Source organism: Amia ocellicauda, chromosome 5 (genome assembly GCF_036373705.1).
Source record: "Amia ocellicauda isolate fAmiCal2 chromosome 5, fAmiCal2.hap1, whole genome shotgun sequence".
Lineage (NCBI taxonomy): Eukaryota > Metazoa > Chordata > Actinopteri > Amiiformes > Amiidae > Amia > Amia ocellicauda.
The window spans coordinates 43399569-43507803 of NC_089854.1; the positions used below are offsets into that span (position 1 = coordinate 43399569).

At 42.9% G+C, this 108235-nt stretch overlaps 5 protein-coding genes across 12 annotated transcripts in view; 3 read left to right on the forward strand and 2 right to left on the reverse strand.

Moving 5' to 3' along the window:
- LOC136749043 (POTE ankyrin domain family member B-like) overlaps nucleotides 1-1451 on the reverse strand; it is a 5255-nt gene extending 3804 nt beyond the window's left edge. Inside the window, exons 1-2 of the mRNA XM_066702981.1 lie at nucleotides 1309-1451; nucleotides 326-440 (exon numbers count right to left, since the gene is read on the reverse strand). Coding sequence (XP_066559078.1) covers nucleotides 326-440; nucleotides 1309-1451 — 258 coding nt within the window. The remainder of the gene's footprint in view (nucleotides 1-325; nucleotides 441-1308) is intronic.
- A 3303-nt stretch (nucleotides 1452-4754) lies between these two features.
- cfap54 (cilia and flagella associated 54) lies at nucleotides 4755-37425 on the reverse strand. 2 transcript variants are annotated; one of them, XM_066705336.1, is made up of 69 exons: nucleotides 37246-37425; nucleotides 36697-36802; nucleotides 36325-36468; nucleotides 35348-35516; nucleotides 35049-35107; nucleotides 34485-34628; nucleotides 32748-32861; nucleotides 32252-32353; nucleotides 31960-32152; nucleotides 31662-31763; nucleotides 31245-31357; nucleotides 30929-31061; nucleotides 30678-30769; nucleotides 30125-30262; nucleotides 29604-29754; nucleotides 28954-29018; nucleotides 28704-28811; nucleotides 28324-28474; nucleotides 28145-28234; nucleotides 27777-27898; nucleotides 26975-27151; nucleotides 26620-26718; nucleotides 26301-26486; nucleotides 25969-26111; nucleotides 25673-25823; nucleotides 24419-24574; nucleotides 24108-24230; nucleotides 23836-23973; nucleotides 23575-23692; nucleotides 23295-23381; nucleotides 22978-23104; nucleotides 22591-22705; nucleotides 22391-22485; nucleotides 22029-22223; nucleotides 21768-21931; nucleotides 21250-21443; nucleotides 20890-21123; nucleotides 20591-20787; nucleotides 20254-20389; nucleotides 19944-20052; nucleotides 19640-19795; nucleotides 19259-19459; nucleotides 18889-18976; nucleotides 18506-18676; nucleotides 18119-18185; nucleotides 17810-18010; nucleotides 17380-17466; nucleotides 17162-17281; nucleotides 15895-15948; nucleotides 15558-15708; nucleotides 15152-15327; nucleotides 14836-14987; nucleotides 14469-14595; nucleotides 14166-14343; nucleotides 13764-13924; nucleotides 11503-11658; nucleotides 11153-11279; nucleotides 10791-10943; nucleotides 10559-10667; nucleotides 10216-10378; nucleotides 9678-9779; nucleotides 9211-9352; nucleotides 7376-7528; nucleotides 6824-6984; nucleotides 6308-6448; nucleotides 6075-6181; nucleotides 5788-5926; nucleotides 5539-5613; nucleotides 4755-4990 (listed from the first exon to the last, which is right to left on the reverse strand). In XM_066705336.1, the coding sequence occupies exons 1-69, from the start codon at nucleotides 37392-37394 to the stop codon at nucleotides 4871-4873; spliced, it is 9327 nt and encodes a 3108-aa protein (XP_066561433.1). In that variant the 5' UTR covers nucleotides 37395-37425; the 3' UTR covers nucleotides 4755-4870. The 2 variants fall into 2 exon arrangements, with proteins under 2 accessions (XP_066561433.1, XP_066561432.1); XM_066705335.1 differs by having other exon boundaries at nucleotides 25673-25820; nucleotides 37246-37400.
- A 300-nt stretch (nucleotides 37426-37725) lies between these two features.
- hdac10 (histone deacetylase 10) lies at nucleotides 37726-47669 on the forward strand. 5 transcript variants are annotated; one of them, XM_066705339.1, is made up of 20 exons: nucleotides 37726-37821; nucleotides 38806-38891; nucleotides 39262-39396; nucleotides 39682-39778; nucleotides 39991-40088; nucleotides 40287-40391; nucleotides 42100-42168; nucleotides 42255-42381; nucleotides 42789-42854; nucleotides 43013-43072; nucleotides 43360-43449; nucleotides 43573-43679; nucleotides 43811-43878; nucleotides 44129-44387; nucleotides 44571-44661; nucleotides 44777-44861; nucleotides 45307-45373; nucleotides 45648-45726; nucleotides 46277-46465; nucleotides 47084-47669. In XM_066705339.1, the coding sequence occupies exons 2-20, from the start codon at nucleotides 38824-38826 to the stop codon at nucleotides 47252-47254; spliced, it is 2031 nt and encodes a 676-aa protein (XP_066561436.1). In that variant the 5' UTR covers nucleotides 37726-37821; nucleotides 38806-38823; the 3' UTR covers nucleotides 47255-47669. The 5 variants fall into 5 exon arrangements, with proteins under 5 accessions (XP_066561436.1, XP_066561435.1, XP_066561438.1 ...); XM_066705338.1 differs by lacking the exon at nucleotides 37726-37821 and adding an exon at nucleotides 37882-38015; XM_066705341.1 differs by lacking the exon at nucleotides 37726-37821 and adding an exon at nucleotides 38357-38438 and having other exon boundaries at nucleotides 44777-44862; nucleotides 45317-45373.
- Nucleotides 47670-48619: 950 nt separating this feature from the next.
- On the forward strand, nucleotides 48620-59348 carry nedd1 (NEDD1 gamma-tubulin ring complex targeting factor). 3 transcript variants are annotated; one of them, XM_066705345.1, is made up of 15 exons: nucleotides 48620-48821; nucleotides 51548-51691; nucleotides 51995-52089; nucleotides 52372-52488; nucleotides 52781-52921; nucleotides 53715-53944; nucleotides 54215-54416; nucleotides 54601-54799; nucleotides 55187-55327; nucleotides 55782-55820; nucleotides 55971-56164; nucleotides 56280-56442; nucleotides 56630-56786; nucleotides 57118-57184; nucleotides 57537-59348. In XM_066705345.1, the coding sequence occupies exons 2-15, from the start codon at nucleotides 51556-51558 to the stop codon at nucleotides 57639-57641; spliced, it is 1986 nt and encodes a 661-aa protein (XP_066561442.1). In that variant the 5' UTR covers nucleotides 48620-48821; nucleotides 51548-51555; the 3' UTR covers nucleotides 57642-59348. The 3 variants fall into 3 exon arrangements, with proteins under 3 accessions (XP_066561442.1, XP_066561441.1, XP_066561439.1); XM_066705344.1 differs by having other exon boundaries at nucleotides 48622-48953; nucleotides 55782-55826; XM_066705342.1 differs by having other exon boundaries at nucleotides 48622-48821; nucleotides 55782-55826.
- A 3333-nt stretch (nucleotides 59349-62681) lies between these two features.
- On the forward strand, nucleotides 62682-84606 carry LOC136749044 (mucin-4). The gene is made up of 31 exons (XM_066702983.1): nucleotides 62682-62809; nucleotides 63568-63634; nucleotides 64127-64260; nucleotides 65019-65085; nucleotides 65578-65711; nucleotides 66470-66536; nucleotides 67029-67162; nucleotides 67921-67987; nucleotides 68480-68613; nucleotides 69372-69438; nucleotides 69931-70064; nucleotides 70823-70889; nucleotides 71382-71515; nucleotides 72274-72340; nucleotides 72833-72966; nucleotides 73725-73791; nucleotides 74284-74417; nucleotides 75176-75242; nucleotides 75735-75868; nucleotides 76627-76693; nucleotides 77186-77319; nucleotides 78078-78144; nucleotides 78637-78770; nucleotides 79529-79595; nucleotides 80088-80221; nucleotides 80980-81046; nucleotides 81553-81686; nucleotides 82445-82511; nucleotides 83004-83137; nucleotides 83896-83962; nucleotides 84469-84606. Exons 1-31 carry the CDS (start codon nucleotides 62691-62693, stop codon nucleotides 84604-84606), a joined length of 3138 nt encoding a protein of 1045 aa, XP_066559080.1. The 5' UTR covers nucleotides 62682-62690.
- Nucleotides 84607-108235: the final 23629 nt, after the last annotated feature.

Genomic DNA, 108235 nt, shown 5'->3' on the forward strand with positions numbered 1-108235 from the left:
TGAGAATGGGGGAAAAAAATACTTATCCTTAATCCCTCAGATGATGAAGATTGGAAACTCTTTGTGGATTAGAATTAAGATGGGCGTGTCTATCAGTGTTCATGTCATTTGCATTTGCATGATTTTAGCCACAGTCTCACCGAAGTCAGTGAAAATGTGGCAGAGTTGTGGAAAAGCATCTTATTATGAATGGCATTCACTGTTTCCACTGTTTGATTTTCTTTCTGTTAAAAAAACTAAAATCTTGGGAATCTTTACATTTAAAACAGGGGGAATACAATATTTATGAGACACAGACACATTGAGATGCTGAAGGAGGACTTACCGTCACAAGTGGTGTCCTGCCTTTGTTATCAAGGAGGTTTAACTCTGCATTCTTTGCTCCAAGGAAGTGGACAATATCTGCATGTCCAAAGGCACAGGCAATATGCAGGGGTGTTCTGGAGACAAAAGATACAACAATAACAAAAGCTCAGCTGCCTGCAGTCCCATTTAGCTACCTGTCAGTGTTGTCACTACAACATGCGAAACACAAGCATTAAACAGCTGAATCACAATATGTAATATTGACAGCATTTCAATCTGACACAGACAGAAACAGAATCTCCCTTGTACTCTGGTTTGTACACTCACTGTAATCTTCAATTGCTAGTTGCAGGCTTCCCGCCACATCGGCAAAACTAGTTCTGAATAATGCTAGTCTATTACCAAGATTATATAGGCTAATTACTGCACTGGATATTACTTCATATTGCAAACAAATTAGAAGGTGACATCTGTTATGAAACCCCTTAAAGGTTAGACCTGAAAATCAGCATTTAGAATAATTTGCTGTAGCCATGTTGCTATAGCAAAATCCAGGCATATCCTCTGTCTCCAAATTAATAATAATAATAATAATAATAATAATAATAATAATAATAATAATAATATAGAGAGAGATGTTAATTTATAGTGCAATGAAAAACACTAGTCTATATCTAAACTGTGCTGAATTCCTAACTGATCAATGACACACCAATGGCCCACCACAGAACTCATTTATTCCTAAAGAAAACAAAATAATTATACATGCTGATACAGTAATATTCTGGAGACCAACCTACATCATCTGGTCTATGAATAGGTTTTAATTTTTTTAAACAATATCAATCTATATAGGCTAGCTTCAGCAATAATGTGTCCCAAGAATAATTTGCAGAGAAAGATCAGTTATTAAATGTATGCTATGCTACATGTGTTAAAAAGGCAGGAGCTTCCTCTATAAATCAGAATAATTGTATTCAAATAATAATAATACTTTCTTACCTGTTATCCTTGTCAGGCCAATTGAGGTCATGCTTCTTAGAAAGCGCTTTTACCTTAGACAAATTTCCCCTAGTGGCAGCTTGATGTAGTTTTCGAATAAAAAAATCTTCCTTCTTCCGCCTCAGAAAAGTCAGTATGCCCATTGTGAGTTCTTCACTGCAATATTAATTATGTGTATAATTTCACTCCTAACCGTTTACCAACTGTGTCAGCGAAAAGGCTCTCAACTGGTGTCTTGTCATCATGCATAGTTTGCATTATGATGTCATAGTTGCAGTTTACTATGTGTCAACAAGTTATGAAAAGATTCAACTAGTGTCTGGTCATCATGTGTAATTTGCATCATGCCAACCCCCCGAATCAACAAATAGACAATTTTAGATATATGTGACATTGTCCACAATGATCTAGAATCACCCACCACAAGGAATCATGCAATTCGTGTATTTACTACATTTTTATGCCTACAGGCTGTCACAGACCTCTGAGTCTAACGGTGACAGAAAAGGTATTTCACAGGCCTCAATATCAAAATGTATCGCAGAAGTCACGGATGCTTTGACGAACCAATTCTGAAATCGGTAGACAAATCTATTGTGTCATTCGGTTCAACACGACACAATACATTCACTTTCTGATTTCAGAAAGAGATCAAGATTCCAAGATTGCAGACATCCACAGGCTCTTCAATACTCCACCCTCATCTCCCATCACACCGAAACCTCCCACCGACCAAACTTCCTTTTCTTCATTCTCACCTCTCTCAGTTTCTGCTCTCCTCCTACGTCACAAACCCACAACATGCGACCTGGACCCTCTCCCTTCTCGTCTCTTCCAAGCAACCGCTCCTGATCTTCTCCCCTTCATCTCCTCCCTCCTCAACTCCTCACTCCTCTCTGGCTGTTTCCCCTCTGCATTTAAACAAGCTGCTGTCATCCCACTGCTCAAGAAACCAACCCTTGATGCCACCTCTCCTCAGAACTACCGCCCTGTCTCCCTACTTCCCTTCCTCTCCAAGACTCTTGAGCGAGCGGTCCACCATCAGCTCTCGGACTTTCTGTCCCAACACTCACTCCTTGATCCTCTGCAATCTGGCTTCCGCACAGCTCACTCCACTGAGACAGCTCTCCTGGCTGTCACTGACTCCCTCAGCCCTGCTTGGGCAGCTTCCCTCTCCTCAGTCCTCATCCTCCTTGACCTCTCTGCAGCATTTGACACCGTTGATCACTCCATCCTCCTCTCCTGCCTCGCTGACCTTGGGATCTCTGGGACTGCTCTCACCTGGTTCTCCTCCTACCTCAGTGACCGGACCTACCAAGTGACATGGCAAGGCTCCTCATCCACCCCCCAACCTCTCCTCACAGGCGTTCCCCAAGGCACCATCCTGGGCCCGCTCCTTCTCTCTGCCACGATTCGCACACGCTACTCCACTGCTCCGCTCCCTCCACTGGCTCCCGATAGCGGCACGCATTCAGTTCAAGACTTTGAACCTCACCTACCGCTGTCTCGACCACACTGCACCAAGCTACCTTCAGTCACTCGTCTCTCCATACATCCCCTCCAGACCACTGTGCTCCTCCAGTGCCAGAAGGCTAACTCTGCCTCCTCTCCACTCTCCTTCCTCCAGAGCCCGCTCCTTCTCTTCCCTGGCCCTTAAGTGGTGGAACGACCTGCCCACCGAAGTCAAAACAGCAGAGTCCTTGACCTCATTCCGGCGCTACTCAAGACGCATCTCTTCCGACAGCACTTGTAATATTAGTCCTCTATCCCTGCTAGATAGCACTTCAGCTTATTATGCTCCTCGCGTTCTTGATTGTTTTCCTCCTTGCTCACTTTCCCGTAGCCCTCGACTGTAACCCTACATCTTGACAGCACTTAGCTTTCACCGTCCAGGAAGTAGGAAGTCTCTTACTGTACTTGTGTAAATTGTAAATTGGAATTTGTAAAATGTATTTTTTTGAATTGCTATGTTTTAGCTAAGTTGAATTTGTAATGATTGATGCCTTGTACTTCTCTGTATTTTTGAACTTTGTTTGCACTTATGTTGTAAGTCGCCCTGGATAAGGGCATCTGCCAAGAAATAAAAATAATAATAATAATAATCAAGTAAAGATCCAATGTGAGTTTTACAACACGTCTGAACAACCAAAGGTCACAGGATGTAGGCCTATAGACTGGACTCATATTCCAATAACACGACCAAACATTAATGAGGCTGCATTCAGAAATCGCAAACCGTACCACTCCTTAATGTGCAAATCATATGTGACCATCAATGTATCATTACCAATATTCTGACAGACTACCCTAGATTATGTCTTGCTTTCTTGATCTTCAAAACACACACATTACAACCAATACTCTCCATAGTTTACATCATGTGTAAGGTGTGAGGTTGTGTAGTTTTTCAGTGCGCATGTGTGACAATGCACACCTGTAGCAGAAGAGTGACCTCCCAAACTGTGGGATGAGGGGGTTTGGGTTACACTGCGATAAAACACCAATAACACTGCGAGGACACAGACCAGACCCACTGCATTTAATAAGCACCTTGACACAAGACAGCTATTGGATTCGATGCCCTGAGTGCTGGCACTGTACCTGCTCTGTCTTGTGTCCTGGCTGAGGAGATGCTTGGCTGGGAGAGCAAGGGGATCTGGTCCAGGAAGAGAGGGGATGCCTGGAGTAGCCACAGGGCAGACAGCGCCAGCCCGGCACTGTGGGACGACACACTCAGTGCTCAGTGAGACTTGACACACTCGTTATAGCACACAATATTCAGCATAGCTCAACTCTCTCCATATAGCACAACACAAAGGCAATATGGCACATCACTATACTGTAGGCACAGCAAACTCAGATCAACAGAGCAGACAGGTAGTTCATGGCAGCCTAGTATTCCACAGTGTGCTGGTTCTGTGTTGTCACAAGCAGAGTAGGCAGGGCAGTCGGGTCATACCTGGTGTTGGCTCGGCCCTGCTGCAGGCATCTCCAGCTCAGCAGTCATGTGGTTGAATTTGACACTGTCTACTCGCAGTTCTTCAGTTCCTAAACTAAGTGATGCGGAACCACCCCACCCCTGCATGAATTAGTTCACAAAAATATTACTTCTGGGGACACGTGAAGCTCTTCATATTGTTGTTAGTGTAACTTTTGTCTTACAGTTTACCTTAGTAAATTTGGACATAGGTCTGAGACAAACAACCAAGAAAATCAAAAAGAAGACTGTGAGGGGGTAGTTACAACTCAGGTTGGTCTGGCTTTTGAAAAGGGCATTACTCACAGAACTCCTTCTGTGTAATGTCAAATCCAGATCAAAGAACAAACAAACTGACTCACAATCTCACACAACAAGGGGTGCATCAAGGGAGTTTCCACCACATTGATACGGACACCAATTTCAGGACTTGTCAAGGCTAAACATGAAACAACACTGACACACATCAGACGAGGAACTGATTTTATTTGTGCATTGGATTTAAACAGTTGACACGAGCTTGGCACAGCAAGATCATTGTGATTGTCTCTTGCTGTGAGAGAGCCAGTGAGGCCTCAGCAGAGCTTAATGCAGGAGGGAAGAGAGCCAGTTGAGGACGTCTCCTCCAGGCAGCACGCAGCCACTGGCGGGGTTGAAGCAGTGCTCCAGATCACACAGCGCCTGCAGGCTCAATTCGAAGGGCACCTGAGACACAGAGAGCAGGACCCAGCCAGTGTCAGACCCGGTCGAATGCTGTTTAACCTGTCTGCATTTCTAAATATTGTATCAGTTTCCTCAAACAACTGATGAATGCTCTGTCTAGATGCCAAACAGATTCTATTGGCACTATTGTTACAGGAAGATTGTGTAACTAACAAATGCATTTCAACTTTGTGTGTTGCTCTGCAGAGGACAGGTGCAGCAGTTCTGTGTAGCTGATTTTTTGACAAATATTTCCATCCAAGGCCATGTAGGAAACCAAAGACAAAATAAGTCTGTGGTGAAGTTTTTGGACTAATAATGGGGTCAGGGCTTTCTGCTGTGTGCTGCAATGTGGCATCACAGTTCACAATCAGTGGAATAAACTAACAATCTGGTTTCCCGGACTCATGTGTAACATATCAACGATTTTTGTTGTTGTTGTCATCCATTTTTATTAGTACTTATTCTTATTTACACTGAAAAGAAAAAGAAAAAAGTAATGGCCGCGTCATGTGTGATGTGACACAATGGAGGCCACTGCACAGTCTTACCTCAGTGAGTTCCTCAGGTTCTGGGAGGTCCAGCAGTAAGGACTGAACTTGTGAGCAGCACTGTCTGGCCTGCTCCTGCGTATAAACACACAGGAGTTCATCTTTTAATGGGTGTTAAGATGTAACTTTTCTTATAGACTTTCATTTACATTGTAATAGACTGTCCTTTTACATATATATTCATACACTACATTAATGCAGAACATTTTTAAGTCAGGGAATGGCCTACTACTATTTGTTTGGGGGTACCTGTATCAGGAGGTCCCAAGGTTGCCCTTGGGATCTACGCCGCTTCTCTGCTTGAGGGCTAGGGGGGCTGGCTGCTGGTAGCGATGAGAGGTCAGCACTCACACACAGGGAGCTCAGCTGGGAGTGAACAGACTGCAGCCTGAAAGAGGGAGAGAGAGAGAGAGAGAGAGAGAGAGAAGGGAAGTGTAGGATGGGAGAGAGAGAGAGAGAGGGAGGGAGAGGAACGTGTGTTCAGACAGGGAGGTAGGAGAGAGAAAACCAAGAGGGAGGGGAAAAGACAGTGTAACCTGTTCAGGGAGATCCAGCGGTGTCCACAGCGCAGCTCAGACAGGCTGGCAGCTGAGGGCCTGGATGCGGAGAGCGGTTTGCTGTTGTAGGCAAAGACGAGCAGGGTCTGGGGCAGAGAGGGGCAACAGCAGACTCAGTCAGAAGAGCATGATACCACGACCTTGCATTTGTGTGCTGAACTCATTGTATAGTGTGTGTGTGTAGCAGTGCGCAGTGTTGATGGCTTGGTTACCATTTTCTGTGCATGCCCGGGGTCCAGCGCTGGGCAGTGCCACTGCACACAAAGCTCACTGTCTGCTGCGGCTATAGTGAAGGAGTCCCCTAACCCCAGGCCGCCATCGAGGCCTGGCTCTGAGGCCTGGTCCAGCCGAGACTGAGGAGGAGAGAACAGGCCAGTGACCGGACTGAACCGTGTGAGAGACAAGCACATTTCTCAAAAGTTACTTTCATACACAATCTTCCTCTGTGTTTATTTAACTATTTGGAAAAGGTAACCACATGAATCCCTTCCCATTCAGCCAAGAAGAAAGAAAACACAGTGCCTTGCTTTCTCACTAAGGGCTTGATTATCGCAAGTTGGTAAACGATTCACAGGGTAAGGTACGTTTGTAGAACACTCACAGAATCATCCCAACTAAAAAAGGTTGCAAAAAGCCTGTTACATGATATTATATTGAAAGAAGTGGCTAACAGAAGCAGTCAGGGTGGGCTGGGTGCAGCATGTTCACAGTGTACACTGTGCTCTGACCTTACTGGGCTGCAGTAGCGCTGTGGGGGGGTCAGGGGGGCAGCAGTGCTCTCTGTAAGTGGGCAGCTTAGAGATGAAGAATCGGTGCAGCTGCGTCAGTCTGAGGGCCAGGTCGCCATCAACAGCCTGAGAGTACGAGCTGTCTGCACACCCACATTCCACTGCCACACACACACGCACAGGCACACGCACAGGCACACGCACAGGCAGATAGAAACACACACAGTTACAGACACAGGGGCACACAGACACACACAAAAACACACAGTTCCAAGGAATACAAAACAGGAACAACAACAATCATGGAAATTCAAAATGGAACATAAAATTATATATATCTTAGAAACTCTACGAAAAGCAACAGGCAATACAGTTTTCCTAAATGTAGGGGAGTAGGCACACAGTAGAAACAATTTTACAAATCCTAAATAGTGTGCTATCTAGATTTGTCAATACATTATTGGAAAGTGTACAGGGAAAACCTAGTGGATTAAAACTTTCAGACTGTGTGTGTGAGTGTTGGGGGGGGAGAAACAGACTGCAACTCTGTACCTGGCCTGTTAGCGATGCTGTAGAGGTTCAGCAAATGGGAATGGTAGCGGGTGAGGTGGACCCAGGTCAGCTCTGGGCCAGCCTGTCCCGCCTCCGAGCTCTCTGCCTCAATGAAGGGGCTCAGTTGGCTTCTGAGCAGCTCTTCTCTGCCCTCTGCACAAACAACCACATCCAGCAAATGAAGAATGAGCAAATCCTTTCTTCCACACTACAGGCATAGACAGAAGTACAACCTCTCCTCGTGTCCTCCCCCTCCCAATGCTTCTGCCCCACTTCAGAAAGTGGGAACTGAATTCTTGAATTCTTTCCAGATGCATTGCTTTCTTTATTTTTACAAACAGAAAAAGATAGCAATACAGAAATGGATGACTTCACGTCCACCTACAGTGAGGGAAAAAAGTATTTGATCCCCTGCTGATTTTGTACGTTTGCCCACTGACAAAGAAATTATCAGTCTATAATTTTAATGGTAGGTGTATTTTAACAGTGAGAGACAGAATAACAACAAAAAAATCCAGAAAAACGCATTTCAAAAAAGTTATAAATTGATTTGCATGTTAATGAGGGAAATAAGTATTTGACCCCTTCGACTTAGTACTTGGTGGCAAAACCCTTGTTGGCAATCACAGAGGTCAGACGTTTCTTGTAGTTGGCCACCAGGTTTGCACACATCTCAGGAGGGATTTTGTCCCACTCCTCTTTGCAGATCCTCTCCAAGTCATTAATGTTTCGAGGCTGACGTTTGGCAACTCGAACCTTCAGCTCCCTCCACAGATTTTCTATGGGATTAAGGTCTGGAGACTGGCTAGGCCACTCCAGGACCTTAATGTGCTTCTTCTTGAGCCACTCCTTTGTTGCCTTGGCTGTGTGTTTTGGGTCAATGTCATGCTAGAATACCCATCCACGACCCATTTTCAATGCCCTGTCTGAGGGAAGGACCCTTTGATGCGGTGCAGTTGTCCTGTCCCCTTAGCAGAAAAACACCCACAAAGCATAATGTTTCCACCTCCATGTTTGACGGTGGGGATGGTGTTCTTGGGGTCATTCCTCCTCCTCCAAACACGGCGAGTTGAGTTGATGCCAAAGAGCTCAATTTTGGTCTCATCTGACCACAACACTTTCACCCAGTTCTCCTCTGAATCATTCAGATGTTGGCAAACTTCAGACGGGCCTGTACATGTGCTTTCTTGAGCAGGGGGGCCTTGCGGGCGCTGCAGGATTTCAGTCCTTCACGGCATATTGTGTTACCAATTGTTTTCTTGGTGACTATGGTCCCAGCTTCCTTGAGATCATTAACAAGATCCTCCCGTGTAGTTCTGGGCTGATTCCTCACCGTTCTCATGATCATTGAAACTCCATGAGGTGAGATTTTGCATGGAGCCCCAGACCGAGGGAGACTGACAGGTATTTTGTGTTTCTTCCATTTGCGAATAATCACACCAACTGTTGTCACCTTCTCACCAAGCTGCTTGGTGATGGTCTTGTAGCCCATTCCAGCCTTGTGTAGGTCTACAATCTTGTCCCTGACATCCTTGGACAGCTCTTTGGTCTTGGCCATGGTGGAGAGTTTGGAATCTGATTGATTGATTGCTTCTGTGGACAGGTGTCTTTTATACAGGTAACGAGCTGAGATTAGGAGCACTCCCTTTAAGAGAGTTTTTCTGGATTTTGTTGTTATTCTGTCACTCACTGTTAAAATACACCTACCATTAAAATTATAGACTGATCATTTCATTGTCAGTGGGCAAACGTACAAAATCAGCAGGGGATCAAATACTTTTTTCCCTCACTGTATGTGAGTTTGTGGTTCAATTGCCTGCTACAGAGGATCGTACCACTGGGGATGGGAGAGAAGGAACTCAGCAGGTCATTGGCGGCAAACTCTGGTAGGCTTCTCATAGAGGACAGCGGCAGGGGTCCTGTCTTGGCCCCAGTGGAGCTACTCAGCTGGACACAGTGGACACTGGCCTCGCTCACCTGGGAGGCAAGCAGGGGGTGTCACTGGCAATGACAAACGTCCCACTCAAACTTTTAGAATTATAGAAGCAATATTAAACCCACTGTTGTACCGCTAACAAACTAGGAAATAGAAAAGCCCAAGACTGATATAATCCCATCTCTATTTAACACAGAGGGTACAAAGAAGGTTTACACAAAATAAACCCGCATCATATCTTAAAAATCATTACAATAGCATGCTCTCAGACATTTACTTGAATTTGCTCTGTGTCAATCTGGCTGTTTTTGGGCCAGTTGGAATATCGTTTAAGCAGCTGTGTTTGTTACTCTCGGAGTCACTGACCTGAGTAGCGGCTCTTACACACACCCAGCTGAGCAGTAACTGTACCTGCCCAGCACTTAGGCTTCTGTCGTTGGGAGTCTGTGCCTGCCTCCAGCCAGGGCCCTGTGGGACACACATACACACTGAGACACCATCAGAGTGAATGAGGAAATGACAGATGGACTTGACAGACAGAGAGACACTGGACTGGCCATTTGAGAGAGAGGTTGATGGACAGATTGACTGACAGGAATGCAGACAGATGGCAATGAGAACTGAAGATTGCTAATTGGCAGACACAGAAGACTAACTGAAACACTGATTGAGTAGACATTGTCACATTCTTGTATGGTAGATGCATATATTATTTACAAAGACTGAGCATATTAAAGTGAATGGAAAATAATAATAATAATGTGTATTACGATGTGTTCACTTTTTGAAGTCAGGCTGTACATTGTGGTTCTCTGATTCTGGGGGGAATCTGAGGTTTTTAAAGATCTGACATTGATGAAGAGGGCTGGTGATTATTCCAGGATGAGGAATGGGTCGGCCGTACCTTCTGTCTGCCCTCTCTAGGCTTGGCGGGGGGTGTGGGGGTGGTTGAGAGGGCGGCAGGGAGCACCTCCTCTGGGTTTTCTTGGCCCTGAGGGCTGGGGGGCATGGAGGCCCACTGCTCTAGGTACAGCAGTGCCATCTCCAGATAACACCTTCGCACCAGCCTGAGCAACACACGCACAGCGTCAGACATTGAGACAGGAAAAACTCACAGCCTTGCAGAAACGAATGCAGCTCCACAGACACATAGAGACGCACAGAAAAGACACACATACAGACAGACACAGGCACACACACAAGTCAGAAAGGCCCTTATCTGAGGCCTGGCCTTAAGAAGGACTCACAGCAAGTTGTTGTTGTGGGATCGGGTCACACTGACAGCCTCCAAGAGTGAATTCAGAGCAGCCTGGGGTCCACACTCGCCGAGGGAAACCAGCTTACGCTCTACCACACCTGGCAATGCACACACACAGACACACAGGTTAGGAACACAAAGGTATGCACTGCAGGCAATCTCTGTCTCTGTGCGTCTCTATTCCTGTCTTTCTCTTTGTTGATGTCTCTGCAGTGACTCACCTTTGCAGTAGAGAATGTCCGATTCCAGCTCCCCGTCTCTGGAGGCTGCTGCCCGGCACAGCCTCAGGGCCAAATCCAGGACACACTGAGCCTCTGCCCATGGCCCACTGTCTGTGTCAGGGCAGCGTGCTGCCTGCTGCGCCAACCCATATCCTACAACAACGCCAGCATGGGTCTGTTACCGAGCTGCATGATCATCAGCAAGTGTCAAGTGTCACACACACACACAGACACACACAGACATGAAGTGCAGCATAGGCATCAGCATCCAGTTGCATAAGACACCTGAAGTATTGAATACCTTGATAATTATGGCGTTGTTATGTCAGACCTGGGAGTGCGGCGTATTGTGAGATGCTTACCCAGCCTCAACGTTGCTTTAGCCAACAGGGGTGTGTGTGGGAGGTACATGTTCTTCGGGCCGGCTGATTGGTGGAAGAGAACCACGCCCCCCTGCCCCAGTTCCACATCCTCTCCCAGTGCAGACAGCTGAGGAGAGGAGGATACTGTTAGAAAAGACTGAGTGACGCTATGGCACTGTGTGATCAGTAAAATACTATCCTGCATTATAAGTGTTACTTCTGGTCATCAAACACGTTGGTCCCATTTCTAAACAATACTGCCTCCCCCTGGTCTGTCAAGTCAGGGGTCAAGTCAGAGCACTTTAAGAACAGTAGAACCCAAAGAGACTGAAAGGGAGACAGAGTGAGACCTGTTGCTGCAGCAGCTTCTGCGTCAGGGAGTACAGGCTGTGTCCGCCGTCGCCCCCTCTCCCCCGCATGTCACTGAGGTGCAGCGTGGCTCTGGCCAGAGTCAGTGCGGAGACGGGGGACAGCCAGAGCCGGCTGGACAGCAGACCGACGGCCTCCTGCAAAAAAAAAAAAAGGCAGAAACGGGTTTGATTTATTTTGGATGTAGTCATGGGTTTCCTTAACATCTTACATTAACATAACCAGTAAGCCAACTTTCTCAGTCATGTATTGTCTCTATTGAGTGATGTTTCTGAATCAGAAAATGAAAAGCTTTTGATTTGACATGTTCTGAATTTTATGATACAAAGATTAAGTAATGTGCATGCATGCATGAATAAATAAACAAACAAACAAACAAACAGGAGTGTTTATGTGATGTATTGGTAATTTCCAGTATGACATGGAACCCTTACAACAAGATCAGAAGTTCTGTTTACCCAAATCTCTATGGAATCAAAAGGCCTGTACGATCAGAAACAGAACTGCCATTTGCTTCACAAGAACAACTCACTCTTTCCCAGTTGAGTTACAGTTTAAAAAAAGCTGATTCAAAATGAGCAGGAAATTTTTTCAGACCGTGATCGATAGCGATTTGAAGAAAGTTGTCAGCGGTCAGAGCCAGCTTTCTTCATTAAACCAGGTAATGACGCTATTACCACCATAGACAAATACACCAATATGAACATAGTCCAACATTGAATCTGTCGTCTTAGTTTCAAACTTGTGATTTAGTATATAGGCTTTATTAATTACTTAAATATACCCGAGAATTATGCCTTGTGTTTAAAATGTAACAAATGCTATTGTAAACTACAAGAAAAATAATTGCAATGCTAAACAAAGCAAAGCACAATAATACTAATTACTTACAAATGTGAAAAGTGTATGCTTGAAATATAAAAAACAAATGTTGTGAAACACAACAAAGTAAAACAATGTAAAAAAAATGAAATATCGGGAGGGAAATTGAGCATATATATTTCAGAATTAGAATAATTTAAATGGTGGTGTTTAGTGTGAAGTGGTAGAACCCTGCTTATAACACGGTCTCTTTTACAGAGATTACAAACCTCGCCAGAGTGGAGATTCAAAAAGTCCAGTTTCCCCTGTTTTCACCCCTCTGATCCCCCTGTCTCCTCCCTTCACCTTTCATGACCCCAAGGAGATATTCACGAAGTATGCCTACACCCCCTCTGTTTCTTCCCCTACCCCACCTTAAGTCCGCCCTGCCCTGACTGGCTGCTGGACCCTGCCTCCTTCATGTTGTCCCCTCAGATTCATCCTGCCTCGCAGTAACCAGGAAAGCTACAATCAATGGTAGCCAAAAGCGATGTGAAACTGCCCACTTTACAAGCTGCTGCTACTGTCACTAGAAGACCCCACTCCCCGTGAGGAAGGCATACCCTCCCGACCCCAGAACACCCAACCATCTCTCCAAGAAAACGGTTCAACCACACCTTAATTGCACCAACGAAAGGTGCTGCTTCTGCTGACCCAACACAGGCTGCACCAGTTCTCTCGCAACCAAACACCAGATTTGGCGATGGAAGACCCTGACTCAGGTGATGAAGTACCAGCTGCACCCAATGCACACTGGGCTGACGTCCATAATTGGGGTGACCAAGTATCAACTCCACCATTATCAGACACCAGCTCTGCCACTTAAGGACCTATATTCTAATGACCAAAAAATGTTCCAAATGAAGAAGCTGCCTCTAATGAACAAACCTCAAATAAAGACCTCAGATCTACCAATTCTACACTATATTGAGCTATTTATATAATCTATATTCATACAGTTCACCAAAATAATACATCTTCATTCATTATTGCATTAAAACACATGCTTATTTGCATTTCCAATCATAATATATTCATTAACTTTTATAAATAAATATTAACTTTTAAACAAGATTATTGGTTGCCTCTTTTTTCATTCCTGACTGGAAATCTATACTCTCACAAAACAAACAAATCAATAAATGCATCACAATGACAATGCATGCCATGGTCGCATTTTTGTTCAGTCAGCTTTTTATTACAATTTAATCAATCTGGAGGCCAGTGTAAAGAACTTCCTCGCACAACCCAAGTAACACACCAGTTCAGAGTCACAGTCAGTGAGTGTGTGTCAGAGGAAGTGAGTGGGCCTGTTCGATGTGCCTGTTAATGGTACTCCTGTGTGTGAGGTTGAGTCCTTTCTCAGTGTGACAGTGCAGACCTGTAGCAGTGGAGTGACCTCCTCTCTCTGCCTCCCCTTGTGGGTCTCCAGCAGAGCAGCCTGTAGGAGCAGCTGGGCGCGGGTGTCAGGGTCTCCCCATGCCTGTGTCTCCTCCAGCCCCTCTCTCAGCAGCCTGGCTCTGTCCCCGCTGCTCTCCACACCTGCAGACACAACACACTGTGACACCAAGGACTCTGCAGCACTGTATAGTCCAAATACAAGACACAGGCCTAAACACAGAAAGTTTTGAACCATCTTGGATACTTCACAGAATCACAGACACTGTCATAATCATAGTGGTAATCATAATAATTTCAAGATGAACATTTCAAGTTTAACAACAATGGAAGGGACACCAACACAGAAGAGAGCAGAGCTGAGAGCATGTGCACAGGGGTGTACCTTTGTGGACGGCCAACCCCGGGATGTGTGCGGCCAAGGCTCTCCCTGCAGCCAGACGGCACCTCAGCCACAGAGATGCCCCGAGCCTCTCTCGGGTCTCGGCGATGTGGGGCACCTCGTTGGGCAGGGAGCCCCCGCCGCCCTCACTGCCCTGCGCCTCGGCCTCGCCTGTGCTCACCTGTAGGGAGACATGGTTACAGTGCAAACACCAATAACACTGCAAGGACCCAGACCCATTCACTCAATAAGCATCGTGACATAGGACAACTATTGGATTAGATGCCCTGAGTACTGGCACTGTACCTGCCCTCTCTTGTGTCCTGGCTGTCTGAGGGCTGGGGAGATGTTTGGCTGGGAGGGCGTGGGGCTCTGGTCCTGGAACAGAGGGGACTCCTGGAGCAGCCGCAGGGCAGACAGCGCCAGCCGGGCACTGTGGGATGACACACTCAGTGCTCAGTGCGACTTGACACACTCAGGACAGCACACAATGTTCAGTATTACTCAACTCTCCATATAGCACAACACAAAGGCAATACGGCACATCACTTTACTGTAGGCACAGCAAACTCAGATCAACAGAGCAGACAGGTAGTTCATGGCAGCCTAGTATTCCACAGTGTGCTGGTTCTGTGTTGTCACAAGCAGAGGAGACAGGGCAGTCGTGTCATACCTGGTGTTGGCTCGGCCCTGCTGCACACTGACAGCAGACAGTAGCAGCCTAGCCTCCACTGCCATCTCCAGCTCCACTGCACTGCCCCCTGCTGGCTGGAGGCCATCAATTAGCGTTGTCAGGGTACGACTGCTCTCCCCCAGCAACAGACTCTGAAGGACACAAGCTTTAGATGTAGAGAAAACCTAGGAGCAGATGAAGTGGTAACACAATTAAAGGAAACTATAGTGATAAGGGATACAGACCATACGTTCTTTCACTGGCCGCTAGTGTATTAGTGTGGGGGGGTGTGAGGGAGAATCAGTACTGAAATTACCTTCAGTCTGCCGGGGGTCAGTCTCTCCCTCTGCAGGTCCAGCTGCAGGCCACGGGGCTGCCTGGTTTTCCGAGAGGGGGTGCAGCTGCCCGCCTCACCCCACTCGGAGGAAGGCGACCCAGGGAGGGCTGGGGAGCTCCTCTGGGTCCCTTCGTTGGACCTCTGCTCTTTGGAGTCTGTGGAGCCAGAGACAGACAAGACAGAGGTCATAACCTGGATGCTCTGAGTGACTGCACCACAACAATACAACCAATCTTTTTTTACCAGAACACAACAAACTATTTCAGTGGCACACTGTTACCATGCTGTTGTTTACCAGCATTTCCTGGCATTTATTTCCCCTGTGCTTCTGCCCTGTTTAAGTGCACATGGCGGTTTCCTCTGTGCAGTCATGACAGGGCAGTACCTTGTGCTGGGGACTCTGGGTAGCCGTGGACAGTGTCACACAGAGCGATCACGAGCTGCGTCTTTGCCAGGGTCAGTCTCTTCACCAGCCGGGGGCCGTACAGGGCACTCAGCTCGGGGGTCAGCGGCCGGTTCACCAGCTCCTCCAGAGTCTGGGTGTCACACACAGAAACACACAGGGGTGGGAAGGGCAGTACAGACACACAGTTAGTGAGGTCTCAGGTACAGGCTGTACAGTTATGAAGGCTGCTGTTAACCGTGATTTCTATAAAACTTTGGAAGGAAAAGCGAAATTCTACGACAGAATTTGAAAGAGGCAAAGGGGTTGATTTGGTTACCTGTAAATTTGCCGAATCGAGCAGAGGTTTGCTGGTGTCAAACTTATTTTTGGTCTGTGGGACAGAAAACATTGGTTGTGTGGTGAAAAGCAGCACTGCACATGAAGCATGGGATATTAAAATCATTATTAAGCATCAAAATAGGACTACAGTCAGTGGCAGTTCTAGCTTATATGGCTTCCTGGGCAAACCCACCCCCCCACCAACAAAAAAAAAACACCATTCTCCACTAACTGTATTTTTTATTCAGACATCTGGAACAACACAAATAAATAATCATAACATTTAAAACTATATACATAGAAAAACATATACAAAAATAAGATATAAAGTAAATATAAAATATAAAAAAGTAACAGACAAATAGAAACAAATTGTAGTATAAATTAAATAAAAAAGAGAATCAAATTAGTACACTATTACCCTATTGCTAACAAAAAACACACAAATAAAACAAATCCTATATCACACAAATACACAAATAGAATAACACAGTTATAAAGAAGAGAACCTGATTATTATCTTATCCATTTGTGTTGATTCGGCACTCGAGCAACAATACAATACCCATCCCCCAACACTGTCAACCAAGAGTCAAGACTAAACCAATCACCTTGGTGGTGTGTTTTATATTATTCTTAATGATTTTGCACAAACCAGAAAAAATGCAACAATATGTCTGTGAAACTATATATTCACAGTATTATTAATTAATTGTGGTTTATTTGGTAGCATTTCATAGTGTGACTGATTTTACTAAATGCATTAGTACTGTCAACCTACGCCCGCCCCCCTCCCCATCTCGTCCTTCTGAGTGGGAAACCTTCCCAGGCAGTAGCCTGCCTAGCTCACAAACTAGAATCAGGGCGCCCACTCCGACATGATATCATTGACGTGACGTGCAAATGAGCGTTAGAAAACCGATCACGAAAATGTCACCGTTCCAAATAGTTTTGTGCAGGCGCCCTGTGCTGCCCCCGGCAAGATGCCACCCTGGGCAGCTGCCCATGTCGCCTATGCTTAAATCTGCCGCTGACTACATTACACACAATCAAAATACTAATACATTGATACAGTTTTCCAGTTACCTTTATGGTAAAGGTTTTGAAATAGAATGTATGAAAGAGAAAATGTATATTTTGTGGAGAGAAAAAGTAAAATAATGGAGTAAAGTGTGACGGTGACCACAATGGTTTAGGCAGTGAAGGATTCAGTAGAGATGGTATTGGGCATGCAGGTGAAAGGGCTGGGATGAACAGTGTGCTACCAGGCATTTGTTGGTGGGGCAGTAGTTGCCATGTGGCTGTGGGATCCTCTCTCCCTGGAGCAGACTGCCCAGCTCCCTCATTGCCTCTGCAAACAGACACAGCTCTGTCAGGGCCTGGACCTGTGAACACAGGCAGAAAGAAAGGCTTCAAGTCATTTGATTCTACAACAGGGTGCGGGAGAAGGGCCATTATTGCCAGTTCTGGACGAGCCCGTTACCTTCATAATACGTCCCTCGATGGTGCGTCTCTGGTCTCGACACACGGTGCTGACGAAATACAGATAGAGAGAGAGCAGAGGCAGGACCTGCAGCAACAGACAACAAACATCAGCAGCTAGTGGCTGGTGCCACTGAGACAAGAGCAATGAAGATGTCTGACACATTTCAATGATATTACATATGAAGTTGCGGTAACACTTTACATTAAGTGTCCCAAATTACTGTGTAAATAAGTATAAAGACACTGGTAGTGATCATGTAATTACAGTGTAAATACACAGTAATTAGGGACACAATGTAAAGTGTTACCAAAGTTGCTACAAAATCCACCGTCACTGAATCTACAGTCCTCGTTGTCTCTTTTATGAGAAGCCGTATTGGGAGCAGAGCGGGACTGTGGTTCTTGGAACGAGGAGGGGCTAATTGTACCAGAAGGCTATGTCCGGCGCTGTACAGCCGCTGGCAGACGAAGGCCAGGCTGGACACTGTAGTGCCGACCTGGGCCCGATGCGGCTCAGAGAACAGCTCCACCCCTGGAAGCAGCTCTGGGATGTCCCAGGCCAGACCAAGGCTGTAGGAGCAGTACTCCCAGTCCAACAGGGGGTGAGGCAGGGAGCCCCAGAGCAGAGCCTGCAGGACAGATTATAAAGCCACTTAATTAATTGTTGGGTGGAAACAGATACTTTTTAAAAAGAACAGTAAGGATCATGCTGAGAGGAGTTCCCATCAGAGGCCTACCTTGAAGAGCAGGGCAGAGAGAATGCAGCAGTGTGTCTGCTGGCTGATGGCACAGGTCAGGGTATACCTGTAGGAGAGAAACCTTGTTTAACAGAGCTTTGTTAAATCGTATACATAAATATACAGCATTTCAAACCAAATCAACATAAACAAATGTCCAATATTCAGCACTGAAACATGTTTTAGTTCATTATTCCTACAAGATCAGAATGGAGGAGATTACAACTACAGGCCTCACTGGCAAGCCTATGTATCCTCACATAATAGTTTGAAAAATCCCACATCAATCTAATTTAATTTTAGAAACTGTATGAAGTCTTCTGGTCTTATTTATAAGTAAATCTTTTACCATCTTGGGAAAATCAGTGTTGAAGAGGCAGGACTTACTGAGCAATCTTGGCAGACAGAACCGCTCCTTGCAGGCAACCCCAGATGCCCGCCTTACGCAGGAATATTTGAGGGAGATTGCTGCCCTCCCCGCCCCCATCCCAGGACCCCAGCACACCCGGCTGGCACAGGGCAGAGTCCAGTGCTTTGCTCCAGCAGGAATGTGCAGCCCTGGCACATTGAAACACACAACCCACAGACACGCCAACAAACAGAGGAACACAAACACAAAATATATGATCAGTTGTGTTTTCCATGCCTGGTGAATTGAAACAGGTGACTGCATTAGTCATGACTAGAACCATGAAATTAATGTATTAAAAAGTGAAATCATATAATAAATGTTGCCATTCTTGGTTAATTTCTACTGCCTGTGCCCGTACCTCTTGTTCCCACTGTAAAAGTACAGATTCCCCAGCTCATGCAGAGCCTGAACGGTCAAGGAGTCCTGGTTATTGGCCTGGAGGAACTCTATGTTTAGACACACAAGAATACAAATGTTGAGATAAAACAGAAGAATTTTTAGATGCTCCCCCCTATATTTAAAACAAGATGCAGCGGTTGTTTTATGAGTAAGTATGAAATCACCATGATGCACTTGGGTTAGGTTTTGTTTTACTGCTTTGCCGCCTAGAAACATCTTGGTGCCACTGAGTTTACATGCCCACCTATTTTGCCTCGCCATTCATGACCTTAAATTCATACTCGGCTGCACTTCTGCTCATTGGCAGTGAGGTAAACCCCCAGGCTCACCTATGGTGTTGGTGTAAGACATGACGACGGTGGGAAGCTGGGAGTGTGGCAGGGTGCTACTGTAGAGGGCGCTCAAGCTGCTGAAGTCCTCAGCAGAGAGGTCTGGGGGGGAGGCAGCCGGGGCAGAGCTGGCAGCGATGTTGAACACCAGCCTCCCATGGCTCTGGCTGGTGCTGCCCCTGCTGCACTGAGTGTCGCCACCTGAGAGACGGCATACTGCTTACCAACACTGGCATTGCAATCGGTAACTCACTGCCATTTTTACACATGATAAAAACACACTTGTGCTCGATCAATGCACAGATACCTGCACATCCATATGGTTTACACGCTTGAGAATAAAAGTCATCCCATGTGTCGCAAAAAGAGCAGGCCCCTCACCGTGCTGTGTGTGTGCCAGCAGCAGCCACAGCAGGGAGCGGCTGTGCTGGAGCGCACGGCTGTGGTAGTGCCCCCTGTCCATGGTCTTCCGGAAACAGCACAGGGTGTCTGCCACGTCCAGGGGCACTGAGACCAACACCATTGCCCTGCGCCCGCCTGCAACACAGACACAATATATTCATTCTGGGGAGTGACACATTACTGCATGGTTTTGAGAATTTGTGGAGTTAAACATAACTGACATCAATCGAACAAGGGAAAGTGTGAAGCTAGAGGCTAGTCCTCTCTCCTCGGGGCTCCTTACCTGAGTATATGTCATGCCCCTTTGGATCGATATAGCTGCCTGGGTGAACCTCCTCTTTGCCAGCTGAGCCAATCACGAGCTGATGGCCGATGAAGTTCCTGCAGGTGATCTGAAACACACAATGACCGTCAGTCTGCAAAGCGCCACACTGGAAGCAGATTGGGCCGTCTTAGACACAGTCCTTATAAATCAGTGTGTGTTTTGTTAGCTTTGAGAGATGTCTTTATTTAACAGTATTCGTTTCTCCAAAACAAGTAGTATATGAAGCCATTTACCCTAAAACGTAAGATCCCAGTGAGGCAACTCTTACCCTCTCTCCAGAGATCTCCTCGGCTCTGGTGAAGTGAGGCTGGGGGGGTTGCGGGCCCCCAAACTGGTGGACCCTCTCCAGCAGCCTCCTCTGAGCGTAGACCAGGAGAGGGGTGACCAGGTGTGTATAGCGCTCACTGAGACACAAAGACACACATGGGCAATCCAGACAGAGAGACAGATGTCAGAGGTACAAGTAGACCCTGTGAGAGACTCCCATTGATACAAACACACTCAGACACACACAGAGACACACAAACACAGACAGAGACACACACACAGAGACACATTCACAGAGACACAGACACACACAGAGACAAGAAAACACTGGCACTCACTTTGTGATACTGTTGAACAGGATGGCCAGATGTGCCAGGCTCTCCCACCTCCCCTGCAGGTGCAGCAGCTCCAGGGTGCGCAGGGTGAGGGTAGATACACACCGCAGACTCACCACCGTCCCATCATCCAGGGGGGAGGAGAAGTGCAGACTGGAGTCTCCCTCATCACCCCCCAGAGCCCCTGCTGTCCCCCACACCTGCAAGACACAGAGGGACAGGGGGCCGAAATCACAGCACCCAGATTCGGTTTGGACTCAGCATCAGTGAAGGCGAGCTGTACCCAGGGCTGGTTCCTGTACCTGCAGAGTGGCAGGGGGCTCCTGCAGTCTCTGGATCATGTCAAGCAGGCAATGTGAGGCTAGGAGGAGGACGGGGGTGAGGGTGGCATGCAGATGCTCCAGTGACAGGGGGCAGGACTGCTCTGGTATGGGTGCGGCCCAACCTAGAAGCTGGTCCGCCACGCTGGCCTGGTCCCACAGCATCCGGCACACCCACTGCAGACACGCCCAGTGTCCCCCGCGGTGGGCCAGCACCTGGGGACATGTTGTGGAGGGAGTGCATTGCTGTGACTAATATTAAAACACCTGCATTGACCCTATGTGCACCTCTGGGCTTCTTTTGTGTAAACCACCCTAGTACAGAACTGGGGGGGTGGTTACCATGGCTCTCCTGAAGTGCAGCATGGCCTTGCTCAGGGAGTCCAGCAGCTGTGCCTGTGAAACACTCCTATGGGCAGCCTTGGTCTGCGAGGCCTGGGTGCTGGAGTCACTGTCGTTGGTCTTCTGGGTCCTGGGGGTGTCCTGCTCACTCTCCCCCTCACTCTCCGTCGACTCCCCTCCACTCACACCCAGCACTGGCACAGAGGCAGAGGCAGAGAGAGAGAGACAGAGAGAGAGAGAGAGAGAGAGAGAGAGAGAGAGAGAGAGAGAGAGAGAGAGAGAGAGAGAGAGAGAGAGAGGAGATAAGCAAGATGTCCCTGCTCTCATCTGACCTGCTATCACCCAGCTTGCTTGCAGACCTTCAGTGAGATTTTAATGGGAAGCTTGAGTGAAAATAAAATCTAATTGGCACTGTAATCAGTGAAGCAGAGCAGTCTGGGTAATTACACATGTGCAGTCAAACAAGGGTCACTACAACTGAATCAGTCAAAGAGGCGTAGTGAGGGTGAAAGCTGTACCGTCTCTGCTGCAGGAGGCTGGTTTGCCCGGTGGGGCTGTGCAGGGACCCGGTCTGGAGGGCAGTGGGGGCTCTGGAGCTCGGCTGCCCGGGACCACACTCCTCCACCTCACCAGGGTGCCAGAGAAAGGGAGGGAGAAGAGCACGGGGTTCAGCTGTCTGTAGCTGCAATCGGGAGAAGAGACACATGGCTTCAGTCTTGTTGGATGATAAATAAAACTGAACAATTGTCTCTGTTCTGCTCTGCTCTGGCACTCTGTACCTGTCTGTGCCCGGGATGAACCTCGTCTCCAGCATCCTGCGGACGGTGGTGAAGTACGCCAGGGCCATGGTGGCGTTGAGTTGGCAGCGCCATGACCACTCATCCGAGCATAGCTGCCTGAGCTGCCGGCGCCGCTGGAAGTCCCGGACCATGGGTTCCAATAGGGTCAGCAGCCTGTCTACGGCCTGGCTACCCCTGTACACGCCGGGAGGAAAGGGGGAACACTAAGAGAGTGTGGAGAGACGAGAGCTGGAGGTTTGGACTGTGGAAAGGTGGAGTGTGTGTTCAGTGTGGAGAGAGACAGCGAGAGGGTGTTCAGGTGTGAGAGAGAGAGCGAGGGTGTCCAGCTCTAAGCGCTGTACCTCACTGTGCTCTGTCCCTTCAGCAGCTGTCTGTGCTGTGGATGGGCCTTCCTCTTCTTCTCAGGGTGTGTGCTGTCAGGTCCAGGTTTCCCTTTCTGTCAGACCATACAAAATGACAATGGAAAGAGGATAAAACAGTATTGGGAGACTATAGAGAACGTGTCTGTAGTTGGGGTGTGTCCTGGCTGGAGTGTACTCACCTTGCTGTACTCCGTCACGGCAGCGGTGTACCTCCTGACCTGTTCTGCACCACCTCCAGGACCCCGGCTTTCACTGGCTACGCCCTCCCTGATGCCCGTCAGCGCCTCGTCACGCCTGCCCAGGGGCACACACGGGCACAGAAGTTATGGGAAGATATTAGTGCTTGATTAAAAACATAACAAAGAAAAAGATGACCAAATGTTCCTTACATTATCAATTTCCTATGTGCAGAGCGAGTGGCAGTGTATCAGGGCCATATATTCTATTTCTAGGTGGTTGTCATGGTACCGGATCCTGTACACAGATGCTACAGTGCAGAATCTATTTACACACATGGCACACGAATTCCCTGATGGAAGCAGAGACAATCTGCAGCCGCGTCAGACCTGTTCAGCCAGTGGTTGATCTCCTGTCCCCAGAGCAGCACCAGGTCCAGTCGGTCCTTAAACAGCGCCCTCTGGAGCAGCTGGGCCACAAACTCCAGGAAGCGAGCCTTCCTCTTGAACTTCAGTACTGCATGCAGACAGAGAGACAAAAGACACACTTGAAGCAGAACAAAAGTGCAGAAATACAATCAGTACAGAATCCAATAAGCATACATCCCAGTACAATGAGGTCACAAGTTCAGATATAATACAGTTACGTCCTGGACAAGACTAAAGGAACCCCGCCTTGGACTTGGCCAGACACAGTCCTGTTGTACCTTCTCTGTAGGCAGACTTCAGTGGGTAGGTGGCAATGACTGAATACAGCACTGTGGGCTCCTCCTGGCCTGTTAGCTCTAGGGCTCCTGAGGGGGAAACAGATGTCAAGAAAGGACAGGGTCAAAGGTCACAGAAAGACAGGCGCAGAATACTCCAACACAGGGGAAAGGACCTCCATTTACAGGTTACGACTTTACAAAGCCTCCAGAGTGACGTGCTCTCAATGTCAGAGCATTATGGGATGTCAGTACTGCAGGTGTGTGCAGAACTCGGTGTGACCTCTTTTCCAGGTGTTGGGGTCTTGGTGCAGGATGCTCTCCAGAGCTTTGAGCTGCTCGCTGGTGTCCTCCTCACTCTGCCCAACTGCCAGCCTCCTTTGTGCCCTCTCCACCTGAGCCTGGGGGTATCAAAGCCACACACTGCGCATTAAAACACAGCAGACCTGTGTACACTATGAATACCACTGCTCTCTCTCTCTCTCTTAAACACACATAATACAATTTATCTATAGTGGCTTAGAGACGGAGGCCGTAACTGTACCCCTTCCTGGTCAGCGGCGGGCAGTTTATTCTGGGGCCCTGAGGCAGTCCCCCCACTGTCCGTAGACTCCTGCAGCAGCTTCTTCCCCCAGTCGATCACGGCTGAGGCCAAGCAGTACTCTTGACGGGAGCGCAGCACCTGGGCAGCACACAGCATGGGGTTAATACAGCGTTCATTATAACAATTATAGGAGGGTATGCACTTGACGACACCACTGACATCACTGGATTGAGGCACACAGAGAGGAGAGGGGTCAGAGAGCGACAGCCTACCTTGGCCAGGTAGTAAGAGATACAGGCCACCATGTGCTGCAGTGACTCTGCGGCGCTTGCTGGGCGCTTCTGTCTGAACGCAACGGGAATCTCCTGCAGCACTGCCAGGCATTTCAACAGCACCTGCAACCCACACAGTTGCTTATATGATAGAATTGAACTGAAAGATTGCTATACATCTTACTTATACAATATAGCAACAGGTAAAAGTGCATAAAACAGATAATTTTAGGAACAACGCTAGTTCCCCTTTAAGGGAAGAGCTGCTGTATTTCATATACAGGCCTGTGAACAGAGCAGGTGAGCTGTACCTGTATCACAGCTTCAGAGGGGATCCTGTGGTAGATGATCGGAGCCAGCAGCCCGTAACACTCCACCACAGCCTGCAGAGCGGCGCTGTTGTCATTCAACCACAGGGCCAGGTCCAGAGCTACCAACACCCGCTCACACTCAGCCAGGCGAGACAACTGTCAGAGCAGGGCACAGAGACACACCATGGTTTGTAGCTGTAGGATAACATCAAAGCCAGTCCAATTGACAACATTGTTACCCAAACTATTTTAGCAGTTAAGGCCCTCTACTCCAGGGGTCTTGTCAAATACATATCAGACAGATATGGCCTCAAAAATGACATTAAACATCAGCAGTAAACAGTGGTTTCATAAGCCACTGAAGCCTCCCCAGTTATGGTAATTGAATTCACAATGAAATAATCAACAAATTGAGCTATGACTAAACAGAAAACTAAAAACTAATAACGATTACTATAAATGGTAATTGAAGCATTTGAAGTATTAAAAGAAGCATCAATAAGCATTTAATTGCATGCAACAATATACACTTGGTATTCTGTACAACAAAGGGTATAATGTATTGTGAAAAACCTGTTATTTATCTTTAGAACAAATTTGAAATTCAACAACAACAGACCAACATTTACCACCAGAAAAAAAACACAAGCGATACAAGACATAATTCTTGCCAGATGTGCAAAGGTTAAAATCAGTTTGCATTCAAGCTGAAGAGTTATTTCCCAATTCGAAAGGCTAAAGGATTGGCTATTCATCAGTTGTCACCAATTCTGTAGATGCTTAAAGAAGCGTTTCTTCTGATGGCCATCTTCTTATGTTTTACTGAACAATGTCAAGCTTTTACAGCAGACAGGGTTAACCAACTGTCTATGCTTAAGTGTAACGGGAAACTTTCACGGAAAGGACATTTTCTTTCATTAAACTGTGACAATTAATGTGCTGCTTAAGAACAACCTTGCATTATTATTATTATTATTATTATTATTATTATTATTATTATTATTATTAATATATTGATGTTCTCATTGTAATATATATGCTACAGCATTGAGGTTATGAATTCCGAAGTTTATATAAATTGTTTTGGTATCAGTGCTGTTTGTTTTACTTTTTGCTGACAAATGATGTGTTCCTACTAGTAAATTAAAATATTTAAATTATTTATTCATGCATTCTAACATACAATATTGAATAAGATGTATTAGTAATAAAGGGATGCACGTCTCTATAAATAAATGTCCGTAGCTGCAGTACCTGTCCCCAGATGAGCGGGCCCCCGTCACACAGGGAGTCACAGAACAGCGCCCCCTCTTGGATGTGGATGTCTGCCTGCATGAAGATGGTGCTGAGGAAGAGCTGGAGGAGGACAGGGGAGGCCTGGGACACTGCCTCCGAGCACAGCCTGCTGGGGAAGACTGCTGTGATTATTGTGTGTGCGATTATCAGGTATAATGTTAACGATGTGTCTGAATGGGATGAAGAAGGCAGGGAAGAGGACATGCCAAGGACAGCGTACTACCATCACCACCCACCACTTCCCTTACTCTCACCTGGCCTGGGTGGGTGCCTCCTTTGTACCAGGCCCAGGCTCCGGCAATCCCTCAGACGTGGGAGCGCCAGGGCGGGTGAAGTGTTCCCACAGCACTCTGGATGCCCTCTTTGCCAAGGCGTAGTGGCCGGTCTGATAGGCTGCCTGCAACACACAACACACTCCTCCTTCAGTCTCCACAGTTCACACTCACTCATCTTCTTTACATCATCTATGAGGCTTTTTTCCCCCTTAGTAAATCATTCTCAGATTTGACTGTGTCCAAGCAATTTAGCCTTCTGATGACAGTAACCTGAGGGGTTCATTTAATTGCCCTGAAACGCGTCTCTGTACCTGTGCCAGGTGTGCCCAAGCTGTGAGTAAAGGGAGGGGAGCGGATGCCAGCAGAGGTCTGGTGCTCTCTCCAATGGCATCTCCAATGACTGCGCCATTGGCATCGTATGCAGCCACCGCAAAGATGTACTTTTCATTGGGCTCCAGCCCCGTCACTTGCAGCACGCACTCCCCCATAGCAGGAACCTGAGGGTAGAGGCAAATCTCGGCTGTGAGGGGTTTTAAAATCAACTAGCTGTCACGTGATGGTTGTGTGCTCTTGTACCCAAACCCTTTCCAGCTTGTTTTGTTTAGGAAGCAGGCCCTTGCGGACTTTTACCTCCTCTCCACAGCCCGGGAGATGGCAGTCGCTCAGGCGCACCTTCGGGTTGCTCCCTGTCGCTGCTCGACCGAAAATATGGTACCAGCACACCTTGGACTAAAGGGAGAGGGAGGACAAGTGGTTTACATATGGTTATAGAACTTTTCTACTGGCTGCATCCTCAGCATTGTCTCTCTCCGTTAATGTTTCGTGAAGTGGAAGAAAAGCTATTGGGATCTGAAGAGGTTCGATGACATCATTATACTAGTCAGAATGTCCTCTTTCTCTGGCCTGACGTATCACACGAATTTGTTAGAGAAAAAGAGTGGTCATGAAAAAGGTAGGCCTGTTTTGGAATAGACTGCCGTGGTACCTGCTGAGCTGGAGAGAAGGGCACGGGGACAAAGGTCATCGAGTGCTGTGTGCGGGACAGTAGGACGGGGGGCGGCGTGGCCCTGCTGGTCCCCTCCTGCCTCCTCTCTTGTAGATTATTGGCATTGAACAGCTTCTTCTCCTCCACTTCGGCCTTTTCAATCAAGCACATGGCTTCCTGAGACACACACAGCAAACAGGCAGGGGAGATATTGACTTAAAACAATTAGCCATGACTAAAACAGGTAGCCACAATGAGGAAGGAAAGCCATTGTGAGATATAGGCCTATAGATCAATTCAAAACTTTGACCCACCTGCGAATCACAAATTACAAATTGGTACTACTACTACTTATAAAGCAAAGTGCATTTGGTGTATACATTTTTAAGTTGCAATTCCCAAGTAGGTCAAAGTTTTGGTTTGGACTATGCCAGTGGTTCTCAACATTGGAGGACCCACTACCCTGCTGGTTTTTGTTGCAACAAAGCTCTCAATTACTACATCCTTAATTTTACTAATAATGTCTTTAATCAGAGCCTTATAATTATTTTAAACAGCAAGGGTTAAGTAAAAATTTCTATAAGGAACTTATTATCTTATTAAGGAACCAACATTGTATCAGTTACATGGTTTATAAAGTCAAATATAAGCAAATTATTACTTCAATTAAGGGTTCATTTTAATAATTGAGACCTCAGCTGGAACAAAATACAGCCGCAGGACACTGAATAACTAGATAGGCCAGCATCCTTCCTCTCATTTGTAACATTTTATAGGACTACTTTCAAAATGTCTTCCTAACCTCCAGCAGCTTCTTGTTTGCAAAGGAAAGTTGGTCCTTTCTGGGTGAGTGCAGGGCCTTCTGCATCAAGAAGAGAGCCCTGGAGATCTTGTTTTTCTTGATCCTGTCCAGCAGCGCTGCCTCTACAAGAGCAGAAAGACTTCATGAGCGGAGGGCACCATTCTATCACAGTATACAGATGTAGGACGCTGCCCGCAGTGAAACAAACACAGGGTGTCCCATCATAACCTAAAAAAGCATTCACTCAGAAGATGCTTTTAAAAGAAAAAGTTTCCCATGCATGTTTATTATTTAAAACAGAAGTCCAAATAAACTGACATACTAGAGAGCAAACCTACATTCTTGCTGGGCCAGTTTCTGTGCCTTACCCGATACAGCGCTGTTATTGTGAGAGGAGGTGTCCACAGCTATGGAGGATGCCACTGACTTGATATTTTTACTGTATGCAGGCTGGGTGTCTGGAGGTGAAACAGAAATACGTTTTACTTTATAACCCTTACATTGGGGCAGCTGTTTTATGCCCTGACACGACCCAGGCCACACTGACCAGGGGAGGCACTGCAGAGCTTGATGCCGATGCGGTGCTGCACGGTGAGAAGCTCAAGGTGGAGGTCCATGCAGAAGAGCTGCAGGGGCGACAGGGTGCAGACACTCCTCACTGCACTGCTACTGCAGTCTGATGCCTTCCTAGCACAGTCCTGGGCCCAGGGACCCACACAGACAACACACAAAGGACAGGGCAGGGGAGGGAGAGTCAGACTGCACAGGGCAAACCTGTATCACATGCAGCTTTCGGCTCATTAGTATGTTGTAAAAGATACATAATAAGTATAAGCCATAGAAATGGCCAAATGTGTGTGTGCGTGTGCATGTGCGTGTGTGTGTGCGTGTGTGCAGTGAGGTGTGGGTGTCCTGCTGTGTACTGACCTGTAGGCGTGTAATGTCAGTGATGGCGCCCATCCTGCCCTGGGACACGCCCTCCACGGCCCTGTCCACCACCTCATACGCTGTCCAGAGCTGCTGTACAGGGGGCCTCTGTCATGCATAGACACACAATCCCACAGTCCCATAGACACACAGACACACAGAGACAGACAGACACACATATAAAAACAGACATTAATAACTCCACTATTTTTGTGTACAATGGCTACAGACCACAGCTGCCACACCCTACCTTGAGAATATTGAGCCCCTCAGACGGGTCTGGCCGAGCACCTTCGCTGCTGTCCTGCCCTTTCCCTGTGGGACAGAAGAGAGGGACACACTGTCAGGACACACGCAATATCATCCCAACTCCGACTTTCCACAGCAGCACATTGAAATATAGTACAGCACTGTGACAACTTGTGAAGGGGTTAAAACCACACAGGGGAGGGGTACAGAAGGCACAACAAGTGCACTCAATATGTGGAATAGATATTAGGCATGTAACCTAGACATCTTGATCATTTCCCATTTTGCTGTAGGCCTATAACAAGTGAAATGTTGAAGATTGAAAGGTCCCAGGACACTGACCTGCTATAAGCAGTTTTATATTAAATTCTGTTGTCCCTTCCCCATTTACACCTTTTGATTGTATGTGTATTTAAAAGCATTTGGAAGCTGTTCTGTGTATTTTGTGTGAGCTTTATGATAGTACACAACACAAAGTAGCATTGAAGAACTACAATGGAGTTCCACAAAAATAAGTAATTTCTACGCCACCCAAACAAGTATACAGCGTGTTTGGCCTATCCCCAACATCGATCAAGTATCTATAACAGAATGCCATCGCGCTCCATGTGCCAGTGCAGTGCAGGGGGTAAAGTGTGTGTCTCAGTGTACCTGCCATCCTTCCAGACTTGAGCGCAGAGTCAGCGCTGTTCTCCAGCACTGCAGCCAGACGCAGTGACAGCTCTGCCAGGGTGGCAGGATCAGTCTGGCCCAGATTACACACCTGAGCCACTTCACTGAGCAGCCATAGGACACACACCCACTGGGCAACCAGAGAGAGAGAGAGAGAGAGAGAGAGAGAGAGAGAGAGAGAGAGAGAGAGAGAGAGAGAGGGACAGGGGGGAAGGGGGTAGTATATAAAGCATGGCCTTTTACTTTGAGAGTAGTTAGAATAAAAACTGTTTGTACAATTCTATATAAATTAAAGATTTATTTTTTTAAATTTAATTTTACAATTATAACTCCCTGTTCAAATGTATTGTAATATTGTGAAACTGCTTGGCTCACTGATTTAGCTAAATATATACAGCTTTTTAATTGAATATGTAAACATTAAGAGCAAAATAGTACAATGTTACATTTAGATAACGGATGAAAAACACTAGCATAAGGTATGGATGTGAACTCTGTACCTTTTCATGGTTGTCCAGCTTATGCAGGTAGCGGAAGGAATCAGCATACCCTGCCTGCACTCTCTGAAACACGGTCTTGCACTTCATCCACAGAAACAGCACAACGTCTAGCACCAAATCCCCGTCTGGTTGCTGGCCCTGCTAACACACATGCACACACACATACCCCCACACTCGGTCAGCAAGGGGTTGGGGCAACTATCTAGAGGTTGGGGCAATGTTAAGACACTATAATGGCACAATAATATTTTGTTGTATATTTTCTGTTCTGCCAGGTGTGATGAACTGCATTGATGAGAGAATTTGTGTTTCTAAGGATGCTTTCCATTGCCATTGGTAAGGAAACTTAAAGAAGATGCACTTAACACAAATAAGAGGGTCTTGAAGTGGTTTATGCTTTTCTGATCAATCTATCACAATATTCATGGTTATAGAATTGCCTCAGACTAAGAGCTTTATAGGATCAATGCATACATGATGTACAAATCAGGGTATACATTGTGAAGGCCATGTGAGGTCTGTAAAGCAGAGAAACATGTCTCGCAGAACTGACCTGCTCTGGGAGGCAGACACAAGCGTACAGAGTTTCCACCAGGTTCAGCAGGTCGTCGGACCACACCACAGGGCCTGCCAATCTCTCTCTCTCTGTTGGAGGGACCAAATGCGACATAACTATTACACACAGGGCCAGACTGCAATAACCCGATTAAGTCAGCTAGCCAACTATCGACTCTGTCTGCACAATTTTCTGTCTGGTCTCTTTCTTTCTCTCTGCTACTCAGTGTCTCTCTCGCACACACCCACCCGTGACGCCTTCTCCCAGAACCACGCTTTCCCTCGGAGCATGTTTGTGCCTGTGTGCCGTTAGAAGGGGCTCCATGGCGACCAGCAACTTCAAATCCAGTTCGGCTGTTCTCCACACGGGGGCGCTGAGGCCCTGAGAACACAATTGAAGTAAAGCATCACATAGGATACCTTATACGGAAAGCAGGTCTAATCATACAACATAAAAGCATATACATGAGTACTTTATATATATATATATATATATATTTGTTTTAATAACATTTTACATTAGTCATTGGAGTCCAAAGCAGTGTGGATCTGTGATTTTGCTCACCTGTAAGAGTGGCAGCAGTAAGGCAGAAAGCGAGGAGAACATTTCCCACTGTTCATAGCGGAAAAGCAGCTTAACAAAGCGGACAGCCCCCTCCACTGACACCCCACTCTCACCTGCAACCACAAACATGGGAGAGAGAATCAGCATGTACATTTGTTCGGTAATTAATCAGTGTAGTACATTGGTGTATCAACTCTGACAGCTTGTCAATAAAGATTCTGGATATTATTTATGGGTTAAACCTACTGCTAGGTCTGTATACCATTAAAGGAACAGATAACACAATTTAAAAGGCCATTTAATAGAAATCCAAAGTTTTCTTCCTGAAATTCTATTCTGAGTTGCAGAATTGCTATAGGAATGTAATTTTTTTTAATAATAATCCACCTCTGGAAAAGGAGAGAGAGGCAGACTCACCAGACACAGCGAGCTGTAGGAGGGAGGGTGACAGTCGGATCCCACTGATTGGCTGTGGCAGGTTCATGTCCAGCCCTCTGCGCTCCCCTGACCCGCCCCCTCCTGCAAGGACAGGCATCACTGATCTCCAACTCACAGACACCCGGGCCACCCTGCTCATTTCCCTTTACTAACGTATGGACTTCCATGCATTCAGGTCCTTTATGCAACACCCTTCAGGGGCAAACTGTTTTATACAACTGTTTCACAACTGTTCTGCCTGTGAGCGGTGAGTTGCCGTGTGTCCCGGACTCTGTACCTGCCAGGATGCTGATTCCCGCTGACAGCAGTTCCAGAGACACCTCCTGCAGCTCGTGCTCCTCAGAGGGCCCTGTGTGCAGCGGCCGGCGTGAAGAGTCCCACAGTGCCTCCTGCAGGGCGAGGAACTGCGCTGCGCTGCCATCAAACATCTCCATCAGGAGCTTCTCAGAGGGTGTCCGCGGCCAGGGCATCTGAGTGGTCAATAGAGAGAGTGTAATAATGACAATAATGTCATCAAAAATCACAGATCATATGGAGTTGTGAGGGGGTGTGAGGAGAGGGTTACTCACATTCTGCACCTCCTTTAGGTTACTCTTCTGTTTGGGCCGGAAGAGCGCCTTGGGCTTCCTGCGGGGTTCGTAGACTGCCCTTTTAAACACCATTACTGCCATCTGCAACATAAAGATGAAGGGTCAACATTTAGTTGGAGGAGCCTCATTTAGGGACCTACACTATAATGATTGTCTCGGGCATACCATCTATGAAGCTTACATTCTCATTCTCATAGATCCATTAGAGGTTCCTTCTACAACATTTTGAAGCATATTAAAAAACAAACAGAACTTCCACTATCGAAAGGAAGTGAAAAATAAAATATAAATACCTGCCACTGTTAGAAGAATGGTAAACATCCACAATGCCACACATGTTTATGGGATTATGAGTATGTGTCTGAAAAACTGTGAATCTTAAGAGGTTAAGAGAATCTGCAAAAAGTCTCTAAAGGTTCCAGAGCCAGTCATCCTCAGTCTACTCCCCGCTCCTGGTGCCTCCATGGCCCCATACCTTGACAGTGGCTTCTAGGAACGCTGTCCGTGCCTTGGGGCTCTGTGGGGCCATGCTCCTCTCCTGCAGCTCGCTCAGCTCGTTCACCTTGCCTAGGGATCGCCGCGCAAACACCTGCAGAACAACAAAACTCAGGTTGAGATGGACACAGGGGGGAGGCCAGGACAGGGGCAGCAGGAGAGACAAGACAGCCTGAAAACACTATGAAAGCTGTGCCAAGGAATATTAGGATTCATCCCAGGGCCATAATAGAAGGATCTACAAGTTGCCATACACAGACACAGGCCAGTACAGGTGAGAGGCAGCCATCTTGTTGTGTTCCTAGTTTCAGACAGTCTTAGCATTCCTGATTTTGTTTTAACTGCCTTAATTGAAGTTAATGTTGTCTGGACTAGCTGGATTTCAGTTAAGTGAGTTGTGCCAGATGGATCCAGTTATAGCCAGATAGGTGTGAACTGGGGGCAGGTAGACAAAAGGGTACTTAAAGCTGCTGTTGCTGATGGAGTTTTCTCCGGTGAGAGCGGGGGGGGTTTGCTGACGGAGTTTTGGCGGTGGATGCTGGCGGTGGATGCTTGGTTTGCCTTGTCGCAAGCTGCACCTCTGGCTGTGGTCCAATGCAATCAGCTTTCTTTGGGGGGGCCCCTTCCAGCTCGGGGCCCCAGGCAATTGCCTGGTTTGCCTACCCCGTTGCGACTTCTTGTTGCGCAGTTTCTCGGTGACAAAAAAAAGTCAAGCTGTTGACCAGGGGACAGAAACCAAGAGCCCCAAAAAAAATTTAAATTAAATAAAAAACTTGCAAAATTTAGAAGCATATGTGGCCACTACAGTGTCATGTTTGCAGAATGATTGCCTTCCTGGATGAACTCCAAGAAGATTTCATTTGTGAACATTGTCAGCATGTTGAAATCCTAGAGATCAAGGTCCGTGATCTTGAGGCTCAGCTTGTTGATCTGCGCCGTATTAGAAATATGGAAGAATTAGTCAATCAGCCCATTAGAGAGATGGTGTGCATGGCAAAACTTAGGAGAGTTGAGACCTTAGAGAAGGAAAGTGTAACTTCTGGGTTACAGTGCAAGGGCATGCACAACCCTTAGAGACATCCCAAGAGCTAGAAATGCCCAACTGCTGGACACCGAGTTGGACAGTGATGGCTCCTAGGGAGATGGGAGTGCAGTTGAGCACCAGAGCACCATGGTGTCCACATCCCCCCAGAACAGGGAGGTGGTTATAGTAGGAGACTCGATTCTTAGAGGTGTGGATCACACAGTGTGTTCTAGTGATAAGGAGACCCACATGGTATCTTAACTGCCTGGTGCTCAGGTTTGTGATCTCCCTAAACTAGTAGACCGGCAACTGGCCAAAGCAGGGGGGAATCCACTGGTCATGGTCCACATTGGAACCAATGCATTAGGAAATTGGGCTACAAGGCATTCAAGATGGAAAACAGGAGACACTTCTCCACACAGAGAGTTGTCACAATCTAGAATAAACTCCCCAGCGATGTGGTTGAAGCTGAAAAGTTGGGAACATTTAAAAATAGACTGGATAGACTTGGATCACTTAGTTATTAATGGACATCAAATGACCATGACGGGTCAAATGGCCTGTTCTCGTTTGCAAACTTTCTTATGTTCTTCTTATGTTGTATATGACTTATGACTGTATTTTGACTGGATTTGCGATACACTGACAGAGTATAAACAGGCCTTAACACCTAACACTTGTTCAAAGTCTTACCTCCGCCTGTAGCCCAGCCTGGCAGTCATAGTAACATTGGCACACAGCACTGTACAGAGTGGCCCTCCAGGACAGATAGCCCACTGTCAGCAGAGGCACCGACATCTCCAGACACACACTGGCCCACAGCAGGTACTCCAATGCCTGTGTGGAAAATCATTCGATATCTTATATCCAATCATTGAATTGCCAATATAGTACCTTTCATATGAGAGTAATCTCCACTTTAAGCGTAGTTATACTATAAAAACACACCTGCACTACACATAGTGACCCAGAATAACTTATTTGTCCACTGAGAATAACCTAAAAAGTGATGCTTGTATTTATTAATTGAATTCACCGATATTATATATTTAAAAATCATATTACTCTTATTGCAGGAATTGTAATATTCTCAGATCAGTAGCAAATATCAGTAAGTCTGGTAATATTTAATGTTTTAATAACAGCAATGATCAGAACACCTATTTTTCTTCCTAAGAATAACTTGGAGTCAAACAAGAATACGCTTTTACAGGCAAATAAACAAAACACAAAGCTGATGAAGTGAAAGTGGGTTACCTGAGCAGAGTGGCCCAGTGCCATCAGGTGTCTACAGATGGTGTAGATGTAAATTGAGCCTGCAGGGAGAAGGCAGGCTGCACTCAGACACCTTTAATCTGGGGGCATCTTGGGTGATCATCTCTAACAGCAATAGTTTAACATGATTTTAAATTATAATACATTTTTACTTAAGCCTTGACAATACTTAGACAGATGGGAAGTGTCAATGTGTGTGTGTGTGTCTCACAGAGTCTGTGTGTGTTTGTGTTTGGTTCTCACAGTGTCCGTGTGTCTGTGGGTACCAGGCAGTTTGTTACCATTGTACAGCAGCCAGCAGAGGCTCTCCTGGGGCAGCACAGCCTGCATGATGAGTCTCAGGAAGTCCAAGATGCGCAGGAGCCGCTGCACTGAGGCCTGGGTCTGGGGCAGCTCACTCTCCCACTCCAAGTGGAAACTGCACACACAGTAGCCCTGCAGAGCGCGGAACTGGGCAGACACAGTCACAAGTCACCCACACAGACTCCAGACACACTGCAATGCAGCTATCAAGAAGCATACATTAGGGCATTTGACCCACAGTACAAGAAGGGTAGCTGACAGTCAACCACCCTTATGAATACCAGGACATACATGAACACAATCAAATGTCTTGTTCAGAGATAAGAACACATTGACATTGCAGAAGCATGGGCCCCAAGTGTGATGTAGTGATCCACATCCCAATCTAGTGAAATACAGAAGCAGTGGAGAGCTAATGGCTTAGATGACCAGAACTGTTGTCAAATCATACAGTTAACTATGCCAGCTGATTTAGCAGAATCACTTCCTGAAAGTACGAAGCTAGAAGAATATGGTGTTTGTGCTGAAGCCCAGCAAAGGGAAACAGCATTACTTTATATGATACAAGATACTAAGCCTGAGAAAGGAGAGAACCCTGCAGCATTTGTAAATCATGACAGCCGTACCTCTGGTATACAGAATCCCCAGCTTAATGATCTGCCTTTTCTTGCTCTTATCACTCAACAACAGTATGACCCAAAAAGCCACAAAAATGGTAATGAACCTAAGACAGAGACAGCATCACACTTTGGTAGCATCCTGAGTAGTTGGTACAAAACTACAGACCAAAATACTTTAGAAACAGCAAAAACAGAAAGGTGTCAGCAATAGTGGCAAAAGAGGGTAGGCATAAGTTTAATAACAATGCAGAACACCTAAAAATATCGGTAGTTTTGGGAGCCACTTCGTCTGGCCGGGCTAATGGAGTTCACAACCAAGATGTGTGTCTACTCACTGTTCTACTGGCGCTGTCTGTCTCTAAGCCCTGTGGGAAGAAGATGCTCTTGAACTGGTTGACGTCAGTGATGTCATCAGGGTTGAAGGAGCTGAACTGCAGCAGGTAGCGGCTGTAGCCCTGCCAGAGAGCCATCCTGTGCAGCTGGGGAGAGGGCACACACAGGTCATTCCACATACCAGCCTGCCCCAGGGCCCACGGATTTCATAAAGGATTATGCCATAACACGGCCACAACCACAAAAACATACACAAATGTTTCTACCGTACCTTTTGTAATAAAGTGAATCGATACACAATGAGGAATTCAAAACCCAAAGAATTCTGAATCAGATGCCCTGTGAAGAATTAACATTTACATGCCAATACCCACCTTGATACGGGACAGAAAATCAGCAACTAGCAGCAGATTATCTTCATAGTAATAAGAGGGGAGTCTGGGCTTGTATTTGTTCCATATTTCAAAAAGAGTCTTAGACCTGTTGACCCAAATGAGAAAACGACACATAACATATAACTGGACTTTCTTCCCCAGTTTGTGCAACAACAAATTGTCATCTCCTCAGACCACTAGGTTGACATACTTGAGTGAATTACAGTTCTGGTGCAAAAAATAAACATTAAAATGCAAAACATATTAACACTAAACTGTGCTGTAATCATTGATCTATGAGAACACGAGAACATCCGAAAAACGTATTTTAATCAGGGTGTGTGGTTTGCTAGAATTAAGCAACGAAGTAGTGCAAGAAGACAATCCCACTCTACTGCAGAATAAATTAACAAACACAATTGACACATAGATGAGAACTATATTTATGTGATTTACTATATTATTATTATTATTATTATTATTATTATTATTATTATTATTACTACTACTATTATTATTATTACTGCTGTTAAAAAACAACAACCTTACCCTTTAGTGTATGACTCGTAATCCCAGTTAACCGAAGGGCTGATTCTCTTCATGAACCCCATGAATTCTTTGATCTCATTCTCGAAAGCTGAGATGACGGGGTTTTTCTTGTCTATTTTCCCATAGAAAGTCGCCGGCAGCGGCTCCATGTCCGCACCGCAGCACCGCGTTACTATAGAGACGCCCCAACAAACCGCACACCGGAAGTCTGTCCCGCCTCTCGCGCCGGCATCTCCATGTCCGGCCCGTTTCAACAGTTGCAAGAATGTGCTGAATTCACGTCTCCCGATTTTGAAACGGAAAAGCAATTTAGGTTTCTATAAATATCTCGTAGAAACGATTTGACACTGGTATCAGTTTAACCTTGTCACATCAAGAACAGATTTTGAGATACAACCTAGGTCGCGTTCGTGTAGCGCAGATTTCCACAGTTCTGCGCGGCTCCACCAATGGGAGCGGTGGGATTCTGCAGATCTGCGCAGACCTGCGGGAATCTGCGTTCCAAGAACGCGACCTTATGTTTGGACACACGTAGTGGTATGTGTAAAACAAGATTGAAATACACTGCACATATCGGTACGTTCGTAGCTGGTTCTTAACTATTATTTAAACAGCATTATCATTTCAATTATTTATTGAATACAGGTATTTCGAAAAAAGTTTTAACTACAGTCAATCGGATTGGGGCGCAGAATAAACACCCGCCTTCTTCTCCTCCCACTGAAGGCATTGAGGTGCTGCTTCACTCGATGCAGTTGGGACAGTGCTGTGTAATATATATTTTAAATTCATTCAGAAACATTCTGCAACTTATGAAATTGGCCTACAATCGACACAAAGTATAAAGTTAGGTATTTTACATCAAGATGATTTATATATTTTAGATTTAAAAGATTTAGAACTTCGGATAGCAGTTTGACTTCCTTCTTCCCAGTTGAATAAGTTTTGATAAGTAACAGATTTCGGTATTTTTACAGCCACGGCAATCGGCACCTCTACCAAAGCGAAAAGGGGAAACTTTGTATGAAAGTATTATGAAAAAAAATATTAATCAAACTATTCTTTAAACATTCCAAAGACCAACAATGATAGGCTATTGTACTGATCATGTGACGCGCGCAAAGTGAGCATGTGACCGGCAACATGGCTGCGCCCAATAGTTACAGAAAATAAGTGGACTTTAACCTGAAGCGGTAACCTGCTGTTGTTATGAAAAATAGCAAATTAATAACATTAAAACTGTTGTTCAATAAAGCTTCTCTAGTATATTTGTTTTTAATTTAAAATAGTTATTACCAAGTTAATGTACTGATCTCGTACTTTATTGTTCAATGTTATAATCACCAATGTAGTTGCCTTATATTTAACTTACATTTACCTTATATAACAATGTGACTATTTCGTACTTAGCAGAGGAACTTGTATCAGAGTGCATACCTAGAAATTAACAGTAAGAGTAGAAAAGATGACTGATTTTAACTATGCTCTGTGATAGAATATACAATTACGTTGGTTATAATTACTGTATATCATATCTGTATATATTTTTGTAATGAACAGTTCTTATAGCTGTGAGAGATGGCATCTTCGGGAACAGCTTTGATCTATGATGAAGAGATGACCCGCTACAAACTTCTGTGGGATGAGTGAGTTTCACAAGTCCTGTCAATGTCTGCTGGGACAGAAGGCTTGTTGTCAGTGGCAGATTTCAGTATGAGATCGGGCTTCCTTGTTTTGACATGTTTTGTCCCAGCTGTTCATCCAGGTTTAATGAAAGAAAGAACCCCAGGCATATATTTTGACATTTTCCAGAGCACGAAGAATAAGTCACAGTGCATGAACAGCAGAATTGTAATGGCATCCCAGCGTGTATTATACAAGCCCAAATTAACAATGATTATTTGTTTGCAGTTGTTACAAATACACAGCCTTGCCTTAACCCTTATCTTTCAGCATTTTATGGAGAGGAATGGATGTGCTGACGCTGATCTATTCTTTGTGTGTGTGTGTTCTCAGCCCTGTGTGCAACATTGAGGTGCCAGAGCGTCTCACTGTGTCTTACGCAGCACTGCAGGAGCACGGCCTGGCACAGAGGTGTGTGTCCCTACCTGTGCGTCAGGCCACAGACAAGGAGATCCTACTTGCTCACAGGTCAGTGCTCACCAGACCTGACACCCTGCCCCCTGTGTTCACTAAATACAGTTTGTCCTGCACAGAACATGTCAGAAAAAGTGAGTGCTGTCTGGCTTTACACATTTACAATATATAGCAAAGTTTTAATCAGGGAATCATAGTGTCTTTATTGTCCTAGATCCCTTTGTCATGCTTTTAGTCCAGTATTGTTCAGAATCAGGTGTTCAGGTCAAAGTGTAGGGGATCTGGTTCAGTACAGAAGATGATCTGAAAAAGTCTCTCCTGTTTTCCATGAACCGGCAGTGAGGAGTATCTGGAAGCTGTGAAGAAAACTCCGGGGATGACACTGGAGGAGCTGATAGAATTCACCAAGCAGTACGGAGATGTGTACTTTCACCCGGTGAGATTGCAGCGCTTTAGAGATGGGTGCTGTTACTGAGTGCTTAGTCTTGAAAGGGTGGGAGAGACAGAGAGAGAGGGTATGAAATAGAGAAAATAGCCTCATATTGTATGTGAGCCTTTGAGGAAAACAGGGTATTGTGAGGTGTATGAGCATTGTTCCTTCAAAATCAGCCCAGCTGACACTGTCCATGTTGTTTCACTCCCTTCCAGAACATTTATCACTGTGCCAAAATGGCAGTGGGGGCGACGCTACAGCTGGTGGACAATGTGATGAATGGGAAGGTCAGGAATGGCATGGCTCTGGTCAGGTAGGTTCTGGGCATTGTGGTCACTCTACTTCCCAGCCTCTTACATTGGCAGACACCCTTGACACATGTGTCTGTCCGTGGACTGAAAGACTCTTTTGGATTGGCATATTTTGCTCCACGTTTGACAGTGTCAACCCTTTCACTTACTCACTCTCGACCTCTCTCATCGCACCTATGTTCCTCTCTCTCTCCCCCAAGACCCCCAGGCCACCACAGTCAGCGCAGTGCTGCTAACGGTTTCTGTGTCTTCAACAACGTGGCCATTGCCGCCCTCTACGCCAAGAAACACTTCAACCTGAACAGGTATGGACAGCCACCATTCCCTGGCCCTCCTGTAGTGTCTCCCATAGACACCTAATACGAGCTACAGAGAGGGAAAAAAGTATTTGATCCCCTGCTGATTTTGTACATTTGCCCACTGACAAAGAAATGATCAGTCTATAATTTTAATGGTAGGTGTATTTTAACAGTGAGAGACAGAATAACAACAACAAAAATCCAGAAAAACGCATTTCAAAAAAGTTATACATTGATTTGCATGTTATTGAGGGAAATAAGTATTTGATCCCCTATCAATCAGCAAGATTTCTGGCTCCCAGGTGTCTTTTATACAGGTAACGAGCTGAGATTAGGAGCACTCTCTTAAAGGGAGTGCTCCTAATCTCAGCTCGTTACCTGTATAAAAGACACCTGTCCACAGAAGCAATCAATCAATCAGATTCCAAACTCTCCACCATGGCCAAGACCAAAGAACTGTCCAAGGATGTCAGGGACAAGATTGTAGACCTACACAAGGCTGGAATGGGCTACAAGACCATTGCCAAGCAGCTTGGTGAGAAGGTGACAACAGTTGGTGCGATTATTCGCAAATGGAAGAAACACAAAATAACTGTCAGTCTCCCTCGGTCTGGGGCTCCATGCAAGATCTCACCTTGTGGAGTTTCAATGATCATGAGAACGGTGAGGAATCAGCACAGAACTACACGGGAGGATCTTGTTAATGATCTCAAGGCAGCTGGGACCATAGTCACCAAGAAAACAATTGGTAACACACTACGCCGTGAAGGACTGAAATCCTGCAGCGCCCGCAAGGTCCCTCTGCTCAAGAAAGCACATGTACAGGCCCGTCTGAAGTTTGCCAATGAACATCTGAATGATTCAGAAGAGAACTGGGTGAAAGTGTTGTGGTCAGATAAGACCAAAATCGAGCTCTTTGGCATCAACTCAACTTGCCATGTTTGGAAGAGGAGGAATGACCCCAAGAACACCATCCCCAACGTCAAACATGGAGGTGGAAACATTATGCTTTGGGGGTGTTTTTCTGCTAAGGGGACAGGACAACTGCACCGCATCAAAGGGACGATGGACGGGGCCATGTGCCATCAAATCTTGGGTGAGAACCTCCTTCCCTCAGCCAGGGCATTGAAAATGGGTCGTGGATGAGTATTCCAGCATGACAATGACCCAAAACACACAGCCAAGGCAACAAAGGAGTGGCTCAAGAAGAAGCACATTAAGGTCCTGGAGTGGCCTAGCCAGTCTCCAGACCTTAATCCCATAGAAAATCTGTGGAGGGAGCTGAAGGTTCGAGTTGCCAAACGTCAGCCTCGAAACCTTAATGACTTGGAGAGGATCTGCAAAGAGGAGTGGGATAAAATTCCTCCTGAGATGTGTGCAAACCTGGTGGCCAACTACAAGAAACGTCTGACCTCTGTGATTGCCAACAAGGGTTTTGCCACCAAGTACTAAGTCGAAGGGGTCAAATACTTATTTCTCTCATTAACATGCAAATCAATTTATAACTTTTTTGAAATGTGTTTTTCTGGATTGTTTTGTTGTTATTCTGTCTTTCACTGTTAAAATACACCTACCATTAAAATTATAGACTGATCATTTCTTTGTCAGTGGGCAAACGTACAAAATCAGCAGGGGATCAAATACTTTTTTCCCTCACTGTAATACATTCCAATGTATTTACCCTCTCTGTACTACCCCCTGTGTACTCCTCCAGAGTGCTGATCGTGGACTGGGACGTTCATCACGGACAGGGAATCCAGTATTGCTTCGAAGAGGACCCCAGGTGAGAGAGAGAGTCTATCCACACACAGTCCAGTTCACAGGCCGATCATTGTCTCTGCGTGTGTGTAAGCAAAGTCTTTTTTGCAGCGTGCTGTATTTCTCCTGGCACCGCTACGAGCACCAAAAGTTCTGGCCGAACCTGCAGGAGTCCGACTACGACACTGTGGGAAAGGGCAAAGGGGCTGGCTTCAACGTCAATCTTCCCTGGAACAAGGCAAACACCCCCATCCCTTTGCATTACCCAGCCCCTAGTCCTGCTACACCTATGTTTCTCACCCTTGCTCGGTTTTAATTTAGGACTCATTTATCAGCTTTATTTGAGTGCTAGATCATTTACTTCTTTAAGTTTTGGAAGGCCAGTGTCTTTGTACATTAAATATCTCTGGCTTGTGCAGAATAATAAACCAACTTACCTGTTTCCAGTTAATGGGTAGTAAAACAATCATTCATACAATTACTAATACCGTTTAAAGTCTAGTTAAAACATTTAAAATCTAGTTCTGATCAAAGGAGACGGATCTGCTTAGATGTAGTTACTGGGAATCGTTAAAATCTTTCTCTGTATCAGAGACAAAAGGAATGTTAGGTAGTGAACTTGTGTGACTGCTGTGTTGGTTGCAGGTGGGGATGGAGAATAGCGATTTCCTCTCCGTCTTCTTCCACGTTCTCCTGCCGATTGCCTATGAGGTAAGTTTGTCTGACATGTCTCTTGTATTTCTTTGTCTATTTTGTGGTCTCTGTACTCATTGCATTCTCACTTTCTGTGCTTCAATCAATTATTTTTGTCTTTTGCACTTATGTTCTGCTTCCTTTCGACTCCTCCCTCTTATCTTATGTCTCCGCAGTTCAGCCCGGAGCTAGTCTTTGTGTCGGCAGGATTCGACTCTGCTATCGGAGACCCAGAGGTGAGCCAAAGAGTCTCCTGTACAATATGGGCAGTCCTGCTCGTTTTATCCACAAGATACAATTGGATTGACTCCATGCTTTGGGAAGTGTTACAGCTTAGGGGTCTGTGCCTGAAGCTCAGGTTTTCAGCAAATCTGTCAATCTTGAGTTGAGCACCTTTCTGTTTTCATGTCTGTTTTACGGAGTACAAAATCACACCCTGAGCACTTGACATTGAAACTGTTTGTGTGTATCTAATATTTCTGTATGTATCGGTCTGTCTGCCTGTTCACCCGCCTGCCCACAGGGTCACATGTGTGCCACCCCAGAAGTGTTCGCCCACCTCACACACTTGCTGATGTCTCTGGCAGGGGGGAAGCTCTGTGTCATTCTGGAGGTGAGTAACCTTTCAGTCTGATTCCAGGCTTAAATAAGAGGAAAATTGCTGAGAACTTATCTGTGTTATTAAAAAAAAAAAAAACTTAATTGAATTATTTGTTAATTGAATGTGTTTTTACAGGGCGGTTACAATCTGAAATCTCTCGCCCAATCAGTGTGCCAGACAGTACAGACTCTGCTTGGAGACCCCGCCCCCCTGCTTCCTGGGCTGTGTGGCCCCTGTGAAAGGTGGGTGAACCTGTCAATCACAGCAGCATGATGAGTTGGAATTGATACGTGGATATTGGAGCTTTTCTCTCTATGTGTATCTATATTTCTCTACAACTCCACCCATAACCCATAATCCATCTCTCTCCCAGCGCTGCAGAGTCCATCCAGAATGTGAGAGCTGCACAGCAACAGTACTGGGGCTGTTTCAAACACTCATGTAAGACTTTCATTCTCCACACATCTGCCTTCTTCATCACTGTAGGCTGGGTAATAAAAGCACCCATTGATTTCATGAACTGCAGGCTTTGTGTATTCAAAACCACAAAAGCAAACCCATAACCCCACGTCTACCAGCGCTTTTTTAAATTAATATAATTATTAAAACTTTTGCAATTAGCAACTCTATTGTGGGTTAAAAGTTTTCATGTATATCCATATAATTCTCTCTCTTCCTTTCTTCACCGCAGCTGTGGAGCCTGTCTTGGAGCCCAGGACTAAGTGCCACAGGACCGAAGAGGGTGAGAAGGTGGTGGAAGGGGCAGTGCAGATAGAAACAGTTTCAAAAGAAATCCAGGAGAAGAGCTGGCCGGAGCCCCCCCCACGCATTGCTCCCCCAGCAAGGACAGCAGTGGCGCTCCCTGGTGGCGTGGAGGACTCGCTGCCAAAGAGCTGTCTGCGGGTGTCAGCAGCGCCTCTTACTCAGGAACAGGCAGCTTGTGGCATCAGGTCTGTCACATAACCCTATCAGTATCATATCGATCTTAGTTTTGTTCTACAATCAACTATTTTTTTGAGTTACTTGACTCTGTTGGACTTGCTGTTTGACAAAAGCATCTGGAAACCAGTCCTGTCCTTGGTTGTCACCTATGATCAGACAGGATTCATATGTCAATCCCACTGTTTTCCCAGGGACTTTTCCCCCAAAGCACTCGAAGATGAGAGGATCCTACACTCCCTGGGAAATGTGTTCTCACTCCTGGATAAAATTGTGAAAAAGGAGGTAAGGCTGAACTTCATGCTGGTGTGTGCGTGTCTGTATGGGTGACTATTGACTATGACTGACCTCTGGTACACGTGTGTGTGTGTGTGTGTGTGTGTGTGTGTTGTCCCCACAGGTGAGGAACGGGATGGCTGTGGTTCCTGAGGTCCTGGTCACTGCTGCCTGTACTGTCCAGCATGCACTCACATCCCTCTCCACTAGGTACTTCGTCTCATTTGCCCCTCCGCAACAGGTGTAAGATCTGCACAGGAGAACCCACTAAGACCTGCTTCAGAGGCTGATACCCTATATAGCCAGCATTCAGCGTCTGCCTTATTGATTGAGAATAATGATATGTTTATGAACAGTATATGCTTTCACTGGAAAAGTATAGATTGTAATTTTATTTATGGAAGCATTCAAAAAGAGATTTGACGAATGAGTCATCATTAAGTTATGCTGAAACTCTGTGATGTTTAATTCAACATCATTGCCACTCACAGCTGGACAATCCTGTTTGCATCCTTTCCTGTAAACGCTTGATTGACTATTTTGTAGTGGAGCCTTGCCACTGTATTAGGTGGTGTGAATGTGTGTTTGTATATGTGTGTATAAGAGACAGAAAGGGTGTGTGTTTGACGTTGTTACACTCTCTCCCCCTGGCCTGTGATTGCAGGGTGCTGCTGGTGTTGGTGGGAGAGGGTGAGGTGCCAGTGGAGCTGACAGATGACGGGTGAGGTTCTTCAGACTGTGTAGTAACCTGCGAAACACACTGAAGTCAATTAGTTAAGGGGAGACTGCTGTATTTGATACTTAAGTTAGCCATGTGTTTTGTGCAATTAGCTAAGGCTTTCAATTAAGGTCTGATAGCACTGTGACACTGAGCACAAAATTGAAATATCTGCTTCATCCCAATATTTGTTTTTAATGGTCATTCAACGATAGCTTTCCTTTATTTATTCAAATGTTGCTAATGTATTTATATGCAATTTTTTGTTTTCCGCCAGAAAACTCCTGCTCGTGCAGGTGTGCAGCAAAGAGCCAGAAGACAGGAAATCTAAATTCCACGTCCCTGTGTGTCTGAAGGTAGGCGGGCCTGTGCAGACATATTTCTACTGTGGAAACACTTTGCCGGAAACTAAGATGGACCCAGATAAATAGACTTGGGGGAAATAAAGTATTGATGATTTTATCCTGCAGTTTTCAGCTAACATACCTGTGTGTTTTCAGATTGGCATGACATATATCAGATTTTTTTAAATACATATATACATATACATATATATTTAATGTAGAAATACTGTTGGTGAACAGTTCCATGAACACCCAACAAAGAATGAGTTGTCTACAGGTGATTTAGTGTAGTGAAGTTTTAGTGAAGTCTGACTCCACGTTCACGGTCTGTGGACCTTATGAAACTTTTCATTGGCATTTTTCTAGAAATCGGCAATAGCAATACACCTAATTTCCTTAAAATAAAGAGTAAAGAAAGTAGTGTGGTGCTCTTTTTTTAATGTATTTGTTAGTGCAAATATGAATCTATGGGAGTCCCAGTTCCAGAAATATCTCTCTCCCACTGCAGTAGTCCTGTACTTTGAGTCTCATAAGAGTGTTTCTGTTTGTGTTCTGTCCTTAGTCCTCAGGAGACACGGCCGGTTTCCTCCACGCTGTGCTGGGCCTCCTGCTCCCTGTGGCGTACGAGTACAGTCCTGGCCTGGTCCTGGCAGTCCTGGGCGAGAACTGCAGCATTGGCCCCGCAGCCTGGGCACAGCTAGTCAGCCTACTGCAGGGATTGGCACAAGGGCAGATACTCGCCCTCGTACAGGTAGAGCAGAGCTGTTTTTGGAAGAAAGGCCTAATAGCCTTGTGTTCTCTAGGACAGGGGTTCCCAAACTTTTTTGACCCAGGGACCCCTTTGCTGCCCAGATTTTGGCTGAGGACCCCCACCTACCAAAGGATGGCGGTGGGTGGGGTGCTGAGGATAAAAACACTTACGAGAGCTGGGGGGGGGGTCCTGACGTTAAAAACTTACGAGAGGGAGTGGGGTTAAGGTAAAAACGTGCGAGAGCGGGGGGTGCTGACGGTGAAACCATTCCAGAGCGGGGGGATGCTGATGGTAAAAACTTACGAGAGCTGGGGGGTTCTGCTGACAGTAAAAACGTGACGGAGCGGGGGGTTGTTTGGGTGGGGACTGACGGTATTTTCGCCGGAGTGCCAGACCACATTTTTAAAGAAAACTTTTTTTAAATATTAGAAGCCTGAATTAGACCTCTTGTGGGTCGCGGACCACACGCGGACAGTTTGGGGACCTCTGCTCTAGGACACTAATTCTAGTTTTAAGTGCCTTCCTGGGTTGTCCAGGACTGTAACCCTGGTTCTAAGACCCTTGCTGTGCTCTCACCAACTCTGACTCTTGTTGTAAATGCTTTACTGTGTTCTCCAGCAGGGCTCTGAGGCTGACAATATCAGGGCTGCTGTTACCTCTCTGTTGGGAGACCCGTGCCCTCCACTGGGGCCCCTGGGAGCCGCCCTGCTGGAGAATGGCCAGGCGCTGGAGAGGGACCGGCAAAATCTGCAGACACACTGGGGGATGTTACAGACCAAAAAGTCATAACTAAGATGCCAAGGTTTCATAGGTCACAGCCTGACACCTATTCCTCCCAAAACTTGATTCTGTGAACCAAACGCTTCATTAGTTAAGTGGTATTTGCTCTGTGTGTGTTTGACTTTTGTTTAATCCATTGAAAGTGAGTAGTTACTACTGTACAGGGGCATAGTTTTCGTTTCAGAATTGGGGGGCATGGCAGCAGGGTTGTCGGGGTGTAAACGTACACCTATGCTACTATGTATAGGATCAACATGATTAGGTCTAAAGGATCGAGATTTATAAAAATAATGAAACTTTTTATAAATACTGCACTTTTCTGAACTGCTTATCTCTGTGATTTTGGTGTCTCCAGTGCATCAGATGAAGATAAAGGAATCTTATTTTTAAGGCTTTTTTGCTATTAAATTTTAACTATTTTCAATTTTCTTGTCCCTGTATCTTTTATTTGGGTATCAGAAGTGGTTTGGTTGCTCATGATTTGAAAGAATGGAGTCCAAAACAAATGGTAGAGCTAATTCCTCTGAATCCCCCAGATTGCTCTTTATTTCCCTGCTCACTGCTGGATGAAAGAAGCTTGAAATATTGTAGAGTTGTAAAGACCTTTTACTGGCATATTATACAATCTCTAATTCTGCTTTATACGTGACTCACAGAGTAGTGTTATTTACCAGCTCTATGCCACAGCACAAAAGAACACCCTGTAATTTATTTGTATTAAATTGCCATCTTCCCCTGAAAAAACATAATCTGCATGGCTCAGTGTCAATCTTTATCAATTAAAATATCTGAATGAATGAATGAGTGAATGAACAGATTAATAAAGTACGAAATGATATAATACAGTTAAGTACAGTTCAGTGCTGTAGAGCATTGAATGTCCTAAAGGCTTGTTTCTCCATCTTTAATCCCCTTTTCAAAAGCCAGACCAACCAGAGTTGTAACTATTCCTCATAAAGCCTTAAAAATAATTAATTGATTAATTCATAGATGAACAAATGTACAAATAATTGATAATACATGTCTGATGTCCACATTTACTAAGACAAAGTAAGACAAAGGTTACACTAACAAACAACAATAAATGGAATGCAAATCTCACCGAGTTATACTGTACAGAGAAACAAAACGTTACAATATAGAGCCAAATGGCAAATAGTTATGATATTGATAGTGATGAAGATGAAGAGCTTCACGCGTCCCCAGAAGTAATATTTTGTGAACTGATTCCTGTAGGGGTGGGGTGCGGTGGGTCCCCATCACTTAGTTTAGGAACTGAAGAACTGCGAGTAGACGGCGTCAAGTTGAACCACGTGACTGTGAAAGCGAGCCGGCTGGTGTGTTTTGGTCCTGCCGCGTTACCGTAGCGGCGGTTGCTGTGGAGCCTACAGGCGCGGAAATTCCTGCGGGAGGCCGGAAACTTCAGTCCAGTTCTGAAGTGGAGAGAGGAGCCGCGACGGAGACGGGGATTGCGGAGCAACAGCGCATCATATAAAGCGCCACGAAGAGGGCTGTGAGGAAGGGACCTGCATCGGAGTGCGATACAACGACAGACAGACCAGCAAAACCGGTCAAGGTAACAGTAGGAGTCGTGCGAAAACACTCCGCTAATTTGGAGATCATGCTTTGCCATTACAACTAAGCGGGACAGCCAGTAAACGACTGCAGCGTAGTTAATGAAAGGCAAACGAATGCAAGAAAAGCGCAGGTGAGTTCGTTAATTAAGTAAATAGTTGAACAGAAAGTTGCAATGTTCTATTTAAAGTTGTCCCCCAAACCCCAGGGCATGATGTGACACAGTCCCCAGCACTGGTTAATTAACACGGCTGTCTAGGTATGACCAAGTCAGCCCAGTGCGATGTTTGTTACTTTTTCATTAGGTTCTCTGTACTCAATTAAGCGGCAGGTTTAATCTGTAAAGTTTGTGCGCTGTGTAATGTGAGTTGGTCGTGTCAAACGCAGTCAGTCTTCGTTGTCTTGAGTGACGGTGTGACAGACTAGTTTGGTTACAATAACACTGTTTGAAGCTACACGTGTAAACTCGCCGTATGTTTTTTAACTATAGTTACTTTTTTATACAGTTCAATCATACAGGTATATGTATATTTATACAGTGTGTGTGTGTGTGTGTGTGTGTATGTATACATATAATGAATTATACAGGAAAGCTTACGCGGATGCACTGGCACTTATCTTTTCCTTCTCTTCTGTTCTTCATCACTAATGGCATCGGCAATGAAAAGATGTCCAGTCTAGCTCAATGCAGTGCATTCAAGCTTTTGTACCAGCCTGACCTATTTCTCCGTCCTGGAGATACAGGATACAAGAACAATGCAGAGACAAGCTTACACTATAACGTTGACTATGTCTAATACAAATCTAATAATGCAAGTGTATATTTCTGATATTAAGGTATTTTTTATCACAATTAAGGGACTAGTATGTGTTCCCTCAAAGACAAAACTTTAATGCAATTGTGGATTGACAATCAACCACATCTCACACCTTCTTATTATTATTCTGCTTCTGCATAGATCACTGCCACCATGCCATGGGAAGATACTGTATCAGTAGTGGTGAGAGCCACTTCTGGATTATTCATACCATATACCATATACGATTTACCATATATTATATTGGGCATTTCAGGACATTATTCTATCAGGGTTTGAAATAGCATGATCAAACTGTCCTCAAAATATCAGAGGCCTGAATTAGAATGATTTAGAATGAATGACTTTGTTTTTACAGAGATCTGCTAGATATCCAGGGATTCTGTTTGCTTCATTACTGTTATGATTCAGATTTGTTTACCCCCTTCCTCTTGTTAACTGGTCTGCCATTATGAATGAGAGCCCTGGGCTGTACCGTGCACAGTTCTGGGCAGCTATGGTGATTGCAGCAGACAGCTGCACCCTTATCATTCGCATTGCTGTGCCAGGGTTATCCACTAGCCAGGGAATATTCTCAATCTCAAACTAACAGTAGCCTGAAGAACCAGGGGACTTCACTTAGGAATTGTATTTCAAAACTGACATGGTCATCAGCACAGCAGGTGATTTTGACACTTGGGTTGTGTTTCTATTTATTTTATTCGTTGGGGTGGGGAGGTGGCCTGAGAAAAGCTGACATTAAAACAGCAAGGGTTAAATCTTTCTTTTGAAGTTTTAGACTCTTGCAGACAGTCATTCTCTTCCTCCTTCCTTCCATGTATAATTTTATACCACGCTGTTGAAACATTCCAGACCGGCTCTGTCATACTGATTCTGGGAATGAAAGGACTCTTATACGGCCTTGTTAGGTGTAAGAAGGCTTTTGGGGATGATTTGAACTGAATTCATCACAATCTGGAAACCATTACCTCAGGTTCAGCTTAGGTACCATATCAGAGAAAGTACTTGGAAATTGAATTGTACTTGGCTGCTGCCTCACTAGATGGAAGACGCTAACTAACCGAGAAAAGTAGAAATTCTCTATAGCCTCCATGCACAGACAGTTTTATGAAACCTGTGGTTGATCTCTGTATTTTATTACAAACCATAATTTTTCATTTTTATTGGCAAACCAAATGCTTTTTGAATTTCAGCCAAGGCTCTCATATTGACAACTGAAAGCTCGGTAAGCTCTGTGTTTCAACAAGTCAATTGAGTAGAGGACTCGGTAAGGAGCTATGCCTTGGCACGTTTTCTATAGAGACTGGGATTTGTATTGTGGCCAATCATAATAATTCTGTGGATTGACCCAGAGTGAGAACGTTTGAGTCAGAATTGATCCTGTGCAATACAATACTTGAAATATTGGTCATAGGGTAATTCTTTCTGACATTAAAGAGAAAAAAAAGTTGAAACATAAAAATCTCTAAAACAATATTTGGATGACATTTTTGTGGTATACTCGTCATATTTTTTATTACTGTTTTTAAAAATGCATCATCTTTTGTTCTTCAAAACTTAACAAAGTTGTAAACTAACGTTTGTGCAGAAGACAACTGCCAATCTCTTGCCTAAAACATTAAGAACAACACCCCCCCGCCTCCCCATTCTCCATCTTTGCAGCAGCTACTTCTATCCCTCCACCTTGGCGGGGGTTCTGATAGCTTCTTCCTCATGGCCGGGCAGACGTTCTCTCAACCGAGTGGGTTAAGACCAAATAAACTCAATTTCTTCATCACTGCGATAATCCACCTGCTTCTATAGTGGGTTGTGCAAAACGTTTGGAACTGGAGACTAGTGGGCTCAAGCTCCCTCTCTCCTTGCTCAACTGCCATGCTGGTTGACTGGGGGTCTGCTTGTGAATTCACAGGCTCCGCCATGGACGAGGTCCCTCGGCTGGTGTCAAGTGGAGATGACGTGAAGATCTGGAACACGTCCTCCATGACGGTTTTGGAGCAGTTCAACCCACACAGCGTCACTCACCCTGTGTCCCGGGTGTGTTGGAGTAGCAACAATATCCTTCACGCACTTCCCTCCACTTCCCCTACCCTGCAACATGAAGAGCAGAAGAAAACAACAAATTCACAGTGATTTGTTTCTTTGTATACTCTTTTTGGGGGTGCTAGACTCAAATACCATATTCTTGAAACCTAATTACAGAAGTGTTCTCTACAATTAGAGCATACTCTTCACTCATTATTAGTTAATCTATTTTGTTTTAGCAATATACAGTATTGTGTTGCTTATTTAACAATGTAGGAGTGAGTCTGCATGAGACAGAAGCATGTTTGTTCAGTGGCCTTGACTCCCTGCTCAGATCATTACCTGGTCAGCTCCAGTACCAGTGGGGACAAGCTGGTGGTGTCCAGCTGCAAGTCATCTCCTGTACCCGTCCTGGAGCTTGCTGAGGGGGTGAGCATCGCACACCACACAGTTCTTTACTTCCTACACACTTCTATAACATTGTCTCTTAATGCTTCGTGATGGAACAGGGTTAAAGAGCAAACAATTGTCATCAGAGAAAGTACAGTTACAAATAAAATAACATAAGGTAAATTTCTAGCTTTTACACAGTTTACACTTTGTCCAAAAGGTGACCGTTTATCGTCAAGGTGACCAAAAAAAAAAAGAAAAACGAGGAGCTCAATTCTCTGGTCGCAGTTAAATTCTCCTCCTTGCCACTCTTACTTTCAGAAAAAGCAGACACGTGTCAGTCTAAACTCCACGTCCCAGTTCATGGTGAGTGGAGGCCTGGACTGCACTGTCAACATCTGGGACCTGAAGACCAAGAAGCTGCATCGCTCCCTCAAGGTACAGTGCCCCTCCAGAGTAGCCTGCCTTTCAGTTCCAGTCACAGATGGCCTTCATCGCTCAACACACAGAACTCTTAGTGCTTTGATCTTTGTATAATCATCTCAGGATGATCTCTTAGTGTCAATGCACACATTTCAAAGGGGTAATATCAAATATGTGTTGCACCCACTTACAGCAGCTCTACAATTGTTTTTCTATTTACAACCTATGTCTCTTTATTTTTATAATCCTTCCTGTTATTGTTCGTTAGTAATGTTTTTTCTGTTTGTTTTTTTCCCCTTCTTTCCAGGACCACAAAGAGGAGGTGACGTGCGTGTCTTTCAATGGCAGTGACAGCTACATCGCCTCAGGTTCAACAAGCGGCGAGATCATACTGCACAGCATCACCACCAACCTCTCGAGCAGTCCATTCGGACACGGGCCCAACCAGGTCTGGACTGCTGCTGACCTTGAAAGAAACTATTACCATTTTTGCTTTTCTTTATTTTTGTAGCTCATAGATAATTACTTTAAGAACATAAAAAAAGTTTACAAACGAGGAGGCCATTCAACCCATCGTGCTTATTTGGTGTCCGTGGTTTTGTTCTGTATGTGTGTTGGGAAATGCATATGTTTATGCTTAAAAAAAAAAAATAATAATAAGTTTTGTACCATCATGGGTCAAGTTCAATTCAGGGCATTGAAAGTACATACATTTTGGGGCTTGCTTATTAAAATGCTTTAGTCCAGAGACACAGCTCAGCCCCGCATATGTTTTGTGTTATTAATATTTACTTAATGTAAGGTCTTGATTATAAAATTAAAAAATAACTCCATGTAATTATCAGCCTCTTCCCTGTCAGCCATTTATTATTATTATTATTATTTTTATTTCTTGGCAAACGCCCTTATCCAGGGCGACTTACAACATAAGTGCAAACAAAGTGCAAAAATACAGAGAAGTACAAGGCATCAATCATTACAAATTCAACTTAGCTAAAACATAGCAATTCAAAAGAATACATTTTACAAATTCCAATTTACAATTTACACAAGTACAGTAAGAGACTTCCTACATCCTGGACGGTGAAAGCTAAGTGCTGTCAAGATGTAGGGTTACAGACTTCATGCTGTGTAGATTTTTTTTCTTTTTCCTTAGGCTTAATTTCTCCCCTTCCCAATTTACAACAAAGACAAGGCTGGGATACCACATGCCTTAACAGCTGTTTTTTCTCCCCACACAGCCTATCCATGACCTGCGGTACTCCTACTATAAGAAGTCTGTGCTGGGCAGCGTGTCGGCCAGCGGCGCCGTGGTCCTGTGGGATGCCAACACTCAGAAGGACCTGCACACGTTTGAGGGCACACACAGAGCGCCTGCATCTGGCCTGGCCTTCTCCCCCGCCAACGAGTTGCTCTTTGTCACCGTGGGGCTGGACAAGAAGATCATCTGCTATGACACCTCCAGCAAGATGTAAGGGGCTCCCCGGGTTACAGCAGGAGTTTGGCCTTGTTCTTTTTCTGTACTGATAGCTCATTGCTGGCAAATATTAATTTTGTCTTTTGTGCTGAATGGCATAAACAGAAGTCTAATAATTTCTTATGGTTGAACAGATTGTACTAAAGCACAAATAGGCTTCTAACCCAAAGCAACTTACTTTGCCCGTGGTATGAAACCCTCATTCACGTTGCCCTTCCAGCAGACTGTATAGTGACAGCCACCCTTTGTGTTGTGTCCCTGCAGTGTCCTTCACAGCATCCGTGCGGAGTCCCCCCTCACAGCCATAGACTTCATGTCGGACGGTGCGGTGCTAGCCGTGGGCTCCTCCCAGGGGAAGGTGTACCTGTATGACCTGCGCATGCTCACCTCCCCCACGAAGACTGTGGCTGCCCACAAGACCTCCGTGCACTGCCTCCGCTTCCAGCACTCTCACTCGCACCCCAAGGTAGGCCCAGGGCAGGGAGAGCGGGGCAAATGTGTTTGTTTTACATTTAAGGATGTTTCCAGTTGTTTCAGTATTTAGACTTGCCCGGAATTTACTCTGCTTGCTGCTGTTGCATGTTTGCAAGTCTTTTTGAAAACTGATGATATGTTCTGGTATACATTATTTCGCTGGGGTTTTGTTTCAGTCCAGCAGCAAAGCTCTTTACAGCAAGTCCTCCAATGCTCAGGCCTCTAATGGCAGCAAGAGGTCGTCATCAAGGACCAGTGGACACAGCATCCCCACTCCCCAGGAGGGGCTCCAAACGCTGGTGCCCCGCCCCTCTCCCCAGCCAGCCCCCGAGCCTCCCCCAGGGCACCAAGGAGATGGCCGGGCTGACAGCACAGGTCAGAAGCTGCAGGAGACCTCGGCAATCATCTCAGTGCCATGATTTTTGTTTTTCTATTAACATTTATTATGATGTCAGTTTAGTTTTTGCATAACAAAGGAGATGAGTTATAGACTTTAAAAGTTCCTGTGTCTAATGTCTGTATTCAAACCAACAACCAAGAGACAAAAATGTTTCCCACTACTTAAGAAGGAATTCCTGTCCTCTGTGTATTCTTTGGGGGGGATAAAATGCTCTTTGGTTGGCTAACTAATGTCCATTGACAGCAGGGCCTGACCGACACAAGGCAGCAATCGGGTCTTTTCCCAGAAACTTCCCAAATGCATTGCTCATCCATATTACCCAATGTAAGAGTCACTGGAGACTCACTGGTTTATTCCCACAGGAATCCCGAGCAGCAGCAGCTTGGATGTTTTCCCATCTAAAGAGACTGAGGTCCCCAAGAGCTCCGAGAGGCTCCCGAGCCTCTCCCGATTCAACAACGTGGGCCGAAACAGCCTGGATGTCTTCTCGCCCGTGAGAGACGGTGAGTCACAGGCCGAGTCTGAAATGAGCTCCTCCTGTCCTAAACACAGCTCTGCATGTAAAAACAGTGCATGTGTGCCAGTTTAAGTAATGTTTCCCTTCCTAGATTATTATTCCTTAGTTTTCTAGTACTGATCCAATTATATAAATTCAATATAAATATATAATTGCTGTGCAGTGTGAGTACAGGCAACCCCTGTACTAATGTGTTATAAGGGCTGTTTAAAGGTACAACATCACTGCCCTCTAGTGGTGCATAGTAGACAACTGACTAATGTAATTAATTAATTAATTGAAATGTTAGCATATATACTTTACCATTTGATAACTGATCTGGAATAATGATCTTACAGAAGTGGAAGTTTCTAAATTCTCAGCAGTTCCTGGTGAGGGGGGGGGGGGTTCCACTGCAGGTTTCTTCAATGACACCTGTGACTTTGTGTGTTTTTGTTCAGATTACAAGGCACTGAAAGCAACTGGAGACCTCAAAAAAGGTGATGGTATGTATGCATTTTCAATCTGTAAAACCATGTTTCCCTGAAATGTAAGTAACTTTAAAAACCATTCTGCTTCACATTAGTCTTTTAAACGATTGTGCCTTTATGGTGCCTGACCCCTGTCCTCTGCGGTTGTCTTTCTCTCAGTGATGGACTTCTTGTCGCAGTTCTCCAGCACTCTTCCTGCCCGTAGGACTCCCCTGGGGACCCCAGGGGGGCAGGGCTACAGCCCCCTGCAGGTTTTTGATGACTCCCCGGACCCGGTCAGGCAGGAGGGGAAGTCCCAGGCAGAGGAGCCCAAAGCCAGCAGAGCTCAGCTTGGACTGCAGGAGACGAAACCAGTAAGAGATGTTGAGATGGACACATGACGGCTATTCTGTTGAAGCCCTAGTCCCGATCATACTTCACCTGGTTAGTCGGTGATCTGTCTTACTCCCCTGTTGGTTTGAATCACAGGTGGAAATGACCAGCAGCTCTAGGCTTGATCAGTGCTCCCAGCACACCCCCACGCCGCTGGCTCAGCCCCACACACCTGAGGCCATTCAGAAGAGGGGGAAGGATGTGCAGAGTGAGCTGCTTTACAACAGCCCCCTGAATGGAGCCCCCTCTCCTGCCACCAGTGAGTCCGATAATGACAATGCAATTTGGGAATGATGCATTTCTAAAAACTAGCTGTAATGAGCATTACTCTGAAGGAAATGTAGAATAATTTTAAAAGATTGGCACTCTTTTTAATAAAATGAAAACGATGGGAATTGATTATGTGTGCTGGTCTCCATGCTGAGTTTGACATGTCGCCCCCTCAGGCCCGGAGGTGTCCGCTGCCGTCACCGCCGGAGTGGCGTCCTCGCTGTCGGAGAGGATCGTGGAGTCCATCGGTGGAGAGGCCGGCGGGGCGCCACTCACAGCCATTCAGATCCACTTCATCAGGAACATGATCCAGGAGACGCTGGAGGACTTCAGGTGAATGCACTGCGCTTCCCTGCCAGCACAGGCCGCTCTGCACTTTGCTGACATACCCAGCCAACTAAAGCAAATGTGTGGCAATGAGCTTGTTTTCTATTGGGGAAAATGCTCCTGCCCTGTTCTTAACAATCGGTCCCAAAAATCGTATTACATTTCTTGACACAATGCAGTTATATTGTTTCAAGAAACGGAGGTGCTGTTTTATTTTATTTTCATTACAAATGCTTGATAGTGTAATATGGGCGATACTTATATGCACTGTGGGCTATAAACATTGACACAGTTTAATTTAAAATCATGCTCACTGCCTCTCTCTCATTCTCCATAGAGAGGCATGCCACAGGGATATTGTCAATCTGCAAGTGGAGATGATCAGGCAGTTCTATATACAGCTGGTAAGTGTGCCTGATGCCTATGGTAAACATACAAATTATAAAACTGCAGGGAATATTCATTTGGCTTTAACAGGTGTAAAATCTGTAACTGTTGATTTGATTCTCTTCAGTGTGGTTATAGAAATAAGATGAAGCTCATCTATGGGATTGAATATACAGTTACTACTTCTGCCATTAACTGCTGGTGAACGATGAAATGCTATTCCAGTTCAATATGAATATTTGTTTTCTATAAATATATATTAATGATATGGACACCTTTTGTTACTGGGCTTCCAAAGTTAATCACAACCAAAATACTGTTGCTGTTCTTCTTCAAGCCATTTCTGCACGTTTTGACTTTCACCTGCAGAATGAAATCCACTCCCTGATCGAGAAGTACTCCGTGACTGACTCGCTGGTGGCGGAAATCGAGAAACTGAAGGAGGAAAACAAGCGATTGAGAACAAACTTCTGAAGGCTGCTTGTTTTCTTTCTTATTTTTTGTTCTTGTGGCTCTCTTCACCTGGCAAGGAGAGCTGCCACAGACAGACAGACAGACAGTGAAGCACACAAGCCTCCTGATGCTGGAGAGCTGCTTTCCAAAGAGCCCCTTGGCCCCAGTCCTGGGGGGAGGGGCAGAAATATGCAAATGGAGAGAGGGTCCTGTCCCTTCAGAGCCAACCTGCCCTTTTTATACAGATGCCGTCTCCCCTTAATATATGGAGAAGAGCGAGGACTCGTGGGGAAGACAGTGACTCGGAACAACAGTTTTGTTTTATTGCTATGATTATACAAGGTGCGACAGATTTCAAACTACAGCAATTATGTGCCTTATTTTAGCATCTCTAACATAAAAACTGTACAAGAAAAGGATCTTAAGTCCAGCTGGCCATTTAACGGCCTAATTAAATGTGAGTGTCTTCATACCTGAGACCCTTGCAGTTGAAGCAAGCTGCAGTAAAAGCTCCGTATTAAAGCAGAGGCTAAACCTGTTCCCCTGTCTACCTCTCTAGAGCTCTAAACTTCCCCCGTCTTTTACCTCACTAATGCACTAATGTGTCTGATGCCTTTAGCCATCCTGAATAATTTAACAGATAACTCTTGTTGTTCTTCCTAAAATGTGTACTAGCTGTATTTTCTGCTATACATTTGTAACCCAGCTGGCAGGTGGAATTAGTTTTGTTTAGTTTAGTTTAGTCATGGACTGAAGTGAACCATATCAACCTAATTCAAATGTTTGTCTGGTTGGCCCTGCCATAGATCACAATTCATATCTATTCTGAGGAACCCAGTGGTTGTATTCCTCTCTGGGGCTGTTCTTTTCTCCCTTCCTTAAGTTTGGTAATGAAGACTATCTTCTGCAGAGATTCTCCCTTTTTATTGATGCGCAGACAAAAAGTAAAGAGTGGTGCTTCAACAAAGCAATGGAGGAAGATTTTAATTGAATTGTGTTTTTTACAACAAACATCTGGTTGAGCAAAGCCGTAAAATACTATTGGATAATGAAGGTTATGCAAAAGCTAGATTGATCTATAACTGAAAGTTGTAGGGCTTTGATCTAAAGCAGTGTTTCTCTATCCTGGTCCTGGAGTACCACCTACACTCCTGGTTTGTGTTTCAGCTGAGCTGTCAATTACTTAATTGAACCCTTAATTGAACTAATTTCCTAAATCAGAGCATTTTAATTATTTTTAACAGTAGGGGGTTTAAGTTAAGTATAAAATTGTATAAGGAAATTATCTTAAGGAACCAACGTTTTATCATTTATACAATTTAAAGATTCAAATGTAATCAAATTACTTCAATTAAGTAATTGAGAGCTCTGTTGGAACACAAACCAGCAGGGTAGGTGTTCTGCCAGGACCAGGATTAATAACCACTGATCTAAAGCAATGGAAATCTTGTAGAAATGGGTAATAGTGTCCAACAGGTGGCCCTTGTCACTGATATTTTCATATAAGGGAGTGCATTTTCAAGGTTGTTGTTCTGCCTACACAACCTGTTCTTGATAAATAAATTACCAGCTGAAGAGCATGCTTCAAGGATCTATACTCCTTTTGAGCAAGGTTGTAATGCACATGTTAAAAAATAGTCAGTTTCTTGGAATTGTAGCAGAATTCAGTACTGTTTTTTTCTTCATGAAACCACAGCAATAAATATCCGACACTGACTGATTAATAGAGCAACTGTCATGTTTTTCTTATTAAAACAAATTTAGATGTTTAAAATGTTACTATCATGGAGGAAGTTTTTTATGCATAAAAGCTCACACAAATGATGTTCTGTAATGCAGCCTTGAGCGAAAGGGCTTTGTGGGCTACTGGAAAGAAATAGAAAATATTTGTATATTTTTGCCATTATTAAAAAGGGAGGTGGCAGTGTTTGGTGCAATGTCATTTATGGCTGGTTTCACAGACCTCAATAAGCACTAGTCTTGGACTACTATACCTAGAATACAGTTGGGTTGTCCATGACTAGTGCTAATATGGGTCTGTGATACTAGCCCTTCTCTAACTTTCACTTACAGGGTTGATGGGGAGAAAATGTCTCCCTCAATAAATAGGTAGGAAAGTGCCCGATTTAAGTAGAATAATACCACACAGTTTATTAGGATATAACGAAACGTTTCGGAGATGGCCAGTGGGGAATCCTCGTCTGAAGTTTTCCTAAAGAACATGCCATCATATAGCAGGTTTCTCCCTCTTGTTTCCGGGTAACCCCATGAAGTCAGTGAGGTGCCCCAAACCCCAAAACATTCTTTGTGGTGATTTGACCTCTATATGTCCTTAAAAGAGGTTTCTGTTTATTCTAAAACCAACTCCACACACACTAAACTGAGCCTGGCCTACCCAGAACAATACAACAAGAAGCTGAAATGCACATTTGAGTTACATAATCTTGCTGCAACAGTAATACAAATAATATATTTGGCATTTAGACAGGTCACTGTCCCACATCAAAGTCCTGTAAAACTATTTGTTTCTAAACTCTGACTTTAAAGAATTGTAATGTTACTGTAGGTTATTGTATTTCTGTCATGGAGAACACTTATCTTAAGAAAAACACTCAAACTTCAACTTTGACATGCTTTATAATGTTGGAAAATAAAACAAGAATATAACTAGAAAAAGTATATTTTCTGGGGAAAATGTCAAAGGGCTATAGTTGAAAGCTGTGAACACACTGTAACAACCTCGGGGACAGGGATGATGGATCCAATTCCAGGCTCCCTATTTAGATTAAGGCAAATAAGGCAAATAATCTGAAAAGGGAAATGATGAAGGGGAAGACCAGATGATTGGAAGAATGCTCAGAAATTACTCTCAAGAAAAGACAAGACTTCACGAAGTGTCTGAGGAACTGAGGGATATATATACATGGACAGAGGGAGCAGGTAACAGGTTGGGAGCACACACATGCACAGATAGACCCCAGGTGGTGCCTTAACCCCTGCCCCCTTTCCCTTAAACTGTGAAAGTGCCCTTTATCCTGAGCAGCCCCCCAGGACACTTCATCAGCAATCCCCCCAAACACCCCCGGACCACACTTCACAAACACAGGGTGCCCTTTTTTGGTTTGAGCCCCTGCCCCGGCACTGGGGTACTGGAGCAACTGGAACAGGAGGTTGATTGAATGAGTGCACATATGTTTAAAGGAATGCAATGTCAGTGACAGGTCTAACATGCAGGGGATGACGACCTCTGGTGGTGAACTGAGGTAGGGTGGAGTGAAGATGCGAACAAACACATGGGGATCGCTTGCTGTCTCAGGGAAGCTTTATTAACATGACTATTAGTACTATGATGCATGTTATTTATAGCAAGCTTCTTACAGTAAAATACATAACATTTAAAACCTTATTGATTCAATACGGAACGCAACATCTTCATTACTGGACGATTCCATACTCATACTTCAAATGAGCTATATTCGCAATTTATTGTGACGTCATTGCTTTATGAAACTCAGTGTTATTAAACTGCCATTATGACGTGACTGCATAAACTGTCACTGGGTGGCTGAATTATCACTTTTTTGTGTTACACTGTTGAGGTAAGGCGTGTAAATATATAGTTAACTATAATACAAAAATGGGTTGCATGGTACGATATTGAAAACAATGGAGGAGAAATTAAACGAATTTTACTAGATCTTCCAAGTAATTGCTCGTGACTAACAATGTGTTAAAAACCTGAGAAGCATGGGCTAAAATAAATATTTTTAATGATTTTCTGCAGCTATAAGTAAGTGTGCGGGTATTCTTTTCTTTTCTTTCCTTGATAGTTTGTGCCACATGCATTTATCGTTTATCTGATGAAAGAACAAGTTGTGGTCTTTCGTATTATCAGGGCTAATCAGCTGACAGATTAAAAACAAAAACTCAAGCAGATACAAATTAGTCCTCTACAATAAGAGAAATGGCCGATTTCGCCAGCTGTAGCTCAGGCCAGGAAGACCCTACATACGCGAGACATCGTTTGAAAGTTCCTGGTCTCTAGTTTCTATATTTTATTTTATTATTTATATTTTGATAAACGTATTTGATACATGTATTTATAATGATCTGAAAATAAGGGGGCGGTGTGTAAAGGGTTAAATTACACGCCAACGGATGTTAATTAGTATGCATTTTTGACATCAAAAATAAAACCGGACGCTACTTAGTATGCATTTTTGATATAAAAAATATGTACTTCTCAGTTTTTCTCCAAGTACGGTAACAAGCACCAATTTCCAGGGACTCTTATTAGCTGATATACAGGCGCTTGTGGGCAGTAAAATGACTCAAACTGCTGTGCAATGGGAGCCTTATTTCTCCCTTGCAGTCACAATCCCTATTGATTGTTTGTGCGGTAAAGGTGAAGATATGAGCAAAATCTATTTGTAAGGACAGCCTATTGAATTACTGCCTTTTAAAATGTTATTATTTGCAGCCCTGTTACCTCAAGAAGTCGCAAGAGGCGGCATAATGGAGAGATGGTGGAGGACGAACATAGGAATGTAAGTCCTTTTGAGGAATTTCTAAATTTGCTACAGCCTCCTCTACCATACAGTAGAAACAGGGATGATCAGCCTTCTTGTTTCATTGTGTATCTGTGTGTAAAATATGTGAATTGGTTTCTACTCTGAGAGTTTGAATTTCATTAGCAGTAATGACCTGTTTATAACAACAAAGTACACAGATAACAGATTCATGAGCAGCAGCAATGAATACTTTTATCTATATGTCTATCAGATGAGTGAAACTCATGCGTATTGTCTTTGTAATTTCTCTCTAATGGTATTTCTCTCTATTTTTAATTTCAGAGTTATAGTTTGGGATTATAAACTTGAATCTGTTTTAAGATCTCGCTGAAATCAAACTAGGCTGTTGCACAAAGGCTGACATTAAAACAACATTAAACCCCAAAGCTGGAGAAAAGCAACAACATACAAATGTCACTGCTTTAATGGGACACTTTCAATGTGTGCATTTACATTTCTTTCTCCTTTCTTAAAACAAAATCAGAACTGCGATCTGAGCATGGCTCCTCCCTGCAAGAAGCAGAAGCTCCAGAAGATGTCGCCTTTTGACACCATGATGGTGACAGACATGAGGGACAGTGGGCAGACCAGCTCTATCCTGGGCACAGGGAAGACAGCGTGAGTTGGCCTCCTGCAGCCTATTGCTGATTTAGAGCAAGTTCTCCTCATCTTGGGTTTCTAGACGCAGTGAAATCTAATGAAGCTCATTTCCAGGCGTCTGTATCTAGAGCAGGGGTTCCCAAAGTTCGGCCCGGGGGCCAGTTGCGGCCCTCGAGGATGTTTGGTGCATCCCTCCCAAAGCCTACCTTCAGCCACCCCTTTTCTGAAGCTTTTCTATATTTTCACACTTTCTGACAATTTTCTGTAACAAATTGCACATGTAATTTGGGTGAACATAATAATACAACAATTCAAGTTAATGAATGTTCCCTAACACAAATGTATAGCAAATAAAATCGGTTGTACATTTTCTACTGTGGCCCCCTCATCCCATGCAACCTAGAGACATTGGCTCTCCATCACCAGACATTGGGAACCCCTGATCTAGAGGCAGAGTTGTGAGACCAGTAGCCGGGGAGTCCCTGTTTTAGACAATACTCCAAAATACAATTGCAGCTTAAACTGGCCTAAGAGAGCATTGCAATAATGTAGTTCCAACTTTATATCACAATGTAGAAGCCATTTGCTTTTCTTCTTGGCACATTTCTCTGTTCCGAATGTTTTATGTACTTTGGTGGAAAAACCTTGACTTCACCACACTTGAGATGTTTTTCATGTTTTACATTTTGGCAAAACAAATGGGTATTTAAACAACTGAAACTGTTTGTAAGGACAGCCTATTGAATTACTGCCTTTTTAAATGTTATCATTTGCAGCCCTGTTACCTCAACAAGTCGCAAGAGGCGGCATAATGGAGAGATGGTGGAGGAAGAACATAGGAATGTAAGTCCTTTTGAGGAATTTCTACATTTGCTACAGCCTCCTATACCATACAGTAGAAACAGGGATGATCAGCCTTCTTGTTTCATTGTGTATCTGTGTGTAAAATATGTGAATTGGTTTCTACTCTGAGAGTTTGAATTGCATTAGCAGTAATGACCTGTTTATAACAACAAAGTACACAGATAACAGATTCATGAGCAGCAGCAATGAATACTTTTATCTATATGTCTATCAGATGAGTGAAACTCATGCGTATTGTCTTTGTAATTTCTCTCTATTTTTAATTTCAGAGTTATAGTTTGGGATCATAAACTTGAATCTGTTTTAAGATCTCGCTGAAATCAAACTAGGCTGTTGCACAAAGGCTGACATTAAAACAACATTAAACCCCAAAGCTGGAGAAAAGCAACAACATACAAATGTCACTGCTTTAATGGGACACTTTCAATGTGTGCATTTACATTTCTTTCTCCTTTCTTAAAACAAAATCAGAACTGCGATCTGAGCATGGCTCCTCCCTGCAAGAAGCAGAAGCTCCAGAAGATGTCGCCTTTTGACACCATGATGGTGACAGACATGAGGGACAGTGGGCAGACCAGCTCTATCCTGGGCACAGGGAAGACAGCGTGAGTTGGCCTCCTGCAGCCTATTGCTGATTTAGAGCAAGTTCTCCTCATCTTGGGTTTCTAGACGCAGTGAAATCTAATGAAGCTCATTTCCAGGCGTCTGTATCTAGAGCAGGGGTTCCCAAAGTTCGGCCCGGGGGCCAGTTGCGGCCCTCGAGGATGTTTGGTGCATCCCCCCCAAAGCCTACCTTCAGCCACCCCTTTTCTGAAGCTTTTCTATATTTTCACACTTTCTGACAATTTTCTGTAACAAATTGCACATGTAATTTGGGTGAACATAATAATACAACAATTCAAGTTAATAAATGTTCCCTAACACAAATGTATAGCAAATAAAATCGGTTGTTCATTTTCTACTGTGGCCCCCTCATCCCATGCAACCTAGGGAAATTGGCTCTCCATCACCAGACATTGGGAACCCCTGATCTAGAGGCAGAGTTGTGAGACCAGTAGCCGGGGAGTCCCTGTTTTAGACAATACTCCAAAATACAATTGCAGCTTAAACTGGCCTAAGAGAGCATTGCAATAATGTAGTTCCAACTTTATATCACAATGTAGAAGCCATTTGCTTTTCTTCTTGTCACATTTCTCTGTTCCGAATGTTTTATGTACTTTGGTGGAAAAACCTTGACTTCACCACACTTGAGATGTTTTTCATGTTTTACATTTTGGCAAAACAAATGGGTATTTAAACAACTGAAACTGTTTGTAAGGACAGCCTATTGAATTACTGCCTTTTTAAATGTTATCATTTGCAGCCCTGTTACCTCAACAAGTCGCAAGAGGCGGCATAATGGAGAGATGGTGGAGGAAGAACATAGGAATGTAAGTCCTTTTGAGGAATTTCTACATTTGCTACAGCCTCCTATACCATACAGTAGAAACAGGGATGATAAGCCTTCTTGTTTCATTGTGTATCTGTGTGTAAAATATGTGAATTGGTTTCTACTCTGAGAGTTTGAATTGCATTAGCAGTAATGACCTGTTTATAACAACAAAGTACACAGATAACAGATTCATGAGCAGCAGCAATGAATACTTTTATCTATATGTCTATCAGATGAGTGAAACTCATGCGTATTGTCTTTGTAATTTCTCTCTATTTTTAATTTCAGAGTTATAGTTTGGGATCATAAACTTGAATCTGTTTTAAGATCTCGCTGAAATCAAACTAGGCTGTTGCACAAAGGCTGACATTAAAACAACATTAAACCCCAAAGCTGGAGAAAAGCAACAACATACAAATGTCACTGCTTTAATGGGACACTTTCAATGTGTGCATTTACATTTCTTTCTCCTTTCTTAAAACAAAATCAGAACTGCGATCTGAGCATGGCTCCTCCCTGCAAGAAGCAGAAGCTCCAGAAGATGTCGCCTTTTGACACCATGATGGTGACAGACATGAGGGACAGTGGGCAGACCAGCTCTATCCTGGGCACAGGGAAGACAGCGTGAGTTGGCCTCCTGCAGCCTATTGCTGATTTAGAGCAAGTTCTCCTCATCTTGGGTTTCTAGACGCAGTGAAATCTAATGAAGCTCATTTCCAGGCGTCTGTATCTAGAGCAGGGGTTCCCAAAGTTCGGCCCGGGGGCCAGTTGCGGCCCTCGAGGATGTTTGGTGCATCCCTCCCAAAGCCTACCTTCAGCCACCCCTTTTCTGAAGCTTTTCTATATTTTCACACTTTCTGACAATTTTCTGTAACAAATTGCACATGTAATTTGGGTGAACATAATAATACAACAATTCAAGTAAATGAATGTTCCCTAACACAAATGTATAGCAAATAAAATCGGTTGTTCATTTTCTACTGTGGCCCCCTCATCCCATGCAACCTAGGGAAATTGGCTCTCCATCACCAGACATTGGGAACCCCTGATCTAGAGGCAGAGTTGTGAGACCAGTAGCCGGGGAGTCCCTGTTTTAGACAATACTCCAAAATACAATTGCAGCTTAAACTGGCCTAAGAGAGCATTGCAATAATGTAGTTCCAACTTTATATCACAATGTAGAAGCCATTTGCTTTTCTTCTTGTCACATTTCTCTGTTCCGAATGTTTTATGTACTTTGGTGGAAAAACCTTGACTTCACCACACTTGAGATGTTTTTCATGTTTTACATTTTGGCAAAACAAATGGGTATTTAAACAACTGAAACTGTTTGTAAGGACAGCCTATTGAATTACTGCCTTTTTAAATGTTATCATTTGCAGCCCTGTTACCTCAACAAGTCGCAAGAGGCGGCATAATGGAGAGATGGTGGAGGAAGAACATAGGAATGTAAGTCCTTTTGAGGAATTTCTACATTTGCTACAGCCTCCTATACCATACAGTAGAAACAGGGATGATCAGCCTTCTTGTTTCATTGTGTATCTGTGTGTAAAATATGTGAATTGGTTTCTACTCTGAGAGTTTGAATTGCATTAGCAGTAATGACCTGTTTATAACAACAAAGTACACAGATAACAGATTCATGAGCAGCAGCAATGAATACTTTTATCTATATGTCTATCAGATGAGTGAAACTCATGCGTATTGTCTTTGTAATTTCTCTCTATTTTTAATTTCAGAGTTATAGTTTGGGATCATAAACTTGAATCTGTTTTAAGATCTCGCTGAAATCAAACTAGGCTGTTGCACAAAGGCTGACATTAAAACAACATTAAACCCCAAAGCTGGAGAAAAGCAACAACATACAAATGTCACTGCTTTAATGGGACACTTTCAATGTGTGCATTTACATTTCTTTCTCCTTTCTTAAAACAAAATCAGAACTGCGATCTGAGCATGGCTCCTCCCTGCAAGAAGCAGAAGCTCCAGAAGATGTCGCCTTTTGACACCATGATGGTGACAGACATGAGGGACAGTGGGCAGACCAGCTCTATCCTGGGCACAGGGAAGACAGCGTGAGTTGGCCTCCTGCAGCCTATTGCTGATTTAGAGCAAGTTCTCCTCATCTTGGGTTTCTAGACGCAGTGAAATCTAATGAAGCTCATTTCCAGGCGTCTGTATCTAGAGCAGGGGTTCCCAAAGTTCGGCCCGGGGGCCAGTTGCGGCCCTCGAGGATGTTTGGTGCATCCCCCCCAAAGCCTACCTTCAGCCACCCCTTTTCTGAAGCTTTTCTATATTTTCACACTTTCTGACAATTTTCTGTAACAAATTGCACATGTAATTTGGGTGAACATAATAATACAACAATTCAAGTTAATAAATGTTCCCTAACACAAATGTATAGCAAATAAAATCGGTTGTTCATTTTCTACTGTGGCCCCCTCATCCCATGCAACCTAGGGAAATTGGCTCTCCATCACCAGACATTGGGAACCCCTGATCTAGAGGCAGAGTTGTGAGACCAGTAGCCGGGGAGTCCCTGTTTTAGACAATACTCCAAAATACAATTGCAGCTTAAACTGGCCTAAGAGAGCATTGCAATAATGTAGTTCCAACTTTATATCACAATGTAGAAGCCATTTGCTTTTCTTCTTGTCACATTTCTCTGTTCCGAATGTTTTATGTACTTTGGTGGAAAAACCTTGACTTCACCACACTTGAGATGTTTTTCATGTTTTACATTTTGGCAAAACAAATGGGTATTTAAACAACTGAAACTGTTTGTAAGGACAGCCTATTGAATTACTGCCTTTTTAAATGTTATCATTTGCAGCCCTGTTACCTCAACAAGTCGCAAGAGGCGGCATAATGGAGAGATGGTGGAGGAAGAACATAGGAATGTAAGTCCTTTTGAGGAATTTCTACATTTGCTACAGCCTCCTATACCATACAGTAGAAACAGGGATGATAAGCCTTCTTGTTTCATTGTGTATCTGTGTGTAAAATATGTGAATTGGTTTCTACTCTGAGAGTTTGAATTGCATTAGCAGTAATGACCTGTTTATAACAACAAAGTACACAGATAACAGATTCATGAGCAGCAGCAATGAATACTTTTATCTATATGTCTATCAGATGAGTGAAACTCATGCGTATTGTCTTTGTAATTTCTCTCTATTTTTAATTTCAGAGTTATAGTTTGGGATCATAAACTTGAATCTGTTTTAAGATCTCGCTGAAATCAAACTAGGCTGTTGCACAAAGGCTGACATTAAAACAACATTAAACCCCAAAGCTGGAGAAAAGCAACAACATACAAATGTCACTGCTTTAATGGGACACTTTCAATGTGTGCATTTACATTTCTTTCTCCTTTCTTAAAACAAAATCAGAACTGCGATCTGAGCATGGCTCCTCCCTGCAAGAAGCAGAAGCTCCAGAAGATGTCGCCTTTTGACACCATGATGGTGACAGACATGAGGGACAGTGGGCAGACCAGCTCTATCCTGGGCACAGGGAAGACAGCGTGAGTTGGCCTCCTGCAGCCTATTGCTGATTTAGAGCAAGTTCTCCTCATCTTGGGTTTCTAGACGCAGTGAAATCTAATGAAGCTCATTTCCAGGCGTCTGTATCTAGAGCAGGGGTTCCCAAAGTTCGGCCCGGGGGCCAGTTGCGGCCCTCGAGGATGTTTGGTGCATCCCTCCCAAAGCCTACCTTCAGCCACCCCTTTTCTGAAGCTTTTCTATATTTTCACACTTTCTGACAATTTTCTGTAACAAATTGCACATGTAATTTGGGTGAACATAATAATACAACAATTCAAGTTAATGAATGTTCCCTAACACAAATGTATAGCAAATAAAATCGGTTGTACATTTTCTACTGTGGCCCCCTCATCCCATGCAACCTAGAGACATTGGCTCTCCATCACCAGACATTGGGAACCCCTGATCTAGAGGCAGAGTTGTGAGACCAGTAGCCGGGGAGTCCCTGTTTTAGACAATACTCCAAAATACAATTGCAGCTTAAACTGGCCTAAGAGAGCATTGCAATAATGTAGTTCCAACTTTATATCACAATGTAGAAGCCATTTGCTTTTCTTCTTGGCACATTTCTCTGTTCCGAATGTTTTATGTACTTTGGTGGAAAAACCTTGACTTCACCACACTTGAGATGTTTTTCATGTTTTACATTTTGGCAAAACAAATGGGTATTTAAACAACTGAAACTGTTTGTAAGGACAGCCTATTGAATTACTGCCTTTTTAAATGTTATCATTTGCAGCCCTGTTACCTCAACAAGTCGCAAGAGGCGGCATAATGGAGAGATGGTGGAGGAAGAACATAGGAATGTAAGTCCTTTTGAGGAATTTCTACATTTGCTACAGCCTCCTATACCATACAGTAGAAACAGGGATGATCAGCCTTCTTGTTTCATTGTGTATCTGTGTGTAAAATATGTGAATTGGTTTCTACTCTGAGAGTTTGAATTGCATTAGCAGTAATGACCTGTTTATAACAACAAAGTACACAGATAACAGATTCATGAGCAGCAGCAATGAATACTTTTATCTATATGTCTATCAGATGAGTGAAACTCATGCGTATTGTCTTTGTAATTTCTCTCTATTTTTAATTTCAGAGTTATAGTTTGGGATCATAAACTTGAATCTGTTTTAAGATCTCGCTGAAATCAAACTAGGCTGTTGCACAAAGGCTGACATTAAAACAACATTAAACCCCAAAGCTGGAGAAAAGCAACAACATACAAATGTCACTGCTTTAATGGGACACTTTCAATGTGTGCATTTACATTTCTTTCTCCTTTCTTAAAACAAAATCAGAACTGCGATCTGAGCATGGCTCCTCCCTGCAAGAAGCAGAAGCTCCAGAAGATGTCGCCTTTTGACACCATGATGGTGACAGACATGAGGGACAGTGGGCAGACCAGCTCTATCCTGGGCACAGGGAAGACAGCGTGAGTTGGCCTCCTGCAGCCTATTGCTGATTTAGAGCAAGTTCTCCTCATCTTGGGTTTCTAGACGCAGTGAAATCTAATGAAGCTCATTTCCAGGCGTCTGTATCTAGAGCAGGGGTTCCCAAAGTTCGGCCCGGGGGCCAGTTGCGGCCCTCGAGGATGTTTGGTGCATCCCCCCCAAAGCCTACCTTCAGCCACCCCTTTTCTGAAGCTTTTCTATATTTTCACACTTTCTGACAATTTTCTGTAACAAATTGCACATGTAATTTGGGTGAACATAATAATACAACAATTCAAGTTAATAAATGTTCCCTAACACAAATGTATAGCAAATAAAATCGGTTGTTCATTTTCTACTGTGGCCCCCTCATCCCATGCAACCTAGGGAAATTGGCTCTCCATCACCAGACATTGGGAACCCCTGATCTAGAGGCAGAGTTGTGAGACCAGTAGCCGGGGAGTCCCTGTTTTAGACAATACTCCAAAATACAATTGCAGCTTAAACTGGCCTAAGAGAGCATTGCAATAATGTAGTTCCAACTTTATATCACAATGTAGAAGCCATTTGCTTTTCTTCTTGTCACATTTCTCTGTTCCGAATGTTTTATGTACTTTGGTGGAAAAACCTTGACTTCACCACACTTGAGATGTTTTTCATGTTTTACATTTTGGCAAAACAAATGGGTATTTAAACAACTGAAACTGTTTGTAAGGACAGCCTATTGAATTACTGCCTTTTTAAATGTTATCATTTGCAGCCCTGTTACCTCAACAAGTCGCAAGAGGCGGCATAATGGAGAGATGGTGGAGGAAGAACATAGGAATGTAAGTCCTTTTGAGGAATTTCTACATTTGCTACAGCCTCCTATACCATACAGTAGAAACAGGGATGATCAGCCTTCTTGTTTCATTGTGTATCTGTGTGTAAAATATGTGAATTGGTTTCTACTCTGAGAGTTTGAATTGCATTAGCAGTAATGACCTGTTTATAACAACAAAGTACACAGATAACAGATTCATGAGCAGCAGCAATGAATACTTTTATCTATATGTCTATCAGATGAGTGAAACTCATGCGTATTGTCTTTGTAATTTCTCTCTATTTTTAATTTCAGAGTTATAGTTTGGGATCATAAACTTGAATCTGTTTTAAGATCTCGCTGAAATCAAACTAGGCTGTTGCACAAAGGCTGACATTAAAACAACATTAAACCCCAAAGCTGGAGAAAAGCAACAACATACAAATGTCACTGCTTTAATGGGACACTTTCAATGTGTGCATTTACATTTCTTTCTCCTTTCTTAAAACAAAATCAGAACTGCGATCTGAGCATGGCTCCTCCCTGCAAGAAGCAGAAGCTCCAGAAGATGTCGCCTTTTGACACCATGATGGTGACAGACATGAGGGACAGTGGGCAGACCAGCTCTATCCTGGGCACAGGGAAGACAGCGTGAGTTGGCCTCCTGCAGCCTATTGCTGATTTAGAGCAAGTTCTCCTCATCTTGGGTTTCTAGACGCAGTGAAATCTAATGAAGCTCATTTCCAGGCGTCTGTATCTAGAGCAGGGGTTCCCAAAGTTCGGCCCGGGGGCCAGTTGCGGCCCTCGAGGATGTTTGGTGCATCCCTCCCAAAGCCTACCTTCAGCCACCCCTTTTCTGAAGCTTTTCTATATTTTCACACTTTCTGACAATTTTCTGTAACAAATTGCACATGTAATTTGGGTGAACATAATAATACAACAATTCAAGTAAATGAATGTTCCCTAACACAAATGTATAGCAAATAAAATCGGTTGTTCATTTTCTACTGTGGCCCCCTCATCCCATGCAACCTAGGGAAATTGGCTCTCCATCACCAGACATTGGGAACCCCTGATCTAGAGGCAGAGTTGTGAGACCAGTAGCCGGGGAGTCCCTGTTTTAGACAATACTCCAAAATACAATTGCAGCTTAAACTGGCCTAAGAGAGCATTGCAATAATGTAGTTCCAACTTTATATCACAATGTAGAAGCCATTTGCTTTTCTTCTTGTCACATTTCTCTGTTCCGAATGTTTTATGTACTTTGGTGGAAAAACCTTGACTTCACCACACTTGAGATGTTTTTCATGTTTTACATTTTGGCAAAACAAATGGGTATTTAAACAACTGAAACTGTTTGTAAGGACAGCCTATTGAATTACTGCCTTTTTAAATGTTATCATTTGCAGCCCTGTTACCTCAACAAGTCGCAAGAGGCGGCATAATGGAGAGATGGTGGAGGAAGAACATAGGAATGTAAGTCCTTTTGAGGAATTTCTACATTTGCTACAGCCTCCTATACCATACAGTAGAAACAGGGATGATCAGCCTTCTTGTTTCATTGTGTATCTGTGTGTAAAATATGTGAATTGGTTTCTACTCTGAGAGTTTGAATTGCATTAGCAGTAATGACCTGTTTATAACAACAAAGTACACAGATAACAGATTCATGAGCAGCAGCAATGAATACTTTTATCTATATGTCTATCAGATGAGTGAAACTCATGCGTATTGTCTTTGTAATTTCTCTCTATTTTTAATTTCAGAGTTATAGTTTGGGATCATAAACTTGAATCTGTTTTAAGATCTCGCTGAAATCAAACTAGGCTGTTGCACAAAGGCTGACATTAAAACAACATTAAACCCCAAAGCTGGAGAAAAGCAACAACATACAAATGTCACTGCTTTAATGGGACACTTTCAATGTGTGCATTTACATTTCTTTCTCCTTTCTTAAAACAAAATCAGAACTGCGATCTGAGCATGGCTCCTCCCTGCAAGAAGCAGAAGCTCCAGAAGATGTCGCCTTTTGACACCATGATGGTGACAGACATGAGGGACAGTGGGCAGACCAGCTCTATCCTGGGCACAGGGAAGACAGCGTGAGTTGGCCTCCTGCAGCCTATTGCTGATTTAGAGCAAGTTCTCCTCATCTTGGGTTTCTAGACGCAGTGAAATCTAATGAAGCTCATTTCCAGGCGTCTGTATCTAGAGCAGGGGTTCCCAAAGTTCGGCCCGGGGGCCAGTTGCGGCCCTCGAGGATGTTTGGTGCATCCCTCCCAAAGCCTACCTTCAGCCACCCCTTTTCTGAAGCTTTTCTATATTTTCACACTTTCTGACAATTTTCTGTAACAAATTGCACATGTAATTTGGGTGAACATAATAATACAACAATTCAAGTTAATGAATGTTCCCTAACACAAATGTATAGCAAATAAAATCGGTTGTTCATTTTCTACTGTGGCCCCCTCATCCCATGCAACCTAGGGAAATTGGCTCTCCATCACCAGACATTGGGAACCCCTGATCTAGAGGCAGAGTTGTGAGACCAGTAGCCGGGGAGTCCCTGTTTTAGACAATACTCCAAAATACAATTGCAGCTTAAACTGGCCTAAGAGAGCATTGCAATAATGTAGTTCCAACTTTATATCACAATGTAGAAGCCATTTGCTTTTCTTCTTGTCACATTTCTCTGTTCCGAATGTTTTATGTACTTTGGTGGAAAAACCTTGACTTCACCACACTTGAGATGTTTTTCATGTTTTACATTTTGGCAAAACAAATGGGTATTTAAACAACTGAAACTGTTTGTAAGGACAGCCTATTGAATTACTGCCTTTTTAAATGTTATCATTTGCAGCCCTGTTACCTCAACAAGTCGCAAGAGGCGGCATAATGGAGAGATGGTGGAGGAAGAACATAGGAATGTAAGTCCTTTTGAGGAATTTCTACATTTGCTACAGCCTCCTATACCATACAGTAGAAACAGGGATGATCAGCCTTCTTGTTTCATTGTGTATCTGTGTGTAAAATATGTGAATTGGTTTCTACTCTGAGAGTTTGAATTGCATTAGCAGTAATGACCTGTTTATAACAACAAAGTACACAGATAACAGATTCATGAGCAGCAGCAATGAATACTTTTATCTATATGTCTATCAGATGAGTGAAACTCATGCGTATTGTCTTTGTAATTTCTCTCTATTTTTAATTTCAGAGTTATAGTTTGGGATCATAAACTTGAATCTGTTTTAAGATCTCGCTGAAATCAAACTAGGCTGTTGCACAAAGGCTGACATTAAAACAACATTAAACCCCAAAGCTGGAGAAAAGCAACAACATACAAATGTCACTGCTTTAATGGGACACTTTCAATGTGTGCATTTACATTTCTTTCTCCTTTCTTAAAACAAAATCAGAACTGCGATCTGAGCATGGCTCCTCCCTGCAAGAAGCAGAAGCTCCAGAAGATGTCGCCTTTTGACACCATGATGGTGACAGACATGAGGGACAGTGGGCAGACCAGCTCTATCCTGGGCACAGGGAAGACAGCGTGAGTTGGCCTCCTGCAGCCTATTGCTGATTTAGAGCAAGTTCTCCTCATCTTGGGTTTCTAGACGCAGTGAAATCTAATGAAGCTCATTTCCAGGCGTCTGTATCTAGAGCAGGGGTTCCCAAAGTTCGGCCCGGGGGCCAGTTGCGGCCCTCGAGGATGTTTGGTGCATCCCTCCCAAAGCCTACCTTCAGCCACCCCTTTTCTGAAGCTTTTCTATATTTTCACACTTTCTGACAATTTTCTGTAACAAATTGCACATGTAATTTGGGTGAACATAATAATACAACAATTCAAGTTAATGAATGTTCCCTAACACAAATGTATAGCAAATAAAATCGGTTGTTCATTTTCTACTGTGGCCCCCTCATCCCATGCAACCTAGGGAAATTGGCTCTCCATCACCAGACATTGGGAACCCCTGATCTAGAGGCAGAGTTGTGAGACCAGTAGCCGGGGAGTCCCTGTTTTAGACAATACTCCAAAATACAATTGCAGCTTAAACTGGCCTAAGAGAGCATTGCAATAATGTAGTTCCAACTTTATATCACAATGTAGAAGCCATTTGCTTTTCTTCTTGTCACATTTCTCTGTTCCGAATGTTTTATGTACTTTGGTGGAAAAACCTTGACTTCACCACACTTGAGATGTTTTTCATGTTTTACATTTTGGCAAAACAAATGGGTATTTAAACAACTGAAACTGTTTGTAAGGACAGCCTATTGAATTACTGCCTTTTTAAATGTTATCATTTGCAGCCCTGTTACCTCAACAAGTCGCAAGAGGCGGCATAATGGAGAGATGGTGGAGGAAGAACATAGGAATGTAAGTCCTTTTGAGGAATTTCTACATTTGCTACAGCCTCCTATACCATACAGTAGAAACAGGGATGATCAGCCTTCTTGTTTCATTGTGTATCTGTGTGTAAAATATGTGAATTGGTTTCTACTCTGAGAGTTTGAATTGCATTAGCAGTAATGACCTGTTTATAACAACAAAGTACACAGATAACAGATTCATGAGCAGCAGCAATGAATACTTTTATCTATATGTCTATCAGATGAGTGAAACTCATGCGTATTGTCTTTGTAATTTCTCTCTATTTTTAATTTCAGAGTTATAGTTTGGGATCATAAACTTGAATCTGTTTTAAGATCTCGCTGAAATCAAACTAGGCTGTTGCACAAAGGCTGACATTAAAACAACATTAAACCCCAAAGCTGGAGAAAAGCAACAACATACAAATGTCACTGCTTTAATGGGACACTTTCAATGTGTGCATTTACATTTCTTTCTCCTTTCTTAAAACAAAATCAGAACTGCGATCTGAGCATGGCTCCTCCCTGCAAGAAGCAGAAGCTCCAGAAGATGTCGCCTTTTGACACCATGATGGTGACAGACATGAGGGACAGTGGGCAGACCAGCTCTATCCTGGGCACAGGGAAGACAGCGTGAGTTGGCCTCCTGCAGCCTATTGCTGATTTAGAGCAAGTTCTCCTCATCTTGGGTTTCTAGACGCAGTGAAATCTAATGAAGCTCATTTCCAGGCGTCTGTATCTAGAGCAGGGGTTCCCAAAGTTCGGCCCGGGGGCCAGTTGCGGCCCTCGAGGATGTTTGGTGCATCCCTCCCAAAGCCTACCTTCAGCCACCCCTTTTCTGAAGCTTTTCTATATTTTCACACTTTCTGACAATTTTCTGTAACAAATTGCACATGTAATTTGGGTGAACATAATAATACAACAATTCAAGTAAATGAATGTTCCCTAACACAAATGTATAGCAAATAAAATCGGTTGTTCATTTTCTACTGTGGCCCCCTCATCCCATGCAACCTAGGGAAATTGGCTCTCCATCACCAGACATTGGGAACCCCTGATCTAGAGGCAGAGTTGTGAGACCAGTAGCCGGGGAGTCCCTGTTTTAGACAATACTCCAAAATACAATTGCAGCTTAAACTGGCCTAAGAGAGCATTGCAATAATGTAGTTCCAACTTTATATCACAATGTAGAAGCCATTTGCTTTTCTTCTTGTCACATTTCTCTGTTCCGAATGTTTTATGTACTTTGGTGGAAAAACCTTGACTTCACCACACTTGAGATGTTTTTCATGTTTTACATTTTGGCAAAACAAATGGGTATTTAAACAACTGAAACTGTTTGTAAGGACAGCCTATTGAATTACTGCCTTTTTAAATGTTATCATTTGCAGCCCTGTTACCTCAACAAGTCGCAAGAGGCGGCATAATGGAGAGATGGTGGAGGAAGAACATAGGAATGTAAGTCCTTTTGAGGAATTTCTACATTTGCTACAGCCTCCTATACCATACAGTAGAAACAGGGATGATCAGCCTTCTTGTTTCATTGTGTATCTGTGTGTAAAATATGTGAATTGGTTTCTACTCTGAGAGTTTGAATTGCATTAGCAGTAATGACCTGTTTATAACAACAAAGTACACAGATAACAGATTCATGAGCAGCAGCAATGAATACTTTTATCTATATGTCTATCAGATGAGTGAAACTCATGCGTATTGTCTTTGTAATTTCTCTCTATTTTTAATTTCAGAGTTATAGTTTGGGATCATAAACTTGAATCTGTTTTAAGATCTCGCTGAAATCAAACTAGGCTGTTGCACAAAGGCTGACATTAAAACAACATTAAACCCCAAAGCTGGAGAAAAGCAACAACATACAAATGTCACTGCTTTAATGGGACACTTTCAATGTGTGCATTTACATTTCTTTCTCCTTTCTTAAAACAAAATCAGAACTGCGATCTGAGCATGGCTCCTCCCTGCAAGAAGCAGAAGCTCCAGAAGATGTCGCCTTTTGACACCATGATGGTGACAGACATGAGGGACAGTGGGCAGACCAGCTCTATCCTGGGCACAGGGAAGACAGCGTGAGTTGGCCTCCTGCAGCCTATTGCTGATTTAGAGCAAGTTCTCCTCATCTTGGGTTTCTAGACGCAGTGAAATCTAATGAAGCTCATTTCCAGGCGTCTGTATCTAGAGCAGGGGTTCCCAAAGTTCGGCCCGGGGGCCAGTTGCGGCCCTCGAGGATGTTTGGTGCATCCCTCCCAAAGCCTACCTTCAGCCACCCCTTTTCTGAAGCTTTTCTATATTTTCACACTTTCTGACAATTTTCTGTAACAAATTGCACATGTAATTTGGGTGAACATAATAATACAACAATTCAAGTTAATGAATGTTCCCTAACACAAATGTATAGCAAATAAAATCGGTTGTTCATTTTCTACTGTGGCCCCCTCATCCCATGCAACCTAGGGAAATTGGCTCTCCATCACCAGACATTGGGAACCCCTGATCTAGAGGCAGAGTTGTGAGACCAGTAGCCGGGGAGTCCCTGTTTTAGACAATACTCCAAAATACAATTGCAGCTTAAACTGGCCTAAGAGAGCATTGCAATAATGTAGTTCCAACTTTATATCACAATGTAGAAGCCATTTGCTTTTCTTCTTGTCACATTTCTCTGTTCCGAATGTTTTATGTACTTTGGTGGAAAAACCTTGACTTCACCACACTTGAGATGTTTTTCATGTTTTACATTTTGGCAAAACAAATGGGTATTTAAACAACTGAAACTGTTTGTAAGGACAGCCTATTGAATTACTGCCTTTTTAAATGTTATCATTTGCAGCCCTGTTACCTCAACAAGTCGCAAGAGGCGGCATAATGGAGAGATGGTGGAGGAAGAACATAGGAATGTAAGTCCTTTTGAGGAATTTCTACATTTGCTACAGCCTCCTATACCATACAGTAGAAACAGGGATGATCAGCCTTCTTGTTTCATTGTGTATCTGTGTGTAAAATATGTGAATTGGTTTCTACTCTGAGAGTTTGAATTGCATTAGCAGTAATGACCTGTTTATAACAACAAAGTACACAGATAACAGATTCATGAGCAGCAGCAATGAATACTTTTATCTATATGTCTATCAGATGAGTGAAACTCATGCGTATTGTCTTTGTAATTTCTCTCTATTTTTAATTTCAGAGTTATAGTTTGGGATCATAAACTTGAATCTGTTTTAAGATCTCGCTGAAATCAAACTAGGCTGTTGCACAAAGGCTGACATTAAAACAACATTAAACCCCAAAGCTGGAGAAAAGCAACAACATACAAATGTCACTGCTTTAATGGGACACTTTCAATATGTGCATTTACATTGCTTTCTCCTTTCTTAAAACAAAATCAGAACTGCGATCTGAGCATGGCTCCTCCCTGCAAGAAGCAGAAGCTCCAGAAGATGTCGCCTTTTGACACCATGATGGTGACAGACATGAGGGACAGTGGGCAGACCAGCTCTATCCTGGGCACAGGGAAGACAGCGTGAGTTGGCCTCCTGCAGCCTATTGCTGATTTAGAGCAAGTTCTCCTCATCTTGGGTTTCTAGACGCAGTGAAATCTAATGAAACTCATTTCCAGGCATCTGTATCTAGAGCAGGGGTTCCCAAAGTTCGGCCTGGGGGCCAGTTGCGGCCCTCGAGGATGTTTGGTGCATCCCCCCCAAAGCCTACCTTCAGCCACCCCTTTTCTGAAGCTTTTCTATATTTTCACACTTTCTGACAATTTTCTGTAACAAATTGCACATGTAATTTGGGTGAACATAATAATACAACAATTCAAGTTAATGAATGTTCCCTAACACAAATGTATAGCAAATAAAATTGGTTGTTCATTTTCTACTGTGGCCCCCTCATCCCATGCAACCTAGGGAACTTGGCTCTCCATCACCAGACATTGGGAACCCCTGATCTAGAGGCAGAGTTGTGAGACCAGTAGCCGGGGAGTCCCTGTTTTAGACAATACTCCAAAATACAATTGCAGCTTAAACTGGCCTAAGAGAGCACTGCAATAATGTAGTTCCAACTTTATATCACAATGTAGAAGCCATTTGCTTTTCTTCTTGTCACATTTCTCTGTTCCGAATGTTTTATGTACTTTGGTGGAAATACCTTGACTTCACCACACTTGAGATGTTTTTCATGTTTTACATTTTGGCAAAACAAATGGGTATTTAAACAACTGAAACTGTTTGTAAGGACAGCCTAATGTATTACTGCCTTTTTAAATGTTATTATTTGCAGCCCTGTTTCCTCAAGAAGTCGCAAGAGGCGGAATAATGGAGAGATGGTGGAGGAAGAACATAGGAATGTAAGTCCTTTTGAGGAATTTCTACATTTGCTATAGCCTCCTATACCATACAGTAGAAACAGGGATGATCAGCCTTCTTATTTCATTGTGTATCTGTGTGTAAAATATGTGAATTGGTTTCTACTCTGAGAGTTTTAATTTCATTAGCAGTAATGACCTGTTTATAACAACAAAGTACACAGATAACAGATTCATGAGCAGCAGCAATGAATACTTTTATCTATATGTCTATCAGATGAGTGAAACGCATTTGTATTGTCTTTGTAATTTCTCTCTATTTTTAATTTCAGAGTTATAGTTTGGGATCATAAACTTGAATCTGTTTTAAGATCTCGCTGAAATCAAACTAGGCTGTTGCACAAAGGCTGCCAATAAAACAACATTAAACCCCAAAGCTGGAGAAAAGCAACAACATACAAATGTCACTGCTTTAATGGGACACTTTCAATATGTGCATTTACATTGCTTTCTCCTTTCTTAAAACAAAATCAGAACTGCGATCTGAGCATGGCTTCTCCCTGCAAGAAGCAGCAGCTCCAGAAGATGTCGCCTTTTGACACCATGATGGTGACAGACCTGAGGGACAGTGGGCAGACCAGCTCTATCCTGGGCACAGGGAAGACAGCGTGAGTTGGCCTCCTGCAGCCTATTGCTGATTTAGAGCAAGTTCTCCTCATCTTGGGTTTCTAGACGCAGTGAAATCTAATGAAACTCATTTCCAGGCGTCTGTATCTAGAGCCGGGGTTCCCAAAGTTCGGCCCGGGGGCCAGTTGCGGCCCTCGAGGATGTTTGGTGCATCCCCCCCAAAGCCTACCTTCAGCCACCCCTTTTCTGAAGCTTTTCTATATTTTCACACTTTCTGACAATTTTCTGTAACAAATTGCACATGTAATTTGGGTGAAAATAATAATGCAACAATTCAAGTTAATAAATGTTCCCTAACACAAATGTATAGCAAATAAAATCGGTTGTTCATTTTCTACTGTGGCCCCCTCATCCCATGCAACCTAGAGACATTGGCTCTCCATCACCAGACATTGGGAACCCCTGATCTAGAGGCAGAGTTGTGAGACCAGTAGCCGGGGAGTCCCTGTTTTAGACAATACTCCAAAATACAATCGCAGCTTAAACTGGCCTAAGAGAGCACTGCAATAATGTAGTTCCAACTTTATATCACAATGTAGAAGCCATTTGCTTTTCTTCTTGTCACATTTCTCTGTTCCGAATGTTTTATGTACTTTGGTGGAAAAACCTTGACTTCACCACACTTGAGATGTTTTTCATGTCTTACATTTTGGCAAAAAAAATGGGTATTTAAACAACTGAAACTATTTGTAAGGACAGCCTATTGAATTACTGCCTTTTTAAATGTTATTATTTGCAGCCCTGTTACCTCAAGAAGTCGCAAGAGGCGGCATAATGGAGAGATGGTGGAGGACGAACATAGGAATGTAAGTCCTTTTGAGGAATTTCTAAATTTGCTACAGCCTCCTATACCATACAGTAGAAACAGGGATGATCAGCCTTCTTATTTCATTGTGTATCTGTGTGTAAAATATGTGAATTGGTTTCTACTCTGAGAGTTTGAATTGCATTAGCAGTAATGACCTGTTTATAACAACAAAGTACACAGATAACAGATTCATGAGCAGCAGCAATGAATACTTTTATCTATATGTCTATCAGATGAGTGAAACTCCTGCGTATTGTCTTTGTAATTTCTCTCTATGGTATTTCTCAGGTTTTTAATTTCAGAGTTATAGTTTGGGAACATAAAATTGAATCTGTTTTAAGATCTAGCTGAAATTAAACTAGGCTGTTGCACAAAGGCTGCCATTAAAACAACATTGAACCCCAAAGCTGGAGAAAAGCAACAACATACAAATGTCACTGCTTTAATGGGACACTTTCAATGTGTGCATTTACATTTCTTTCTCCTTTCTTAAAACAAAATCAGAACTGCGATCTGAGCATGGCTCCTTCCTGCAAGAAGCAGCAGCTCCAGAAGATGTCGCCTTTTGACACCATGATGGTGACAGACATGAGGGACAGTGGGCAGACCAGCTCTATCCTGGGCACAGGGAAGACAGCGTGAGTTGGCCTCCTGCAGCCTATTGCTGATTTAGAACAAGTTCTCCTCATCTTGGGTTTCTAGACGCAGTGAAATCTAATGAAACTCATTTCCAGGCATCTGTATCTAGAGCCGGGGTTCCCAAAGTGCGGCCCGGGGGCCAATTGCGGCCCTCAAGGATGTTTGGTGCATCTTCCCCAGAGCCAACTTTAAACCACCCCTTTTCTGAAGCTTTTCTATATTTTCACACTTTCTGACAATTTTCTGTAACAAATTGCACATGTAATTTGGGTGAACATAATAATACAACAATTCAAGTTAATGAATGTTCCCTAACACAAATGTATAGCAAATAAAATCGGTTGTTCATTTTCTACTGTGGCCCCCTCATCCCATGCAACCTAGGGAAATTGGCCCTCCATCACCAGACATTGGGAACCCCTGATCTAGAGGCAGAGTTGTGAGACCAGTAGCCGGGGAGTCCCTGTTTTAGACAATACTCCAAAATACAATCGCAGCTTAAACTGGCCTAAGAGAGCATTGCAATAATGTAGTTCCAACTTTATATCACAATGTTGAAGCCATTTGTTTTTCTTCTTGTCACATTTCTCTATTCCGAATGTTTTATGTACTTTGGTGGAAGAACCTTGACTTCACCACACTTGAGATGTTTTTCATGTTTTACATTTTGGCAAAAAAAATGGGTATTTAAACAATTGAAACTGTTTGTAAGGACAGCTTATTGAATTACTGCCTTTTTAAATGTTATTATTTGCAGCCCTGTTACCTCAAGAAGGCGCAAGAGGCGGCATAATGGAGAGATGGTGGAGGAAGAACATAGGAATGTAAGTCCTTTTGAGGAATTTCTAAATTTGCTACAGCCTCCTATACCATACAGTAGAAACAGGGATGATCAGCCTTCTTGTTTCATTGTGTATCTGTGTGTAAAATATGTGAATTGGTTTCTACTCTGAGAGTTTGAATTGCATTAGCAGTAATGACCTGTTTATAACAAAAAAGTACACAGATAACAGATTCATGAGCAGCAGCAATGAATACTTTTATCTATATGTCTATCAGATGAGTGAAACTCATGCGTATTGTCTTTGTAATTTCTCTCTATTTTTAATTTCAGAGTTATAGTTTGGGATCATAAACTTGAATCTGTTTTAAGATCTCGCTGAAATCAAACTAGGCTGTTGCACAAAGGCTGACATTAAAACAACATTAAACCCCAAAGCTGGAGAAAAGCAACAACATACAAATGTCACTGCTTTAATGGGACACTTTCAATGTGTGCATTTACATTTCTTTCTCCTTTCTTAAAACAAAATCAGAACTGCGATCTGAGCATGGCTCCTCCCTGCAAGAAGCAGAAGCTCCAGAAGATGTCGCCTTTTGACACCATGATGGTGACAGACATGAGGGACAGTGGGCAGACCAGCTCTATCCTGGGCACAGGGAAGACAGCGTGAGTTGGCCTCCTGCAGCCTATTGCTGATTTAGAGCAAGTTCTCCTCATCTTGGGTTTCTAGACGCAGTGAAATCTAATGAAACTCATTTCCAGGCGTCTGTATCTAGTGCAGGGGTTCCCAAAGTTCGGCCCGGGGGCCAGTTGCGGCCCTCGAGGATGTTTGGTGCATCCCCCCCAAAGCCTACCTTCAGCCACCCCTTTTCTGAAGCTTTTCTATATTTTCACACTTTCTGACAATTTTCTGTAACAAATTGCACATGTAATTTGGGTGAAAATAATAATGCAACAATTCAAGTTAATGAATGTTGCCTAACACAAATGTATAGCAAATAAAATTGTTTGTTCATTTTCTACTGTGGCCCCCTCATCCCATGCAACCTAGAGACATTGGCTCTCCATCACCAGACATTGGGAACCCCTGATCTAGAGGCAGAGTTGTGAGACCAGTAGCCGGGGAGTCCCTGTTTTAGACAATACTCCAAAATACAATCGCAGCTTAAACTGGCCTAAGAGAGCACTGCAATAATGTAGTTCCAACTTTATATCACACTGTAGAAGCCATTTGCTTTTCTTCTTGGCACATTTCTCTGTTCCGAATGTTTTATGCACTTTGGTGGACAAACCTTGACTTCACCACACTTGAGATGTTTTTCATGTTTTACATTTTGACAAAACAAATGGGTATTTAAACAATTGAAACTGTTTGTAAGGACAGCCTATTGAATTACTGCCTTTTTAAATGTTTTTATTTGCAGCCCTGTTATCTCAAGAAGTCGCAAGAGGCGGCATAATGGAGAGATGGTGGAGGACGAACATAGGAATGTAAGTCCTTTTGAGGAATTTCTAAATTTGCTACAGCCTCCTATACCATACAGTAGAAACAGGGATGATCAGCCTTCTTGTTTCATTGTGTATCTGTGTGTAAAATATGTGATTTGGTTTCTACTCTGAGAGTTTGAATTGCATTAGCAGTAATGACCTGTTTATAACAACAAAGTACACAGATAACAGATTCATGAGCAGCAGCAATGAATACTTTTATCTATATGTCTATCAGATGAGTGAAACTCCTGCGTATTGTCTTTGTAATTTCTCTCTATGGTATTTCTCAGGTTTTTAATTTCAGAGTTATAGTTTGGGAACATAAAATTGAATCTGTTTTAAGATCTAGCTGAAATTAAACTAGGCTGTTGCACAAAGGCTGCCATTAAAACAACATTGAACCCCAAAGCTGGAGAAAAGCAACAACATACAAATGTCACTGCTTTAATGGGACACTTTCAATGTGTGCATTTACATTTCTTTCTCCTTTCTTAAAACAAAATCAGAACTGCGATCTGAGCATGGCTCCTTCCTGCAAGAAGCAGCAGCTCCAGAAGATGTCGCCTTTTGACACCATGATGGTGACAGACATGAGGGACAGTGGGCAGACCAGCTCTATCCTGGGCACAGGGAAGACAGCGTGAGTTGGCCTCCTGCAGCCTATTGCTGATTTAGAACAAGTTCTCCTCATCTTGGGTTTCTAGACGCAGTGAAATCTAATGAAACTCATTTCCAGGCATCTGTATCTAGAGCCGGGGTTCCCAAAGTGCGGCCCGGGGGCCAATTGCGGCCCTCAAGGATGTTTGGTGCATCTTCCCCAGAGCCAACTTTAAACCACCCCTTTTCTGAAGCTTTTCTATATTTTCACACTTTCTGACAATTTTCTGTAACAAATTGCACATGTAATTTGGGTGAACATAATAATACAACAATTCAAGTTAATGAATGTTCCCTAACACAAATGTATAGCAAATAAAATCGGTTGTTCATTTTCTACTGTGGCCCCCTCATCCCATGCAACCTAGGGAAATTGGCCCTCCATCACCAGACATTGGGAACCCCTGATCTAGAGGCAGAGTTGTGAGACCAGTAGCCGGGGAGTCCCTGTTTTAGACAATACTCCAAAATACAATCGCAGCTTAAACTGGCCTAAGAGAGCATTGCAATAATGTAGTTCCAACTTTATATCACAATGTTGAAGCCATTTGTTTTTCTTCTTGTCACATTTCTCTATTCCGAATGTTTTATGTACTTTGGTGGAAGAACCTTGACTTCACCACACTTGAGATGTTTTTCATGTTTTACATTTTGGCAAAAAAAATGGGTATTTAAACAATTGAAACTGTTTGTAAGGACAGCTTATTGAATTACTGCCTTTTTAAATGTTATCATTTGCAGCCCTGTTACCTCAAGAAGTCGCAAGAGGCGGCATAATGGAGAGATGGTGGAGGAAGAACATAGGAATGTAAGTCCTTTTGAGGAATTTCTACATTTGCTACAGCCTCCTCTACCATACAGTAGAAACAGGGATGATCAGCCTTCTTGTTTCATTGTGTATCTGTGTGTAAAATATGTGAATTGGTTTCAGGGTTATAGTTTTGGAATAGTGGTCAGGTGGCTAAGTTTGAAAAGTGCACTTTTGTGATCGTTTCCATTACAGCAGTTTACTGGCGCAGCTCAATGCACATTCCTGTTCTCAGCTATATAGGTATCAGTTGAATAATTGAAGTTATGGAAACAGTCTAGGCTTTGCAGAAGAGAGGCATTCAATTTGCAGACCCCACAGATGCTTTTACAGGAGCATTAATACTGTATAAGTGTACCCCATCGCTGCACTTGCTTAGAGCAGTTTTTCTCAAATGGCAGTACTCTGCTGGAAGAAAGATTTGAGTCGGCAATTCTAATCAGAATTTATTAAGTGCATGGGAAAAAACAGCAGAACACAGCTACAGAAAGTATTAAACAAGTATAATGCCATTTCTTTCTAGAGTTCAAGGAAGTACATAGCTTTTAATCCCATTTTGGGACATACCCTCAAGGGGTTCGACATTTTACAAACAGTGTCTGACTGGTCATCTAAATAACTATGATAGTAATTTCACTGGCATTCTAAAATACGCCTACCCATCTCATCAATATTATTACAATTATTACTCATGAATAATAATTATTATCCTCTAAATTGCCAGCTACATTTAGAAGGTCATTTGCCAATAACAAAGATAGGTTTGAATACAATTATACTTTATTAAAAAACAAGTAGAGAATGTAAGTTGCTGATAAACTAAAAAGGAATAACTGAGAAGTTAGAACAGAACAGGTTCTAATAATTTTTTGGAAAGAATGCAGACAAATGTATAGTTACTTGCCAGAAACCTCCAGGGTCACAGCACACAGAGCACAGAAGCACAAGATGATTTCTATTTTCCTCCACATTCCCTCCTTTTGTCACAATGTGACAACTATCCCGTATTTCCCATATTTCCATATGTGTACAGGGCTACTGTCGAGTCCTGGATGCCTGCAACCATTGACATCTGAAAATAGGTTGATTATCACCATCAGGAGCATGCAAAAGTTCCTTTAAAAACATATCTTCAGCAGAGGTAATGGGAGCATGCATAAAAATGGCAGCAGTTGCAGTAGTACATAGACGCTTCAAACAATGGACAGAGCATATAATGACACAAATAATAACAAAGCCGTAAAAAAGAAAATGCACAATCCAGGCACCTTTGAACCATAAAAAGATTTCAGCCATCAGAACATGTTCCTCCATCACAGTCGTTTTATACATGGTGTTCATTAATTCTATTCTGTAAATCATGGAGGTGGCTAATAACACTAGTTATGTTGTAGTCTGCATCTGGCATGAAAGTGCAACAGTGTTCATCAATAAGGGTGCAAACAGCACCCTCTTTAGCTAATAGGTAATCTAAAGTTGCTTGGTTCTATTAGCCTTACTTGTGGGTCCGAGAATTCATCAATGTTTCTAATTCATAAGCAACTTCATCAATTAGGTGCAAGGCCTCAAGTGAAAATGCCTGCCCCAAATTTCATACCTACAATGGATCGGTGGAATTCAATAGGAACCTCTTGGTGTTTCTGCTCCCTTTTTGTCCTATGGACATAGTGGTGATTCACCAGGGAGCGAGTAAATCCGAAATATGGACCAGTAGAGTTGGAGCAGAAACAATCATTGGGCGTGTCTATGAGTAAGGCCAAAGCCACAGTGGCAGGACGCCACCTAGAGGGAGCTGAAAATATATGGTGACACCAGGGACCACACTCCTTAGCGTGATTGTGAATACTAAATGCTCCAGTGGACAATAAGTCAGAAAACCGGTTTCGGGCCTGTTCCCGAACCTTGCTGCTCTCATTAAGAGCAGCTGCTGCTATAGCGAGGGCTGTGGTACATTGATGGGCCGGATTGGATCTCAAACCCATAGGTTGTTGCTGGATTGCTAGCAAAGCACATACATGTGAGGTCCCCTGCACGGGCTTAGGAATTAAATGCCATAGGGAGTCTGCAGAATGGGGAACAGCAGCACATACATAACATGATTCATTTGTATATTGTCTAGCAGTGAAGTTACATATTGTCCACCATGCACTTCTTGAATGCAGCAAACAGTCATCAGGCTGAAAGTCTTTGTGGATCTTTCGAAACTTCTCTTCGTTCTCTCTTCAGGGAGGTGGAGCAACTGAGATCTTATAGAAATTGATATTCACCAGAGAGTTTTATAACAGGCAAAATGGTGGTGTTGCAAGGGGAGTCAGGGCAAGAGATGATGGCACCTTGGCAGACAAGAGGAAAAACAGACAGCTGAGACAGCTGAGGGAAAACACCACATAAGGGGGAGTGAATTGAAAAACCCCATGGAGTGCATCGAACTTCGGAATTAGTTTTTGACAACAGGTAAATAAAAGGAATAAATAAAACGATGTGTGGTTTTGAAAGTGTTCCACAGAACAGGAATGGGCTCAGTGAGTTTTTCAAGCATGGGAATGCCAGATGCGCCCACAGTGCGGATGGCGTCTGTGGAGGGCATCAGGGCTAAGTCAGATTGGCGCAGGACAGAGAGGGAGGTGCCAGTGTCCAATAAGAAAGTGTAGCGTTATGAAATTTATAAGTGTACCTTACGCTACATAATTGGTGCCCCGTGTGAGGAATCTTATACTGAAAATAACTAATTTCTGTAATAGTTATTGGATAGCTTTGTCCAGAAATCCAGATTCCAAAGTTTTGAAACAGGAAAACTTTTGTAGGCGCGATACACTGTTTGTACTCTAGAATTGCCCACGTGGTATGTGTATGGTTTCCAAAGTCACAAAAGGTTAAGTCTGTTTAAGTTACTTGTGATAAATTGTTGATATCCTAAGCGTTGGCATTAGAGTCATTAGGTGATTAATCGAGTACTGTTCTGTTGGGTTGTTACTGAATAGCCAAAACAATGATTACCCAAATGTCCCCATGTAAAGCATTGATTGTAAAGGTAAAAGGAACAGAGATTCCTGAATTCCTTGGACGCCTATGCAGTTTGGACTTTGAAGTAGAGTTACGTCGAACTCAGTTGTTAAACGACACTACGACGCAACTCGAAAAAGAGTCGATAGAGGTGATGAAAGTTATGGCTAGCTTAGCACTTGCGAGCTCAAGGTCAGTGAACTGGAGCATAAGCAAGTTTGAAAAACTGAAAAAGCTAGGAGAAAAGTATGCAAAAGCGAAAGAAGAAAGAGCCAAACGGCATGGAATGGTTTTAGAATTTGAAGGAAAGCTAGATACTTGTGGAAAACAAGTCATTGTGTTGAATGCTGAAAAAGAGGACTTAATTGAACAGAGAGAGCAATTAGGAAATGATTTAAGACAATGTCAAGACGAATTGGAAACAACTCTGATCCAAGTAAAAGGTCTGCAAAATGACAGATGTAAAGCGGTTGAAAATGAAAGGATAGTTTTGAAGGACCGGGATGTTTTGGAAATGCGTCTTTGCAAAACAGTCAGGGAGAAAGATTTGGGCACTGTAAAAATGGAGATACTCGAAGTCGAGGTCATACATTTAAAAAGGGACAGTGTAGAAATGAGGAGAGTAAATCAGGTGCTTAGGGGAGAACTCAAATCAACTGAAGTTGAAAATGAGCGTCTCAAGCAACAAATAGGGGCCCTGCAAGCTGCCTCTCGGTGGGCTGCAAAGCTGACACCTGACAGCAAAAAGGAACAGCCGGAACCGGCCAATGCACGGAGTCGCACACCGTCTCCACATTTAGGCCCCGGGTTGCCTCGTTCTGATCGTACCCCTCCCTGTAGTCTTTCTCCAACCAGGGTAAGAAGCTCGTCGCACAGACGAACTTCCTCTCCCGAGAGTCCTGACCGAAAGGCTAACATGCTCCAGTTGAGAGAACTGGCTAAAGATTGTGAAACCTTTAACCCAGCAGACAAGGAAGGAAATGTGGAAGCGTATATTAAGGACATTAAGTATGCTTTGTGTTTCTATCCTGAGGCTACGGAGAAGGAAAAGGTTCTCCTAATCCGCAAAACTACCTCTCGCCAAGTCCATTCTTGGATGGAGAGGCAAGGGTCCATGGTCTGCGATAGTTTTCAACGCTTGTGCAGAGCATTAGTTAGGGACTATTCCAGGTTCATTGATCCAGTGGCAGCAGTGACTGCCGCACACCAGATCAAACAGGGTAAGCATGAGTCCCCCCGTGATTACTATGAAAAGCTTAGGAAAACCTATTTTGCGGGTCAAGATCGACCCGGGGAAATGATCATATTACATGCATTACATTACACGCAACGTATATAAACATAGCCGAAATTCGTAAAATGGCACAGAAAGCTTGGGAAAGCAAGTACAATAGCTCCTCTGATCGTAAAGATTCAAGCACCCAAGTACTGGCAAGGTGCTCTGAGAGACCTAGTTCTTCACTGGAGTTAGAGGGGACAGAGATTCAAAGAAGGAAAGAACCTCCCAAGGATGGAACCCAAGACACCCAGGCTTACAATAAAAAAAGAAAGAAAATCCTAAGTGGAGTAAAAGTAAAACAAGGTACAAGAAAAAGTATAAAGGAAAGAAACCTGCTCCTAACCCAGTTGGGTTAACTCAGTCTCTGAGCAATGTTGCAGTTTCTGAGCTACTGCTACGCTTAGCTCTGCTCCCTTTGCCCCCTCTTCCCAAACTGGAAGTTAGTAGCCAGGGTAAAGGGCCGGACTCGCCACCTGAGGCATGACTAGCTCTGGAACCACCCCCTGTCCCCGCCTCCGTGTTTTTGATTGGATGTGAGGAACAGCAGGGGTGTTTCTCTGACACATCAGCCCACTGGGACCTCCCAGTGGGGGAAGTTGCCTGCAGGCAAGCTGAACCTTTGGTGATGTTACTGGGTGATCTGACACAGAGAGGCAGAGCCAAGCAAGTTTACATAGAAGTGACCATTGAGAATGTGTGGGAGTGTGAAGCCTTGTTGGACACTGGGGCTGAAATTTGTTTAATGTCTGCCACCACATTTGGCAACCTGAAACAAATTATGGAAACCTCGGACCAACGACTGAAAGTGGAAGCTTGTAGTGTGAACATTACAAGTTACACATTGACTAAGGCACAGCTCACTCGAAAGGCATTGTTAGAGTTCACCTTTGGGAAGATTAAGTTGGTTCATCCAGTTTATATTTCCAAATTTGAAACAGAGAAGTTGATCATTGGTCAGGATCTATTGAACAGGTTGTGGGCTCAAGTTGAATCACCAAAGCAGGTGGAATTGAATGACAGATATGATACAGCCACCAAGGTACAACTTCCCAATGAGACCATTTTTGTGCATGTCCCTAAAGGGGGCACCGGCTTACCATGTAAGCCAACCATTCGAACCCAGGTCCCTACCAACTATTATAGATATAGTGAAGGTCAGGTGCCTGAATAACACTTGAATTCCCAGTCACCTCCCTCTGTTAATCAACTTCCACCTATTGGTTACCGTCAGTAACCATACTCAATCCTGAGTAATACTAATACCAATTGGTTTTTTTTTGTTTGTTTTTAATGTACTTGTGTTATAATATGTAACCTGTATATGTATTAGTATAGGATTGTCAATTTGATTGGAATACATTCTGCTTAGATAATGAACTATTAGTTTGATTTCTTTGATTTCTCGGGGTCATGAATGGTGAAGTCCACTGTTGAATTCTGTTACATAACTTTGAGATAAATGCTTAATGTCTTATTTTGTCTTGAAGGGGATAACGTCCTAGTCGACCTCAGTCCCATTCAAGAAAGGGGGTATGTAGCATTATGTTGGGTGTATTTTGATAAGAGCATTTGGGCTCTGAGCTGAAGCACTGATCTAAAGAAGACCTCTTCCCCCCCCAAAGTTATCAGATTTCCTTAGCTCATCAGCTTGGAACTGGTTTGCATCAAAGTGACAGTTTTGGGGAGGATGGCACCGAGAAGAGGCCAAATAGGTTGGAATCCTGCTATGAGATGTCTGGAGAAAGGGGCCTGTAGGTGATAAAAACTCTTTGAAGTGGACGAGAGCCGAAATCTTGACATAGAGCTACGAACCCGGGCCAACCGGCATTTCCAAAAGATGGCATGGATTGACATCAGTCATAAATCAAGCCCCCCTCCAATAGGACACTGGGGGCTGAAACCGAAATCCAATCTCAAGAACTCAAGAACCAATCACCTATTGATCTGACAGACTATAAGGAACAGCGCACGGTCTCTCTCTCTCTCTCTCACCTGAACCAGTAACTCGCTGCCACAGCTCAACCTGTAGCTCTGTTGCCCGAACCGGAACCAGAAACCAACCAAGTCTTTGCCGGCAACAGAAGAGTTAAACTGGGAGAAGGAGATTGAGCCGTACGAAGAATTCTTTTAAAGGACTTTATTAAATAAAGAACTTTACAGACTGCGCTGCCCGCCTGTGCCCACCTGATCAGTGGAGTTTTACAGCTGGACAATTGACTAAGTCGACTGTATACGAAAGTGTTCAGTCATTTAAATAGCTATTTGAGTCTTAAGAAACTTGACCCTTGGAACGAACAGGGCCCTGCTTTCCTCAAAGACTTTGTCTTCAAATAAGTACGGTGGAAACCCTGCTTACAAAGAAGATTGGAGAACAGTTTGGAGTTCATGATTCATGACATTTGAGAAATCAATTAGAAATGTTAATCTGTGATTCATAACTCTAGAATGTGTAATATCATTTAGTTTTCTTAAATATAAATGTGTGTTGCATTAAACTGTTTTGTTGATAATTTTAGAAATAAAATCTGTCAAAGCCGAGAAATATCTTCTCATTCCTGTTTAACTGTTTAGTCTGAAATTGACACAAGTTAATAGACATTAGATTATTGGTGGCCCTGCCTATCCTTAATCATTGAATAATAATCAGTTAAGGGAAATTGTGGTAACAAGTAATGATAGGATCTTTCTCGGCACCTAAACGTAAATGAGACTGATATATATATAACGAGAAGGTACCTGACATAAATACTAACCTGCGTAGTTATTTAATGTCTGACTAACAATACTAATGAGAGACTCACCTTCGTCTTACTAACCGGTATTGTAGTCAATGTGTTTATAACCTTTTTTGTTTAACGATTTGTGTGTTATCATATGCGATCCCATGGTCTTTGATTTGGTCACGGAAGTGATTTGTCTTTGATTTGTTGATCTAGAGTTGAATTTTAATTAGTTTTTCCCTTTTGTATAATTAGTGTAGTGCTACATTTAGTCTTTGTTTTTGAATAAATTTGACAATTTATATCTTTGGAATTGGTGTCTGTGTCCAATTATTACAGAAATTGAGTTCTACAAGATTCCAGGATTCGTGATAAGGTGATACTATAAATTCACTTCTTTAATTGAAATGTACCTTACGCTACAAAAGGAAGAGTTTTTTGTTGATGGAGAGGTTAATATATGGGATATCAGAGGGGTCCAGAGACCTGGAGCATAATGTCATGTAGGGCTGGACGATATGACTTAAAAATAATATTTCGATATTTTTAGAAGCGATACACCATATTTATCTCGATATTTCTTGTTTTTATCCAATTAAGCTACAAAATAAGACCAAAGACATTCAAACTACAAGTATTTTGTTAATCATTAAATATGTGAAACTAACAAATACCACATGCAGGCTGTCATGGTAAATATATGCAGAATGTGTGTTACACAAGTAATAGTAATCACGCAACACATGCGCTGTAAAATGGTATAGATTCAGGTAGATTTACCACATCAAACAAGCTTTATTATTCTTTAATTTTATACAAATTATATACATCGGGGGGTGAGGGGTGCGATGGCGTATTTTCGGGGGTGCTTGCAGATCAAGTTTAGCCCGGCGACAAGAGCGGGGGCGGAACATGTGCGCTTGCGCATTAAAGTATATTTTGGTTATTCTGTGTCAAGTTCACACTCCTCCATGTTTGTTCGTGTTTCTGAATGCAAATTTCTTGCATGCGTCCGGCACATGTGGAAGAACCGGGGAGAACGCAAAGAATCCAAATGACGGAAAATACTGCCGTTAAGAGTGGGATTTGAGACACAACTAAAGAAACGATAGAGCATAATATGAAATGATAGACGTTTTTCTATCGTCACACCAGGGGCGGCGGCAGGGTATGGCTTGGTTACAGCCACACCAAGAATCGTGTTAGCCCCACCTTAGCCCCACCATGGAACAACCAAGAATATCACCGAGCAGAATCAGCGCAGCCAGTTCCGTCTGCGTCACTGCGTCACTGTTGCGTGAAATTGGCGGGCGTTAGCTCGCAGTGTAGTCTGAGCCAAATTAGTAATTTGGGAAATCATAACATTGCTAACATTAATATGGATCGATCCAACCACAACAACTGGATTGTGCTCCTTTGAAAACGTAAATGGTGAGTTTGAATATATTTATTTTAAATAATAGGGCCGATTTGGAAACTGTGCTGACTTTGTCGTGTTTTGTGTGGACTGGGCGGCCACCTGTTGTTTTACATTTTGGCAAAGGCGGCATAGAGATGGTGAAGGAAGAACATAGGAATGTAAGTCCTTTTGAGGAATTTCTAAATTTGCTACAGCCTCCTCTACCATACAGTAGAAACAGGGATGATCAGCCTTCTTGTTTCATTGTGTATCTGTGTGTAAAATATGTGAATTGGTTTCTACTCTGAGAGTTTGAATTGCATTAGCAGTAATGACCTGTTTATAACAACAAAGTACACAGATAACAGATTCATGAGCAGCAGCAATGAATACTTTTATCTATATGTCTATCAGATGAGTGAAACTCATCCGTATTGTCTTTGTAATTTCTCTGTATGGTACTTTTCAGGTTTTTAATTTCAGAGTTATACACTCACCTAAAGGATTATTAGGAACACCATACTAATACTGTGTTTGACCCCCTTTCGCCTTCAGAACTGCCTTAATTCTATGTGGCATTGATTCAACAAGGTGCTGAAAGCATTCTTTAGAAATGTTGGCCCATATTGATAGGATAGCGTCTTGCAGTTGATGGAGATTTGTGGGATGCACATCCAGGGCACGAAGCTCCCGTTCCACCACATCCCAAAGATGCTCTATTGGGTTGAGATCTGGTGACTGTGGGGGCCAGTTTAGTACAGTGAACTCATTGTCATGTTCAAGAAACCAATTTGAAATGATTCGACCTTTGTGACATGGTGCATTATCCTGCTGGAAGTAGCCATCAGAGGATGGGTACATGGTGGTCATAAAGGGATGGACATGGTCAGAAACAATGCTCAGGTAGGCCGTGGCATTTAAACGATGCCCAATTGGCACTAAGGGGCCTAAAGTGTTCCAAGAAAACATCCCCCACACCATTACACCACCACCACCAGCCTGCACAGTGGTAACAAGGCACGATGGATCCATGTTCTCATTCTGTTTACGCCAAATTCTGACTCTACCATCTGAATGTCTCTACAGAAATCGAGACTCATCAGACCAGGCAACATTTTTCCAGTCTTCAACTGTCCAATTTTGGTGAGCTTGTGCAAATTGTAGCCTCTTTTTCCTATTTGTAGTGGAGATGAGTGGTACCCGGTGGGGTCTTCTGCTGTTGTAGCCCATCCGCCTCAAGGTTGTACGTGTTGTGGCTTCACAAATGCTTTGCTGCATACCTCGGTTGTAACGAGTGGTTATTTCAGTCAAAGTTGCTCTTCTATCAGCTTGAATCAGTCGGCCCATTCTCCTCTGACCTCTAGCATCAACAAGGCATTTTCGCCCACAGGACTGCCGCATACTGGATGTTTTTCCCTTTTCACACCATTCTTTGTAAACCCTAGAAATGGTTGTGCGTGAAAATCCCAGTAACTGAGCAGATTGTGAAATACTCAGACCGGCCCGTCTGGCACCAACAACCATGCCACGCTCAAAATTGCTTAAATCACCTTTCTTTCCCATTCAGACATTCAGTTTGGAGTTCAGGAGATTGTCTTGACCAGGACCACACCCCTAAATGCATTGAAGCAACTGCCATGTGATTGGTTGGTTAGATAATTGCATTAATGAGAAATTGAACAGGTGTTCCTAATAATCCTTTAGGTGAGTGTAGTTTGGGAACATAAAATTGAATTTGTTTTAAGATCTAGCTGAAATCAAACTGGGCTGTTGCACAAAGGCTGCCATTAAAACAGCACTCCCAAAGCTGGAGAGAAACAACAAAATACAAATTTCGAGATCTCCCAACAAATTAAAAAGTGCACCAACGATAAAAACAAGGGATTCAATCTATCGGGACATTTGGCCATTTATTGATTTTTCACAACAATTTGAACTTATTTGAACAAATTTTATTTGTTTCATAGTGAATTGTGTTGTTTTTGTTTTGTTTCTGAGACTGCGAGATCAGTTCTGTGGTTTTATTTTCTTATGCTTTACATTTACCCAATTGACTACTTGACTGCATGCTATTTCTCTACTCGCATGTGTTTAAATCAACATGATTGGTTTTTTTTTTACTAAATTTGTGTGTGTTGCTATTATTATTATTGCTAGGCTGGGGTAAACGTTAAATGTACTACAAACCTTAATAATAATAATAATAATAATAACTCAGTGTGCCGCTTATTGTTTTTTAGTAACTATTAAAAAGTACTAGTTGCTTTAAAGTATTTTGTGTTATTACTACAGGTATTATTAGTGATGTGGTTACTTAGTTGCTGAATGTTTGGGGGTGTTGTATATATTTTTTGTCCCCGGTTAACTGTATAGTGGCACTTCATTGTGTTGGCATTTTTAAAAATAACGGAAGAAAAACAAAACAAAACAGATCAGCCAATTCCCCATCTCCTGCTGAGACTCAGGATTCTCCTTGTTTGCTTTTTATTTCGCCATCCTTTATCCAATGCTAACCTCCCTTTATTTACAGCAGACCCACGGCCCCCAGTTATCCTAGGAACTGGGTGGAGGTACTCTGCAGGCAGGGTGGTCAGGGTAGGGTTACATGTGCATTTACATTTCTTTCTCCTTTCTTAAAAAAAATAGCAGAATTGCGAACAGAGCATGGCTCCTCCCCGCAAGAAGCATAAGCTCCACAACATGGAGCTAAAACTAATGCAAAAAGCGTTTTTCAATATTACAACAGCAAATGTTCTAAATGAGTATTTCTCAGAGGTTTTAACAAAAGAAAAGACAGATAACATGCCACAGGTTAACAATTAGTCCAGTTAAATCCTAAGGGAGATCAGAATAAATGAGGAGGAGGTACTAAAGGGACTAGCAGAATTAAAAACAAACAAATCACCTGGGCCAGATGGTATATTTCCAACAGTACTTAAAGAAATGAGGGAAATTTATTTATAGGCCGCTAAGTAAAATATTTCAAATGACACTTAGAACAGGGGATATTCCAACTGACTGGAAGACAGCAAATGTCATTCCAATCCACAAGAAAGGGGACAAAACTGAGCCAGGAAATTACAGACCAATCAGTCTCACCTGCATCACCTGTAAAATGTTGGAAAAAATGATTATACAGAAAATAGAGGAGCATCTTAATGAAAACCATATTCTTGGAGATAGTCAACATGGGTTTAGACGAGGCAGATCATGTCTTACTAATTTATTAGAATTTTTTGAACATGCAACTGCAGCTGTAGATCAGGTGAAGGCATATGATATGATATACTTAGATTTCCAAAAAGCTTTTGATAAGAATCCACACCAAAGACTGATCCTCAAATTGGAAGCTGTAGGCATTCAGGGTAATGTAAGTAGATGGATTATGAACTGGTTGATGTATAGGAAGCAGAGGGTGTCGATTAGAGGAGTCGCTTCTAACTGGAGTGACGTTGTTAGTGGAGTTCCACAGGGATCAGTACTAGGGCCTTTGCTTTTTCTAATCTATATTAATGATCTGGACTCTGGGATAGTTCGCAAACTTGTCAAATTTGCAGATGATACTAAAATAGGTGGCTCAGCAGATATAATCTCGGCAGCACAGGTTATTCAAAGGGACTTAGATAACATTCAGTTGTGGGCAGACACCTGGCAAATGAAATTCAATGTGGACAAGTGCAAGGTATTACATGCAGGTAACAAAAATGTCCACTATAATTACACTATGGGAGGAATAGAACTAGATGAAGTATCACATGAGAAAGACCTAGGAGTCCATGTGGACTCCTCACTTTCTCCATCCAAACAGTGTGGGGAAGCAATAAAAAAGGCAAACAAAATGTTAGGGTATATTGTCAAAAGTGTAGAATTTAAAACAAGGGCAGTGATGTTCAGACTGTACAATGCGCTAGTTAGAGCTCATCTGGATACTGTGTACTGTTCTGGGCTCCACACTTCAAGAAGGATATTGCTGCTCTAGAGGCAGTTCAGAGGACAGCAACCAGACTTATTCCAGGTCTGAAGGGAATGTCCTACTGAGAGACTGAGGGACCTGAACCTTTTCACCCTGGAACAGAGGAGACTACGTGGGGACTTGATCCAAGTCTTCAAAATCATGAAGGGTATTGACCACATCAAACCAGAGGAGCTTTTCCAGATCAGAAAATTTGGGAACATTTAAAAATAGACTGGATAGGATCCTTGGATCACTTAGTTATTAATGGACACCAAACGAGCACGATGGGTCGAATGGCCTCCTCTCGTATGTAAACTTTCTTATGTTCTTATGTTTTTATGTCGCCTTTTGACACCATGCTGATGACAGACAGGAGGGACAGTGGGCAGACCAGCTCTATCCTGGACAGTGGGAAGACAGCGTGAGTTGGCCTCCTGCAGTCAATTGCTGAGTTAGAGCAAGTTCTCCTCACCTTGGGTCTCTAGACGCAGTGAAGTCTAATGGAACTATTTTCCAGGCGTCTGTATCTAGAGGCCTGTGTTCTTTTAGGCCCATGTCCGCTATATAGGTGACAGTTAAATAATCAAAGATATGGAAACAGTCTAGGCCGTGCAGAAGAGAGGCATTCAATCTGCAGACCCCACAGACACATTCACTAATACTTTGCATTTACAGGAGCATTAAAACTGTATAAGTTTACCCCATTGCTGCACTTGCTTAGAGCAGTGTTTCTCAAATGGGGGTACGCAGCAAGGCTCCAAGGGGTACGTTGTAAAAAGTCACAAGATGAAAGTGACTAATAATTACTAACAATTGACAGCAAAGTAACACAGGCCTCACAGGACTAAAAATCTGCACATTTAGCCCATTTCAATTTATAGAAAATTCAAGAGAATATTTTCTATGCAGAATGTCCACGTCCACTCAGAAAATAATGTCGTTACCAAGGGAACGATCAGAAGGCTTCGGAGCAGGATAGCACAAGTGTGGTGTTTTAGTGTTAACAATGGAGAAGTAGTTAAAACAAGTTTGGGACAGCTCATCAAGTAGTGACACAAGCAGGAGAGAGAATGCCCAGAGCAAGAGAATCAAATCACAACACAAACATTGTCTCTTTCAGGATAATTGTGTTCTCTTGGGATTTACCTCCACAGCCTCCAATCCTCCGCAAGCTCTGTGTTTGTTCTGCAGTGAGCTGTTAGCCAACAGTAGCATGAAACTGGCCCATCTACAGCGGCATCTCAACACAAAGCATGGGTGCTATGTTGGTAAGCCAGCAGAATTTTTTAAGAAAAAACTTTTCAGATTATCCCAAGAAACAATGAGAAAAGCTTCAATATATTCAGCAAGTTAAATGAGCTGAATTTGATCTTAAAGGGAAAGACACAAATATCCTAAATTTGAATGACAAAATAAGTGGGTTTCAAAAGAAAATGTAATTATGGAAGGGCTCATGTGCAAGAGAGGAATTCACCTGATTCCCTCTGCTTGATGCCTTCCTTTTCAATGAGGCTGTGGAGAGAGCACCAAGCAAATCAATAATGGAGACACAAGAAGCGGAAGCTCCAGAAGATGTCGCCTTTTGACACCATGCTGATGGCAGACAGGAGGGACAGTGGACAGACCAGCTCTATCCTGGGCACAGGGAAGACAGCGTGAGTTGGTCTCCTGCAGCCGATTGCTGAATTAGAGCAAGTTCTCCTCACCTTGGGTTTCTAGACGCAGTGAAATCTAATGCCTCATTTCCAGGCATCTGTATCTAGAGGCCCGTGTTCTGTTAGGCCCATGTCCGATGCAATGGCGAGCTCTGGAACCCCTCCTTCTCCCACGGCAGAGGGCAAGTTGGCCGTGGAGTTCATGGTGCCCGTGCAGGTCGAGGCAGCTGGTCACCTGATTGCGGAGTTTGCCGAGTGCCACTGTTATGCAGGCCGCAGAGTGGTGCTGGTCACCTCTGGCAGCACCAAGGTATCACTGGAGTGTACAGAACAGTTCGCTTTTTGGATAACTGCGGGAGGCGGGGTTCTTCTACTGTAGAATGAGTCGAGGTACGCGGTGATATTCTTACACAGGCACTGCTCACAGTACCCCTCCTCCCGGCGCTATGCTGGGGTGAACCTTTTTGACTCTCTGTTACTGGAAGAGGGTGAATACTGTTCCGGCTGGGTCATGGCAGACCACAAATACAGATATTTTATATTAGAAGTCAAAAAAGGTTGAGAAACACTGGTCTAGAGTTTATTTCTGAAAAGTGGCCTGTCCTTACTTGCATCTTGGCCTGTGACCCAGCCAGTCCACCCCTGGTCATATATATTAAATTAAAAATATGGATTGAAATCAGTTCAGACCTTTAATGTCTTATACATGTATAGAATAGTATTTCACTGAAAATCTGCTCCTATCCTCCTCCCTAAAAATGTTCAACAGCAAGAGATGGGAAGTTTTCTGAAAACTGCCATTCAACAGACTGATAATTATGCCACTACAAGACCCAGATGGCAGATCATGGGACTTGACACCATTACACGACTCTTCAAGTGCCAGCAGTACTGACCCCAGGCAATTATTATTGATGAGCTATTTGGATTCAATGAGCATCGTCAGGGTGTTTTGGATGTTTTGGATGTTTCACCTGAGCAGAGCACTCCGTTTGATAAAGGTAAGTTGTAACTATGTTGTTTTTACATTGAAGTCATGATAAGTTTCTGGTTAAAATAATAATAATAAAGTTAAACATATTAAATGGTATCAGGTTTCCGTCAGAGAATGTGTTGAAACTGTTATCAGATTTGATAAATATGGCACTGCAAGACACAGACTTCAGCTCTTCATATTCATGCTGACCACTGTTAACCCTTATCCCTTTCTCCTGTCTCTCACTCTCTCCCTCTCACAGGCACGTCAGGGTTCAGCTGTCAGCAGGGCCTTGCTCAGTACAACGCAGACTGACCTCCTACCGACCAAGAGCTTCAATTGATCACGTGTGTTTTGTGTCTTATTTGGTTTTTGATAACCATTCGTAATTAAGTGTTGCTGAGCAATATTGACAATGATCAATGGTGTAAAAAACACAATTTCCATAATCAATCGTTTAATCCTAGGATATCTATTTTATTACAATCTAGTAATTGGAGTCACACTGAGATACTTTCATTTTTCTCCTCCAGGAAAATACATTTGCATTCCCATTTGCAGATGGGATGTTAGAACAGCCTTCCAGTGAACGGTGGTGAGGAGTCTCTCATAGGCTCACCTCAGCAATGGACCGACATTACCTCAGCTTCTCCAGATTTAAGGAGACTCCATTGTCTCACACCACAAACAGAGCAACGGAGAACATTAAGATCACGATGACGGATACTTGGCTTTTTGACCTCTTTTGGATGACGAACCCCATTTGGAATTGACCCTGGATTGGCTGATGATGGTTCTCCTGGAAACTGGACCCTTGCTGATCTATTGACTACAAACTCTTGTGTTATTGTTTGGTGTTCTGGCATTCAGCTTAAAGTACATATGCGCACAGGTTATTTGAGTTATAGCATTAAAGGTGTTTGAAAGGCAACTGTGGTAAATAGACCCTGCAAGCTTGTAGGCCATTCTCTCCCCATCGACCATCGAAGGAAATAGGGCCCCATTTTGACCTCACCATGATTTAAAGCGTGTCTGATCAAGATATCATCCCTGTCGTTCAGGTATTCCAACCACTGGAAACCACAGATAAACAAAACTGTGACTTACATTGTTTACACTTTCAAATAAACAGTTTAATCCTGAACCATACATTCTGCTTTTGTGTCTTTATGGTGAGGTGCAGTTTGTGCGTGATTTTTTTAAATCACTGTAGTTGAGGAGGTAAAGAAACAGGTGTAGTTTGCGAGATGCACCCCAGTGCAGGAAACAGGAACAGCTGTGTATCTGGTGTGGATTCAACTGATCCAATAGGCCATGTCCTTGAAAGACAACTTTTCGGATAACAGACTACAAGTGATGTATCGGATACAACGGCCTTGACTCAAATAATTTAAAACAGAAACTCGGTGTTCAAAACCGTTAAAAACATAATACTTAATATATAGTCTCCATCTTTAAGACTGATTCATAATTATATAGACATTTAGGTTAAAACAGGTGTGAATAGCTAGAAGTTAAAAGCATTAGGGTCTTATAAATAAACATTAATAAATAATAATATATAAAACTAATCGTATATATATATATATATTGTATAAAATATGTATAGTAATACAAATAAAGCTTCATAATAACTAAAATACAAATAACTAATTATGAAAATAGTAATACACATAAAATTAAAATAACAATCTTAATAATTAAAACCATAATAAGAATAGTTATAATACAAATACAATAAATAAATATATAACCGGTATTAATAATAGAAATAAACATATACAATAAAAAATAACTAAAAAATAAAACAATGTAATCAGGCTTAATAATTTCAATGAAAATAAATAAACACAAAAACCTAATCAGTCTGAACAAATAAATGCATTATTATAATAAACAAAGATAAACCATTATATAAAATATACTTATAACTATAAAAAATACACAAGCAGTCTTAATAAATTGTGAACAAATAAACGTATCCTATAAGTTTTATAATATGTAATAATCAAACTTAAACACGATAATAAACATAATAGGAAAGCATAATAATTATTATATAAAATAAATAGCAGTTTTAATAAATTCTAAATAAATAAAAGTACCCTCATAATATGTAATAAACATAAACATTATAGACAAAGGTAATAATTTGATACATGTATCTGTAGTGATAATAAATAAGGTTTCATAGATAAATAAATACACCCTCACGATTAAAAACTATATCAACAACTTATTAATACGGTGTATAATAAACACGTTATGCTTCAAAATATTCTTTAATATTTTAATAATAAAAGCTGTTGTCTTTTCAAATTATATACATATAAAAAACCGTCCTGAATTGTTATGATGCTAAGTGAGAAGTGAAATCCTCTCAATGCTTTTATTAAGGATGTTAAAATGGCGTGTAATATCAATTTAAGGCAGGTATTTGGGTAAAACAAATATACACGATTTCAAATTATGCATTATGGCGTTTATTATACGCGTTTTTAAACACCTTGCCACTTATTTTAATTCACCAAGAGTTATTATACGTATACAGACAAATAGTGTGGGGGGGGGGGGGGGCTGTTTCCAAACAAAAGTTTAATCTTCTTCGTATGACATTATCCTTCAAGAAAAGAATGTGGGGCATAAATACGTTAATCTCTCTAAAATAACAACCATTACAATGATAACCATAAGGATCATTATATAAGGATAAAATAAGGAAGATATGGTTTAGGAGACAATAACATAAAAAAGTTGGAAAAACATTTCTTTGCAGCGCGCAAATAGGCTGACATTAACTTAAAGTTTAGTGTCTAACTAAGCATTATTTTCTCTTCAGTCATGAAGAGAAATTAAAAACTTGAATAATTGCATTCAGACCGACGAAGGTTGCTCCGTGTAGTGATGTTAGCAGAGCAATCTACAATACAAGATTAGCAGAGAGCGGCTCAATCAGAGAAGCCCGGACCTCAGAAACACTTTAATACTTTTTGATTTTGTTTTTCTGTTGTTTGTTTTATAAGACATAACTATATATGCTACTTAGTGGTTAACATACTTACTCCCTTCCCCGTTATTGTTCGGAATAATAACAGTATACACATTATTATTGTAGCGACCTAACCTTTTAATGGTCGCTGTTGAAATAAAAGCAAAAGAAGCAGAAGTCTTCCAAAACAAAACTGGTGTGTATTGGTCTTTTCAAAGACGTACATCCACTTTCCCCCTTTCGCTAAAACTGCACACACACCCTCCCTATTAACTCCAACTGCACTCAGCTCCCACCGCGTCACCACGCCCTTATATAGCCCCCTGTCTGCTGACTCCCTCCCGTCCAATCACCGCTGCCCGGCTGTGCCACCCGGAGACGGGGGGAGCCGCCCAACACAAATTAACCCACAAACATCCCTCCCTAACCCAGCACAACACCCCACATGTAACACACATTCACACTCTTGCACACACACACACACACACACACACAGACAGGTCCGCAAACTGACCCACCCACCCTGCATCCTCCCACCATTTAACATCCTCCCCCCACCTTTGGACCGCCCTACTGGCACATACACCTGCCAGGATCGCAACAACGTTATTATTATCATCATCATCATCGTCGTCGTTGTAACAGTAGGGCTAATAATAATTATAATAGTAATATGTTTATGATTATTATGATTGTAGATAGGATATGTGCAAGTCGATGACATATTTTACAGTATACTGATGTTAGACGATGTGTCCAAGAAAACTAAACAAAAACCCATCCCAGTTTGTGCCACATGATCTGGACCACCCCGTGGAGCACAGTGCTGAGGTCCGGTACGGTGGCCCTGAAGTGCAACTGCTGAAAAAATAAAGCAGCTGCTGCAGCATTTTCAGAAGCGATTACGCAGAGGGAGGGACATCGTGAAATACATTTGACTGACGCCATTGGTCTCTCTAATTTTGCTAAATGTGCTAGTATGATTGCACAGTCGTGGTCAACAAAATCAGCACCCTTGCACTTGTCCCTAACAAGTTGAAATAGTCCAAAGTATTTGGTCTTCACACTTCTTTACTTCACTGGCAATATTACAGAACCTTTGTTTTCAACTCAGTACATAATATCCATTTTAAATCAGAAAGTAAACAGAAATGGCACAGACACAATTATTCACACCCTAGACACGATAGGACAGCCTTTGGTCAAAATCACTCCAATCAAGCACTTCCTATAGCCATCGATGAGCTTCCCGCACCTGTACTGGCAACTCTTCTTGTTCAAACTGCTCCAGTTCTCCCATTTGTGAAGGGTGCCGTCTCCCAACTACCGTTTTCAGATCGCTTTACAAGTTTTTAATACTTCACCCTGAGTGACAAAGGCGTACATATACAAATGAGAATGAGAATGAAAACAGGAGACAGGTGGAAAATCTGGAAGTGATTCAGTGGTGATGATTGAATGATTGGTTAGAAACTGCGGTAAAGGAGCGGGATCTGAGTCTCAGGTGACCTCTGGTGGTGAAGCAGGGAGTAAATCAGGCAGTGGATGTTACAAGCGTCTTGTCTTGAACCATTGCTGGGTGCTTTTTGAAGTGTGTTTGGGGTCACTGTCCTGCTGGAAGACACATGACTTTGACAGAGACCCAGCAGTGGGGGGGACATTGCACTCCAAAATGCATTGGTATTCTCCTGATTTCATGATGCCATGCACATGTTCAAGGCACCCAGTGCCAGAGGCAGCAAAGCAACCCCTGAGGTCTTAATTGCTTAATTGAATCCTTAATTGCCCTAACAAAGCAATATACCATTCAATTAAGTAATTAAGATCTAGGTTGGAACAAAAACCAGCAGGGTAGGGGATACTCCAGGACCGGTTTGAAAACCCCTGTCCTAGAAGGATTTGGGCATGGTCAGGTGTGTTTGCAAATTGTAGTTGAGTTTTCTTATGTCTCTCTCAACAGTGGGGTCTTCCTGCCCAGTGAACAATTTAACTTTGTATCAGCATTGCAGTAAGGTTAAAGAAATTGTGTAGCAACGTCAGAATGTACCGTTGTGACAGCATTCATTTGTAGAGTTGTGTTCCTGTGACAATATTGTGTGATGTTGTGAGATAACATATAGTCACAACATTTACACAATGTTGTAATTCTACGTGACAGCAACTATGGCAATTAATATGTTTGGCATTTTAAATCAGTATAAATCAGAAACATGGTGGCTTACAGTGCTCTGGTAATTTGGTCTTCAAATAGTATGTATACGTGTATGGAAAATGAGAAATTGTAATTATAATACTTTATATATATATTTTAGTACAAAACCTTAATGCTGTTTTTATAATTTTATAATGCATTACTTTCATTTATTGACATAATACTATTTGTCAGGTATTTAAGTAGGCGTTTTCTAAATATGTACATTAAAGAACAGCACGTCAAAATCTGAGTTTGAATTTCTATTACAAAAGGAAAAAATAGAATATTTGAAATGTTTAAATTCAAAGAGTTTATTTTTAAATGTATTTCTTTTCTGAATTTAGAGTCAAATGTATTTCATTAACAAACATATTTCTCTAATATATAATTAATTATTTACATTAAATCTTTTTTAGTATTTCTTTACAAATCATTACAAATCAAACTCAAACAAAACTCCATCTGAATCAGACTGTTCAAACATTGCAAGGCTGTGTATCCCTGGAAGCAAGCAGCCCCTGCAAAACTAAAACACACAAACACAAAAAGAAAGAAAGAAATAATCCAGTGAATACATAATCAGGAACAATAACATTAGTATTTTATTATTATTAGCTGATGCCTTTATCAGAGCTGACTTAATATGATTTATACAAACACTAACATAACATGATCATCATATACATGACAAAATAAGTAATATTAATAGAAACTATCAGTATACAGTACAGTACATAAAACTGATTTATGAGAGAATTAAAAAGGAGATTAACAAGAATCTGGACTCAAAGCTGAGTCAAGTATGTATGTATTCGAATGTATATATATATATATATATATAGTGTTTATTTTTAATAAACTACTTACATGCTCCCACTCTTCCCCCAAGTCCTGTCTATCTCGTATGAGGGGGCTTCTCCCAGCATGCCTCTGTCCCCTATGCAAATGCTGGAGCAGCCCTCCCCCTCCTCGACACAACGCCGTCTCCCAGCAGGACAGCGTTACACTATTATGAAATCTGTAAAACTGAATACATTGAAATTACACCAAAATCTGCCTGTCGTTGTGATATATCATAAAGGGAAATGTATCATGATCGATATAGCATTTTGATGCTTTACCTACTATTTACTCCCCCCTGGTCTCAGTAGCATTGCCTTTTTGAAAAATTCTTAAACAGACTTCTAGAAAAGAGAAAAAATGAACAAAACACTACATAAAATCAAGTTATTTGGTGGGTGGTCCTTGGTCTGTCAGGTCTATCTGTGTGGAGTTTGCATGTTCTCCCCATGTCCATGTGACTTCCTCTCATAGTTTAAAAACACACTATCTAGGCTTAAGTTGCCCTGGAATAGCCCTGCCTTCTGCTCTGTGTCTGCTGGGTTAGGCTCTGCTTCACTGCAATCCTCTACAAGATGGTGATTATTGATATTGAACTGACAGATATATCAAAATAATCACAGATCTCTTGCAATTAAGCTGTAATTAAATCGGAGCCATCATTAATTTATTTTCAGTAAGCTTCATGCTGTCTAGTGTTATGGTGAGCCAGGGCCTAACTGGGAAGACACAATGCACAGTGCACTATATTATTTAAATATTGTAAGCATTTAAAGTAAACACATTAAAAAAATATCCGTCTGTTTATTTGAGAAATCTTTACAAAAACATTTTTGTTCTACAAAAGGATTTGAATCGGTCGATCAAACCTGTATTAAGGTATAAGGGGTAATGTATGACAAGTTTGAGTAGATAGTGTTATCTGTTTATATGTCAGTAACGTATAAACCTGAGGAAGTCTAGGTGGAATGCTACTCTTTCTCAGTGGCATGAAAAGGAGTCTGTCCCTCTACTGTATACAATTCATTTTTTTAAGTTTAAACCCCATCTTTATAAATCTATAGTTTTGATGATTGATACAAATTTCTCAAATGTTATCTGAGTTCATATCTGTTTTTTTTTTCCCAAACCTTTTCCTTTTCCCTGAGAGATTGTTGCAAATACAGTATCGAACACTAGCCCTATATAATTTTAATAAAATTGTAACTTCATACATAAACTTGAACATTTTAATAGCCTTTTAATCATTAATAGTGAACTATTTGTAATTATTAATCATAATAAAAATGAAAAAAATATATTCTCACTGCAGTTAAATGCGAGTATATTTTTTAAATATAGATTAAAATACAATATTAGAGCTGTCATTCATTACTGTTTACCGAAGTGTATCTCATCTCTTATAATACACTATACAAACACAAACCTAAAAAACACTTTCTATCCTTTGATGTGCCAACAGCAATCATGTAAGTATATTTATACCATACAGTACCAGCCAGCAATGTGGAGTAGTGGTTTGGGTTCTGGACTCCTGAAGGAGGGTCTTGGGTTCAATCCCAGGTGAGGGACACTGCTGTTGTACACTGCTTGACCACGGTACTTGTACCCCCAGAACAAGCAGGAACTAAAGACAGGTGCAGTGCAGGCCTGGCAGAGCATCACCAGGGAAGAAACCCAGCATCTGGTGATGTCTATGGGTTCCAGACTTCAGGCAGTCATTGACTGCAAAGGGTTTGCAACCAAGTATTGAAACTCACAATTTAATTCATGATTATGTTAGTTTGTCTAAATACTT

What these genes read in the sequence shown, in the direction of transcription:
- cfap54 (XM_066705336.1), bottom strand. Translation starts at nt 37,394, where the DNA reads ATGGAGCCGCTGCCGGCGACTTTCTATGGGAAAATAGACAAGAAAAAC. An exon ending in AGGAGATCTCTGGAGAGAGG is followed by an intron (nt 20,053 to 20,253) that starts GTAAGAGTTGCC and finishes TGTGTGTTTCAG; the next exon opens with ATCACCTGCAGGAACTTCAT. An exon ending in TTTTACAGTGGGAACAAGAG is followed by an intron (nt 18,677 to 18,888) that starts GTACGGGCACAG and finishes TCAATGTGCCAG; the next exon opens with GGCTGCACATTCCTGCTGGA.
- hdac10 (XM_066705339.1), top strand. Translation starts at nt 38,824, where the DNA reads ATGGCATCTTCGGGAACAGCTTTGATCTATGATGAAGAGATGACCCGC. An exon ending in AATGGCATGGCTCTGGTCAG is followed by an intron (nt 40,089 to 40,286) that starts GTAGGTTCTGGG and finishes CTCTCCCCCAAG; the next exon opens with ACCCCCAGGCCACCACAGTC. An exon ending in ATAAAATTGTGAAAAAGGAG is followed by an intron (nt 44,662 to 44,776) that starts GTAAGGCTGAAC and finishes TTGTCCCCACAG; the next exon opens with GTGAGGAACGGGATGGCTGT.
- nedd1 (XM_066705344.1), top strand. Translation starts at nt 51,556, where the DNA reads ATGGACGAGGTCCCTCGGCTGGTGTCAAGTGGAGATGACGTGAAGATC. An exon ending in TCCTGGAGCTTGCTGAGGGG is followed by an intron (nt 52,090 to 52,371) that starts GTGAGCATCGCA and finishes TCTTACTTTCAG; the next exon opens with AAAAAGCAGACACGTGTCAG. An exon ending in ACTCTCACTCGCACCCCAAG is followed by an intron (nt 54,417 to 54,600) that starts GTAGGCCCAGGG and finishes GTTTTGTTTCAG; the next exon opens with TCCAGCAGCAAAGCTCTTTA.
- LOC136749044 (XM_066702983.1), top strand. Translation starts at nt 62,691, where the DNA reads ATGGCTCCTCCCTGCAAGAAGCAGAAGCTCCAGAAGATGTCGCCTTTT. An exon ending in TGGAGGAAGAACATAGGAAT is followed by an intron (nt 66,537 to 67,028) that starts GTAAGTCCTTTT and finishes AAACAAAATCAG; the next exon opens with AACTGCGATCTGAGCATGGC. An exon ending in TGGAGGACGAACATAGGAAT is followed by an intron (nt 81,047 to 81,552) that starts GTAAGTCCTTTT and finishes AAACAAAATCAG; the next exon opens with AACTGCGATCTGAGCATGGC.